This window comes from Poecile atricapillus, chromosome 17 (genome assembly GCF_030490865.1).
Source record: "Poecile atricapillus isolate bPoeAtr1 chromosome 17, bPoeAtr1.hap1, whole genome shotgun sequence".
Lineage (NCBI taxonomy): Eukaryota > Metazoa > Chordata > Aves > Passeriformes > Paridae > Poecile > Poecile atricapillus.
In genome coordinates, this window is record NC_081265.1 from 4,634,896 (window position 1) to 4,766,802 (window position 131,907).

General features: G+C 44.4%; 3 protein-coding genes across 4 annotated transcripts; 2 read left to right on the plus strand and 1 right to left on the minus strand.

The window, feature by feature from the left end:
* Window positions 1-32,131: 32,131 nt before the first annotated feature.
* SMIM36 (small integral membrane protein 36) lies at window positions 32,132-32,416 on the plus strand. The gene has a single exon (XM_058852665.1). The coding sequence runs from the start codon at window positions 32,132-32,134 to the stop codon at window positions 32,414-32,416; it is 285 nt and encodes a 94-aa protein (XP_058708648.1).
* Window positions 32,417-56,267: 23,851 nt separating this feature from the next.
* Window positions 56,268-73,719, plus strand: MMD (monocyte to macrophage differentiation associated). The gene is made up of 7 exons (XM_058852545.1): window positions 56,268-56,433; window positions 62,437-62,518; window positions 68,756-68,916; window positions 69,705-69,779; window positions 70,186-70,287; window positions 70,674-70,743; window positions 71,528-73,719. The coding sequence occupies exons 1-7, from the start codon at window positions 56,405-56,407 to the stop codon at window positions 71,726-71,728; spliced, it is 720 nt and encodes a 239-aa protein (XP_058708528.1). The 5' UTR covers window positions 56,268-56,404; the 3' UTR covers window positions 71,729-73,719.
* An 8,859-nt stretch (window positions 73,720-82,578) lies between these two features.
* Window positions 82,579-119,653, minus strand: HLF (HLF transcription factor, PAR bZIP family member). 2 transcript variants are annotated; one of them, XM_058852420.1, is made up of 5 exons: window positions 119,318-119,653; window positions 117,790-118,125; window positions 89,660-89,880; window positions 86,561-86,783; window positions 82,579-86,466 (listed from the first exon to the last, which is right to left on the minus strand). In XM_058852420.1, exons 1-4 carry the CDS (start codon window positions 119,421-119,423, stop codon window positions 86,568-86,570), a joined length of 879 nt encoding a protein of 292 aa, XP_058708403.1. In that variant the 5' UTR covers window positions 119,424-119,653; the 3' UTR covers window positions 82,579-86,466; window positions 86,561-86,567. The 2 variants fall into 2 exon arrangements, with proteins under 2 accessions (XP_058708403.1, XP_058708402.1); XM_058852419.1 differs by having other exon boundaries at window positions 82,579-86,783.
* Window positions 119,654-131,907: the final 12,254 nt, after the last annotated feature.

Below are 131,907 nucleotides of genomic sequence, written 5' to 3' on the forward strand. Positions count from 1 at the left end.
GACGGGAAGGGTGGAAATCTAGTCCTGGAATTGTACTTGCCAGCTCTTACCATGAATTAATTGCATTTGGCTTGCCCAGCAAGTATTCATTGCATTGAGAAAATACAAACAGAATTTTGCAAGAGTGGACTATCCCAGCTCCAGCTGTGATACTTCCTACCCAGCACTCCAGCAGAAATAAGGGCTTTACCCACTTTTTCTTTCTTTCTTTTTGTTTTTGGAAGCACTACTGATTTTTCACTTGATGCATGCCTGGTGCCACTGTCTCCATCCTTGATTTCTCTCTGTCTGCAGAGTGCCTGATGCTGGCTGGTTAACTCCTTCCCCTCTGATTTCCTGTCAGATCATTAAAAGAAGCGTGGGGCTCTTATGAAAGCCCCTCTCTTGGTGTTATGTGGATCATTAATGTGGCATCTCATACCAAGTGCTGCTGCACTTCTCATATTCACAGCATTGCCTTGAATTCCTGCCCTGCAGAAAGGTCAGCATTTCCCCAGCAAAAGTATCCCCACTGCTTGGCTGGGCAAAGGCTCAAAACCTCCAGGCAGTGTGGAAGCTGCTGCCCAAACCAGCTGCCTGCCCTCCCCAGGGTGGGAAGGGCATCCTGGCTCTTCTGCCCCTTGCAGATGATGACAGCTCAAAGAGGAAAATAAATTATTTCTATCTTGCATCAAAGCTACTGTTCTCGGGTTATGGCTGTGTCTTCTCCCCACTCTACTCTGTAATAAAAGCAGCTTCAGATAGAAAAACTAAAAATTCCACCAAAAAAAAGAAAAAACCAGAGGATTTTCAGAGGGCTTTCCATGCGTGAAAGACGAGGTTCACTTCCTGGTACAATTTAAAAGTTTTATAAAAGACAGTGGGAGACAAAGATAATAAAGCAAAGATTAACGGCCAGGTGCTTGGTGGTTTGCCAGGAGCACACTTGCTATTTCAGAGACACTCTTTATAGACTTTTTCTATTGCATCAGCCTATTGCATATTCATAAACAATCATATGTATTCAGACTTTTCCTAAAAATTAATTTATATGCTCCAAGAACTTCTTAGCATAACTCCTCCTCGGGACTGCCTTTTTAGAGCGTGCACACCTCTTGGCTGTGGTTTTAATCTGTTCTTACTATCACTCCCAGCTTGGGATTTAGTCCATACTTTCTTCAGAGGGTAGGTGCTGATAGTGGGCATATCAGTAGCAGGAGTCCTCATCAAATGTCCATTGGATGTTATCTCAACCAAGGAGGCAGTTTATGAACATATCTGTATCAGCTATTTCACTACTAGCAAAAACTATAGCAAAGCTTAACATCCTTTCAATATTTTGTGAAAAGCCAATATTATAACATACATTTATTGCACATGCTAGAAAAAGGGGAGGGAACTGTTCAGGCTTCAGGCTGGTAGAAATCTTTTGTTTATCAAAAGAATAGGAGAAGCTGTTGCTCCCCTTTGAGAGTCCTCTGTACCTGGGAATTGCTGCAGGCTCAAAGCTTCCCCTGCTCCTGCACTTGCATCACTGGGGATGTAAGTGCATCCAACCCAGCTCACCTGGGGCAGGGCTTTGGTCTCAGCAGCTCCCAGATGGGAGCAGATTTCCTTAGTCCTCCTCATATCTCTGTGGCTTTCAGAAAACTTCACTTGAATGGGCATCTTCTTCCAAGAGCAAGCACTACCTTGCTTGGCCCCTCTTCTTGGAGGAATGGTGTTAAAAATGTACCTTTTCTGTCCAGAAAGATTTTTCCTTCTTCCTCCATCTCCCAGGCTCCCATGTGATGCCCTGAAGGCAGCAGTACATGCTTGGCATGTAGTGCCTGCTCTTCAAATCCTTAATGCACTGGGCAGTCAAATTCCATGGGATGCAGCATTCACTGCTATGGGAGGCAGCTGAGTTTTGCACCTGGAAGATGCTGAAGACAAAAGTCAAACCCAGTAAGGGGAATTGTGCTCCCTGCTGTGCCACCCATATGTGACAAGAGATAATTTCTTGGCAGCACCTGTGTCCCTGGGGATGCCTTCCACAGCTTCCTTGGGACCAAAATGAAAATCCAGGGGTCAAAACCAGACCAGAGGTCAGAGCTGTGTCTGCCTACAGCAAACCTGGGCCATGGGGTCTCCAGGAGCTCAGATTTTCCTGCTGGGCAGACTTCTATACAAAGGGAGTGCCCGTGGCTGTGCTGTGACTCCTGGCCCTGGTAACTGCAGGAAACCTGTGCTGCTGTCACACTTCAGCAAAGTGGCTTTAACCTGGGATCTGAGTGACTTTTGCTGTCTAGACTGGGGAGTAGGTACTGTATATTCTTGTCTCTTGAGGTCTTACAGTCTCCTGGGGCAGGTGTGTCCCCTCTTCATGTCTGTGCTCACATCCAGAGCCTCAAACCTTCTTGCCTGACTCCTCCAGCCCCTCCAGAGTCCAGCCTGCTTCTATATAATAAATAAATCTCTTTTCTTTTGCCTCAAAAGGAAAAGGGGTGAGGGCTTCCTAAACCCAATTGGGCAAATTGTTTATTGTGTGAATTTCAATAAGGGTTTTGAAAAGGAAGTGGTCTGTAAGCCCTGATAAACATTGTGCAGTAGATAGCAGTGGGGAAGGGTTGTGGTTCCATCTGGACGTACACACAGCCCTGGGCCTCTCCTGGCTCTGTGAGAACAATGAATTATATATATCATGTGCTACAGGGCTGGCTCCTGGGCTGCTGACATCAAATCCCACAGCCACTGGTGCCAGTGTTGGGTTCTGGGCTGGCAGGACCCGTGTCTGACCTGGGTACAGCAAGGGTGGCAGTTCTGCTGGCCAGGGGAAACACCCAGTGATGCTGTGGCTGGCTCCCCTCACAGCCACAGCAGACTGGGGGTCTTCACTCACAGCTGAAAAATCCCAAAGACAATTTATTTTATCAGGAACTGTTTACATAATTAGGTGCTTGAAGAGTTCTGTTCAAAATAAAGACGTTATTTCTGATATAAACACGCAGAGCATTAAAACCTCCCACAAAGTAAATTTTTGGCTCTAATAGCTTGAGTTACTGTGTGTTTAGAGTTAACAATCAGTGGAGGCAAGATGGCACAAGTGACGTTTCAGCAGGAAAAGTTCAATATTAAAATTACATATAAACTTTTCAACAAAAGATCGCCCTTTTTTGTCTTGTTAAGAAGGATCGTGGTACTTGGCCTAGTGATTATATTCTAGGACTTGCAGATGTATATTTCAGCAATTGCTTTTCTACCAAAATTATTTGTTTCTCATTAAAATGTAGGTAATCCCTTGCTTTAACTAATATCTTAAAAGGATAAAACAGCAACATTGAAACAAAAAAACAAAACAAAACTGGAGCTGTTGTGTCCAGAGCAGAATCTCATTTGGAAGATATATGAGAACCTCATAGGATGTTGACTTGTATTGGCTCTGAAATCCTTTATGTAATAGTTTCACTCTTGTATTGAAAATTATACATCATCTGTATTCCAGAGTTTTTTTCCAAGTGTTTCTGGGGAGATCCCTGGATATTGGTGAAGCTCTCTTGACAGATGAAGAGAAAATATTTGGTGTGCTAAGATCTTGCTGAGATAGCTTAAACCATGATGTGCCTATTCCTGTTAACCTGTATTAAAGTACTGCCCTTGACCCTGTGCAGCCCCACTAATTCTGCTGAAACAGAATGAGCAGAAATTACTCCTGTGAGTAAAGCTGGAGTTGGGCACAGGAGCTGCTTTTGGAGGAGGCTGAAGGTGTGTCTGATGCAGCTGCAGAGGGTCACAGTGCGGATCACAATGAGCTAATAGGAAGCTCTGTAGTTTCTCTTGGTCCACATGAGAAGTGTTTTTTTAGGAGTGTCCTCTCCAGAGCTGGGGATTTGCAGAGGCAGAAGGTTTAACTTGCATTTTGGAGCTCTCCTGGGGTAGGGGTGGGAGCACTGCCACCAGGCCTCCTGCCCTCAGCATGAGGGGAGAGGCAGAGGGGAAATGATTTATTCCAAGTCACTCCTAGGAGCTCTGCATTTCCACGTGAGAAAGGCAGGCTGGGCAGGTCGTGCTGCCAGAGTGTGGGCTGGAATAAAAACCCCTCCTTAGCCTGTTTTTCAGACAGGAGGGACTGGGTCTGCTTCAGGGTATGGCTTTTTCTGCTGCACAAACCCAGCGTTCTGAGGATGCATTTGTGCATCAGGACGCTGCAGTGGAGCCCCACAAAAGCAGTCCCAGCCCAGAGATGGGGCAGCAAAGGGTGCAGCCACCACAGTGAGCCCTGTTAAATGTGAGTATGAGCATCCTTTGGTTCAAGGAGCTCACAGGAAAGCTGGAAAGGTTGGGGAGGAGATTTTGCTGTCACGAATGTACTCACAAGAAAACAGGACTGAGAGACTGAATGATTTACTAGGGGGCAAAGGGAATTATGGTGAAGTGGTGGTTTCCATATCACCTGAGTGCCAGCCCAGCACCGTGGCCAAGCTCTGCCACCTCCCTTCCGCTCCCTGAGCGCTGCCAGGATCACGTCCCAAACCCCCAGGGGTGGCTGCAAGCCCTGGACAGTGTTTGTTTTGGGGTTGCTACTGGAGTCTGTGGTCTAAGGGAGTTTCTCAGGCATGTTGGTGAGTCATCTGATACAGGAGGAGCCTGAGACAGGAGCTCCATGTTGTCCTCGCCCAGCAGCAGATCCTGGCTGGTGGCAGCTATTTAAATCAGCAGCAGAAGTGTCAGTGTATCTGTGACATTTTTTTCAAGATGGCTGAGGAGACCAGGAGCTGACAAATGATTCTTCCACTTCTCCTGGCTAATTTTGGATTAGCTGCATTTACAAACAGGTGCAGAAACATCCACAGGTCCCAAAATTCCTCAGTGTGTATCTCTGGGGTTTCCAGCACCCAAACCTGTGGAGGGCAGAGGAGTGAGCTCGGGTGTGTTGGTGTCCAGTCTTTGCAGGTGTGTCACAGACCATCATGGGTGGGGTTTTAAATGCCACTTTGGGTGATCTTCAGAAGGAAGCAAAGTGCCTTCTGCCCTTTGATGGTGTGACCTGTGGATTTTGCTCAGTTTTGGCCTGGTGCTTTATGCCAAGGTGCCAGACATAGCCTGGGTTTGACCCAGCAGGGACCTGTGCTGGCCACAGCAGCAGAGCTCCCAGCAGAGCCTGTGGGCACAGAGATGACCCTTGATACAGCCTGTGTCCAGCTGGGGGGAAGCTTGGTGTGTTGAAATGGATTTTACCATGATGAGGCATGTTCAGGAGCAGGAAATCTTCTGGTACAGACTCACAAGAGTGTTTCTCCCCGTTTGCTGCCAGGAGAGAGGAGGCCAGCACCCACTGGGAGGTTGGATGGCCCATCAGATGAGCATTGTGAGGCTTTGCCCAGCATGGAGCAGGAGCAGAGCAGTGCTTAGGGACATCCAGCTGCTCCCCCAGCCCTCTGCCAAGGTGTGTGTGTGTGGAAGATGCCGTATCTGCAGCCCTTTCTGAGAGCCTGTTTATCTCTGAGGCATTTCCAAAGAAAATACTCGATTTCCCCGGCTTTGTGCTGGCACAGCTTCTGTGGAAAGGGAAAATTAAAACCAAAAAGAGCTCCTTTCCAGAGGGCTTGGTGCAGTCCCATGCTGCTCCCATGGCTGTCACTGTGGATGGGGACCAGACAGCATTTACTGAATGGCTGCAATTTAACTTGAGGGTTTTCCACTGCTGACTCTATGCCAGTGCTCTCAGTGCCTACCTGCTCGAGGGAAGAGGGGCTTCTTGGGTATCCCTGAACCTCATTTCAAATCACTGAGAAGAAACATCATTTCCTCAGGGCCTCAGTCTGATAATTTTTCATAGTTTATCATAATTCCCATAGACCTTCTTCTTTTGCTATTTTTTAAGGTTTTAAGTCTCTATAGATCCACATCACCTGCAGCTTCTTCAGGTTTGTGAGCCCTTTCTGAATGGCATCTCCTCTTCAGCATCCTCCCCAGGCCCCTGGTGCTCTCCTGTCCCTCAGGGCATAGCATGAATTCAGTCCCTGAGTGAATGTCACCAATGTAAATTGCAGGGAAAATGTTTGTCAGTGGCGTTTCTGAAGAAATGTAATCAGTGAAATGAGGCACTGTGAGGATGTTAATAGGGGGTTTATGCAGCATGTGGTGCTGAAGAATGGCTGTTAGTCAATCTGACTTCCCGTGGCTTCACCTCAGCTGTGCACACGTGTTCAGTGTAGGGTGAAAAATACAAAATACTTCACAATCATCTAGCCTCAAGATTGAATGTTAAAGGTGAGGATGTCAATAAGAATTCAGAATTTTAGGGAGAATACAAAGCCTTTGACTAGCTTATTTTCCATGCTCCTTTAGTGGGTATTGATTGAAGGAGTCTGAAGGAAAGCAGTGCTGTAAAATCAACATGCTGTCAAGCAGCAACACCACGAGAACAGAGCTCCTCAGAGCTGCTGCAGGCCTGAGCTGCCCTGGGAACTGTGTAAGCCTAAGAAGTCAAAAGTATTGACCTGAATAAGAATGAGACCATTTTTGGCAGCTGAAATTTAATGTGGGGCCTGGATAAAAGACCTTCCAGTTCACTGGGCGTAAATGTGAATAACTTACTGTTTCTTGGCTGAAAGCATGGTGTTAAGAGCAGGCAGCAGCATTACACAGCACACTTTTCAGTGCTGATTTCAATTTTGATACAGTCCCAGTGGGACTATAGAAAACTCTGCCCCATTATGTTCAGAACAATGGGATCACTGCAAAAGAAAGACACCAAGTGCGAACGTGCCAAGCTGATTCCTTTCCAACCTCAGCTCGAGCAAAACATGCAGGAGCAAACATCCACAGATCTGGAGGTGGGCAGAACCAACATTCAGATCTGTGTGGTGTGACTTTTTTTTTTGCCTTTCTTTACATTTGTAACCTAGTTTTTACAAGGATGACACGTCACTTTCTGGGCTTCTGAAATGCCATGACACATCTGCCAGAGCCCTGAGCTGCTGTGTGAGCACCGAGTACCTGCAGCACCCTGGGGAGGTGTTGTGGGCTGGGACACTGATCCATCACGTCCTGTGTCCAGTCATGGTCACTGATGTAAAGGAATAAATTTAACTCTTAAGGATGTTTGGATGAAGATGTGCATTTATACCTCCATGGACTCTTCCTGTGTCAATGTCTCACTGCCATGACTTCCAGCAGCTGAGGTGTCACTAAATGTGATTAAAAGTCAGATTCCTCTTCCTGTATCCATTGCCAGAGAAGTTAGCAGTGAACAAACAGGACACTATAGGAAGATGTTCAATAACTCTTTGTAATCTGTGAGCTGATCCAGTTGTTGCCACTCTGTCACCTTGGGGTGAGCCACCAGGTGCAGTGACCCCTGGACAGGCACTTACAGTCTCTGGCAGCAAGAGAGAAACCAATGGGAAAGATGAAAAAGCTTCCTGAGTACAAGCCATCCTCACTGGATTATATCAGGAAGGTAATAAATGCTTTGGAGGGTGAAGCAGCAGGGAGGAAGAGCTATTTAAACAGGGCAACTTTGGTACAAGAACAAATAAGTGTAGGCTGCCCATAAATGCTCTTGGTGGAGTATTCTTGGAAGAAGGTCTCTCTAGCCATCAGAGAATATTTCTTTCATTCAAGGAGTATGGGAAAGAAACTGTTGGCTGGGTTTTTGCCCCCCTAAGATGAAGTTCACTAGGTGCATATGGACAATTACATGTCTGCAGTGCTGAGATTCTCTTCTGAGCTGTGCTCCTATTTCAAAGGAAAAAGACAGATTTTTGTCAGTTAATTTTTGTAAAGAACCTCTTATGCAGTTCCTTGAAAACCCAAGCGATAGTAATGTCAGCTTTGGACAAAAGTCTTTAGATTTCCAATAACTTTTTGAGTCTATTCAGAAGAACTGAGAGCAGAGGCCAAAGAGTGTTGTACAGCACATCTAGCAGAGCTCACTGGCATCATTCTGCACTTTGTTTTTCCAGGGCTAACACTAGCAAGTCATTGGAAACTGGAATTTGCAAAGCAAACCATGCCAATAGATAATAAACTGTGAGGAGAAGGTAGTAAATCTATCATGTCTCATCTTTATAAACCAAATTATTGACTCCTCATCAGAGGGCAGCATGGGTGGTTATTACTCAGAGCTGGTATGGCTCCTGCTCTTTGGAAATGTGAAATTTCATCCCATGACAGGACACAACTCACAGGTGCATCCATGTGTTCCTGTTGTGCTGGAACAGTTGTCTCTGCTCGCTGTTTTCTCCTCCTCGGTGTTTGCAGAAGCTTCTTCCCTCAGCATCATCCAGGAGCTCCTTTCCTCACAGGAACAGCACCAAATTCAGCAGACACATTTCAGAAGTTCAGGACTCTGTCTCTTGTGCTTCACATCCTCTTGGTTGTCCTCAGGGACACATCCACATCTCCCCATGGACCAGCCACTTTCTCTCCTGGCTCTTTGCAACCCACAATTACCTTCCAGGCTTTTGGCAGAGCAAAAGGGGTCACCCAATATTCCCTCAGTGCCTTGCCCTGTCTGCCCAGATAACAGTCCAAACATGGCTTGCATTGCTTGGTTTTCACTCAAAGAATGATTTTGGGCTTAGGCAAGAACGGGCCAGGGCTTTGACAAAACTAGCCTTTCATGAGGGGAAAAGTTTTCCACTTGCTGGAGCTGAACTTCTGTGCAGGAAAATGCTGTTTCCAACTAAACTTTCACTGTAGCTCTTTGATCCAGAGAGGAATTTCTGGACAAAATTAAAGTTCACGTGAGGCCAGTTCTTTTGTTTTCTTTCCTCAAGATGTTTGGCTCCTTTGAACCCTTTGTTGCATCGTTGAGGCACAACTCTGCCTGGGGGATCTCTCCTTCAATCTGCTCTCAGCTGCTTTTTCCCTTTCTTTGGCAGGCAGTTCTCGTTCCTCTCTTTGGGATGAGCTTCCCTTTGTCTGGAAGTTTCTTCACACTCTAATTCTAATCTCAGCTTTAGGAAGTACCTGCTTTAAGACAGGGTGAACAAGCGGTGTGGAACAGAGGATGTGGAAACTGAAAGGTCTCGAGGTAAAATCATTGATTGCACACTTCCATCACAAATACCTCTCTGTTCAATCCCAAACAACTCAGGTTCAGCAGGTTTTCTTCCTCTTTATCTCAGTAACATATTTGAAATTCCCATTAAAGTTCATAATTTCTCTGAATGTACTCTAGCAGCATAACTGTATCAATGCCACACAACTATATAAACTAATAATATCAGAAGTACACAAAGAATTGTAAACAGGCAGGTTTAAATGAAGCAGTCTCTGCTTCAGAGAACTGAATGTACAAGCCACTGCAAGCTTTTAGGAAGGCAGATACATTGGAAGATGTTTTGATGTGCCTGTACAATCAGATTTCTTCCTGTGATGAAACTGATTTTACTTCAACTCCTGCCTCTTTGTATACTTTCTTGCAATGATAAATGACCCAGCCCTGGAGATGTTTGTAGTTCTCAGTTCACTGAGGGTGGAACAGATGGCAGTGCTCACATCTTCCAGTTGTTCTCAAAATGCTCTTGTTGGCTGTGGGGAAACATTGTCAGGAGGTAATTTGTGCTAATAAATTTTTTTAAGATGGAGATGGATTTTAATGAATTTTTGTAGCCAGGTACTCTCTTCCTCTCTCCTTTTATTTCTTGTTTCTTGGGTTTTTTTTTCCCAAATGTGCTGATAGAATAAACCAAAAAGCACTATATAAGTTATAAGCACATAAGGAAATGAGCCAGAAAGTGATAGGGTGAATCTGAGTTATTAAAATCAGGCCATACCCTGAAGGAGATTACAGCAAGATGAGCCAACATAAATATACACTGTATTTCTGTCATATGTCTTTGTTACCCTGGGTGGCCTGCAGTCAACTAACAGGGCAAGGAGAGAGAAGTAGAATACATGAGTGTTACAGGATCCTAATCCAGCTGGTTGGAATCCAGTTCTTATTAACCAACTAATTTATATTCCTTCTCTGAACCAGAGGTTGATGTTGTTCTGCTGTAAATCTGGAGGAACAACTATAATTCTGTATTTTACTGAATTCTAGTCCCACAGCCATCAGCCCTTTCTCCTCCTCTCTTGTTGAATGTTCCTAATCCCCTAAACAACAAATGAAGGTTTTCAGTGAAACAAGACTGCCTAGTGATAAGAAAAGCCGTGCTAAATTAAATGCAAATCTTGCACAGCCCATGTTTTTAATGGATTTTCAGACCTTGATCCCTGGATAACCCATAAAGGAAGGCTTACAAGGGTTTTGGAGGAAGATGCACAATGCTGGAAGACATTAATATATTGGCCACAAGTACAGAAACTGTTATCTCTTAAGATGTAGAGCCAAATTCTGGTTTTCATTAAACTGGTGAAAATATGGAAAACAAATGCTTGCAGTGCCATCACTCAAGATTTGCTCTTGATGTAAGAAAACAAACTGGTTCCAACATTAAGCCATCAGCTCACACAGAGTTAAGTTCTGTTGTTAGTCTGTGTTAATAAAGGTATAAGCCTGATTTTTTACCTTGGGGCAAAAATAAGGGCTGAACATCATCTCCTCTGTGTCAAAAGCTCCAAACTCGTTGCCCCTATTGTGGCACCTTTCAGCATCTTGTGGGAAGCAGGGCTCCAGCAGGGTTATCCAGCACAGGAGGAAACCAGGGATGCATCATCCTCTGCAAGGCTGTGTTCCAGCAGAGCTCAGGGCCAGGCTCTGTGCAGCAGCATCACTCACCTGGGGATGGCTGCCAGACCTTCTCCAGGAGGAGGATTTGCTTGTTCCAGGGCAGCTCAGATTCAGGAGGGACTTGTCAGTTCAGGGCATTTAGGAGTTCAATGCCTGAGAGCGGCTGAGGTGAGCGTGTCCTGTGTGGGGTTTGGATGCTGACACAAACCAGGGCTAAAAGGGAGCAAAGTCCAGCTTCCCATAGGGGAAAATGCCCTGCAAATGGGGGATATTTTATCTCAGCTTGTAAGTGCTGTGTGGGATGGGGCTGGGAGCTGCAGGGCACCCCTTGAAAGAGCAGGAATTACAGCTGTGATAAGAGGTGAAGGCTTCTTTCACCCTCCACTGCACATGCCAGCATGTTGGCACCACAGTTTCCTGTTTGAACCCTGGCAGGTCTGGGAAAAGCTGTTTTAATGAGCCCAGTGAAGGCACTGGAGGGGTTTGGGGCCACAACATCCTCATGAACAAGGTGCAGCTCTGTTCTCCCAGGGAATTTGCCCTGCTGCTGCCAGCACTGAGGGCTGGCTCTGGATACGAGCAGGACAGTGGGCAAGGGGAGGCTCTGCACTCATCCTGCTCCATTCTGTGGCTTTAAAAATAAACAAACACATGGCTTTGGGGGACAACCCTCCAAAAACATCGCTCCCTTGTTTTGCTTTGCCTATCACAAATCTAAACACAATATTTTCTCATTCTTGGGCCCGTATAACTTTCTGACAGTACAATTGGGGGCCGGAGCACATTGTCTGGAGGAGCTTGCCAAGGAAATCGAGAGTTTGGTCAGCAATTGTAAATATCCTCCCCTAATCGAGTTTGTTTGTTCTGCAGCACACACCAGCAGCCGGCGTCACGGGCTGTGGGACACCCTGGCACCAGGTTACTGGTGGGAAAGATCTGCTGCTCAGATAAGGATGGGAATAAACTCCACCCACAGAAATGCCACAGAAAAATCCCTGATTTATCCATTAATTGCTTTAAGGGGTGGTGAGTGTGAGTACAACAATGGGATATTGACAATAATGTGCCTTGTTGGCAGGAAAAGGGCTTTCCCCTTGCTCTGAGGCTTTAACGTGCTTGTTCTTGGAATTACGAAATGTTTGCAAGTCCTGCACTAGCTCAGGGATGTAGAATGAAAGACAAGTACCCAGCAAATAAAGCAAATGTTGGAATGGGTGTTTCCTTCTTGGAATGAAGCAAAATGCTCTTCTCACCCAGCACCACAGGCTGGGAGTCTGTCATAGAGTTCCAGCAGAGATTATTTAGGGGGTTTTCAGGTTCTTTTTGTGACCTGCTTTTTATTTGTGATACCCTGGGTACTCAACACACGGAAGGAAATTAGTCTGTGGGAGAAAAATCGATTTCAAAACCCAGACATCTAAAAGATTGCACAAAAAGAGTAGAAGAAACTGAGTTTCAGGCAGCAAGGCCTGTGGGTTTGTCTGGTCCCCCTTGAGGTGCCAAGGGAATGGAGGAACAGTTGGGTGCACCTGGGACACAGTGACTGCTGGGGCTCAAACAAGAACAAGTGCTAAAAAAACTGCTTGAGACTCTTTTAAGTCTTCTGAGAAATGTTCCTCAGTCAAAGGGCTTTCACTCCATTCTGTTCTCACACACTGACATGATGCTGTACATGTCTGCTGCAGAGGCTGGGAAATTGAGGCATGGTTCAAGATGACAAAATCCCAAATGGTTAAAATCCTCAGCAATGGCCAGGTCGTGGGATGTAAGTGATGATGGGCCAGTTGGTGCTGCACTGCTGAAATCCAGGCTGAGCTCCCTTGCTGAGCATTCCCACAGCACCTCCTGTTAGTGCTGGCAGTATGGGATTGTTTTGCCTGTGGGAGAGAAGGAGCTTTTTCTGTGCTCTTTGTCTTCAGGTGCTTGCAAAAGATGTGGGTGCTGCAGGGCAGGAAATGCCAGGGGACACTGGCAGCCAGCAAGGACCCACCTGGCCCCAGACATGACCAACCCATGGTAACAAACCTCTTTGTGAAGAGTTTTCTTCCCACAATCCTGTATAAACAGTGTCCACACTGATGAATGCATTAACAAATCAAACCCAGGGCAGTCACTAGGGAGGAACTAGGTGGATGCACCACAAGAAATATCCCTGGAACTCTTGGAGTTAGTGCTGTGCCATCCCTTTAGGCCCATCAGGGTGCTTGTGCTTCCAGGGGCAGGCTCTCAGGGCTTTGCAGTAAGTGTGAAATGGCTTTTAAAGAGACTTTCTCTATTTCAGTGTCAAGCAGAAGATAAACTTTTCAGTGCTACAGAAGTTGCCCTTTGCATGCAGTACAGTCTGCAGTTCAGTGCTAACTCACACTGTTTCCAGGGCAAGAAAAAATTGTGCTCAAGAGATGTTTACCTGTTGGGAGATTAATTTCAGTATATGTTCCTTTGCAAATGAGTCAGAGGTCCAAGTCTGTTCCCTATTATACAGCATGAACCTAGAAAGCACACCAGACACTGCTCCCCATTAAATCAGGTTATGCTGTGAAAGTGAAGCTGTTCCAAATCTGCCAAATTTATATAATTGAGAGCAGAACAGGGCCTGTCAGCTGAGCTGGCAGCACTTGACTCAGTGCATCTTAACCAAGGAGATTGTGAGCAACTGGCTGGGTGTTCTATACCCACTGGAAATGTTCTCCACCTGGGGCACAAGGTGACTGGAAGATGCTTCAGTCCTGGGGCTTCTCCAAAGCCCTCAAGGAGGACTTTGGTATGATGTTATGTACATTGATCCCAAAAGAGGGATGGGAACCTATGGAAGTGGAGCTGCAGAAGGCCCTGTAGCCATGGCCATGGGCAGGACTGGCTGCTGGCTTTGCTGTGCCATTTAGCACTGGGAGCTCAGAGACAGCTGAGCTCTGCAGCATCCAGGGTGGGCAGGGGTGCAGGACAGAGCCTGCTCTGCTCCATGGAGCCCTGGTGGGACTCTCTCACAAACAGGAAAGAGATGCTGATGCAGATCTGGTGCCGTGGTGCTGTGCTGAGAGCAGATAGCTGAGGGCTGGGGGAGAAGAGGCTGGGCATGCTGTGTGTCCACAGCTCCAGAGGCTCTATTGTTCTGGGCTGTTCCCTGGAGGATATCCTGTCTGGACAACCCTGTGCCAGTCTGCTCGGTGGTGGTGTGTTGCCGCTGAAGATGAATAGATCACACGGACACAGGTCGAGGTGTGGTGAAGAGAAGAGAGAGGTTTATTTTTCCCCCCAGGATTTATAGGCTCCTGACCACAGCCAGGGATTGGATGGTCAGGATAACACTTTCTCACAGCACTGGCCATGAGAGATGCCCATCACAAGACGTGTAACAGAAAGAATGTCCACATATCTATGTTTATAGTTACTGTCCTGGGAAAGTCTTTAAAAAACCATGTCAGCAAGCTCAGAAGCTGAGTTTTCAGGGCGACAGTGGTGGAGGGGCTGGATGGTCAGCCTGGAAAGAGTTCAATAATGTCTTGTAAAAGCAGTGATTTATCTGCAGTGGTGAAGTGAGCAAGTCAGAGATTTTTGCCCCTCTTGCTGGGTTTTTATCAAAGTGCTCATTATCCCTCTCCTTGGGACATCCCTACAGGCTGCCAGGCACTCACAAGGCCATGTGTGTGTGTGAGGAAGTTTCAGTGTTCATCCCCACTGTCTCCTGGGGGAAACACAGCCACAGAGGGAAGCACCCAGCAGAGTGAGGAGCCCCAGCCCAGGGTGTCCCTGAGGTCTGGTGCAGTTTGGAAAATGCTCTGGGAAGAGCTGTTTATTCCAATGGAACTGACTTGTGAATACTCTAGCTCTGACTTACCCAGTCTGCCTTGCTGGACATGAAAAAAACCAGAATATTTAATATATCATTTAAGCTAAATAACACACCCAGTTGTTTTGGACATGGAATTCACTGAAAGATGGGATGGTTTTTCCTCCTGCTGGCTGCTTCCAGCAGTGGTTTTAAGGATGTGCTCTGCTGTGAGCCAGTGTGGTCCTCAGAGAGAGCAGCTGGTAGGATGCTGGGCAATTTGAGCTCCTTGCTGATCCTCTAAGTCATCCATTTGACTCTGCTGCTGCCATTTGTACCAGCAGAGCTGTGCATGAGGGGGTCTGGGGGTTCCCAGTTTGGAGGTGATGGTTGGGATGGGATGGAACAGAACAAACCCTTGTGGGGTAGCAGCAACCAGACTCTTCCCATCAGCTCTCTGTAACACAGGCAATAGTTTCTCATGCATCTTTTTCCAGTGAAAAGTACAGATTTGCAGACATCAGGATGTTTTCTGAGCTATGTTGTTTTTTGCTGAAGCTTTTGTTTAGATTTTCAGGTTTTCCTCTAAAAATGACTTTGATGACCTCTTCTAACATTCTCAAAACTAAGGTGGTACCCCATCTTAGAACAGAGGTGGAAATAGTTTCAGCATTTCCTCCAAATGAGAAATAAAATTTTAAAAAAGGAGAAATTGAAACCTCAAAAATGTGGAGAAAAAAAAAGATTGGATTTTTAGGCTATGTTTTCAGTCAATCAAAAATAAAATTTCAATCTTGCCTCCTCTTTTCAACTGGAGGTGCTGAAGCTGCCAGGATGAAGCTGCTGTGGCTGTTGGTCCCAGAGATGCCTCCAGGATGGGGAAGAGAGGGATGAGCCCTTCCATTTGCAGTTTAAGCCTCATTTTGTGAGTCAGGTCACCAGGACAGGGCAGTGTCCATCACTCCATCCCAACTGTCAGCTGTAGAGCTGCAGCCTGCAGAGGTTTAGCTTGGACCTAGGGCAGCAATTTATCTGCCTTTCCACACCTTTGCAAGTCAGTGGTCATTAAACTGGAATGGCCTGAGCCTGCTCTGTGAGCTGGTTCCAGTGCCAGGGCAGTTGGAGAGGATTTATTGTATTTACAGTCATAAATCACAGCCCAGAGCTGAGCTGCCCCACCAGAACTTTCCTTGTGGCTCCTTCCCCCTCCCATCCAAAAAACCAGATGGTCACTGTTCTCCCCTGCACCTGCAGAGCCACACCACAAATTACACCGGGGTGAACAAGTCAGGCTTGTTAGATTCCAGATTTTACAAGAATAATCAAGAATTTAGCTTAGACTTTGCACTGAAGGGGAAAAATCCATTATTTTCTGCAGTTTAGCAAAAGTGAGAGGGGAAGGGGAACACAGGCCAGGGCTGTCATCCCCCTCTGGGGTTGCAGCAACAAGGATGTTGCTCCCACAGAAGTTTTAAAAGAAACTGCTTGTTTCAACACATCATTTAGCTTCAAGTTCCTTTGGAACTGGCTTCTCTGGCTTTTAATGAGCTGAGAAGACTTGAGGTCTTCTGCACCCAATATTCACCAGAAATGCAGCTCTGATTTGTTGTAAGCATCCATGAACAAACTAAAGACTTGAAGAAGGCAAGATTTTGGGAGTTGGGGAGTGCAGAGTGTTTGATGGTGCAGAGCTGCAGGTCCCACAGGGGACAGTGCTGGGGATGGGGCACTGCTGTGGTCTGGGGAGCAAGGGGACACGTGGGGCTCGTCCCCTTCCAGCTGGCATGGGCAGGGTAGCACAGGTCTGAGCACTGGGATGAGGATTCTGCCAGTGCTGACTCATTCAGCAGCTGGACACAGCCCGTGAGTCACCGTGAGTCACATCCGCTGCATCTTGGGGTGCATCACTGCCCGTGGAGCCTTTGATGGGAGCTAGATCTATGATTCCTTGGAAACAGCTTCCCCTAATTAATCAAAGGAAAAGCATTGCTGCACTTCAGAGCCTCAATTAGCAGGAAAAGCAGACTCCGAGCAAAAGAATATCAGCTCGTTTCTGGAGGGGGACTGTGAGCTCTGCTTCATGCTACCAGAAGTTTCCAAATGGCACTGAGTGTGGCAAGTGACAGGAGGAAACTGGTCCCTAAAATTATGTCAGTGTAGCTTAGAGATGACCAGAGAGGAGCATCCAAGCTCAGCTTTTCTCACACAGCAGCTCCTCAGGACAGGGCTGCCACAGAGGTGTGGTCAGGGAGGGTAAACTGGGACCAGTGCTCTGTCCCAGGGGCCATCAAAGGCATTCATCAAAATCCCAGGGCTTCCAATTGGCTTTTGAAGAGATTGCAGATAAGTAAATATGCTAATTCACTAATTCAGCACTTAAGCACATACTTGAAGCTAGACAGCTTTTTAAGTGCCTTTATGAGTGGGAGCCAAGACAACAAGTGAACACAACAGATCAGATCATTCCTCCCTGGCCTAAAATCAAGTGACTTCAGCACGCCCAAGGCAACAGCCATCTTCAAATTCCTGCTCTTTCTTCCCTTTCCATGTCAGCCAGGGCATCAGAGCACCAAGTTCACTGCACTTGTCACTTCCAGGCTGGTGCTGGTGGCATCTTCCCTACTTTCATCCATGCTATTGAATGAATGCATTCATGAGTACAAAAAGGAAGGAGTGGCACATCTCAGTGGGAAGACAAAAAGAAAATTTTCCTTTTGGCTATTTAATTATCAGTTATTAGTTTCGTTGAGAAGAACCTGCACTTCTTCCCTCTCAGGCTCTTGACTGGGTGTTTTTTTGGTTTTGGGGGAAGAAAAGGTGTTTTAAGGGCTTATTTTACTTCTCTCATTATCCTCCTCTAATTTTATTAGGAATAAATGCACTTTGTACCTCCAAGCTGAGTCTTGAAGTGTTTTCCCCTGGTCCTTATCTCAACACATGAAGCCTTCATTAATTTTTTCTCTCCTCTCCCCAGCTGTGGCAGGGGAGGGTGAGTGACTTTCATGGGTGTCAAACCACAACAAATCCACACACAGCAAGCACTGGTGATGCAGCAATCCTTTCACCCTCCCTGAGTGGTGCTGGTGGGAAAATCACATGTAGGAAGGCAGGAGGTGAAAGCCTGGACAGTTCAGGGTCCAGTGTCCTCAGAGCATGGCTGTGACCCTCAGGGGTGTGCTGGAATTTGGGGCTGAAAGTGGGGCTTAAGAAGTGTCTCTAAAGAAGCTGAAGGAGCTGCTTGCCCTCTGTCAGCTTTGGTGTGTGACCCTGAGAGCCCAGACAATCTTTTGCCACTCCTGTTGCAACAAATGAGCAAACAAAAAACCCCACAGCATAAAGTGTTTGGTAAGCAAGAGAAGTGGAACAATTCATTGCCAGTAAGTAAAGGAAAATAAAATCAAATGGGCTTAAGCAGAAAAACAACCCTCCACATGCTTCTTCCAGGGAGACAGACACATTGTAGGACACTGTGGTGTGTGAGTCCTGCCAGAGCTGGTGTGGGTTGTGTGGCTGTCTCCTGGCTGGCTGTAAAAGTCACTTCCAATATGTCTGTCTGTGAGGATGTGTAAATTATGGCAGGGAACACAGCCTGCTCTCATTCTCAGCCCTGATTCAAAAGAAAATGTTATTTCCTACTCTGCTGGAATCCCTCTCGTTGCCACTGGTAAAGTACTCTTAAGTGTTGGTGGTCAGGCTGTATTTTCTGTGTGAATCTGGGAACCCAGTGAAGCCTCTCCACCCACCTTGGGGCTGAGAGGGGCCCTACCTGCTGTTTTTATCAGATTGCAATTACATGAACATCTTGATGGCTGGATTTAGGATTTCCTGCTAATAAAATTGTGGTGATGTTGACAGGTTTGTGATGAGGAGATGGGATCTGATTTATTTCCCACTTCTTTCTGCATCTTCTGGGAACACAACCCCAGGTTGGTGGTGCTGTGGGGCAGTCACTGCTGACGTGGGCAGTGCTGCAGAGACATCATATTTTGTCCTGTGCTCCTTGACAGTGGAGAGGGCTTGTCCTTCATGGGCATCTCTTCACCCTTTGGCTACACCAGGCAGGAGGAGGATTTCCTTTGCAATGAAATGGGCTGAAAATCAGATGTGACTTTCAAGAACATAATCAACACTTTAGACTCAGCCTGCAGGTGGGTATTGTTTGGGTTACAGCGAGGTTGTGCTTGGCTGGATTTTATCCTAGGTTCAGGAGAACCCCAGCCTCACTTTGATTAAATCCACTGAACCTTGTTGCAGGATCAATGTCAAGGTGAAACACAAGCAGGTCTGAGGTTGCCAGGCTAACAGCCACTGTTATCTGCTCAGGGACAAATGTTTGGCCACAGAATACATAGCTTTTGTGGGTGTGCATGGAATTACCAAAAACAAAACCATCCATTTTTCTTTTCTCGACATTTCCAAATGTTTTTGCTGCCTGATTTGCTGCAAAGTGCTGGTGCTGCAAGTTCAGTCTCTCCAGGGTTAAAAGGAATGAGTGCCTTGCACAGGCTTTCATACTCTCCTTCACTCAGTTTGTGGTTGTTGAGTTCAGCATTTTTAGTGTATGTGTTTTACAGAGTGATTCACTCATTTTTGCTCAGGGCAAGCTCAGTTTCAGCCAGGAGCAGGCCACGGAGGATATGGGTTTGGTTTTGCAAAACCTCATCTGTGAATTTCAATTTGGTAATCCAAACCCAGAACTAAAGGGTGGCTGGGCTCCAGTTTGCAATTTATCTAAAATGATTGAAAACCAGAGCTGAGGTTTGGGAACGTGGATCTTCTTTTAACCCCCTCTTGCTCCCTCATTTTATTTTCTCTTTAAAAAAGAATAAACAGGAGGCATTCTAAACGACCATCAAACACCAGAAAACTTTTGATGGCATCTTTTTTGATTACATGCCCTTTTCCTGGTGATTTATTTCCAGCTTGCAGAGCTCAGGGAGGTTTTCCTTCTGAGGGGTCTCAGCCTGGAGCAGATCTGCATCCAGAACAACACGGGGGTGCTGGGTCTGTGGTGCTGGGACTGTTTTTCTTGCCCAAGGAAGAGCCTGGGCTGTCCCAGGGGACAGGAGGGAGCTCTCCTGATCCAAGCCCTGCAGCCTCTCCCCAGCCCAGCCCTGATAAACACAGGATGTAATTGGGCAAGGAACATTGTCCTGTTTAATGCCTGGGAAACGAGGCTGAGAGGCAGGAACAGAGTGCCCAGGGGGACATGGCAGAGCCAAATCCCATCCAGGCTTTCTGGCTCTTTTTTATTTTGGCCTCAGAGCCACAGTTTGGAGGGGCTGGAAGGGAAGAGTGTGATTTCATCCCTGTGCAGTGGCAGGGAAGCAGCACTGTGTGTTTTACCCTCCCACACAGGCAGGCAAAGCACAATATGATCCTTGTGGCTGTGTTCGCCCTCTCTCCTGGGCACACTCCTGCTGAGCAGAGCCCTCCGTGCAGCCCGTCCCCTGGCAGGGAGCAGCTCAAACAAAAGGGTTCGTGTCAGAGGATTTTATTTCAACTTCAGCATTTCAGCTTTCCAAGAGCCTCCCAAACACAGAGCTGCAGTGTCTGCGAGGGAGCAGGAATTGAACATCTGGTAAAGGTTAGGGTCAAACATATAAATGGGGGAAGCACAGCACATTTCATTAAAATACCCAATCTGTGACGTCAATTAAACTGATCAGGCCCTTCTGCCTTGCAGTTAGGGAACCATTAACTTCATCCACTGGAGAGTGTTTATATGGAAAATATGAGGCCAGGAAGTCTCTCCTGATTGTGATATTGAGGCTATCAAAGGAACTCGCTCTCCCTTTTTAATTTTTAATCTCTCCATGTTGCTTTTCCACCCTGTCACAGTCCCAGCAGCCTCTTACCCAGCCCCTGAGGGGTGACACTGACCATCTCCTCACAGCCAAGCTGCTGCTGCTGCCTCCTGAGGAGCTGTGGAGCCAATCTCCATTGTCCCGTCCTGCACGGAGCTTCCTACCACACGTGCACAGCTTGGCCACGCTCCAAAGTACACTTGGAAGTATCCAGATTAGGTTTAGGAGTGTAATAAAAAAATAGCTTTAATGTGAACAAAGTTTCTGTTCTTGCAGTTGTTTAAAATGAAGGATGCTCTGTCTGCATGGGCGTAAAATGTCAGGGATTGATGTATGACACCCCAATGTGCTCACAAGACCCTTCGTTGTGGGGTTTACATGTATAAAATGAAAGAGTTCATGTTTTTCTCCAGTAATTCTGGTTCATTCAAAGCCTGTTCAGTTCCTGCCAGGCAAGTAGGAATCTTGATCTCTGTGCTCCAGGAACAAAAAGAAGCTGCCATGGAGTTACTTGATGGCAGTGTCTGGTTCTTGGAAATCTGACCAGGGGTAAAACTGGTACCATTTGTTCTGTGCCCAGGGAAACCTGTCCCTCTCAGCTCCTCAGTGCTGCCCTGCAGTCCTGCTGTGCTCTGGGCTGGGCTGTCCTGTTACCCTGCAGTCAGGCTGGGATTTCATCCTCACAGGGACTGTGTTCAATCACCCTTCCAGCTCATGGCTGTGCTAGGAACTGGATTCTCTGCATCCCTCCATCTGAGATTTTGATCTTCATCTAGCCATTCCCTTACATCCTCCTTGGTTCTGATGGCTGCCCATCAGGAAAGAGACTTTATCCCTTGTCTTAAATCTGGGTATGTATTTCTGTTGTTGAAGTCTTTTCACAGAATCACAGAATTAACTAGGTTGGAAAAAACCTTTAAGATCATCTAGTTCAACCTATGACCTAAAATATTCACATTTCCTGAAATTCTCTTTCCTTACAGAGATAGTCAAATCTCACCCACCTCACACACCTTGACAATGCTAATCATGGGTCAAGTTAACCTTGGATTTCTTGCAGAAAAGCCCCCAGATCAAACTCTTCCTCATTGGAGAAGGGTTTTTTTCTTCTTCTTTTTAAACTTGAAAGAGCTTTTGTTCAACTTCTGACTGAGCCCTTTGCTTTCTGTGACCTGATCTTAGGCAAACCAGCTGGGAAAACAAAGGAGCTGTAAAAAACTGCAAAACAGCTAAAGTATGGACAAAACCATGAGAAAAAAATGGGTTTCTTGCCTTGCAGCTGGGTGGTCCACATGGAACCTGGGTATTGCACTGAGTCTTGTGGAACTTAACACACCTCTGAGCACAAATATCTTCTCTGCAGTATCAGGCACCTCATTTACCTCCTGTAACACCCCCAGATTTTTCTAAAGCCATGTGGTGCTGCTTTAAAACTCTGTCCTTTGTGAAGCTGAAGGACAAATACTGGAGGATGGATACCAATGTCCACCTGAGCCGTGGGAATTGGTGTTGTCACAGGAAATTTCAGTGTTGGATCTGAAAAACACATTTTTGTGTGAATCCAGCCCAAAAGGATGGCTTTGTCTGGTTAATCCCTGATGGCAGCACCTGTGAATATTGCCATGGAAGACTCAGGGATGTAAAACCCTTTAAATCCTTGCCAGACAAGTCTTTGTGGTCCAGGCCAAGGGGTCAGGACTGGTGTTAGGCCTGGGGTAACACACCTGGGTCACTCTAGACCTCTAGAAACATCTAGAAACGTTGAAACATCATCAAAGGCAGATGGGCAGCTCCTCAATCCTCACTGCAGCTTGAACATCCATTTGACAGGACAAGGTACAAACCTCATTTTCAAAAACAAGTACGTGAAGTTCTTGAGGTCGTGATCCAGGGTGGGTCAGACAATGAGCTGTGTTTAAAAAGAATTATGGTACTCAAAATGAAATAGTTTTTCTCCTTTAAATCATGGCAGTCAACTGAAGTGCTTCCAGACCAGAGCCAACTGTTTGTAATTGGATATTTTATTTGTTTTGTGTAGTTTAGCACTGAGTCTCCATGTTGTCTGAGCAAGAAAAACCAAAATAAATTTTAAAATCTTTCAAAGTCAAAAGGATTTCCCAAGCCTGAGAATATTATTTTGTACTCTAATTAGCTGATTTGTCAGAGTAAGAATGAAAACAACTCTTGGCTGTGCTCAGTTTATTGAGGTGCTGCCCAAACCGATGCCAAAAAGCCCAAAAGTGCTGATGGTGGGGTTCACACTGGTGGCTATGAGGAGGCTCAGCCTTCACTCCCAGCTGCAGCCCTACTGTGAAGTGTGGGCAGTGAAGAGGAGCTCGGCATGGCCCTGTCTCACAAGACACAAAACTTTCTTTTTTGTGCTGCAGCTGCTGGGCTGCAGAAAAATATCATTGACTCACAGCCAGAGATGGCACACTGCTGACAGTCTGACCAGAACTCCTCTGTCCCAGGGGATTAGCAATCATCTGTGACAAGAACTGCTGAATATTAGACAAAAGACAGGTTTGTTATATTAAACTGAAAATAGATGTCCCTGTACAGTGAGGTACTCAGCCCAAGAGCATAAATTGGTTGTGGTATCACCCTCCCTTTTCACAGTAGGTGAAATCTACACAAATGGTAGATTAAAGCTTAAACTTTCAAAATTTCCTCTTTTGCCACTTTTGCTGCATGAAGGTTTCTGAGCAACTTCTAAAAGTGTTGGAACTGTTCTCAGAATATCACGTATTTGTGTCAATTTTGCTTCTGATTTGTCTCCAATGAATGACCCAAGGTACAGTTAAATGCTTACCAGAGAGGTAATTACTTACCTGGAAGCATGAAGTAATTTTATTCCCATGTGCTTTAAGTTGGCCATCAGCTTGAAGATTGGCAAACCATCTCCTCAGCAGTCACATGGGGACAGGAAACTCGTGATTTTCCAGCAAATCATGTAAAACCCCAATCAGTGCCTGCTTTCAGAACAGAGCTGAATTTTGGCAAGAGTTCACACAGGTCTGTAGAGCATCTTAGAGGTTTTGGCCAACTGGGCTCAGCTCAGTTCAGCTTGTGGTTGTGAACATTTTCATGGCCACCTTCACACCACCCTGCCTTCCCCTTCAGCTCAGAGCTTTTTGGATACACTGGACTGAGGCTGAAATACATGGAATGCATTGAGAAAAACAGAGAGAAACCAGAATTTTGAGACAAGCAATAACAAGATGTCCAATGAATGACATCAGAACTTGACTGAAGCTCAGCCTACAGTGATACACAGAGCCAGCAGACAGATGGGAACCACAGAGGAAGCCAAGAGGGGACAGTGAAGAGATGATAAGACAGTGGCCAGGAAGGAACAGTGCAAAAATTATTTGTATTAAGCTTGCAGCAGAAAACCATGTCTGGTGCCAGGAAAGAAACCTGAGGAACATGGCAGGACTGACTGCAGTCTGCTGGTCTGGACAAGAGGGAGAGCCCAAGTGTCAGAAGGACGAGATGAGAGGCCTAAATGTCTCAAGAGCACAGGGACATAGCTCCTTCCTCATCAGAGAGGAAAATGTCCCAGGAAAGCGCCTTGCTGCAGACTGGGGTCCTGCTGCTGCCTGAGGGAACATAAAGTAACCAGAGGGTGTGGAAGAAGCAGAGACAAAACAAACAATCCTGGTGGTAAACAGAGTGGAAGTGGGTGAGGCAGGGAACAGGATTCAGTTTGGAGTGACATCAGTTATTTATGACTGTTTGTATCCCCATATCTTATATCTCAAAAGGAAGGCAGAGGCTTTGTCCTCAGGGCTGGTTATCCACGCCCGAGAGCAGGGACCATGTCCCTGGGATGGAGCTGGAGCCACCATGACCCTGGGCAGGGATGGGGATGGCAGCTGGGGGTGCTGGAATGGGGACAATCTGCTGTCACCAATCATCCAGCCTTTCCCTGGGGGCAAATAAACCAGCTCCCAGAAATGTGTGCTGCTGTGAAGGAGGGGAAACAGAGGTGACAGTGAGGATTAGGTTTGAGCATAGTGGGGATGGAGCATTCAAGGAGTCCATCTCTACTCAACAAAACACCTTGGGATGTGCCCACTTTGGCATCAAACAACTCCTGCTGCCTTGACTGAGCGTTAGGTATAAGCTTTTTCTGTTTTTCTGAATTAAGCCAATGCTGTTAAAACTTTGCAAACTTGAAAACAGGGCCAAAGCCAGTCTTGCTCTATTTTTCATATTTGTTCCCAGAGGCTTGTTGGCAAAACTGTGCTCTGTACTGTTACAAAAGAACTCTGGGACAGAATTATTTGAATAGAGAACTATAAGTGATAAAAATCTGTTTATACCACAACATCTCCAGCCAAATGATTGACGTATACATTTCTGTCCTTCCATTGATGTAACTTTTCAATTTCCTGCTGGTGTCTAAGCTTGATTTATTTTTCCATTTATTTGGGTTTTACAAAGAGCACTAAACAGCTTGGTACTTGGGGCTCCCTTTTTGTTTTTTTTTTCTTTTCAGTTCAACCCTCTTAGTCCTGGATCATTTCATTGTTCCTGCAAACAATGAAAAAGAGAGATGGAAAGAACAGCTGTGAACAGCTGGTTTGCTCACCAGGTGTCTGACTGGTATTCAAGTATCCTCTTTTGAGGGAGGCCTGTGCTCCCTGAAAACAAAACTAAACAACCCCAAAAATTAATTCACAGTTCACTTTATTTTCTGCCTTCACACATGATGTGACACAGATTTGCAGATCTGAAAGAAGCCTGAAAAAAGCAAAACAAACAAGAAAAGCTGCTCCAGGCAACCTCAGGGTTTTTTCTCTCCAGTTGCACCCCAGCTGAATCGAGCAATGAGCTCTGCAGGGCCTCTTTAGGCAGATCCTGCCAAGTTAATTCTAGAGACTCCTTTCTCATCATCTAACTCCCCTCTGCCTCCCTCACCCAACATTTTACCCACAGCAGCATTCAGGAGCCAGGCCTGGAGACCTCTGGTTTTGAGGAAATGACTCCTATGATTTATTCTGCCTGCAAACCTGCTCACTGGGGCAAAGACCTTCTACCCATTCCCAGCTCCCACAAGTCCCCTGGTTCCTAGGAAAGCAGCTACACATTGCCAATCCTCTCAGGGGTGCAGAGTCTTGAATGCAAATCGAGAAAAAGCAGACTGAATTCAGGAGCAAAACTGATTTATTGCCCAGAGATTGGTAACACAATCACAGCAGCATCACCATGCCCAGGAACGGTGATGCACTCCTGCCATCCTGCCCCACACAGGTTTATTCAAGGCAAACACATTTATGTCACCCTGAGGGAGGACACAGAGATTTAGTGGCAAACAGAACCAGGAACTGTTCAGCAGCTCTGTCTGCAATGGCAAAAATTGGTGAGCAGCACTGCCCAAAGCTGGAGCCTTCAGCTCCCCTCTTGCCCCTGGGTACAGCAGCTTCTCCTGGGTGTCTGTAGCCCCTGACTTTTCTGGGAGGGTGCCAGCACCCATTTTCCTCTTCCAGGCTCTGAGGTGGGGAGGTCACCCAGCCCAGGACACCCCCAGATCTGGGCACACCAAGTGACTCTTGCTACCACTCCAGCTGAGCCAGACCTGAAAAATCCCCATTTACTAGGAATGAGGAGAGAAATAGTACAATCTTTAATCTTTGTAAGCAATAAAACAAGAAGCTGTAGCTTTCACTTTGTGATTTCTCAGATGAAGTGCATTGCTACCTGCAATACTAATTTGATTTCTGGCAGTCACAATTAGTTCATAGCCCCCATTCAGCTAAACACACATGGCTGAGCAGAGCCCTGTGTGCACCTAAACCCAGCCCAGCTCAGCAAAGCATGTCAGCAAGGACTTCAGGGCCAGGGAAAGAGGGGAAATGTATCCTAAAAGTTATTTGTGCAGCAGCAAGTCAGAGCAATGGAAAGGATAGGACAGTTTATAGGGAGTAATTTTGAGTTTGATAGAAAACTCAGGTGGGGTAAGCAAAAGGAGTTTCACTGAATTTTGTGCAAGCATGTCTACATCACTAATTTCATATCTGCATCATCTTGATTAGTTCTTGAGTTATGGGACAGAAGGCAAATCAGGTGAGCAGCCCAGCCACAAGAAAATTGAAACCCAGTTTCAGTCAGCTTTACCTATTCCAGGACACCTGCATTCAATATCAACCATTTCATTATTTTTTCCTCCTATTTTCAAGTGATTTCACCGTTAATAATGAGAAGGAATTCACATTTTTATGGACAAGGACAAGCAGACTGACTAAATATCTCAGAGCACATCAAAACAGATTTGCCATAGTTTGGGGTAATTGAGCTTTCATTGGAAAGTTACCTAGAGATGAAAAATAAGGATATTTCCTTCCTCCAGGTATTAATCTTTCATTACTTTTCACCCTACAGAGTAGCACTGACTTAGTGCCCCTATAATCTGTTCATATCAGCACAGTTATGTTGATAAAGTTGTAAGGATTTATCTGACATGAAGAGTCAGATCACTATTCTAAAATCAAGCAATGAATTTTCTCTTTCACATCAAATCTGTCTTTCTGGTTAACAAAAAAGTCAATTAAATGTTAACTATTTTGTATGAACATTCAGCACCATTTCAGTTACATCCTACTGGAGATCATGGAAAGGATTCCTGACTCACACCTTGTGCCCCCACTGGTCTGGGTCAAACCTCTAACTCATCTATCCCTCTGTCATGCAGCATCCTGGACTTGTGCACACCCCCTAAATTAAAATTGATTTTCTTTTTTGTCTGCAAAATCCCTATCCAAAGCAAAAATGTCATGGCACAAAATCAGCTCCTTTAGGTTTTTGGTCCTTGTAGCATCAAATAGAGCCAGTTCTGGTGCCAACAGAGCCTCCAGAAGGAAGCTGGGATAAAAACAAACACCAGCACCCCATTTCTGCTTGAACAACCTCAGCTGGGCAGGGGTTTGAGGGGCACATCTCAAACCTGGAGCCTCAGACCAAGAAAAAGCAATCAGGGAAATATCTGATCAGCATCTGCCACCTCATGGCAACTGCTTTAATTTTCTTGAGGACCAGATCCTCTCTGGCTGAGACTTTGTTACTAGGCTGATTTGCAATAAAGGAAATGAGATATGAGTTAGTATGTTTGCCTGCTGGGTACCAGGGGCTGGAAGTGGGAATTATTTTCATGGATGTGGTAGCAGTGGTATCTGAATTTTTGGGGAGTAGAGATCTGTAGGCAAGGTTTGTGAGCTTAATCTGATAAAACCTTAGTCTTTGCTCTGAGCTTCTTTGATTTTTTATTTAGCATGATTCAGGATATGCTGAACCTCAGGTGCCAGCTGTCTGTCTCACCTCTGCAGGACCCGTCACAGTCCCAGCCAGACTCTTCCCTGACTGAATTGTGTGTGGGGTTGGGGTCACAGGAGGGAAATGAGTACAAATAACTAACCAGACCCATTCTGCATCCTAACAGCTACTTTCTATTTTACCTTTTCATTTTTCTTCTTGAATTTCTATTCCTGTCTCAACACCAGCATTTTCACGGCTGTTTTCTGCTGCTGTAGAGATGAAATACAGAACAAACACACCTGTAAATCGGGAAGGAGCTTAACCACTGTGACCTGGGAGCTCCTGTCCCCCTTCAGGGCTGCCAAAGGGCTGTCACCATTGACCAGGAGAGGTTAAAGAGCAGAGGTCAGGAGAGGTTGAAGAGCAGAGGTCAGGAGAGGTTAAAGAGCAGAGGGCAGGAGAGGTTGAAGAGCAGGGTCAGGAGAGGTTGAAGAGCAGAGGTCGGGAGAGGTTAAAGAGCAGAGGTCAGCAGGTTAAAGAGCAGAGGGCAGGAGAGGTTAAAGAGGAGAGGTCAGCAGAGGTTGAAGAACAGGGTCAGCAGAGGTTAAAGAGGAGAGGTCAGCAGATGTTAAAGAACAGGGTGAGCAGAGGTTGAAGAGCAGGGTCAGGAGAGGTTAAAGAGCAGGGTCAGGAGATGCTAAAGAGCAGGGTCAGGAGAGGTTAAAGAGCAGGGTCAGCAGAGGTTGAAGAGCAGGATCAGGAGAGGTTAAAGAGCAGAGGGCAGGAGAGGTTAAAGAGCAGAGGGCAGGAGAGGTTAAAGAGGAGAGGTCAGGAGAGGTTGAAGAGCAGGATCAGGAGATGTTAAAGAGCAGGGTCAGGAGATGCTAAAGAGCAGGATCAGGAGAGGTTAAAGAGGAGAGGTCAGGAGAGGTTGAAGAGCAGGATCAGGAGATGTTAAAGAGCAGGGTCACGAGAGGTTGAAGAGCAGGGTCAGCAGATGTTAAAGAGCAGGGTCAGCAGATGTTAAAGAGCAGGGGTCTCTTCCGAGAGGCGGTGCTGGAGCTCGCAGAGATCCACCCGCGGTCCCCCGGTGCCACCTGCCGGGCCCGGCTGGCTCCGGGATGCTCCGTAAGGAAAACAACAGCTCCTACGTGTGGCTGGCCAGGGTCAGACCCGGGGAGCTCTGTGACAGCTTCAAAATCCCCAGCTGGAAGAGGCCTGCAGGGAGGAACAGCAAACCCAGACATAAAATCGTGCTGTCACCTTGTACATTTTGGGTTCTGTGAGTTCAGGTGCTGCTGGCTTCTGTCTGTGCCTCACCTCCCGTTATGTTTGGTGGTGCTGGTGAATTCCAGCTCCCTTTCAGCAGGTTCTCAGATCTATGTTCTATGATCTATGATCTATTCAGATCTATGAATTATTCTTGCACTAGGGAAATGCACAGGCAATTCCCTAGAATTCCCTAGAGACCAGGGGAGTAGGGTCTGGTGCTTCAGCTCCCTGGAAGAGTTTGTGCTAAGGGAAGGCATGACCTCAAAAGCCTTGGGCTGTGTACACAATGTACACACTTGTTTGGCCCCTCTCAAACACCCTGCACTGATCAAACAGGCATTTGGGCTCCCCAGAGGGACTCAGCCTCTGCCCTCGGTGGCTGCACATGGCTGTAGCAGATCTGTGTTCCCTGGGTTTGCTCTGGATGCTCAGTTTGGACTGCAGGTACTGATGTGTACCTGGGCCGTGTACTCCTGTGTACTCCTTGGACTCTGGCTCCTGATCACAGCAGGTTTCTCCCTGAGGTCCTGAAATCACTGCAATTTCCCTCCTGAATGATGACTTGTATGAGGGATGGTCAGTGATGGGGCTGAGGTCCCAGGATGGGTAGGAGGGGGCACTCCTGGACACTGATGCTGGGAGCAGGGCCAGCTTGTTGCAGTGAGGCTCCTCTATAAAAAGCTCCAGTGTGTGTGCACATGAGGTTCCTGAGCTGCTGTGGTGCTCCTTCTCCTGCAACTGGGCTACTGGCAGAGGGTATGAGACTCTGGCAGTCCTTGTGCACAGGAATATCAAACAGTGAACATCTATGGTTTGCCCTGGACATGGGCTGGGAGGAGGAAATAAATGGTATTGAAGCCAAATCCCTTCCTAGGCTTCAGTTTTCAGCACAGTGACTTGGACAAAGGCTACTGGGAGCTGCTCAGACTGAAGGACAGGAATCCTGGGAATACAACAAAAGCAAAAATGTGAGATTTTGCTGCAAACCAGGCCCTGGGAGAAAGTGTCTTGAAACTATTATCTACTTTCACCCTTGAGAGAGTGTTTTGAGATGCTGTGGAGATGTAGAAACAAGGAGGCTTTTTTCTCTCCAGGAGACATGGGAGGTGCTGTGGTAATGTAGCACCAGATTGAACATTTTGAAAAGTCCCTCTAAAAGCTGGCATGACGCCTATCTAAACTAAACACTTTATGGCATGTATCTCCCTGCTGCAGTGTTAGACAGTAATCTGAAACAAAGCTATTGATGTTGAGGACCTTGGAGGAGACAATTCAGGTTTGGAAATCCCATAATTTATATTTTTTTTAGCACAGTGCTAAGTTCAGAACCCAGGCTGCCATTTGAGGAACAGTTTAAAAGATTTAATGTAAAATCCCATCTCTGTCTCAAGCATGGAAATGATATAATATTTATTACTCTGGTACTGATCTTTTGTAGCACAAAAATTGATTGAAATTTAAGGCCATGAACCCTATTGCCCTTCAAATGTGCTGGTGCTTGGCAGAATTTTGGAGGGATTTTCAAAAGACTTTCAGATTCCCAGTGAACACAGACACCAAACCCCAGCTCCCATCGCCATTGCTTTGGATGGGAAGTGCATAATTAAGAGCCTGTCTTAAAAAAAAAAATCTCAGCCTCATCAAAACCACATCTGACAGGCAAATGCTGAGCTTCAGCCTCAGCACATGGAGTGTGACAGGCACAGAGGAACAGGGACACACAAATGTGCATCCTGGGTGCCGTGGGGTTCCCTCCTGCTGCCAAATGTGCACACAAATGTGCATCCTGGTGCCACTGGCAGGGCCAGCCTTGGGATTACTCCTGATCCAAACTTCTCCTCAGCTAAAGAGCCGTGAGGGCAGATGGTGGGTGGGGGATGCAGCTGATGTTGACCTTAAAACGAGTGCCATGTGTCGAGGTCGAGGCGGCAGGATGGCCCCATGACATATTTCTTACAGCTTAGACGCGCCGGATCGGATTCCTGCTGACACGTAAAGCCCTTTTCCACAGCTCCAGCAGTGCTAAGAGCTGGGACAGCCTAATCTCTTCCTAAAAGCCTCCTGTGCTGTAACCAAAACCTTGGAGCTTTGCATGGAGAGGTGGGTGATGAAGGGTCTGTGGAGCTCCTTGGCACCATCCCCTGTGCTTTGTGTCGGCCTCCCTGGTGTCCTGGACTGGCCCCCTCAGAATCAGACCTTTTGATATTGTTTTCATAATTTCTAGCCACTTTCCCAGGAAAGTAACCATAAACATAGGTGTTTATACATTCCATTAAAGATTTGCCTTTTGATGGATGTCTCTCATGGCCAGGGTGGTTGGGAAAGTGGTGACCTGACTATCCAGTCCCTGCTCATTGTCAAAAATCTATAAATACTGAAAGGACAGAATAAACACTCTCCTTCTTTGATCACACTTTGAGCTGTGTCTGTGTGAACCATTTTGTGTCACACCTCTGTCTTCAAGCAGCTGGGGTGGTCTCTGTCCAGGCACAGTCTGGGTGACCCATGGCAGCTCTGTGTGTCCCTACTCCCTCATTAGCTTCAGAGACAGAAATCTGGGAGTGCAAAAGGCACTTGAAGGGTTTGTGCTCAGGAGCCTGGCCCTACTGCCAGGCAGGGCACAGCCACTCACAGACTTCACCCTCTTTTCAGCAGAAGGTCCATACAGGAAAATCAGCAATTCCCAGGCTACAGAAATGCTGCAGTGTTGTTGTACCCTGTAATAGGTGGAAGACTCAAATGAGACAGAGCAGCCTGTGGGAAGCAGGGTCCTACAAAGGAATTTGTGCAAGGACTGGCTGGGCAGTGTGTGACACCAGTGTGACCTTGTCATCCTGACAGGGACCTACAATAAACATCTAATTCACTTTAAAACACTTGTGTGGCACTAGCCCAGGGCAGAAAGGTCTTAGTCAAAATCAGGATCAGGCTTGTGAGATTTTGAGAAAAGTTACCTTGAAAATGACTTTCTAATTATTTCTGCATTCATTAACTAATTACACAGCTCGGATTTTTTCAGCCCACAAGTCCAAACCCACCTGAGGAAGGGAGGATCTGCAAAATGCCCTTAGAGAAAACCCAGTTTGGTACCTACCCACCAAGGAAAGAGATGGTCCCTGGGCAAGTGGGATGTTTTCCTGTCAATATAGCAATCAAATTTAGTTTCTGCCGCTGTAGGCAACGTGGCATTAAAAGAAGGAGCTTAAGTTATTAAACTGAGCTGCTTTAATCGTCCGGTTCGGGGAAATCCATTGCTACAGGAGACCTGAGGATTAGTGTATTTTTACCACAAAGCCAATACATCTATTCTGATCAGTTAGCACTTGCTCATTCATGCATATGAAACTTCATTCTCTGGGTTTGCCCTCTCTAGTATGGGACCAAATGGAGTTTTATTTGGAGATTGACCCCGTTACCTTGAATCTCATCATTCTGGTATCTAGCTATGTCATTTTACTTCTGGTTTTCCTGATCTCCTGCGTGCTCTATGACTGCAGAGGGAAGGATCCCAGCAAGGAATATGCTCCTGAGGTCCCTGCAGACACGCAGCCCCCGATCCGGCTGGTGGTGATGCAGCAGGGCTCCCCTGGCACTCGCTGGGCAAAGGGGCTCGTCTCTGCCTACGAGAACCCTGCTGATCTGCCTGGGAAAAGGACTACAGTTGTGTGAGGGAGCCTGTCTGGAGCTCCAGTTCCTGCCTCTCTGCTATGTTTACTCCCCGTGTGCAGAAGGATAACGCGATCCCCAGGTGAGTTTAGATGCCGATTCATTTGATGTGGTGCCGTTGCTCAGGGGATCATTTGATGTTGAGCTGTGCTCTGCATGGGTATGAGCTCGCAGTTCTGCCTGCCCAGCCATAAAGAGACTAATTTCCATTTCTGCTGCTGCCTTGGAGCCCACTGGCAGCCGGCAGCAGTGACGCTGTTATCCTCTCAGGCACTGATGAGGGGCCTTGCTTTAATCTCGAGTTGTGTCCGGTGCAGTTATTTTGGCAGAGACTCGGTGCTGTTCAGAGCATCCTTCCCCCATGGGCTGAGCTGTGCTGCCCCTCAGCCTCAGCACATCTTCCTCAGCTGTGTAAATGACCTTGGGAGGCTGTTCCCTCCTCCCCAGGGAGAACAGAAACATGAAGGATTTTCAAAGGATAGAGATGGTGCCTTTCCTATAGAAGCCAGCTGCTGCTGCCATCAGAATTCAATACTTTCCATGTTGGCTGTGAGCTCTCCTGAGGGCAGTGCCAAGCCTGTCTTGGCACTTATTTTCTGTGGGCAGAACACAAGTTCTGCTCTTATGGGGCAGAGCACCCCTTGCCCTGCACAGAGCTCACCATACAATATGCTTCCTGGAAAAGCTGAGTACAGTGCCTTCTGCACAAGGGGAAGTGGGAACTGAGGTGGATTTACCAGCAATGTGAAATGTGTGTCACCACTGTCCACTGGAACAGGAATTTCTGACCCCGCGTCCTGGATTTCAGTGTCCATCTCCACGTGTCTGACCCTGCCTCTTGCCCTGAGCCTTCCTTCATCTCTATCATGTTCCTGCTGGGCCACATCAAGGCTGTTAGTGTATCTCCAGTAAATCTAATGCTATTTGCACCAGGTCCTGCTATTCCCATAATTTCAGAGCTGAAGCCTTTTTGGTTAACAAGTTTGTTCTGTATCTTGCTGGTTTTCTCCCTCTCAGTGCTCAATGGGATGTTAAACATTTGGTTATTGTGTCCCTTTAAATAGTGTTCAAGTTCCTATATGTGATATTATTTAAGTGGTGAATTTTAGCTGGTTATTAAGGGAAAATTAGCACTGGGCTCAGACTGTTGCAGGTGCCTGTCCCATAGGATATTTACATGTGTTAATGTGAAGTTCCCACAGAGTCCTACAGAAAGCTTTAGTAAACACAGTGATATTTATTACCTATGTCAGGTGTCATGGATGACTCACTGGATGCAGTGGTCCTAATGCCTTCAGGACAGGCATTTTAAATACTTCCAGAAATAAACTGCAGTGAATTTGAACCACAATTGAGCAAAGCTGCTGGCTGGATTGTGTGGTTTGTACTCCAGCTGGGTAGCAACAGTCTGCCTGTGCTACATCCCCAGACATGCTGCTTTCTGAATCAGCTACAGAGCATCCTGGCACTGGCAAAGAAATCTCTAGAGTATTTTTTTATTTAACTGTATTTTAAGAAAAGGATCCAGAATGGATCCTTAGTGGTTTTCTTTTGGTTTCGAAGATTTTGTGGGTGAGCCCAGGTTATGTTTTCGAGCTGTCCTTTGCAGCCTGGGGGTGGTGGATATTCCTGGTTTGGGAAGGAAGCCTGAATTGGAAGGAAGGTTCCTGATGGGTGGAGGAAAACCCTTGATGTGATGAAACTGATAAACCAGAAGCTGGTGCCATGATCCTCTTCCATGTATCATGCTGAAATAACTATGTTGAATGTCTTATTTTGGTTATTTAGCACTGAAGAAGTGCAATTAGTTGTAGCTGCTTTGGAAAAATGTGGCAGTGACTGAACTGCTCGTATGTTATGGCTGCTGTCACCCACACAGGCTGGGTTATCTCTCCTTGGGCTCTCCCATCTGCCTTCCCTTCAGCCTCTAAGCTCTTTAAAGCTTTTTGTGTGTTCATGTATCATTTAACATTCTAGGAGCCTTCTTGGTGATAAGGGATCCCTGGCATTCAAGAACAGAAATAATAACCTTTGTTAATAGGAACTTGTGGGGGGAATAAAAAGAGCTCAGAAATATCACAAAGAGCATGGCACAGCTTGTGTGACACCAAATGCCACAGTGCCAGCAGAGAAGCTGTGGTTCTTTGCTGAAGGTCATGCAAATAATGTAAATGACACCGTCACGTTGCCATATCATTGCCACTGTGTTTGTTTCTGTGGGTAAAACAGACTTGCAAGGCTGTGTTAATAAATACTTTTAGATAGCTGAAATTCTCCAGATATGTAGTTTTGTGTGCATTAACCACAGATCCCTGGATCCCTGAAGTTTGATGGCAAAGCTGCTGACTTTGTCAGGGTAAGTTTTGTGGTTTAAGCTTTGGGAAGCTGTGCCTGGGGAGGCTGCAGGCACAGGAGCAGTTTCCATTGTTCACTCATGAGGAAATTTCTCAGTTGTGATAGCTGGTGGACTCTGCTCCAAAATGTGGAGGTAAAAGCAGTAAATGGTACTTTCCTTCTGATAGCAGGAAGGTAAGCATAGAGTAAATCCCCTTCTGGAAAATGAGAAACTAAAGTGCATCAGGACTCTGTCTTCCCAACAAAAATAAAATGTCTTTCTTAGTTTTGTCTATACTAAACCAATATTGGAGTATTTTGTCATACTAGGCCAATATTGGAATATTGTTTATACTAGACCAGGATTGGGGTATTATTACTGGGAGAGAGCCCTTGAGTATGTACTGAGAATTCCAAGTAATCAAGTCCCTGTGAGTGAAATTACTGCTTTGGGGAGGTCTCTGCTGCCACGCTTTACTTAATGACTGTGTCAAGATTAATGCATGCAAATGGGTTTTTATCAGGCCAAGCTTGCCAGAAATCAGCCTTGAAGCTGTGTTCCTTAGAGTGTTTGCAGTCCTCTGCCACGCCATTTGCATCACTGTGAGAAAACAGGGATGAATACTCCCACAGCAGGGTTGTTGTTTGCATAAGTTGTGTGTAAAATGTGAGTCCCTTGCTGGAATTCACACAGTACAAAACATCCTGAGCCAGGCTTTGCTGCTTTCAGTCACAACTGAGCCATGCAGAGGAGCTCTACAGAGACTGAGCTATCCCTTTGGGACACCTGCAGCATCTTCCAAGCCCTGTCCCAGCTGGGGAAGCACCAGGACATGTCTGTGGGGATCCATGGATTCAGGGAAAGAGCCATTGTGCAGCTCTTTGCACATCCTGTAAATCTGACTCTTCCATCTCTGTTCAGTCCAGGATGGGTTTGTGCCTTCCTTAATCCTGCCTGTGCCTATGAGACATGTGCTTTGCTCAGAGGATTAGGCAGGATTTTAAGGCCAGGATATCCAGCAGAGAAATCCTGTCCTGCAGCAGGTGCCCTTTGCAAATGAGTGAGATGTGGGTAAAATTGTACTAACATTTATTTGTCAGCAATCTGAGTTAGAGAATGTTGGATGAACTGACAAGTATTTAGGGAATAGGCTCTATTCCCTGTTCTGCCCTTGGTTTATGGGGCATCCTTGGGCAGCTCCTGTCCTCTCTGTGCTTTGCTCCATGTGTCTCTGGTTAGTTGTATCTGCTCTTCTGCTCTCTGCACTGAGATTTCTCTCTTCTTAGTTATTTATGCAGCTCATAAAGGGCTTATAATTACAAAACTGGTACACAGGGTCTGCACTTGAATGTCAATCCATGGACTAACTCTGGTAGGATCCAAGAGAACAAAATAAAATATTCACCCACAAACAATTATTGGATCAGATAAGTCAATGAACAAGCCACATGAAATCTGGGTAAACCCTGGCACAGCCTTACAACACCTGCTTTGGGTGAGCTGTGGTCACCCTGGCACTCTGATATCTGTAGCTCTGTGATTTGAAGGGAACTCAGAGGTTCTGGGAGGATTTATTGCTGTTCTGCAGGAAGCAGGAATTCAGTCTGCACTGGCTTGCTTACAGTTGGCTTGGTGTGTTTTTAAAGTCACAAATTACTGCTTCTGTAAAGCCTTTATTAAAGGGTTTTACAGAAACAACAGGAAAAAAGATTTTTAGATTTCTCCAATATTAATTCAAGTCAAACATCTCATTAAATTCACTGAAAATTCATCTTTCATGTGAGGCTGTTCCACTGTAAACATACTGTCTAGGTCTTCAGATTTCTTTTAAAATCCCTAATAAGCCACTACATATGAGCAGAGGATTAGTCCAGACAGACTAACCCATATTTGCCATGGAGAATTCCCTCCCATGCAGTGATTGTTTTGAATTTAAAAAGGGGTTAATCTTGTCTCATTTTTTTTTTATCAGCACAGTGTTTCATCCTCTGATAGTGCTGAGTGTAGAAGCACAGTGACATGTCCAAGTCAAACCCCTTGGCTGCAAGAAAAACTTAAGAATAATTTTTACTGCCTAGAACTGCATCACCTTGTGTCATCAGTCATTCAGCTGGTGTGATGCTGGTGCTTTGGTGGGAATGCCAGGAAGGAAGAATTGGTATTGGGAGTTTAATTGGAAATACTCTTCTTCTGGCCATGAGCCAGTGCTGCTCTGGGGAGCCCTACAGCCCATTTTTCATCTTTCAGAGGGTTTGATCCCAAGTCTCTTGAGCTACCTGTGTACATTTTATACAGCAAAGCACTGACCTGGGTCTCCTGGCCCTGCTCCAGCCCAAATCACTTTGTGATTCTCCCAAGTGCTTGACTCTGTGTGCAGGATCTGCTCTGTCAGGTGGGCTCTGGGGGTTGGAACTGGATCCACGTGTCCTGCTGGGGTCCCTGGGGGCTCCTGGATGGAATGACAGCTGAAGCCTCAGTGAGGATGTGCATGTGAGCAGGATGGGAGGCAAAGAGAGGATGGGAGGCAAAGAAAGGATGGGAGGCATGGCCATAGGTGTCCTGGAGCCTGCTGGTGGCTGCTGCCCCCAAGGAGAGCAGGGGGACTCCTGGGGCAGCTCTCAGGGCTCTGAGGTGAGGGGCTGGCTCTTCACACTAGGTTAGTGGAAAGTTAATTAATTGTTTATAAATAAATTGCTCTGACATCTACAGCAGAAAGCTATCTGACCTAACTAGAGAAAATCATAGCAGAATGATAAAAAAATTGGAAAATCTGAACAGCTGCCTTCTCAAGCTTCTGTTCTGCTCCTGCTTTATTTCCTTACTTCTTCCTCCTCAGGTATGCTGGTTTCCTTGGAGACTCTGCTCCTTGGTTTCCCTGTCTAACACTGACACTCTTTGACATCAACCTTTCAAAGAGGCATCTCCACCCTAATGTGACAATTCAGGGGCAGTTTTTGGAGGCAGATCCTTGTCACGAGGGATGTGATTCCAGAATCTGATGGTTCAGCCCCGGCTGGGGATGGGTCAGTCTCATCCAGATCTGCAGCAGATGCTCTGTGTGGGCAATGAAGCTGTGCCCTAGTTTCTCCATCTGTTAATGTCAGTAATAATTGTTACACAAGCAGGGTGTAGGGTTGATTTAATTAATATTTATGAAGGAACATGAGATCTTTCATGGGTGGTGCTATGGAGAATTTGTTAATTATGAATGATTATATATTTGTGTCTCTTCCTGAATACCTAGAAGTCTTGGACATATTGTTTAAGCACTCTCATTTTGCACCTCTTCAGTATTGAGGCTGATTGGACCTATGGTGTAGCTCTTTATTACTCTAAAAATACACTGAATTTAACTGCTATTGACTTCAGCATGAGCAAGGAATATAGGCTCAGCATCCACCTTTATTTGTAATAATTACATTGCCTTAGTAATCAATATCTTTTTATCACTTCATTACATGATATTTTTTCACATTCTATTTTTATCTCTGCCAATTCTTTAATGTAAAATAAATGTATGAATTCAGGCCAATTCTAGGGCTAGGCCTTTCAAGAAAGGAGGGGAGGCAGGGGTTGGGCGTATCCACCTTTGCCTTCCTCAAATGACAAACTCCCCGAGTTTCTGAGAGATTAATGGGAGTTGTCTTAAGTTTATTGCTGGAAACTGGGCATGTATAAAGGGAATATAATGAGCATAAAAGGTGAATTGAAAAAATCTGTGAGTAGCAGCAGATGATTTAATGTCCTTAGGTCCATCGGGTACAGCCACTGCACCTCATACCCTCCCCAACAAACAAAAAAAGACAATACACAATGGAGGCATATTAACAGTGCTTATTACAGGTGGTTTCTTTCCCATTCTCTATATTTCTCCTCTTTCAGGAGCACATTAAGCACAGATTTGACGTAAGTCACACATTTGTTTCCTCAAAAAGAGGAAACCTACTGTTTTTCCTTCCAAAAGAAGAGCAGGCAGCAGCAGCCTTGTCTTGCTGGAGGACAAACACTCCACCTGTCCTGAGCCTGAAGGACACGGCCCTCAGTGAGACAGAATCTACCCAAATTTCAGCTGTCCCCTGCGGGGAGCAGTGCAGGGCTGTGGTTTGTTCTCTGCAGGGCTCACAGCATCACTTCCTTTAAATCATTTCTCATCAGCCACCAGCAGCTCTGCAATTTCCAGCCCTCCAGGCAAAGCAGGCAGGTCACCAGGGCAGGGGAGGTGTTATGAGCCCAGGGACACTGGAGGGAAAGAAAAGCTTTTTACTGAGATGGGAATGGTATTTTATCACTTTTCAGGGTTTCAGTTGTAGATCAGGTTTACACTGGAAGCAGAGTGGGTTGATAATAGGTGAGTTTTTATTACTAGCAAAAACTCTGATGCTGACACGATTACACCAGCAAAAAGTAATTTGACAATAAGCCTTATTGCTGAAGCAATGTGTACTAACTTGGCAGATAATCTCATTAATTAATTGAAGCTCTATTTACAGTTGATGGAGAGAGACAGCTTGTTAGGGGCACACCACCCAGTCTTTTCTAGTGCAGACAAGGCTCTGTAAAGCTGCATCTTTATTTATATACATATGCTGAATTGAAAATCGGGGCATCTCTTGTAAAGCCAAGTGTTCTATCCCTGGAGAAATGAATAGAAGGCAAATCTTTGGCATCAGGAGGCTCCGTGTTTGTTTTGGGAAGGAGAGCTGGCAGGGATCCCAATGCTAACTCTGAACATCTGAGGAAAACGCTGCTGGAAAGAATTATGTCGTGACGCAGACAGGGGAAAGCCAGGAAATTTGAAGCCAGGACAGAGATTCCTCCCTTAACTCATTCTGGCACGGAAAAAATCATTGTTAAGTATGAACACATCTTTGGGATGTGTATTTACAAGACGTGCTGGTGTTTGAGTTCCCTGGGAGGAGGGAGCTTTTCACCAGTTCTTGGTGGTAGAGATTCAAGAGCTGCTGGGACAGGTGGGAGTGTTAAGCCATGACTGAAGGAGAAGATAGGGCTCATCCCTGTCACATTTATGTGGTTTTTAACTGCCTTGGCAGGGTTATTTGGCCTGGGAGGAGACATGCTGCCCCCCCCATTATTGCCTCTAGAAGGCTGAAGGGACAAAGGACCCTTTTTTTCCCCCTCCAGCCAACTCTGCAGGCCATCAGATCCTGAGGGTTCCCTCCTCTTGTGAATTTGTGCCCTCAGTATTACAAAAGTCCATCTGTTTGTCAGGGTGACAGTTAAACTGCCATTAGGAGGGTAAGATATTATCATGGGCTGGTTTATGGGAAAGTGTTTTGCAGATAGACTCGCTGTTCTTCCCCTTTTACAAACAGAAAATGCTTTGCCTTCTTCAGCTGCTGAAGGTGAATGTGTGCTTTTATTTCATTGTCTATTTGCCCTTCAAGTGCAGTGAAACAGAGGATGCCCTAACTGGGGGTAGAGCTCCCAGGGGAGAAGGCAGGCATGTTTGAGGCAAGAAGGCAAAGAAAGGTCCCACCACCAGCAAGGGAGGTGGATGAATGGTGCTGTTAAAACTTCCCCAAACATGGCCAAAGCCTGACCTGCAGTGCAGAGATTCAAAGCACGGTCATGCTGTAGGGCCACCTTTTCCTGTTTAGTTTAACAGCTGCTAGGGAGGAGATGACCATGCTTTTTCTGTGCCCTCTTTGCTGGGAAGCATTCAGGGTAATCTGGAGTCACAGATGTTACAGAAGCTGGATAATTTCCTTTTTTATTTTTTTATTTTTTGAGCAGAAGAAGTTAAGGCATGCTTATTGGATGAAATGGATGAAGGCAAAAGGCTTAAGCCCAGGCTGTGCTCTCATCACATGAAGGTGAAGCACTTCTCACATAGGAAAATCTTGCCCTTACCTGGGCTGGAGCAGGGCCAGTCTTTTGCTGTGGGTTTTTTCCAGGCAGGTGTGCAGCAGCACTCACCTGCCTGCAATGCACAGGGAGCCCTGGGATCTCCAGGTACTTCCCATCCTGTGCAGATGGCTGGAAGCAGAGGCTGGGTCTCATCAGCTCCGAGGCCAGTTCCCCCAGGATGAGCAGCAGGACCTGGCTGGATGGCAGGAATGTGTGCAGGAATTCCCAGGGATGAGAACAGGAGCAGGTGGGATGTGTGCTAGCAGTGTGTGACAGTGCTGGGAGCATGGACAGCTCCTGCCACTGCTCCTGGGCAGTGCAAAGCTCCAGAGCACCCTCTTGGGTCAGAAGCATTTTGCCATTTGATTGAAGTGCCACCCTGCCAGATTAGCTCTGCTCCTGCAGGGCACCAGCTTTTCTCTCTCAGTAGATAAACCTCTGCTGGCCAGATCACAGTGTCTCAAACTCCCAGCATAACCTGCCAGAGCGCTCAGATCAGCCCAGAGTTCAAAGGGACACTTTGGGCTTAGAGATCCCAGTGAGCCTGATCATGACTTCAGCCTGGGAGATGGGGACAGCAAGTGCCCCAGATGACCAGAGCAGGGCAAGGCTGCAGAGAGATAATTGGGTTTGCAGGTGCAGCCCTGGCTGCTGACACAGTGCAGGCTGCTCCTGCATGTGCTGAAGTCAGAAAATGCTTTAATGTTTGGATTTTAAAAATGGAACCTTCCTAATGCATGACTCCTAATAAAAGATAATATAGAATGCAATAATGTAGCAACTATCGGTTTCTCTGGTTACCAGCCCCATATTAATGTATAATGGATGCACACAGCTTCACGTGCTGAGACCTGTCTGTGTGCACATAAAGGCTGCAGGTGCTCCTATTTTAACCCTGTATTATCTTAAATTCAATACAGAACTCACCCCAGATTAATTCTCATTCTTCACCTCATCTTGGGTCACCCCTTTTCTCCAGAAGCTCAGGACATGGCAGATTATTTGACATTGACATGCAAGTGCTGTCCTAAGCATCAGCTTTCCAAAAAGCACATTCTGGGATATAGCACATGATGCTCATTGGCATCTCCCCACAAACCATTGGTCTTTCCATGGTTTTGGATTTGCAGGGGCCAGATTCTGTTGCTTGGGCGTGGGATGTGAGCCTGGACCAGGCCTGGAGCCCATGTGCTGGGCTCTGTTCTCCCTGTCCCTGCTGCAGGCAGGAGGTTACTCAAGGTAATTTCAACAGGATTTCAGTGGAAATAGCTGGGGGTGACATGAGAGCAACTGCAGCAGGAGAGGGGCCCAAATCTGCATGGGGACAACCACAATTTCTATTTGGCTGTCACACTTGGGAGCCTCTGCCAAGTCACAGTTTGGCTGCTGGATGTGCTGCCCCAGCTTTGTGCTATCCCTCCCTGCTTTCAGATCCACCTTCTCTCTTACTGTTGGTTTTCACTCATTTTGTCACTCTTTGTACAACATGACCACTAATTGGTGCAGCTAATTAACTGTTAAAAGACAGTGTCTTGGTCTTCAGATCCAACCCGTGGTTCTAAGCCAAGGTTTCCTGAGGGACAAAGGTAGCTACAGCTCTGAACACCCTAAATTCATGTCATTAGAGCTACACCTGGGAGATTCAGCTCCTCCCTTTGTTTTCCCTTTGAGGGCCTCAAGCAATGTTTTTTTCTTGGTCAGAAGTCAGGATGCCTTTTAGCAAACAGATGGCATTTTTCAAGTGAAGATGGGACGAATAAAATCAAATATTTGTTTAGATTTTAACAAAACTGATTTGTCTAATCAGACTGTCTTCCTCTGGCATCTATCCATGGAAATACAAACCACAAAGCAGCAAGCAGAAGCTCTGGATTTTACACTGGAGTGCCTCCCTAAGGGACTGTCCTGTTCAGTACAGATTTCACTGGGCTCCCAGGGCTGCAACAGCAAAAAAAACGCTGCTTTGTTTCTTTTGAAGACTTTAGAACATTCTTTGAGTAGCTCTGATTCTTCAGACCTGGTGCTCTGTGGATGTGTCCCCACATCCCCTCCTGTGCAGGGGATGTGTGACACCACTGATCCAGCAGCTCTGCCTGCTCTGTGCCCAGCTGCTGGTAACCAGACCCTTGTTTTTTGTCAGCCCAAGACCCCATTTCAGACAGACCTGTATACAAAGCTATAAATCATCAGGTCTTTTCTTTCACTTCTGCATAATAGCAGTCCTACTTTCCTTTAACAGTGCAGTCGTTTATAATTTGGCGGTGGTTTAATGAAAATCCCGCTGTTCTTCTCCCTGGAATTTGAGAGTCTACATTACAAAGAAGTCCTTCCTTGACCTTTCCCTGTTGGCCACTCCTGGAAATTAAGAGTGTCTTCATTTTAATGAGCTCAGAGGATTGGGGAGTTGCAAGAAAAGAAAAATCAGCTTCAAAAATACCTAACCTCCTCTTGTGAATATGTCAGGGCATGTTTTTAGATGCAGAGCTCTTACCTGATCAGGCTTGTTCTCTCCTCATTCTGTGGCTTCTCCAGCTGAGCTGTTTCTTGGCTCCAGCCTGTGCTTTATGATGCAAGGCCATGTTGACTTTGCATGAGGTTTGTTGCAATGTATAGAGATTTGTAAATCACCCCAGCCTTTTCTCCCCTCTCTGACACTTGTGCAGTCCAGTGCAGCTGGCAAACCAAGGGTGACCTGCCTCTGTGTGTGTGCACATAAATACATATAGGGTTTATGTATTATGTATATAATACATAAGAATATAATGACACAAGATGCAATATAAAAACATCTCTGCAAGGCTTCCAGGAGCTTCCAGCAGCTGTGTTTAACCGTCCTAGAAATGAAGTGGAAAAAAAATGAACTAAATAGAAATGGCTGAGAATGGAATGAGTTGAGGAGATGCTGGGTTTGGGGCTCTCCTCTGCTTGACTCCCTCCCTGTGGGTCCCCTTGTTGGCCATGTGGGTCTGAACTGTGGCCAGTGCAGGTTTGAAATTTGGGTGATGTGGAGACAAAGCCCAGCAGCTGCAGTGCTCTCCCTGGATGGGACAGGACTTTTTCCTCAGAGCCAGAGTGATGCTGCTCTAGGAGTGATGGTTTGGGGCTATGCACCCACCCACAGGCTGCAGGAGTTCGTAAATGAAAATAAAATATTTGTCAGCAGTTGATAAAACTCAGCTGGAGTTTGTTGGTTTTTTTTACCAAAAGGTTTCAAAACCGGCCAGGCATCTTGTTACATTTCAGGGTATTGAAAAATTTCCTTATTTTACCCTTTCTGTTGGATGAGATGATTTCTTCCAGAACCAGGGATCAATCAGATTTCAGTCCCAAGCTCATGGCTATGGAATTGTTCCTCTTTTACCTACTGAGTGCCTGATTAGAAATTCAGTCTGCTTTCACAGCCAAAGGAGAGGGTTGGGTACCTCCCAGGGAAATTCAGCTCTCAGGTGTATTTCCTCTGAGGTGACATTTCATTTGGGTTCAGTGAAAAAAGCACAAGTTTGGTCTCTGCTGTGCATTTTGGGTTTTTGGTCCTGGAGGTGGTGTAAGCACAGTTGTGGAAGATCTGATCTCTGCAGCTCCATGCCTTAGAACAAGTTTGCTGTGTGAAAAATTCGAATTTGTATAGGTTTGAAAGCTGTATAAATAATTGTGGTTTTTTAGTACTATACCAGTGCACTCTTGCATACATATTTATTTAGTAGTAAAACAAAAATCTTGGAAGAGAACTGTGTTTGCAAAGGGCTGTGATGGCAAAGGTTTCCTTCTCATGTCCGTGAGCAGCACATAATGAAAACAAATGTATAATGGAAAATATGCAGGAAAGGTAATTTGTTCTATCAATGTCAAATACCCACACAAACCAGTCTGGCTCAATATTTATATTTGCAGAGTTTATTAGCACAAAATAATAATAATAAAAAAATAACTACAGTGAACATAAAATAAACCAGACTGAAATATGGGAGGAGTGTCACAAAAGCTGTCCCTGCTGCTGCTTCAGTGCATTTATCCAACACTAGTGCTGAGCACTCCCAGACCAGCACTGAACAGCTTGGCTTTGAGGTGAGTCAGGGAGGAAAGGACAGGGATTGATGGTTGAAAATCAGGGTAAAATGTGGAGCAGCCATACGTGAACGTGGACATAAGGATGAATGTGCAAATACAAAACACCCTCAGGCCTTGAATCATGAGAGTCTTGCAGTGATGCTGCCCCAGGCCAGGATTGCTCTGCAGGGAAGGACCTGCCATCAGCCAAGGGCTTCTTTGATTAAGGATGGCTTTTTCCTACACTGGTTTTAACCCACTTTTAATAAAAAAAAGATGAGCTTCACTGCCTCACCTGCAGAAGAGCAGAAGACAGAGCTTGCTCCTTCAATGCTGCCTCAAGTTCCAGTGTAAGGGAAGTGATTGCAATTTCCTTGATCCCATTAAAAAAAATTGCTATAGCTGATGGCTTCTCACTGTGGCCTCTCTAGGGAGCTGGGTGGTAATTTTCCAAGTGGAATGGTTAGTGGATACCAGCTTTGCCACTATAAAATGAGGAAAGCAGCTGTAGTTTTTGCAGTCAGGTGAATACTGAGCCTGAGCACGATCATGCCCAAGTAGGGACTCAGTGCTGTGCTCACCTGGCTGGGGCACAACACAAATTAGACATGCCTCGTCTCCCCAGGGATTTTACAGCTATGGAGCTGAGGCACATTAATTATCCTGCTGTCAAAACAAACCTTTCTCCTGCACTGAGGACAAACCTGCTGCTCAGAGCTGGACTCAGAGCTGGAATAGCAGGGGCTGTGTGAGGTCAGGGTGGAGGTGAGCTGGCACAGCTCCCTGGGCAGGCAGGCAGAGTGGCTGCCCACATTCCCATGGGCTTAGCTCAGGCTGTGGCCCCTGCTAGACAACAGGGGCTGTGGCCCCATTTTGGACAACAAACACTAGCAGCTTCGCCACCTCCTCTGTGTGATTGTTGACAGAAGGATGGGCATTGTCCCATTCCCCTCCAAGCCAGGAACTGTGCAGACATTCCCAGCTGGAGCAGACATAACTTCATGGTGCTGTTCTCCAAGCCTCCACCAGCAAACCCTTGCTGCAGTGGGTAAATTGTGACTGAAGCAGACTCTGAGCTGCCTGGCTTGGGTTTTCACATTTCAGGATAAAAAGCAGGATTTGGGATGCAAAGCTGTGCGACTAATCAGCTGGAATAAAGGTCCAGAGAGCAGCCCTGGCTGCACTGAAGCCACAGCTCCCAGGAGAGGCTGAGGATCTGCCCTCCAAGCCAGTCAGAACAGCTGGGTCATTCCTGCCAAGCTGTGTTCAGTATTGAGGGCAGAACTGCTTTTGGAGGCAGCATCATCCACAGCAAAATTTAATGAACAGCCAATCTTTTTTGGCAGCTTTTATTGCAGGGAGGGCAGAGGGTTCATGTCAACTGGATTTGTGAAAACAGTTGTACAAATATTTGGTCTCTGCTCCTTAGCAGCAAAGGGATGAGTACAAACAACATCCCCATTTAAGGTCCCACTGGCTTGTTACAAAAGACTTGATCCAATTTTGGTTGTGTTGTGGGGCTCCAGCCTGGTCTGCAGGTTGTGTAAGGTATAGCTCCACTCCATAACCTGGAACAGAGGTAAAGTCATGACAGAGCAGTGCTGCAAGGATGGAAATCCTCCTACACAGGGAAGAGCTTTGGCCCGGGATGGAGCTGCAAAAGGGGCACCTTTGGCATCTCCAGTCACTGCTACAATACCATCTGTAGCTCAGGTTATCTCAAGCATCCCTCTGCTCCCTGGGAAGGTGGGATCAAGACACGGTGGTTTGCTCAGTGAGGCATTCCCTCCTGCAGGCACTGCATCAGGTCATTTGTTCTTACCGTAGGGAAAGAAAATTCTAAAGATAAAAAAATCCGCAGCAAAATTTTAGCATGTGGATTCAGTGCCCAGGTTAGATTAGGGCTGCTCTGTAAATGACTAAGGATCAAATCAGATTACCAAAACTTCAGTGTCTCCTCTTCAGACCTCTCCCTTGCAGCTTGAATTAAACCCTGTGCCACCCTATGAAAAATGAAATATTGAATAGCTGCACCCAAAGGGAACATAGTCCATTCACTTGTGTGATTTTTCCCACAGGAAAAAAACTGTTTGATTATGGCATTAAATAGTGTGCAATATTAGACAGAGACAGGCTAAGACAGACTTGACTTGAATTTTGATGCTCCCTAATATTAAGGTCTTTGGTTTTGCAGCTTCAGTACTACTCTTTTATAAGTGGAGAGATTTTGGGCTTAAAAGTGTTAATTTTCAAATCCCCCTCCTCATGCAGTGGAGAACAGGTCTCTGCTGTGACCATAGAAAAACTGTGAGAAAAAGAGCAGTTTGAACAAACTACCTTGGATGATTCCAAAGCCATTTAGCCTTGATTCCCTTTAGTGATCACTGTTATTTGATATTAATATTTTTAAATTGAAGTGCAGGAACATTTCTGGCAGTTGTTTTTGGTAGGTTCCCCATTTATGTCTACTTAACTGGAGGCAGAAAGAGTCAAGCACATATTTAATTATGGAGATGTCTGCATGACAGCATAAAATCTGAAATGAAAAAGAAACACTTTTAATATGGATAAACATCAGACTTAAAAGTCTCAGTCATCTTTAAATAGCAATATAATGATGACTAAAAGCAGCCATAATGTGTAGTGCACTGTGCAGCCTGCAGTTTAACAACCATTTATTTTAACCCTTCATGGTGCAGGAATGCACAGCCCAGTGCTCAGTTTGTGTGGGATTAATGTCACCATCCAAAAGTTGAGCCTCTGCCCCCCAAAATTCCAGAACAAAAGGGAAGAGATTAACTCCTCTAGAGGATGCCCTCTGCTAAAGGGCATCTTTCCTCAAAGGAGGCATTCTCCTTTTTGTCTCTAAAGGCACTAAGGAGCTTTTAAATTGTTAATGCTACTGCAAATGTACCCAGTACAGCTCTACTGCAAAAGTATGGGAATTTGGACTTCCACTGAAAAACTGAAAATGCCTTTATAAATTTCAGATAAAGACTTTTGTCATTTTGACCAAACCTCCAGAGAGGTTTTTCTAGAGCCAGGTTGCTTTGGGGTTGTTTTCTAGAACTTAAGTAAAATGCTATTACAGAACTCCTGCAAAGTTCCAAAGAATTGGAGGCAGTTCAGAAACCACCATTCCTGTTTCTATCAGATGTGAGGCTGTTTGAAATGAGCCTTGGGCAGTTGGTAGGAGCAGGACAGAGCACAGCTGAGGGCAGATGCCACCAAGGTGGTTTGTTTGGGACAAAGCGACCCTGTGCCCTCCCCAGTCTCACACCAGGGCTGTATCTTGCACTGTAATTTATAAAAATGATCCTGCTAAAACCAAACAGAAAGGGGGAGAGTGGTGTGACCTCAGCCAGGAGGAACAGTCTGAGCACAGTGCAGGAATTCCTGGGCTTTGATCTGCTGCCAGCAGCACGGCCCCAGCACTGGGGAAGCTCCTGAGGAAACAGTTTGAAAGCGTGGCCTTCCTCCAAGGCTCTGGCTTCTGTTCCCAAACATGTGGCCTTGCAATTTAGCACCCACAAGCTACAGATAAGAGGTTGTAACACCCAGTGCAGCAGAACAAGGTTAGGCCCTGGGAGCATCCCCGCTCCCTCTGCAGGTAACCAGGAGCAGCTCAGGAATGACAGCCCCAGGGAAAGAACAGTTTCTGGACAGATATGATCTGTGCCCACAAAAAGCTCTATTTCAGCTCTTCATCAGGGGCATTGTCTGTTTATTTCTTGATTTTGTTCAACCAGCCTCTCCTTATAAAAATCACTACTAAGCCTCAAGGCCCAGGAATCTGGAGGGCAGGAATTTGCTGTCTGAGGGATCCTAAAAACAAGTTGAGTGACTCCTGTGCCCCTCTGGATTGTTGTTTACTCAGTCACTTTCCAAATGGCTCATAAAAACTTCTCAACTATTAGGGGTTTCTTCCCCGTTTAGTCCTTCCAACAATTATATGAGGGGTCAGAGTCTCATTTGTGTAAGTCCAACCCCACACTTATATCACAGGAATGCTGTAGACTTTCATCCACCAGAGCAGAAAGAGAACTCAGGTCAAAGTCTGTCTGAAAACCTGCCCCTTTCATCAAAGATAACACAATTTATAACTCTAATTCAAGGACAGACAGAATTAAGTGGACGGTGGATGTAACCTCACAAAGGTTGCCAATAGCAGTAACACTTGTTTTGCAATCACTGTTTGGAGCAGAGTAGACAAATTGCACTGGAATCAAACTTCTCGATGTCTCTGTCTCTTGCAAGTCTTCTGACCTCTCAGCAACTTGGCCTGGCCATCAGCAACTAAAGGATATATCCCAAGAGTTTCCTGCTGTTTAGAAGGGATGTGGTGAAACAGAACTCCCTTTACTCTTTGTAACACCATAAACAAGAAACGGAACATTTGGACTTTTGTCCTTAAATAACAGAAGTTATTTCTGCAGAAACAGTCTCTAAACTTATCAGGGGAATTACAGCTTAAACAATCACTCAGATCTTCTTGTCCCTGTCAGGCACTCTGCTCCCTCTTCTCAAGGCTAACAAGCATTATTCAGACTGGGAGATGTAGTAGGGACAGTCTGATGTTTGTTAGGCTCTATTAAAGAACATGTTCATTTTGCTTCTGAATGATATTTGTAAGCATTTGTGAGCAATAGAGAAAAATGGATTCATATTAAGTCTGTTTACAAAACCTAGAAGACCTGAGACAACGCTATGTGTTGGAGTACAGATGTTTTCTCCCTTTCCAAATATATTTAGGAAACCAAAAATAAATAAAGCTAAGAGGCTGTCAGCTAGCTGGCAGGAAGGGCAGGGTAAGTTCACAGGCCCAGCCAGAGAGGCTGAGCTCCTGTGCAGATGATGCTTCATGACCTGCACAGGGCAGTCAGGCACCTCTTCAGTTTCACTGACTTACACTCACCTTGATCTTTCCTATATTTGTTGTTTTTTTAAACTACTGAGAAAACTGTGTACTATTTTAAACAAAGTGAGAGACTATCCAACCAGAGTAAAATTTCAACCATTTAACAACTGACAAGAAATCAATTTGTTTTCTTTTGCTAAATTTGTTTAAAATCTCTAAGCAGTCCAAATGGGATGTAGGAATCATTTCCTCTCAGATGACAAATGAGAGGCTAAATTCCACCCACTCTGTTCACTTTGGCCTGACCTAGGGCTGATAGGAAACAATGAGCGTCTTTCCGTTAACTTAAATGGATTTTGTGTCAGCCCCATTAAGTAACAGCTTATTTCCCTTCATTGATTGTAATGTCAAAGATGAGGAATTAAGAGTGATTATGGATGGCAGACACATTCGAAGAGCAAAACCCAGTGATGGGGAGAAGAAAGGAGGGGAAAAGATTTTGCATGTCAGTGTTATAAACATCAGTTAAAGATGGTCCACTGTGGACTGGGATTCAAACACAGGACTGCTTTATTTTGGCTTTGCTACAAGGGTGAACATTTTTCATTTACTTCTAAAAAGGGAAGAACTTGGGGATATATTAAAATATTGGGTCCAAAGAGAAATAATTTAGTTCTGCATGGGTAACACAGGCTAAAAAGATCTTCCAAAGCCTCCACTTTTGGGTGCTAAAACATCTGAGAGGGGGTAAAAATGGTCTTTTTTTCCCCAAGGGTGGGGTACAGCTGGGGCTTTTCTTTGCAGGCATCAATAGCGAGACAAGTGGAGGATGGGGTGAGAGACCTCATCTCTTAGGATCTAATGACACTGAGAGGTTATACTGTTATAATACAGGAGAGTAATTCTTTATTCTCTATTGTGGACTTCCTAAAGGCAGGCTACAACATAGATCCTCATGACTCTTATCCCTTTGGTCTAAGAAACTAAACTGTGATTTTTCATGTGTTCTCCAGTCTGAAGATGAAGGCAATGGCAGCTGCTTAGCTCCTGAGTCAGGACAGGTTGTCCTGATTTGGCCTTTCATATAAAATTCTCTTTATGAGTGAATTTTACCTTTAATAACTCCCTCTTTGCCTGTCAGCCAAAATTCCATACTGGTTTCTGCTAGAGGAACTGATAGATGTTCCAAGGGCTATGGGCCACCATATTTTTTATGGTACAATTACTAAAAGCCAAACCCTTCTCATATTTTTTATTTCTAAAAAATCCTTGAAATCTGGCATCTTTATGACTAAAGCTTCCCAAAGGAAGCACTACAGAATAGATATCTGAAAGTAGGATGCTTCTGCATTTTTTGAAGTAAAAGTTCTCTGCAGTCATTAAGAGACTTGATTCATCAGATGACTCAGAATTTGTGCAGCTGGTCCAAGGCCATTTCAGAAACTGAGAAGTGCTGCTTTTCTCTCCTTCTCTAAAGTGATCTTTTCTCAGTTACATGAAGCACCTCCTGCCCTCACATCAGCTTCTTCATTTAAGGAAAAGTTTATATTCAGAACACGCAACAGCAAGGCATTTGATTGAAAATATGAATTAATATATAATTTGACCTTCACTGATTTTCCCAATATGCATTTCAACATCTGTGAAATGTCCTTTTGTTTACTGGAAATGGCAGGACTATTGCAATACACAGGCCAATTCATGAACAAGCTTCATGCTTATTGATTTGAAGTTCCTGAATCAGTTACATTCTCTTTACATTTTGGTTCAGGTTTTTTAAACAATCAGAGCTTATGTTTTTTCTATGATGCATTTAGGTTTTATTTTCATTATAAAATTCCAGTCTCGCGCCAGATTTTAAATGTTAATAATTCAGCCATTGCTTTTGAAGGGGTTTAATGGCTCCATTCACTGATAATTTAAATAGTCAATCTTCAATCATCGCTCTCTTTTGAGAGTTTATTGCTGTGCTATTCCTTTCCCATTAATTGCTGTCATAGGAAAGATTCCTATCAACGGGAAGTACGTGATTTTATTCCCCATGGTAACTGTTTATTATCCTCACAAAATTTTGTGGGTTTGTGGGACGTGAAAAATGCACTTTCCCCAGAAATAGTGACAAAAGAGAAACCTTCAGCAGAATCTGACATTTCATTATCCAGATTAATGTAATCTAAAACAAGGCCCATCCCTCTAAAATCCCTTGCTTGACCTGCAGGAAGTCTTTCTATGATGTGAGCAGCAATGCTGTAATCCCATTTCAGGTTTAGTGCTGGCAGCAAGAGCTGGGACATCAGGTAAATGTTTATGGGTCAATATTTCCTACTGTAAGTGGCTGTCTGTGCCAAGGAGCCAGCCCTTCTTCGATACCTGTGTCACCCTGGAAAAGTTGTCCAGGCCAGAACTAATTCCATTACTGTTTGGAAAGCTATTTATAAGCCTGTCTTCATTGGGATGACCTTATTAATTAGACTGGGGGAAGGCTGAGGGAGAGACGCTCATTTCACAAGACCATTGACATGCATTTCCAGAAGCGATGCTTCTCCTTCACACTATGCTCAAAAAGACTGTCAAATAAAGCAGAAATCTGGGTCAGTTTGCAGCAAGGAAAAAAGAAAAGCTATATCCATGCTGTCTGCAGGACCCAGAGCATAAACTTTTTACAGGGTAGTTCTGCTGCCACATGTCCTTGGACATGCTAACAAAGCCCAAAGCCTGTGTCCTCTAAATCCAAGAAACGGAAAGAGCTTTAGCACCAAAGCTTCTAAATCAAACCTTAATGAAACCCCCACCTTCCTCCATTATCATGCACACCCCTAAAACAGCAAGGCTACAGCCTCATGTTCTGTTTGTTATGAAGTCAAAAGAAGGCAGAGGGGTACTTTTCTCCCCCTTATTCAGCCCAAATGCTTGATTTACTCTCCAGTGTAGACCATGAGTGGAGTTTCACCTGCCAAACCCATTTCCTGTGCCTCACTAAGGCTGCTCTGCTCCCTCCCCACTGCATTTAATCACTGAGCCATGGTGTCCTGCTCTGCTGCCTCTGAAGCCAGCCCATCACTGCTGCCAGCTCCAAAAAGTGAGTAGCTGGGAGCATTAGCAGTGTCTTGTCACTAATACATGAATTTTGGCAACTGAGGAGCCGCTTCTCTGTTATCTGTTTAACAAATCACGGGACTGGTTATTGGGCAGGCTTAGAATAAGAACTCATCTGTGCCAAGTGGCCAAAAGAAACTCAGCTTTTGTGCAGGATGTTTACTTTTAGCAATACAACCTCTTGACAGAATCTCATTCACGGCTGGCATCCCACTGGCAATTACATTTTTCATCTTGGGTGGGGAAAAGGAAGCTTTCAGCAAATCCTGCCTATTCATTTGATGGATTTGTACAACACAGGACGATTTTGCAATGCAAAGAAAACCACAGACCCCAGTTCTGTGTCCCTCTTTGGGACATCCTATACATATATTGATTATATACATATAGGATATTTGTATATCCTATACAGGTATTTGATGTCTCTTTCAGAATTCAGTATGAATTCATTAAACTGTCCTTATGTGACAGTTTAATGCTCATCAATAGTCCAGGAGTACAAACTCCTCCACCTCTAGACAAGCAGACAGTGCTTGTGAAGGGCTGGCAGGAGATTGTACATGGTTAAAATTTGACCTAAAAATAATAAGGGCAAACCACTCAGCTCATGTATGTGTGAGTGTCAAGAATTGGAATTAGTAACAGATTTGCTATGCAAACATCTACGAGGTATCAGACTGGGATTGCCTGGTTCATTTTGGAAACTCATTTTACAAATATCTTATAGAACTAAAGTCTCTTTGTCCCATGAAAAAAAAATTAATAGGTTAAATGTCTTATTAATCAGCCTTTGGCTGTTCATGCTCAGTATGTTGCTTCTTCCAGGCACACTACATAACTGGGCCCCACAGCAGTGATGCACTCAGTGAGAAAAGTTCTTTCACCCTTCTTGTAATTGACTCATTTATTAAAATGCATTTCTGGCTGAGTGCACAATGACATATTTCTAGTCTTAAGAACGTTTTTAATTAAGACTACTTCAGGTATTTGAAGGTTCTGGTTCGTCTTATTTTGTAAATAAGACTAACCAAACGAATAAGGTTTTTGCTTCCTTAATCTTGTATGCTGAATGCCAGTTTTTAGGATTTAGACTTAATGGTTCCTTAGTCCATAATAAGGGGTTTCTTTTATTGAGATTTTTTTAAGGTGCTCTGATTCATTCGATCATCAAAAGCAATTACAGAGATGAGTTCAACAAGAGTCACTGGTACTAAAAATATGTTATTGGTCAGAACTGCTCTAACAATACCTGAGCTGAGTAATTCAGTGCTCTCCTTAATAGACCCAGACTTCCAGTAAAAAATCTCCCAATCTTCCAGTTTAATCACTACTGTCATGATGGTTGGGGTGTTCTTAACCTGGTTCCACTCAGTCAAGCTGCATTATATGAATGTTCTTATTTTCATTCCAAGCAAACAAGTCTGAACAGTGATTTTTATATTTTTTTTTTTACTGTATCTTGAATCTGTATATCTTTGATGCTCCAGCAACAGGAAGTTACACTGGTTTGAGATCTGTGTCCACAGAACAAAGGTGGAAAAACAAGCTTTGAAAATGGTGAGGAGAAAAACTGTGACACATTTCCAAGTCTAGATCAAATGTCCAAGACAGCAGGGAAGGAAATGAAAACGACAGTGCCTTGGGAGAAGGCAGAAGAAACAGTTCCAAGAGGACCAGAGGGAATGAGAGGAGATAGAGACAAGATGCAACACCTCTGTGTGCACCTTTGAAGGTGTCAGTGCACTCTTTTTACAGGAGCCAGCCCAGCTTTTTGCCAGAATCACAAAGCAGCCAGCCTTCCAGTCATGGTGTGCACATGTTCCAGAACATTTCTACAGCCTGAAAGAGCAAACTACTGGGGGAGTTGCAGAGAAATGCAAGGATGGGTGTGTGGCACTGAGCAGGAAGGCAGCTGCACCACCACAATCCCTACATCAATATAAAACCAGGATATTGGGATGCTACTGGCACTTCAGCTGTTGAAATGCAGCTGTGTGAAGGTCTGGGCTCTTCAGCAGCATCCTCAAATTTTGCTCCTTTTGGATTAACAGATAACATAGGCAATATGAAACTTTATTACCAGTGACACTGTTAAACCACATGGCAGATTGTACCAACATATTAACAGTCATATCTCACTAAGATTAATGGGAGTATTTCTCAGGGAACTAGCTTGGCTCTGCATTTCAGGAGTTCTCCTTTCCAGCATCAAGCTCTGCCCTCTTCTTTCAGAATGCTGAGCAGCTGCCTGCACAAGTCTTCTGGCCCAGCCTCACCTATCCCAGCAGCAAGCAAGCCCCTGTGAACAAAATCTGCAATTTGTACTAGAAGAGCTTATTCTGAGCTACAGAAACTGAGGGACAAGACTTGCCACAGCAGTTTACAGAACTGTTACCACCTAACCCTTTGCTCCCTGCTGGCACCAGGGAACAGGTGGCAACTGGGGCTGAGCCATGAACAGTCAGACTGAGCCTGACATGCAGCCAAGCTGTGACGCTCACACATCCCTGTGCTGGAGGTGCTTACCTGGCACAGGTGACACGTTTAGCTTGGGAGATGACTTACAAACCACAGCTCAGCTGCCAACGCATCCTGTCTTAGTCCTACCATGAAAGGTGTTGACACTGCACATGGTTTATTTGTCTAAACCCATGGTTTGCTTTGGTGTGCCTCTACTAATCACTTTTGTTGAGGGCTGGAGCTACTCAAAATCCCACTGTAAACAAGATATTAGATTAGAAAAATAGTGTGAATAGAACTTAATATTCTCCTAATTCATGCCCTGATTTGTACTGTACAAGGCAACATCACATTCACCTTATGGAAATACGCTTTACATGGTCCCTTCACTTAGTGAAATAACCCTTGCTTGGCAAAATTAGGTTTGAGTAGGTAAGATTAGGGCATAGAGACAGGGGAACGCTACCAGCCAGTTTATCACACGCAGTATGGCCACTGTAACCTCGATTTGAGTAAATGATCCCATGGGCAGGATTATGTGACAGCACAGCCACGGCGTTTTGCTGTGCTCTCGTGTGCCACGCCGAGATGGGCCCCACGGACCACGGGTGGGTGAAGTCACCCGGGTCAGTCAGTGCCGAATCCCTCGCACGAAGGCTGCTACAGCCTCTTCCCAGAGCGGGGAGAGGAAGCGAGGAACGGGCTGAGACAATGGCGATTGAACCGCCGTCCCCCCCAGTCCCCGGCACTGCTCCATTTCCCTGCGGGGCTGCGGGAAGAGCTGCAGCCGGGCCCTGGGCAGCGCCAGCCCCGGCACCGCCGCCATCCACTGCTTCCCGGAACCCCGGCCCGGCCGGGCCACCCTCGGGAGCCAGGCCGCGGCTCCCGCTGCCACCCCGGCTCTCCCCCGAGCCCATTCCCCGCTGCCACCCCGGCTCTCCCCCGAGCCCATTCCCCGCTGCCACCCCGGCTCTCCCCCGAGCCCATTCCCCGGTGCCACCCCGGCTCTCCCCCGTTCCCCGGTGCCACCGCGGCTCAGCCGCCCGGCCCCATCCCTCAGCGGCCGATGCCGCGGGCTCCCGCTCCGGCCGGCTCCCCCGGCGCTCGGCAGCGGGGCCGGGCCGCGGTGGGCGGGCCGGGGCGGGGGCTGCGCGGAGCCGGGGCCGGTTAAAGCGGCCGCCGCCCGCCCGGCTCTGCGCTCAGCCCCCCCGGCGCCCGCCGTCCTGCCCGCCGTGCCCGCCCGCTCGCCAATGCGGGCCCGGAGCCCGGCCCGAGCCGCCCCCGGAGCCGCCCGCAGCCCCCCGGCCCGACCCCCCGCCCTGGACCCATGCGGCGGCTCCGGGAGCGGTTCCGGAGGTGAGCTCGCCGCGACCCCCGGCGGGGATGGGATTCCCCGTCCCTACCCGAGCCGCTCCCCGCGGGATGGGACCGCCGGCCGGGGCGGGGGGGGGGTGGGAGAGCCGAGGTTTTCTCGCTGGTAGCGGGCGAGGAGGGCAGCGAGGTGCCGGGGGATGCGAGCGGGGAGGGGTGAGGAGGGTCTTTTGTTGGTGCTTTTGTTCCTCGCCGCCGTTAAATGGGTGAAGGTTCGTGCATCCGGCCGGGTGACAGCCGCGCATCGCGGGGCCCGACCTGTGGCTCCTGGGCCGGGCTGGGTCAGCACCCGCCGGCTCCGTGTGGCCTCGAAGGGCCACGGAGCTCCTTCTGCTGCCTCCGAGGGCGCAGTGACAACCGTGGAATCACTGAGTGCTCTGGGTTGGAAGCGCCTTAAAGCTCATCTCATTCCTCCCCCTGCCGTGGGCCAGCGATACCTTGCGCTAGACCAGGTTGTTCCAAGTCTTGCCCAACCTGGCCTTGGACATTTCCAGGGATGGGACAGCCAAGGCTTCTCTGTGACAGGGCCTCAGCACCCTCACAGGGAAGAATTTCTTCCTGGTATCCAATCTAAATCTATGCTTTTTCAGCTTAAAAATCAGCCCTCATTCAGCTTCAGGTTGCTGCTGATGTTCACAGGGAGGTCGATTGGGTAACTGCAGTGGTGGTTCTTGGATAAACATCTGTGGGCTTTGGTTCTTCATTGCCCAGAGTCCAGATGTTGATGGACAGTGGGACATCTCCTGGGTGAGGCCACCTGAGAGCCTTCCCTGCCCAGGCACCTGCCACAGGGCTGCCCTGCTCTCCTCTCACCAACTTGCTCAAGAAACTGAAACCTGAGTATTAAAAGGAAATAAAACTGAAAGAAGAAAATATGAACGCCGTTGGATGTGGTTTCCGTGCTAGCCCACACCTCGGTGGCTTGGTCTCTTGCCCCTGAGCTCAGATGTGCTGCAGCACCTGGGGTGACTTGTGATTGCTGCCACTTTTTGCTTGAATTGCTGCCTTTCATACTTGCCAGAAGGCTGGGGAGCCTTTGTCAGTGGGATGCACGGACACTTTTTTTCCATGACCCAATGATTGCAGAGTTGTTTGTGGATTCTCAGAGTATTGCAGGTTTCCTTTTATCTTTAGTATCATGCTGTAAGTACATGAACCTTCACACAGCATGTGATTTCACTGATATTTCCAAATAAGGGAATTGCTTCTGCACTGATCTGAATTATTTCTGTGCCTCGGATGCTCGGTGATAGTAAAGATTATGTGAACAGTTACAAACAACAGCTAGATATTGTCAAATCCAGGAAGAAAGGTGCCTAGTGCAGAGGAAGATGTATTTACAAGGAAATACCAGCCAATTTGGTCAAAGCAAGCAAGCTTTTTATAAATCCTTTAGTTTCTCTTCAAAATCTAATCTAAATGGTCATCAGGAAAATCTGTTTTGACCTGCTTGTAATATTTTTTTTTTTTTGTTTTCCTCTTGGAAACAAAGAGCCTAGATAACATCCTAGATTCTGAAGCATATATTTAGATAATGAAGCAATTTTTAACCCCATTTGGTGAATGCTGCTGCCAGTTTTGTGGAGTTACGGCCACCTTGTTGCAGTTTCTCATGTGCTGTTATTTGTGGTTTATTTGGTCTAAATGGCTTCTGTTGCTGGAAAGTACAAAGAGAAAGGCACAAAAAGGGGCAATCTGCTCTTAAGGTGGTCAAAGGACATATGAGGTCTTTTGAGCTGAATAAAGGAAATATACTTCCTGAAAAGACTAAAAAAATCCAGATCTTTGAGGCCATTATCAGTGCTTGCTGTTTTTACTGACATTTTGCTTCATGCTTAGACAGTAATTCATTAAGCAGATGGGAATCATCAGTAAGGCAAGATTTGATTTCCCTTCTGCAGTTTGGGGTCTATGCTTGCTGTGATGCCAGACAAATATCCTACAGATATATTCAAAGGATTTGGGTTCTGTAATTTATTTTTCTCAGCTGGCTTTGCATGCAAAAACAAAGCATTAAGAACCTTCGGATTTTCCTTCTGCTTTGTCTCCCAAATACTATCTTCTCTTAATTCTGGAATCTCTGGGAAACATACAGCATCTGTTCCTTGGAAATGAATAGGAGCTTGAGATTAGGGTCTGTCACAAAGGATGGATCAGTCTGCATGTTTAGTATTTAAAATATTTGAAGTATTTCAAGATCAAAGATCAAGTAGTGTGAAGGGAGGGCTATGAGTGTCTTCCCTCGTTTTAAATTGCTGTATATCTCTCTCAATACCTTTTTTCTGCTTGTATTGGGAATATGTTCATCAAAAGTTGTTTGTTTGCTGTGAAATTCTGAATCTTGGACTTCCTTGGCTTCGAGCAGATCCTGAGCAGTGAGAATTTAAATTGTGGAAAGGAACGCACAGCTCAGTTCAGTGCGAAAGCATTCTGCTCTCCTGGCTGGCTGCAAGCAGTTCTTAGTCTCTTAATTTCAGAAATTTCTTATTCTGGTATTGAAGGCATTAATATTTTATCATAGATATTTTGGATTGTCAGTATCTTAAATGGAGAAGTATTTATGCATCCTTGTGAGATGTGCTGCATATCCTCTGATTAAATGACTCTGGTTTCACCAGATCTTCTATTAAAGAATACATTAGAGATTTTCTAGAGAATCAAAAAGGCTTCAATTAAAGACATTTCCTGTAAACTGTAGTCCAGTTCAGTGTGACTTTATCAGACTGTCCTGCATTTGATAATAACCTTAATGGCTGTGTTATAGAGAGCCTTTGTTTAGGAGTAAACAGCATCTGAATGCTCTTTACTGAGCTTTCACTCTAGAAAGGTGAGATTATAATTCCCAAAATTATCTTTTCTAGAAGAAGCAGACGTGACCTGTAGGTAGGAGAAAGAACAATGTCCCTGTGTTGCAGTGTTCACAAAGAAACAAGAAGCATCCATTGTTGGTGGTGGCATGGGGTTTATTTGCTTATTTATTTATTTATCTTTAAGAAAGAACAGAGCTGTTTTGCCTCTAAAACGTGAATAAGTCTGCAACCTCGTTCTTCTGCCTTTGTGTTGCTATGTCATATATGTCTATAACTGCAGGAGTATATGACTGACTTTACAGTGTGTGTCAAAATAATTCTCCTGGTTTTGATGAGCACATTAGTAATATCACAGAGCAGCTGTTTTCAAAATTAATATCTGTTTCTTAAGACATTCAACCTAAACTGTCAAACTGGAAATGAAACAAACTCCAGAGAAGCACTGGCTGGCATTATTGCCCTTCCAACCATCTCGTTAATGATCCTCCCTCTGAAGTTGTTCCTGATAACGTTTATAAATAGTTAATTATCAAAAGGCAGAGGGTACTAACTGAAACTTTGCTTTACTAAGCCCATTGCCTGTGAGCAGTGACCTGAGCAAATGCTTTCCATCATTTAGCATCAGGCTCTGCAGCCTGTTGAAGGCAATCCCTCTCAGAAGGGACAGGTCCATCAGAAGTTTGGCAGAGTTGGTGTTGGGGCATTGTGAGATGCATTTCTGCAAGGCAGAGGTAAAGCTGAGCACTTCTCCTGCCAAAACACACTGGTGCTGTTGGTGTTATTGGTATAAACACTGAGGTGAAGGGATGGGTGAGGTGTTGCTAATGCTGGGGTTCTGCTGGAGCCCTGCTGCAGAATATTTGCAGCATTCCTGTGCTGCCACAAACAAGAGAGGGAAAAAAAACCCAACTCTTTGTGTAGGTAACAGAACAAGGATAGATTTTTTACTGTCTTTGTGTTCTGTTCTGTGGCTAATAAATGTCTTTAAATTAACGACGGTAAGAGGTCCTAATTTCTAAAGTGTTGGTTCACAGTTCTAAAATCTAACATTACTCCTAGATCCAATGTTACTGCTTTAGAAAGATACAGTGTATTTCCTACTGAGAAAAAGGAAAAAAAATAAAAAAGAGTCTAATGTATGATAATAGAAGATCCCAGGAGGTATCAATTATTTGTAGATTTTTATATGATAATAGTATCTTATATATGAATTTGGACCAACAGGAATTATAAACCTTCTACAGAGTATAAGTTTACTCCTTTTGGTTCTTCAGGTTTGAGTTAGTTTGACTTTTTTTGTTTTTTACTTCTTGTGAGACTTCCAAGGTGCCACCACAGAGAAATGTAATAATATTTTAGATGTGATAAGTGGAAAGTTTCCCATGACTTTGAATTTATGGAGTTGGACAAGGGCAGTCCAAGCCTAGCCACTCGCTGAGCCAACAGATGCTTTTATTTTTAAATGTTTTCCTAACTTGGAAGCAGAACTGAGCAAACTGAATGTTCCATCTTTAGAGAATGCAGAGATGGTGTTCAGCAGCTGTTGAAGACATACAAGCACTGGGAAAAAAGTAATTTTCCAATATTCTGTGAGCCTTTGTGATGACAGTGTCATTGTCTTCTTGGAGAGGAGAGCAAGGTGCCATTTGTCACTGACAAAAGAATTGCAGTTTTTAACCTTATATTAACTCCTGCAGGGTTATTAATTTGCTAACAACCATTTATATTCTGTGTCTGTGAATTAAATCCACATTTTCCTTAGCCTTTGTATTAGTAGCAATGAAACTGTTTCTTGAAATTGCCGCTGTTTTGGGGGGGGATCATGACACTGTGTTATTTTCCCCATGCTGGTATATTTTCATGAATCAGTTTAGAAAGAAATTGTTTACAAGTCAATAAATCAGTCAAGAAAACCAAGTGAAATATCTCAGAAATCTGGAACTTCTTATGCCAACTCTAAGATTTGGGCTGGACTTTTTTAGTTGTTTGTTTGTTTTTCCCTGGTTTGAGACCAGCCAATACTTTATAGATATCATAAAAATAGGACTCATTTTGATTTAAACCAGGGAGGACATGGGGAAGGAGCAAAGTTTGTCTAACAAGCTTTTTGTATAAATCTAGGTAACAAAAGTTGCTCTCTGCTCTGAGCATACAGATGTGTTCTGTATATATTGTGACACTTCCTGGCTTCTTGGATACCTGATGAATTGTCAGTGCATAGTTATAAAATAGCCTGGAGTAAAGTGGAGTTACTGGTGGAAGATAATCACTTCTGCAGGACAGTCAGTGCTGGGATAACAGACAGAGCTGGAGAAGTTCACAACTTTCATTTGACTGTTGCATATATGTGTGGTGTCTTTTACAGGTGTTCCTACACAGATTTAAATTGTTCAAACAGAAACAGCTCAAGTGTTTGGGGTTTTTAATACACTCAAATGAAACGTTTGCATTGGCAAGATCTTCCAAAACTTTCTCAGGTTTCATCATATTCTGTTCAGCTTGCACAGACTGCATTTGATGTGATTGTTTGTTTGTTAGAATGTTTGAAATTTCTTAGAGAAAAAGGGGGAATGTCAATGGCAAACCTCTTGAAATGTTTATTCTTTGGAATTGACCATTAGAGTCTCCTTTCATCATCCCTGTGTACGGAATGTTTGGATCTTGGTTACAGAAATGAAATTGGGACAAATGAGCCACTTCATGCTCCAAACACAAATATTGCTTACTACAGAGTCAAAAAGTAAGTGTTCAAGTGTTCCAAACTGGAATATTGCTGCAGTTTCAAGAGCTTCTTAAAAAAAGAGTAACCCCTGACAGCTGTGATGAACTCCATATTTCAAGAATCATTTGAGTTCTTGCTTTGTAATTTAAATAGGAAATAATTCATTTTTCATCTGACCAAACTGTCAGAAAAGAGGGAGTCTGACTGCTCTGTGTGAGCTCTTGATTAAAGATACCCATCCCTTTCACCAGGCAGACACAGGAATTTATTTAACATGTGCATCTGGTAAGAGACTTTACTTGGGAGAACTTGCAATTTAAATTACAGTTCCTTTGAACACGTCTGTACTTAGAATTCTTAACACTACTGGGTTGGAAGTATTCCTTTATTTCCTTCATGATACTCAAAGAGATGCTTTAGTAACTTTCCTAAAAGTACTTCTTAATTATTCAACAGGTTCATGAACCACCCAGCTCCAGCCAACAGCCGCTACAAGCCCACATGCTATGAACATGCTGCTAACTGTTACACACATGCAGTAAGTACAGCTCTGGCTTCTTTTCCTATTTTTTTTTTTTTTTAACCAGATGTTTCAATAAATTTTTGTGGGTTTGGACTCCTAAATGCTTACCTCTGCCTCACTGTGTTCATATCTCCAGCCTCTCTCTGTTTTTGTGCATGTAAGCGTTCACTGTAACAGAATATTGGATGTTTGGTAACGTTCTGAATCTCCAGGAGCTCCAGATTTCCTTTTCACCAATGTTGCAGGTCTTTAACTTGATAATTTCCCTCTGTTGGAGTCAAAGGATGCCTGTAGTAAAGGGGGTATAGGCCACTACAAGTTAACCTGCAAGGTGGATTTCTCAGGTCTGTGCTGACATAATGTTGTGCAAATTGTAAACTGAACATATAAGAAAGATTTATCCATGTGAGAAATGCGAAGGCTTCATCAGACTGAGCTACAATAGCTGGAATATTTACATTCTGGTACCTACTGATTCTTCTATTCTATCCTCTTCTAAGAAATCTGCTATTTTGCAGGAGGCCCCAATAATGCTGACAGCCCTGCTGAAATTTCAAGTATTTCCTTATTTTCATAATGTAAGGACTTCCTGTAGATTTGAATATAGGGTGTTCACATAAAGAATAACAAAAGCAGTCCTCTTTGATTTTTTTTTTTTTTTTGTTAGTAATTAGGAAGTTTAATTTGCTGTCTGGAACTTTGAAAAGGACTTAAAAATGTGTTTGTTTGCTTTTTAAGATAGCATTTGCCCTTTTATGAAAGCAGCTTGTGCGTCTCCTCAATCCCTCAACTCCAAACATCTGAAGTATGTTTAACTTTGTCCTCAGTCCCTTATCTCCAGTGTGTCTGAGTGAGCTGCAGATATGAAAGCTCAGAGCAGTGCCCAAGACTCTTCAGTTCTAGAAGGAGCTCTGTTTTTAAGGATCCCTTGTGTGTATTTCATAAATAACCAACATACAGCTCCATGGTGCTGGTAAAAACAGAATCACCTTGGTTTTGCATATAGACATAAAGCTGACTGAAGCTTCTGTGTTCTTAAGCCAGGGATCTCATGTACAGCATTATGTAAATATATGCTTATTTGCCTAAGGAATGAAGCAACATTCTGTTAGTTAGCACAAATATGTAGTTTATCTCATAATCCTTGTGCAAATCTTGTTTGCTCTGGCCAAAAAGTTAGATTTCAAAATATCTGGGTGATATTGCTGTGCTCCTTAGCAATTTCAGCTTTCACCTAGTTGAAAAACAGGCATGTTTTACTCGTGACTGTTAGCAGGAGCTGACACTCAAGGTGGATCAGTGTTTTTTGGTAGGCTGCAGTTTGTGGTGGAGCTGTCTAACTACTTTCTGAGCAGTCAAACTACCTGCTAAAACCTATGATGAACTGTTAAAATAAATATGCAATGACTTTTGATCAATATTGAAAGTCTTGAAATGGGAGTCTAAGCTAGGAAAGAACAGAAAAGGCTGGGGGGGATGTTTTAATCTCCTTTGTGTTGCAGACTTATTAAACATTAGATGGTGAAATAGCTGAGTGTTTGCTGCTAGATTACAGTGTGAGTTTTCAATTAGGCATTGATGATCCCACAAAACAGAATTCAGCAATGGTTCTCCAGTATATTTTTATTACAAACTTTTATTCACAATTCAGGAAGCAGTCAACTTCTACTTTGAGTGTGGCTGTACTTCTCAGTAGGTATCTCATCTGGTTTTGGACTTAAAAATACACAGGGATCAGTTTATGGCAGCTGCTTAATAGAACAAGCAACAAAAAAATAAGGATAAAGGAGGGTATAGAATCCCAGGCACAACTTTTTGGTACAATACTTAAGAGGTAGCTTTGTGTGGCATAGTAAGGTATCTTCAAATTTCTTACTTCTTAGGCTGTTTTAAATGCCTTGCTTTGTTTTTTTTTTTGGTTTTCTTTAGCTTTAGATGAAGTATTGACTTGCCTTCAGCCACTGGGAGACGGGAATAGCAGCAAAGTAGTTGAAACAGACAGAAAAAACTTTGGTATCTTCAGAGGCAGGAAACAGTGCAAGAGGAAAGCAGAGGTTGTGAGAATTGGGGGGGGAGAGATGGCTCTTTCACCATGAAGCTTTCTGTTGTATGTAAGGTTTATCAGACAAAAGGTAGACTCTGTTGTGTTAAAACCTCTGAATTTAGACATGGCTTGCATTATACTGCTTTAAATGTTTCTTCCAACTGCCTTAAAGGGAGTAACTATCCTTAAAATTAATGATAGTCTGTATTCCAGGTTGGGTTAGTGAAGTGCATGGAAAAACAGAAGTAGTATAAATATTTAGAAAATGAGACTTGGAGCATTTAGGAGGCCATTTGAGCACGGAAGAAGGGGTCATCAAAATTTCAGAAGGGCTCTTCTGATGAAAATGTCTCCATTCCCACTGACTGGTTTAAGGAATTTCTCTGTTCTCTGTGTGTTGCACAGCCCAAGTTCCTTGTGGGTCTCCCACTCCATGTTACTGTCTCCTAGAATGAGGGGAAAATGGTAAAGTTGGGAGGGATGGTAGCAGGAGTGCACTCCTGGAGCAGGCAGCTGGAGATGGGCACAGCCCTTCATGCTTCCCTCCAAGTGTCACGTTTTTTTTTGGGGTGGGGCTGGCAGCTTTATTGCTCTTTCTGTTGCATTCCTGTCCAAAAAGGAGATGTGTGGACCATCTTTGTGCCCTCAGGGTTTCCCTCCCAGTAAGAGGCTGGTGAGATTGCAGCAGTGCTCTGCTACAGTGGCATCAAAGGGCATTGTTGCTGCCTGCATGATGCACAAGGAGAATAACTTCATTTTCCAGGAATGTTGTATACAAAAGCAAAACTTCCAACAGGTTTTTAAAGCTCTTCATGGCAGAGATTGTCTGGAGAAATACAGAAAGAATACAGGTAAATTACTGACCAGTAGAGCAATGTCCTAAGCAGCCCCAGACAGGTGGAAGATATTGGATATTTTGCTGTAAGTTGATAACCAGAGAGTGTAACTTTCCTGAAGTGACCCTGATCAGGTTCACAGCTTATTTATTGTGTCAGCCTCTCTCTTAAGCCTTTTGTTCATTGTGACAGCCGAGTTTGTGGTAGCTGGTTTCCCAAAATACACCACACAGGTTATGCTGAAATCTGTTCTGAAAGATTACCACCTGTAGATGTAAATAAACATATTTTAATCCTTTATTTTCCTCCTTACTGCAAAGAGCTTTTAACTTCATTCTCTCATTTTGTTCTGGCATTTCTCTAGAAAGCTTAGGAAACTGTTGCCTTCTTTCTTTTTTCTGATCTCCCTTCCAGGTCCACTTCTGATGCAGCCAGGATTAATCAAGGTGCTAAAATTAGTAAATTTGCACATCACAGTTCTGGGTTTGCTCACAGTACATTCAGTTACTGGGTTTGATGATATTCACTTGGAAGACTTGCACTCCATGATGAAATAAGCAAAGATTTTGTGACTTGTAGCTGGAGTTTTTTTTCAAGGAATATTGGCAACTAAGAAATGCTTTGTCATGCTGTAAAATGACACAGCACAATCCCACTCATTCTGTTAGTTCTGATTCTCTGACTGCTCTTTTGGTAAATTCCCCACCATTTAAAGGACTGATTAATGCCTTTTCCATTCTGAAAACTGGAGATTAAAATGCAAGTCTCGTGCAAGTGATTTTTTTCAAATGAACATGGGAAAATCTGCCTTTTATATGAACTTTCATAAAAAAGTTTTGTATTTTGTAAGATGGATAAAGCTCATTTTACCATATGTTACCTGTTATGGCATTGCCATCTAAAGAACTTTCATCCAGTTGGCTGAAACAGCAGGATATAATTTCTGGATTTTGTATTTAATCTAGCTATTTTTGGCCAAAAAAAAAAAGAGTAATAAAACATCTCTTGTTTCATATGACTGTTCCCATGGTGCCTATCAGGCACAGAGAGGAAAATGGTTCCAAAAAGAACACTTAGAAAAAACAATCAATCCTTTTCATGGAATACAGTGCTGTTCCCTGTGAGAGGTAAAATTGTTCTTTAAAGCAGGACAAGGCAAAAAAAGGGATTAAGGTTTTCATTTGTGTGCTGTACTCTGGATTCTGAAGGTGCAAAGAAAGAGGTGATAGAAGAATTGTTTTTGTTTTAACCATATCACTTTATACACAATAATTACTGGGAAAAGTGACTGATGCTGAACGTTATTTTGGCCCATTTGGGCATCCAATGCCACACCATAGCTAGTAAAATATTTATTTGAGGAAATTAGTAAAAAGATGGGGTCTCAGTGTAAGAAAGGCAGGTTATTCTGTGTAATATCTAAATCTAAAGCCCAAAGAGGGCTCTTTTCCTGTGAAGTGGTCTCTGTCAGAGTCCCTGAGCAGCTCATGCCTAGGCTGTTACAGGGAATTAGTAGGAATTTGCTATTTTACCTGGTATTTATGGGTACTTAATCTCTCTGAAACAGTTCTCTGTCAAGTTTAGTCAAAACTGAAATTTGCACCAGAAATTGGGAAGGAAAGTGAGAAATGTGGATACAGTGGGACTGTAGAGCTTACATGGCTGCATCACCATTTCTGGGGCTGAGTGTCCTCCTGTCCCCTGCAAAACCAAAATGAAGCAGCTGTCACATCTCATCAGCTCCTGGCTGTCCCAGGGGCTTCAGCCTCACTTCATTCACACTGTCCTGTGGAAAACAGGAGTGACTGATCTCCTGAGGAGTGACATATTTCAACCTTCCCTGAACTTGAGGGCAATCCAGGATGTGTGCATGGAAACTTCGGGTTGGTGATAAATGAGAAGCCAGGCTGGCAGACAATTTGTGGCCTTAAAGTGCACCAAGTCAACTTCCACAGTTTTATTACAAAGCTCAGGAAGTGTTTCCACCTCTAGTCCCAATGCTGTGAATATATTAATGCCATACTTTTCATTTCCCTGGCTCTACGGCTTTTGGCACAAATATACTAAATTTTGCAGAACATAAGGGAATTTAATAATAATGAAGTAATCGTGTAGTACATCAGTAAGAGCTGATGTGTTTCAAAGACAGAAGGAAAAGCCACTTGTTTTATGCTGTCATTCTCTGGCTCAACCAGCTGCTTCTCAGATCCATTCAGTTTGCTCTGCATCCTCTGTACTTTAGCAGAACCTCCATTTCCTCTGCTCTGTAATTAGATAAAGGACAGACAGTTCAGGCTAGACTAGAACTTTGCAGTCTGAGCTATCAAACCTGTAATGCAAAGTGCCCAGATTTGTTTAAACATTGCTTGTTCCTGGCTTTATTGTTCAACATATGAGTCTTGGGTTAAATTACCAAGAGTTTAACCATAGAAGCTTATTTGCAATTCAGGGGAACAAATTAGCATCTTAGACACCCGTTGTAGGGCCTGGGAGGGAATTTGTGCAGTTTGCAACTCTAGATGGCTGGCTTGATAGTGAAAGGAGATGGGTAGAAATGTCTGAGTCAGTGAGATCTCTTCTTTAAATACTTATATAGGGTGTTTTAAAAGTTCTTTGGGGTTATTTTCTCCTTCCCCCCCTTTTTCATTTTGCCTTTTCCTGAAGGAGATACAGGTACATCATGTATTTTATTCTGGAAAGGAGTGTAGTTTTAAATGTATGTGAAGCCTGCAGCCACTTCTTGGATGCTTCATGCAAGTGTGGTAATTTTATCCTGATGCTTGAACAGGGCCTGTTTTGGAAGAAGTCAATTAAAGATGCTTGAGAGGGAGGTGGGAAGGAAGAGTTTGATGTGCTGCATTAGAAGAACATCTTTGTGCATTAAAAATCTATTCATGAGAAAAGTTTGCAGCTAATTTATTTATGATAGCTTAAGCCCAAGTTCTGCAAAACAATTGCTTAATTCCTGCAACTGCACTTTGCTAAATAGTTTGTTTTTTCATTTGGGATTCAAGTGTGTTTTGGTCTGTCTTGTGTTCTGTGTCTGTGCACAAGAGGTGGCTTAAATTCAAGCCTAGAGTAAGATGAACATGGTTTTAAAACATGAGGCAGAATGTGAAAATAAAACCATTGCAAATTCTTACAAAATTAGACAGAAGAATTTGCTGTCATGGCTGGAGGAGTCAGTAACTTTCCCTGGAACCATGGAGGGAAACGTTTAGCAAAACCAGACCTAACCTATGCCTGAGACATTGCCGAATTTCTGGTGCCGATGTGTCAAATTAAAACTAAATGACAGAACTGTCTCAGGCTGGGGCTGCTCCGTGGGTGGCACCGAGGCAGGGACCTGACAATGGACTTTTGTTTTGCCAGTTCCTCATTGTTCCTGCCATCGTGGGCAGTGCCCTCCTGCACCGGCTCTCGGATGACCGCTGGGAGAAGATCACAGCGTGGATGTACGGGGTGGGGCTCTGCGCCCTCTTCATTGTCTCCACCGTGTTCCACATCGTTTCCTGGAAAAAGAGTCACTTAAGGTAGCAGGAGAAAATGTTTCACTTTCTCATCATGTTTCCCCGTTTTGTTTCTCTGTCTGATTTTACAGGAGGTTGGAGTGGTATTTTCTGTTCAATCATGATAAAAACACCCTTGATTTTTTTTGGAGGAAATAGTGAGCCAAGCTCATGTACCAATGAACTTGAATGTCTTCTGCCTTGTCACAAAGAAAATGTGTTTTTGTAGGCCCTAGTGGCTCTTAATCCAGAAGCAGGATGGGAAAAACATCATGAGTGGTTGATGGATAATGTCCCATTGCAGATATGAAGACACAGTCTGGGACTGTGGCATGAGCATTTGAGGATATGGATATGGATTGGATATGATTTGAGGGACACAGCTTTTGCCAATGCCCAGCTAACAAATAGGAAACCTTGGGAGCAAGGCAGCAATAGCAAAAATGACATGTGATTTTTTAATTATTATTACTTTGGGGTTTTTTAAATTAATTTAATTTAATTGTATTGATCCCTTTTAAGACCCCTAAATTATTCTGGGCCATAAATTGGATTTATCCAGTAGTCACTCCATAGTACCAGTGTCTGGATTAGGCAGAACTGATGTGACAGGGATACAAGGTGGGGTGCAGAAGGGGAGAGGACTGGAGAAGTGCTGATCTCTTATGTCTCAGTTGCTCCACATGGTTTTAAGAGGGATGGATGTGATGGTATTTCCCCCAGGTAATTCCAAAGCATGTCAGGAAAATGAGATGATGCAAAAATCTTTCCAAAACGTGTCACAGTGACCTGTTCTGTGTCTCTCTCCCTAGGACAATGGAGCATTGCTTTCACATGTGTGACAGAATGATGATCTATGTCTTCATTGCAGCATCCTATGCACCATGGTAAGAAATGGGGACCAGAGCTGCAGAATCAAAGCTTTTCCAAAATAAACAGTTTGTCATTGCAGCTTTCCAAAATCTATAGATGTCTTCTTAGGTGCAATTAACCACATTCTGTGTTGTGACAGACATTGTAATGTCATCTCCTGGGCCTTGCTGAACAGAAAGTGATGCTAGAAAACATCAGAAAGTAGTTTATTTATATTCCACATACCTCAGTTCATGCTTTCCACCCATCAATGCAAACACCTTCAGCCTTTCTGTGGATGGAATGTCCCAGTGTTTGTTCCCCTATAATTCTGTAGTTAAAGCTCTGAGTATTTATTTGTTTTTATTAATCCCTTGTGCTCTTGAGTCAGTGTGGTCTGTTCACTCATCACTTTTGTCTCGGAATCTTTGTTACCTCCAGGTTAAATCTCCGTGAGCTGGGACCTCTGGCATCTCACATGCGATGGTTTATCTGGCTGATGGCTGCTGGAGGAACCCTTTATGTATTTCTCTACCATGAAAAGTAAGAATTATTCTTTGCATTGAACTTTAAACTGAAAATTACCCTCAGAGAACAAGACCAAACTTTTTTTGTTTTGTTTTGGAGATGAGCTACCAAGGTTCTTATAAGAAAGTCTAGGTGGTCCCAGTGTTTTATTGTCACTGATAAATACTGCAGGTGAAGGCACCTAGGCAGTATTTACAGAAGGTATTGCCTGCAACTCTACAATGCAGAGATAAACATTAGTTTTAATTTTGTCATAAAACACTGGTTATCTATCTGCATGAAAAGCTTTTTGAATAATGACCCCATACCAACACATAATTTAAAATATTCTTTTTTGCTATTGAAGGAAATGTTCATTCGTTTGTACACCTCCTTAAATGACTCAAATCGTTCCCTTTTAGGTATAAGATCGTTGAACTCTTTTTCTATTTAGCGATGGGATTTTCTCCTGCTCTGGTAGTGACATCCATGGTAAGGAATGTGATTATTAACAGTGCAAACAAACAAAACTTACTTTTTATAACCAGCTTAAATTCCAGTGCAGCTCTTTCCTCTGCAGAGATGTTCATTGTAGTACACTGTACTTGTAAATGTTCTCTGAAGAGCAACCAAATACAACCAGTTATAGTTTGGATTTATAGTTCACATTTCAGTGAAATGAACAAAAAATGTTTGTTTTGTTCAGTCTGGGCTGTATTGTGTAGATAAAGAGAGCCTGGGTTTTTGGTGCATCTGAAAAAATCCTACTCAAAACTTTTTTATAGTTATATATAATATATACGTAGTTACATAACATTCTAAATAATGTTGGTTAACCCTCTCTGCTGCTAATATAAACCTGACACATTTTCAAGCTGATGCCTTAACTGGCTGTATCAAAGTCTTGCTGGGAGGAGCTGCATTAAACTCACACTTCCACAAAGTATTGTGGGTTTTTTTTTTTCAACAAACACAGAGATGTTTGTCTGCTCTGCTGATGAAGCAAACCTTCAGTTTTGTTTTAGTTCTTGAGTTGTCCCTGTATAACTTCTCTAGTGCTATGGGGACATTGTATAAAAACACATTATTGTGCATTTTACAAAGTGTAATATAAATACACTGCATTTCTCACTTGTCCATCTGTCCCACCCAGCATTTTCTGAGCTGTCACAGCCAGCTCCCTTTTCTTGGGGGAGAAAAGCATTTTGTATTTTATCCATAAATACACTTTGCCCCCTTTACACCCCGCCCCTGACCTGTCCTTGTTCTCCGGCAGAGCAACACCGAGGGACTGCAGGAGGTGGCCTGGGGAGGTTTGATCTATTGCCTGGGTGTGGTGTTTTTCAAGAGTGATGGGGTGATCCCCTTTGCCCACGCCATCTGGCACATCTTTGTGGCCACAGCAGCTGCTGTCCATTACTACGCCATCTGGAAGTACCTGTACAGAAGTCCTGCAGACGTCATTCGTCACTTATGAGATTATGGATTTCTCTATATCTAATCTATAGATATATACAAAAAAAAATATAATCTGCACTTGGCCTCTGTAACAGTATTATTTGACTTAAAGAATTTGGGGGAATTGGAAAAAATTGCACAGCAAAACTGCACTGACTTTGGTAGTTCTGTGAAAACAATTACTGTGAACAGATGTTTGTGTCCTGCCATTGCCCATCACATGGCAAGTGCTGTAAATAACCAAGATACTGTACTGCAGTAGCCAAGAGTCCATTCCACATTAGCAGAACTGGCTACCTGATGTTTACAAACAAATTTTGTATGCTAGTTTAATTTTACAATTTTTAACTACGTGAATTTTTCTAAATGAGTGATTCAAATAGTGAAGTCAGTGCAATAGTGAAAACGTAATGCTCTTGACCTGAAAGTGGTTTCTATCACCTTTCCACGAGTCATTTCTTAAACATGAATCAGAGACAGCTAATCTACTTTTACCACCCATTACCGTGGTATAATGTGACTTTTATAGAAACTTTTTTGTGTTTTTTGTAAACTTTAAAAGAACATTTATTGAACTGAAGACACACAACTGTCATCTATGCAGTTACTCATGTTGCAAACTCTTGCAAGAAATGGTTACATTCCACACCCTGTCCTGAGGAGTGAACATTGTACCTCTTCCAAAGGTTGTGTTGCAGCTGCAATTGTAATAACCACTTTTGCAAACTAAAACCTAAATGTGATTCTGCTGAGTTCTAACATGGCAGCATTCTGCTTATTTACCACTGAACCAGCCCTTAAGTTGGCTTTTTTTCCATGATGAAGAGCTGTGAAAGGAATAGCTGAGGTGATTTTCTCCTCCAGGTTCCCAGCTGTACCTGTGCTGCCCAGGGTGGGGAATATCCCTGTCCCAAGCAGGGTCCCTCGTTTCCCCAGCCCACCTACACACACATGGCATGGAGGCTCAGATTTCCAGGGGGACTTGAACTGACTGCTCCCACCAGCTTTTGGTGGGGTGTTTCTGCTGGGAAATCCAGGTGGGAGCAGCAGCAGAGCATTGCTGAGCACCTGGAGCTCAGAGTTCTTCACAAGCACAGCCTGGCAGGGAGCAGGGCTTGGAGAACTTGATGGAGTGTCACTTGTCATCCTGGGACTTGGCACAGAGTCCAACTGGTCTTTGTTACTGTACAGGAAATCCAGCTGTGGTAGCAAGTCATGATTGTAGAACACGTGCTCTATGACCAGTGTAGAAGAGTCACTGTAATTCTGTTTATCCCATAATTGTATCCTGTCCCACTATGTAATGAATGTCTTATATTAAGATTGACTTTATCCTTTTTCTAATTTACTCAGTTTTTCATGTCAGTATTTAAAAACAAAACCAAAATGTGTTGCCTTTTTCAGATTTTGTTCTGGATATTGCCTGTCTGCAAACAATAAATAGCAAGACAGGGATGTTTTAAAGGTCCCGTTTCACTCAGTTTTGCCAGAGGGTCGCAAGTTTTAGAATATTTGCATTTGTTTAGGGAATTTACCAGAGGGACAAACTTTAAATTCAAGGCATGGAAGAATTGCTGTGTGGTGGGAGTAGGTGATCAGAGAAGTGGCAGCACCACAGCAAACTCATGAACTGCCCTAAAAGAGAGCAAAGGGAACAGCTGGGCAGGTGATTCTGCTACAAGTCTTGCACATCTGGATGCCTCAGTTTTTTAACATTGTGTCTATTTTAATATTTTCCAATTTTTGTGAGTCCATATATTTTGTTGAAATGCAATACTGCTAAAACCACTAAAATACATGTAAGGGTTTTCTGTAGTCAAAAGTTAAACTATTGCTTGAATACGTTTGTTCTAATTTTAAGTTAATTTTTCATGGCATTTGCTTTTTGGAGTGTTTGAAATGGTTTTTAAAAAGTTTCAATTCGCCAAAAATATTTTGCATTTCTGTATTCTAGTCAATATGATATTGAATGTACTAGACTAACAATAAACATTTGGTGCAATTTGGAAACTCTTGTATTCTTGGTGGTTGTTTTTTTTCCCTCTCCATCACTTGGGCAAGGCAGGCAGGGACTGACACTGTGACCACTCCTGACAAAAGGGATCCTGAGTTGAAGCTTAGGATCCTCATGCCTGCTCAGCCAATGCTTTAAAAACACTAGGAAATACTGCAATCCAAATTATTCAGTTTTTAGCATGGAAAAAAATGTATTTGTCTAAATTTTGGTCAATATTTTAGAACTGCCTTTCTCCTTTTGCTGTTCTGGGTCAATTTTCTTATACCATTATATATTGGGATTCTTTTTTTCAGCTTGAGATACATAATTTTGCTCCTATCCCTGGAGGAGTATCATTGCATAAAATATAGACAAGCTGAACTAAAAATGTGTTTCTGTCTGAAAAGCAAGCATATCAATTAGTCTTTTCTTTTTTTTCTCCTCCATCTAATTGCAGCTCTCGAGGCTGATTCCTCTCAGGAGTAGGGATAGTGCTTTTTCCACTAATGCTTGCTGCAGTACAGGGACAGGATTTCTGTGTGTTCCTGAGGCAAATGTTTTTAAAAGCACTTGCTTCTGTATTTTCTATGCCTCTAGGTTTTAGAAGTGCAACAAGTAGGCTGAATCTAAATGAAGCAGTGATAGCAAACATTTCAGATGGACCTTTCCAGAAGATGTCTGGGATGCAACAGGTACTCTGAATACTGGGTATGTTCTTAGGTCATGTTTTAATAACACAATATCCTGTGCATCAAAATTCTATTAAATGAAGGGCCTCATTTAGGAATTTATCTGAGAGTGCTTGTTTGAATTGTGTTGGTTTAAATTAAACAGTGAGGACTGCACAAGGACAATATTCATTTTTCTTCCTGTTAGGGTCTAAAAGCAGGCTCCTGTTCCAATCCTGTCTGCTCCACATTTCTCTCCATTACTTGTGGTTATGGTAAGAAATTGTGTTGCTGTCTCCCAGTTCTAGGTAAGTGAGGAAGTCCTTTCCATTGAGGCTTGAGTGGCTCTGTGGGTCCCTTCCAACTCAGGATATTTTATAAAATGCACATTGTTGGGGATGGAATGATCAAGTTAAAGAGAAGATACTAAAACTTTTTTGTTTTTCGGTTTTTTTTTTCTTGTTTAAATGTCCCTCCTGCTCAGAACCTCTACACAATGCTTTACTTGGGTCTGGTGTGTTCAGCCACGAGATGTCCCTGAAGGCCAAGGCTGTCATGGTCACATCATGTGCTTGATTAAATCTTTCCTCCATGCTTTGCTATTTTTAAAGAGTGCAGGATGTTGGGCTCTGCTGCTGATTGCTCTCAACCATCAATAGGTGCCATAAGGTTAAAGCTAAAAATAGTTGACAAAAGAGTGATCAGGATGGCACAGCAAAGCTGGCTCCAGGGTGTGGGGGCTTTCTGCCTTCCCTTTCTCAGCCTGTGCCATGGACCACTGCTCCAAGAGCCAGAGGCTGCTCCTCCATCCTGCTGCTTGGGAGGCTTTCAGTCATCATTCATCTGAATAAATTCACCAACCACCGCCAGAGGGAAGGGAATGGACATAAGACACCTGAAACATTCTCTAGTGCCCGTTGGAAGTGCTGGGATGCCTTTAACTCAGCATTCCCAGCGCTGCCCAAGTGGCACAAGCAGCAGTGCTGTGGTAACACTGTCCCTGGGGCTAAACACCCCCAGGGCTGCTCAGCCTTGGGGCTGGTGTAAGCTTTGCAGCCTGCCTGGAGAGTTCAGCAGAGAGCACCTGTCCCAGGTGCCAGCTGAACACACAGAAAAGTTCCTCTCACAGGTCCAATGTGGAATGCAGGGCTCTCTTGATAAGAGTTTTCAGGTTTGTATTTGGGTAGTGTTTGGTGGATGGTGTTTTGGTACTGAGCTGGGTGTGTGTCATTGGGTTATTTCCACCCCAGGCATCTTCCTCCTGTCTGTGGTGAGCAGTAAGGCTGTCAGTGCTCGTTCCCTTTGCAGAATCAGCTTGCTTGTTCCAAGGATAAGCTGGGGAACCAAAATCCTGTTGCAAAAGGCTGGCAGAGAGGCCAGTTTTATAACGTGTTACATCACTGGCTAATGAAGCTCGTGTGCTCTCAGAGGGGTCTTGTTCTGATGTCTTTGTTGCTCATCAGCCCCAGCCCTGCTGGCACGGATTTGAGTGCCCAAATCCTTTGGGTGCCTTTGCAAATATCCCTAAAACTTTCAGAGGTGGAAAGCTGTTGGTAAGAGGCTGACTGAAGGGGTGGCTTTAGCTCCTGCAGTGTCTGGTGGGTGGTGGTGGCTTCCAGGAGGGGCCCAGAGGTGTGACCAGATGTGGCATGTGGCTCCTGTGACTCAGGCAGCCAGCAGCTGAGCCATTCTCCAACAGGACATTCAGAGCAGCCCAGGGGATGTTTGGATGTTTGGATAGATGATATCCTGGATGTTGAAACACTGAAACCCAACCCACAACACCTACTGAACGTGGGGAACCTGTGGCACTTTTGGCTTTAACCAGCAAGGATTTAATAGCATCTTAAATGCTGGAGGATTGAACATGGCTGCTGTGGGAATTCAGCTGTCTTTGATCCAAACCCATGAACATGGGAAGCTCAGGATTGCTCCAGGAGGGGAATATGGATCTGATTTTTTTTTTTAAAATGTGTCTTAGTGTATGAATATGTTTGCCTGAAAGTGGCTTTTGTCTTGAAGCTGATGGTGGTGCTGAGCAGCTTAATCAGCCTTCTGCCAAAACACTGAAAATAAGATTGAAGAGACTGTGAGATATTTTTAGCCCCTCCTCTGCCTGCAGGCAGGATGGACTCTGCCTGTCAGTCCTGACAGGCTTGTTCTAAAAAGCCTCTAATAATGGGGATTTCACAATCCTCCCAGGCAGTTTATTTCAATGTTTCACCTGCTGCATTCAATTTTTGTTTTTTTTTTCCAGCTGCCTAAGCACTGTTTTCTTTGCTGTATTTTAGGCCTGTAACTCCTTGTCCTGTCTGCAGCAGCTCAGAGAAGAGCCCTTCCAGGCAGGTTTTCTGTAGCTGGAGACTCACTTCTTCCCTTGCTTTGTTCTCCCCTGCATTTAAACAAGCTCAGTACCTTCAATCTTGCTTCCCTGCCACCTTGTTTGTCAGAGCCAGCAGGGTGTTCCAGGCTCCACTTTTTCCAGCTGATGTTGTGACACAGGGACATGAGGAATTTGTGACAGTGCAGAAGGAGGGAGAGGTGGAAGCAGGAGCTGCAATCCAATGTTTCAGGAGAGGGGCATCAAGGCAGAAAATTAACTCTACCCCAAATCCAGCACACAGAGCATCCCAGGAGGGGAGCTTTTCCTTCTTTGAAGCAATGAGGAACAAAGACACACGGACCTGCTTCTTGCTTGCTCTGAGGGAAACCCTTTATTGCAAAAAACCCAAGCCTTTTTATGCTCTGAACTCAAGCAAAACAAGCACACCTTGGCTGCCTACCTCTGCAGTGTTTCTGTTCATCCTTTCACCCTTTCTGATCACACAGTGTCCGTGCATCTCCCCAGCCAAGCTCTGCCCCATGCACGAGGTAGCCACACACTGGCCATCCAATCTGTTCTCTGCTTCCACAGCTGAACCTTTCCCAGAGTGCTTTCTGGTGAGCAAGAGTGAACAGAAGTGAACAGGATTTCTTATCTCCCCCATCTCCCCCTTTGTTTAATCCATGAAATCACACCAAAGACAATTATGCCATACACTACTAAATGTTTAAACCATGCCCTGAAGCAGAGGGTGTCTACAAGATCAGAAAAACCTGAGCAGATCCTGAAACATTTTCAGATGTCATACGACTGAGCAAGGAAGAGGGGGAGTAACCCAGCAATAACCCTTCAAAAACACCAACACGTGCCTGTGGCATGAGCAATGTGCACGTGGCATCAGTTTGGGTAACATCATCCATCTGCTCCTTCCATCCTTGGGGGTAAGACACTCACAGTGCCTTCACCACTCAGGATGGTGCAACAAATGGTGCCACACAGCAAGGAGGAGCTCATTTCACGTGGTGACCTGTGGAGGAATAACCCCAATGTCAGTAGATCTCAGGGTCCTTTCCACTGCCCTGTTAACAGGCCCTTTACCACCACTGGATACTGGGATGAGCCTTTGTATCAAAAGAACACTGTCTTTCACATTCTGTTTGGCCAACCTCATTTAATTTAGAAAACTGAGAGCATACAAGGCTTTTGCTGACCTGTCATGTGGGTACCCTGTTTTAATGGTGCCAGGAAGGCCTAAAGTGACAGGTGAGCAAGTTCCAGGTGACATTGTGGGACTTCTCTCTGGTGTGGGCAGTTGCCTTCAAGAAACAAGACTAAGTGTTAACAGATCTCAAACATATCTCAAACGAGCAAATTCTGGAATATGAGTGACATCAGTTTGCCAAATAGAGTTTGGAACAGCTGGTCAGTGGTCTCTGTGGAACAGATCCTTTAGTGAAGCCGAATCTTATCAGCACAGTAGTTCCAAACATGTCCTAAAACATCCCTTCCCCATAATGTACATGGGATGTCAGCAATAAATGGTGCAATCCAGGCACTTTGCCTATCAGAGCCAAAAACAAGCTGGAGGTGAGAGCTCTGTCTAGGGCACTGTGCTCCTCCCACCCCAGTTAGGGTCGAGGTGGGGTTAATCGTGGGCCAAAAAAGCCATTCACACCTTTTGATGATGGAGACATCAGCTCTGGTATTGACAAGCCCTTTACATTTTCTGCCATCCATGCTGCATACCAGGATTGGCTGAGCTGTTGTGATAGAACTTACCCAAATAATTTGTGGCTGACCATTGCTGACAAAGCCACCTATGCCACGTTTACCCTTACCACCAAATGGAAAATGGAGCAAGTTGTGCTAAACTCTGACCTGCAGGTATAAAGCAAGGTGGCACAGGGATCTATGCTGTCATAGTTTGTATTTCACCCTCATGATCCGAGTCAAGAGCACCAGGTAACACAAAAAGCCCCAGTTTAGTGGTGGAAAACATCCAATTAACAAGCCATGTTTCCTCCAGGGCTACTGGGACCTCAGAATAGGGCAACCAGTTCACCTGCAAGGTGGGCCAGGGCTGGTACCCAGCTGAGCAGGGGGCTGTGTCCTTTCCCAGGGGTGATGTTTCTGTCCCGAGGCTGCAGAGGTGGAGAGGGAAAACAGGGAATGAATACAGGTTAGAGGAATTAGTTTGCTAATCAGCCAAAGTGCTGATTTACAATAAATGACCTCTGACTGGTTTCATCCACCCCAGGTGAAACCTGGCTGTTGGGTGCTGTCTGCAGGCTGGGCTAATTATCACATTTCAATTAAAATTTGGTCCAGGAATGTGCAAAATGATTGAGCATCATCCTCTTAAACCTGAGTGTGTTTGACACTTGCAGGCAGCACCTGGGGCACCCTGGTACTGTCACCCCCCATGTCTCAGGGCTGGGACAGTGGCACTGCTGAGGTGACACTGTGATTGTCCCCTGACCACCAGTGATTCAGATCTTTTCAGGGTCTCCTGCAGCTGCACCGAGGGAGGATAAAGGGGATATTGAAGAGGAAAAGCTGGTGGTGTTCTGGATCAGAGCCCAGCACTCGGGAGCTGCTCACAGCTCTTGCATGACCTCTTGTGTCGGCTCGGAAGGGCTCTCAGCATTCCCACCATGGATCTCTTCCACTTCCCCACCCACACCTGCATTTAGGGAATGATTACATGTTAAAAAACCGCAATACAGTGTGGAAATGCACCGGACACAGTCACAGTAACAAATCCTATTTATTCCTCTTAAATGCAATATCAAGGATTCCTTCGCCATCCACACAGTGGGTACAGCTGTGTCTTTATTTATCTCCAGAATAATAATTTTAAGCTGCTGGGGAAGGGTGATAGAGGATTTAAAACATCTCAAAGATCCTTAAATTTTCACAGGTTTCATGAAAACTGGGACTTGGGTAAAAGAAGTTAAAAAGAAAGAGCAAACCCAGCCCTAAGGCAGCATCGGATGCTCCAGAGCTGCCGGACCAGACTTTTCCAGTCCTTTTGTTATTTTTAAATCATGGATTTTCTGGGATTGTTTCATCCATGAATCACCCCAAAAATGTTAAATCCACCAAATTTATCCTAAAGTCAAAGCAGGTGGGTTAAAAGTGCTAGGACCCCAAAGTGGCAAAAGCTCTGGCAAACTACTGCAAAATATGCTGGTAAAGATGAGTTCAGGGTGTGTCTCCTGGACTTGGGGTGGAAACAGTTTATTTTAAATACTTCCATATTAAAATATATTTATGTTACTATGTTGTATTAATAATACTTTTTACATTTTCTCTGGGTATGTAAATGTGTGCTAATAAATACCTCATCATATGTGAAAATCCTGTCAAATAAATAAAGAATAAAACATCTCTAAAAGCATTTTTTATGTATTATCTGTTCTATACTTTATATAAAAATATTATAATAAAATGTGACTAAAAGCACACACAGGCAGTCAAGGAGGTCTTGTGTGTTTCTGCGTTATAACAAATATATTTTGTACATAATAAATAATATATATAGCAAATATAATCTTTGTAGCAATAAAATGTGGACACAAAAGCTCTAAATCCATAGTAATGAAGACAATGCTGATGAGCTGGCAGTGTGAAATATAATTATTAAATGTCTCTATTTTTGGGCATGTAAAGATAAATGTGCACAAACACCTAGACAGGGTGAATGTGTATATTAGAAGCAGCACATGTTGTGTCCCACATAACATCTATTAATCTTCATAATAATAAAATCTACCCCATATATTTTGGAAAAAAATTAAAAAATATAAATCTAGCCTTTAAAAAAAAAAAAAGAAAATAGAAATTTTTAAACTTTAAACCACATTGTTTTATCCATGTATCTCTGAGTAAAAATATTTCCCTTTTTTTTTAAACCTGAAAACCTCTGTGATAGAGACGTTTGTGTGTGTAGAGGGGCTGAGCACAAGAACAGGGAATGGTTCTGAGTTATTAAAACACATTTTTGGTGCACGATATATATTATATACTCAGATCTTTACCTGTCAGTGATGACAATTTTTAGATTAATCTTCATATAAAAATATTAGAAACCTAATTAATTCTGTTCCATATGCTATATGGAAATAATATTATTACATTTCTGTCTGACTAGACAGCGAGAGGAAGGGTAGTGCACATGTGTGTGTGCACATATATGTGTCTGTGCATAATACAGAAAGTGTAGTAAAAACAGACCTTTACAGCAATAAAATACATAATTGAAATATAAAAACTATTAACCTAGATTATTAAAATCTGCTAAGTATGCTGTATGAAAATATAACTTAATTTATATCAGTGTATACAACGGTAAATGGACACACTACACATATATATACACACACATATATATGTATAGGGTATGTATACATATATATATGTGTATATATATATATATACACAGAATTTATAGCCAAACAGAGCTATATGGGCACATGTATGGCCACCCAAACTGGCTGAGTGTGGAAATGTACACATATTATGACAACTCCTGTGCATAATTCAGAGCAAGTATCATAAAGGCACCTTTCTAACGATAAAACATTTTTCACGTGTATTAAAAAAGACTTATTCAAGTAGCAAATTCTGGTAGCCTAAATGAAATACAGTTATTAAACTTGTAAATATGTAAAACATAGAGAGAGCTAAAAGGATGTGTGTGCTCACACTGTACTGTAGCAATTGTAGCTTGTGCATAACAAATATTGCAAAACCAGACTTTCATAGCAATAAAATAAATATGTATTTTTAAAACGAGTTATAAAGGTTTATCAATAAAATAAATGCTGTTAAATATTCTCCATGAAGGTATAATTAGCCAATGTATAGCTCTGTGGATGCACAGCAATTTGTGCTTCTGCAGACACGTGTGTTTGTGGTTATTAGACCGAATGCACTGTCTCATTAAAAACCTTTGTATTAATAAAGCTATTGATGCATTTATAAAGGTGTATAAAAACAATTATTGTATACAAAAATACAATTTTAATTTATATATTTATAAATTTATATACACACATATCTTTAATGTGTATTAAAATATATGGATTTAATATATGAATTTATATTATAGCTATATATTTAAAACTAATGAAAGCATGCACACCCGCAGAGGGGAGATTTGAGTCAGTGTGTTATTAAAACATACATTTTGTGCATAATAGGTACTATGTATATTAAAATGCAGAGTTTTATAGGTATGTGTGCCTATACATCATGCTCTGTACCCAGCTACAAATATATAGATACATATGTACACATATTTAATAACTTGTGTACAAGTAAGGGTTAGTCCTGAGTTACAGTTTTTCTCTCCTATTTATATCAACTAGATACCTAAAAACTGCAGATGTATTATCTGTCATGTGGGCCATATAAAATATTAGCTATAATGGAGAGTAGAATTAATGAGTTATACAACAATAAAAAGTGCTCCTTGATAAGCAGCAATTTATGAATTTACTGTATGAATTTATAGTGAATTAACACATGATAAGATCTCATGATGTATGAAGTGTGTAATGTATGTATGGAAATAGTGCTTCCACTGTGCCACTTTAGTGCTTACATATATATATATATATATATATATATATATAATATTTTGTTAAAATTGTAAATAGCACTAATTATAGTATAATTTGAATTATTTCATCTCATGTAAATACACATTTGCTGTGGTTATACCCAACCCTGGTGGCAGCTGGGAAGGTTGGGGGATTTTTGTCCCCCACCCCCAAATGAGCTGGGATCCATCCCCTGGTGGGACAGACCAGAGGATGGAGGAGAAAAATTCCCTCCCAAAAGCCCCATGCCCTGATACACCAAAACAAGCACACAGCTGAGAGAAGAAAAATTTAAAAGTTTATTAAACATTAAGAATAACAGACAAAAAAAAAATATTTGGGCTGAACAGCATACAGGATGCAAACCATTTCTTGTCATACAGATAATTTGATCTATTTGTTAAACTTGTATTTAATTCTGTCTTTTGGTGTTGCCAGAAATACAATGGTTGATCACATGTAAGTTTTAATATAATTTTTTTTTCTTCACATAAAAGTCATCAAAATAAAAATATACTGCACATCTCTATTGTAAAATTACATGCAAAAATAATTTTAAAGTGATAACTGGGGGGATTACAAACCCACAGAGGCAAGACATTCAAATAAGGGGGGTCTGAACCAATCCCATCCCTGGTACTCGCTCTGGCTCCTCCCCTGCATTCTGAATTTCTTGCTTTTGTGGATTCAAGTCAGAACTTATTTCCACGGTGCTTGGTTTAGTGATTTCAGCACCACTCAAAACAGAAAAAGAAATACCCCACCCCCCTCCTCCTCTGCCTTTCCCATGGAGAGCCCCAAGGTGCTCAGATGCACAAATCCATCTCCAGCCCCACTCATTTCTAGGGCATTCTTTTGTAAAAAGAAAAAAATCCACTTCTAAGTTTCAGGAAAAAACGAAAGAGAAGACAAGCATTTCACCAATGCTTATAGTGTAAGAGAGGTCAGTGAATTATTTAGACAAGCTATTAATTATTCTGCAAATATATATATTTATATTTTTATAAAATTACAATTTCTTATACCTAAAAGCTCCTTCATGAGCAACAAAGCCATCAGAGGTGTGATGAGCCCAGCTGAGCTGTCTTTGGGAACTGAAAATGAGCTGAACTTCCATTTATTTATTTTCATTGTTATTTCAGGGAGACAACCGGGACAGTGAGCCTGGAGATTTTCCAAATTTGAAGCCCACATATTTTGCTTTTTTTAGTTGTTGTTTGTTTGTTTGTTTGTTTGTTTTTCCCAGGTGAGCTTTTCAGAGCAGCCAGAGCAGCTCAGTCCCACGGGAGGTGGGAAGTGCCAAAGTGCCCCAGGCTCCTCAGAAAGTGCCACCCTAAAAGAGAAGCTGCAGCCTGTGACATTGCCAGTGCTGGGATGGGACAAGGAGGCACTGAAGCAGCTCTGGGACTGCTGGGCAAGGTAGAGCCAGGACCCTCTGTGCTTCTCTGTGGCCAAGCCTCAATAAACCTGTGATACCCAGTCTTCAACCACTTCCCCACCCCTTCCCTAGCCAAAGAAACAAAAGAATTATTATTATTTTTTTTATTTTCTGAGCTGCCTTTTGCACGTTACACAAAGTCCTGTGGTCACAGCCCACCCTTGCTGTGGCACCACTGAGCTCACCCTGCTCTTGGGTCACCCCCAAAGTCCCCTTTGTGGGGGGATTAGAGACTGCTGCAGGTTCCTGAGCTGCTTCAAGGGGTGTCCCAGCACCTCTGAGCCCTGCCAGGGCTTCTCCCAGAGGGAAAACCAGGGCTGTTCCCAGGTGGCTGCAGCAGAGACTGTGCCAGAGCCTCTGTCCCCTGCAGTGCCTTCTGCTGACCTTTGGGGAACAGCTCACTGCACTCCAAACCTTGCTGCAGCACATGGAAACTCAATCTGCTGAAGAAATGGTCCACAGGCAAGCACTGCACGGTACAGAACACCGACAAGCCAGGTATGTCTGTGGAAAAATACTGGAGAAATGCCATCCATGCAAGGGTGTTTTTAATGCTGACCAAAATGCTGAGCTCTTTGCAGCCATCTCCTGAAGCATGAATAATGATTTAATGGAATGAACAACACTTTTATTTGAAAATAATGTCAGAACACTTAGAAAACTGTGAGCAAGACCTGTAGCACCGTATTTTCCTCACGTTACTAACTGTATGCACTACACACAGCTGTGTACAAGATCTGAGCTGTTCATAACAAAAAAAAGAAATTCAGCTGGAAACAGATTATAGCAGCAGCAGCAGATTGGAAATGACTATGAGTGGTTTTGTGTTATATATTATTTTTCTGCCATTACAGAATGTTGTAATGTCCAATCAATAGTTGACTAAAATCCATGTTGTTCTTTGCCCCGTTAAACAGTTTCTTTATGTGTTTCTAATGAAAAGTTAAAAAGTCTCTCTTTTTCAGTAATATGGAACATCCTGGAAAGTCATATTACTTCCATAAAAATTTAATTTAAAGCACAGAACATGCCAGTGTGCCAGCCTTAAATTATTATGGATTTAAAAAAAGAAGAAGAAAACAACAACCAACAAACCCCTAAGCATTTCCTTTCTATACAATAATGGAGAATATATATCTTTGCTATATATTTTAAACATGGAATAGCTTTTTCTTTTTGCTATATATATGTCTTTCAAAATACATTGTCAGTATTTGTACTTGAAAAATACTGTACAAAACAAACATACTATAATTATTCTGTATAAACTTTATACATTTTATAATATCTATCCTTTTGGTCTAGAGTAAACAGATTGATTGGATTAACCACAGTATATGACAACACCATCCCCCTCTGAAATACACCAGTGTCTCTTACATTCATTTTTCAGAAGTCCACTTTATATTAGAACATACATCTTCAAAAGCAGAGTTTAAAACAATAAAGTTCAGAACCATCAGTTCATGTCACACTCAAAACAACAATCACTAGGAAAAAATGGGCTTTGCAAACCAGTGACTTCTTCTAACTGAATAAAAGTGATTTTTTTAAAACAGCAAGATATAATCCACAGAAAATATATTACAAAACATGGGAAAAAAACAACTGAATTTAGGTATTTATTCAACTTTTAATCACAAAATGGAGTAACTAACTGAAAACAGAAAAGCCCCTCTGATTTCAACATCAGATCTGATTTGACGCTATTTAATTTTGTTCTCGCTTTCAACTAATGATCCTGCTCCTTACACATGCGCTCCCCCACGGCAGGGACACAGCCAGCATGCTCATGGGAACGTGCCTGGGACTTTTTGGAACTCCTTGTTAAAGACATTGAGACTCCTGTTGGGTGGGGAACCATCCCATGTCCACGGGGAACACGGGGGCAGCATGCACGCAGGATTATTGCTTCAGGTACAGGCAGTGCAAGGTACACACTCTGTGCTCTACCAACAACTCCTACCTACCTACCTGGGGTCCGTGGAGAGAAAAGGAACCTTAGTAGCTACAGAGAAGCCATTATGGGATCTATCATGAGTATAGCTAAACTCAGTCTAACAGCACTTTTAAATCTGAAGACAATTATCACCAAAACTTAAAAATACAACGAAAGCGATCTATAAATTAATAGTTCTGCAGTGTAGTACTAAATTATTATTTGTGCACTTCATTAGCATGTTAACTTTTCTGATTAGACAGACTGAAAACGATAGCTTGTTACTCTCGAAAAAAAAACTGAGATCTACTTTTTTTTTCTTTTTTCTTTTTTTCCTTTTTTTTTTTGTAATTTATGCTGGGATCTTTCCAAGTAAATCAGGAGGATGGAACTGATTACGAGAACGTAAAACCCCTACTCTGAAGCAGCACTGAAGAGAAAAAAACAAAAAAAAAAAAAGGTAATAAAAAGCTTACTATGGAGGTTCTCAACAGTCCAGGTAAAAATGTGGCACCCTTTGAAGAGGGCTGATAAAAATGGGAAGTGCTGAGATGCACACACACATCGACACCCACGCACATGCACACCCACAGACACACACACACACACACAGGGACACGTACACGCAAACAAAAAGAAAAAAAAAAAAAGAAAAAAAAAACCAAAAAAACCCCAATGTTAAGTCAGTTTTGTTTCTGCTTCTGGTAAAGTGCTGAAGACAGAAAGGTTGGTTTGGGTGTGGTGCTATCAAACAGGAAACACATTGTCCATCTAGTCAAATGCCAACCTGCGACAAAGAAAAAAAAAAAAAAAAGAAAAAAAGAAAAGAAAAAAGAAAAAAAAAAAAACCAAAACCAATCAAAACACCCCCTTTCCCCCACCTCGGATTTACAGGGGGCCGTGCCGAGCTTCGTACTTGGCCAGGACGTTCTTGCACTTGCCCAGCTCTTTCCGCAGGTCGGCCACCTCCTGGCGCAGGGCCGAGTTCTCCTTCTCCAGGAAGGAGGCGCGGATGGCGATCTGGTTCTCCTTCAGCCGCCGCGCATCCCTCGAGCGCTTCGCTGCCATGTTGTTCTTTCTGCGCCTGGCCCAGTATTTGTCGTCCTGCTCGTGAGACACACACACACACACACACACAGAGGCAGGGAGAGGTGTTAGATTTTGGGAAAAGCAGAGCTGCCCACCGGGAGCCGCTCCCAGCAGCCGCGGTGGCTCCAGGGTCACGCCGTGGAGCCGCGGCTTTGCACGGCACAATCCGCCCTGGCAGCGCAGATGCTGTCACATGTTTCTGTCAAAATGTTTACGCTAACCCCTCATCCTCCTGACAGGGAATTCCTCCAAGGAAAAGTGAAGCAATGTTCCGGAGGTACAATCCATCTCCCCTGTAGGCTGACCTAGTTAGCGCATCCACCTTACCCAAGCGCCGTGATTCACCCTGCACAGCAGCAATAATCACCCCTGGCCCTGCTCAGCGCTGCCAGCCAACACCTGCTTCACTCTCTGTGCTGCTATCACCCGTTTCATCTTCTGCTCCGCTCTTTTTCAATGTTCAAAGCACTCTGCAGAGCCCCAAAATGTTCCTGTCTGCACCACTAAGTCACTGCAAGAGGATTCCTTGGGACGGCGATGATGGCTGGGATCAACCACAGAGATTTGTGCAATATGCTTTGACTGTGGGAGAAAAAAGCATTGGACAGAAATAGGTCCACGACCCCCTGAGGTTTCATAAGCTAACATATTCCCAAAGTGTTATCCCTGAACACTTGGTTCTAGATCACCTTACTGCCTTGGTGTATCAAAGACTCAAAGTAACTACTGAATTTCACCTGATTTCCAGTCTTCCAATGAAGTGGTCTTCAGCAAAATGGTAGTTTTGATGTGGCTTCATAAATGAATTAAGTTCTATAACTTTGGAACAACTCAGGAAATACAAAGCAGGCAGAATCTCTCAGGAAAAGTGAAATTCAGCCCCCTGAGGAGTACAAGTTATGCAGCCACTCAACCCTCAAACTGCTGGGAAAAGTCACAGAGCTCAAACTCCCTCTTTCTTCATTTTAACACGCTTCCATTTCCCTGTGCAGCTCGCAAGGACCAGCACAGGGCAGCAGAGACAGCTGCTCCTATGCTGCACTGAGCACACACCCACCACTCCTGGCTCCTTCAGCCCAGCCTAATCCTGCTGCTCTGCACCTTCTGCTGCTGCACAAGGCAAAGCAGGAGCAAAACAACTGCTGGCAGGAGGCCTCCTGAACTGCTTTCTATCAGTTTGGCTCAACAAAGTGTGCAGGAATGCTGATCTGGAGCCAGCATTATCTCTAAATGGCTCTTCACCTGTACGTGGATGAGGCCCCGCAAAATCCTCCAAAAAAACAAGCATGCAGCAAAAAGCTATGACCCAAATCTTGTTTATAATTTCCCATCTCAATTCACTCCATAAAAATCAGCTTTAAGCAATTTATTAGTGTGCCACCTAGGCTTCATCCCTCTTTATTTTAACAAATTGCTACGGCAAATCCCTTAATCCAGGCCTGAAAGAGGTAGGGCTGGCATTTCCAAATCACATGCAGCCCAGAGACGATTGACTGGTCTAATCTGCTTACCCTCCCCCAGAACCCAGAGGCTGCTCCACATGCCAGGGCAGAAGCAGCACTTGGGTCAAGTGCTCTGAAACGAGTCAAGGGCAAGCGATAGGATGATCCCAAGGGAATGAGACCCTGAGCTCCTGCTCCACTCCTGTGCTGCACTGCTGGCTTCCACCTCTGGCCAACAGGACCTTTGCCAAAAGCTTGCTTTGATGAATGGGGGTACCTGGGAGACGTGACAAGGGAGAAACTCCAGCCATTCCTGCAGCAAACACCTCTCCCTTGGCCACTGCAACCCAACAGGGCATGGCCAGGTAAGGGACAAGTAAGGTCAGGTGCAGGCAAAACTTTGCAAAGGAAAGCTGAGTGACAGCAACCTGAACACTGCTGCAATTGTGATTTCTGTGCTTTTAACTCGCACCGCAGCATGCTCAGGGATAAAAATAGCTTCTTTCCCTAATGCTATCAATCTGCTGCAAACACATGGCATCCCAGGCTCCCTGCACATGCAGCCAGGGATTCCCACTGACTCCAACAGGCTCTCAGGCTGTGTCTCTTGGGGGCAGTAGCAACAGCAGAATGAAATTCTGCCCTGACTGCCTCTGATAAAAGAGATCCTCTTGGAAACCACATACCAGGAAAACAACTTTGCAAATAATATTCAGAGTGTTTGATAACCTGCATCAGTTGATCAATTTTCCTTCTATCTTCATGCACTTTGCTGTTCACATCTCAGAAGCAGTGAGTGGCACAGACTCTTTCTTCTAAAATACTGATGTAGTATTGTATTTTACATATTGTATTAAAACACACCTCTCAGCAGAAAAAAATCCGTTTTCTTCTGTTTTCCTACCACTTGTCTAGATTCTTTCACCTGGATTAGTGAATATATATTAGTGAAATAGTTTTTACTATAGTGTTCTCATTCATTATTAAACACAGAACTACAGCAACTTCCAAATAAGACACAATATACTTCAGTTTGTCATCAGGGTCCTCCATTCTCCTTGGATTTACAGTCTGTGCTGAATAGACAGAGGATGAAGAAAAAGGAAACATGAATAGAAAGGGGATGAAGAAAAAGGAAACATGATCAGGCTGTTTCATAAGTGGGAAATATGGGACAAAGCAAGCTTGTCCAAGGTCAAGCAGGAAGTTTCTGGCATACAAAGGAAATGAATATTGAGCTCATGAATTTCAACTGTTGCATAACTAATACGGGACATCCTCCCTTCAGTGCCATCCAGAACCCTGAACAGTTTTATTCTACAGCAAAGTCAGATTTAGATTGAAAGATTTACCTTACATGACAGAACAGATTCATGCTCCAAACCTCTACCTCAGTGAGCAACTGTCAGAGACCCTGTAGGAATGACCTTGTCACCAGCTCCAAATTACCTTCAGGTCATCTGGGATAAAGACTTTGCGAGCTTTCTTAATCATGGGCTGTGGTTTCAGCTCTTCTTCGGAGAACTTGCGCTTGCGAGGATCAAACATCTCCTGGCCAGGAATGCTGGACAGAGCAAGATCTGCAGGGTCAGGCTCGTAGCCAACAGGAACTTGGATAGTCTCAGGATCAATGGGGCTCGGTGTGTTCCGGTTTGCTGGCAAGATCTGACCTGGAGAAATACAGGATAAATACAGCTATGTTAAAAAAAATATATGTTAATTGTATCAAAGGATTTTACAAGCAATAATTCTTTTAGTTTTCCCTTCAGATTTGGTGTCTTTGCTTGCTAAATATTAGATTGTCCATTCTGCAAGGTGCTGATCCAGACATGCTCATGGCCTTTATATTCAGAATCTGTTCCTAACTCTGATTGCTAATCTTGGATTCCCACACAACATCACTGAAGCCAACACTGAGCTGCACTGGACTGCAGGCAGAAGATAAATTGTTCCAACCTGTGCCCCTTCATTAGCATCCCATCCTCAGGGACAGATCAAAAGTTCTGTCATTTAGTTCAGATCTATCAGCACACTGTAACCCCTCACAGTTAAACCTCTGAACATACGTTTATTTTACAATCAATGTACAGTATTTGCCATGAATAGCATCTCATGAAAGTGCACTTTCAGCTGTGCTGAAGCACTCCAAGGAGACTGCTATTTATTCTTGATGAAATCCTACCAGGGATATTCTAAAACACAGTGAAGGAAACCAGCAGCATGAAAGGCTACAACGATTCCTTAAAGATGCTCTGCAGAAATGAAGAAGACACTTATTGATGCTGCATTTCTCTTTTATAGTATATAAAATCTAATAAAAAGGAGCATATCCCCAGAAAATGAGTGATATACCTCCCATTTTTATCTTTTTTATTTTAGATAAAGCCTTCAAGATCCTACAGCATCAATTTGGGCACCATTCCCACTAAAAATCCAATTTAAAATCTCAAGCAAAGGTTCCAAAAATAGGATCCTGAAGTCAGCTGCCTAAGCACGGACTATCCCTGGGGGCAGAATTTTCAGAAGTTTTCACATGCCTCAGAAGTAGAAGCCTCACAGACTTCAGAGGGAAGACTTCTGATTGAAGCAGATATTCTTTTATAATATTGCCTATTTGCTAATTCACTTTGACTTTAGCGAGATGACGGCTTTCATGATAACTACAAAAACATCCTGTGGCTGTGTAATATTTCCTTACTTGTGCCCACATTTGCAATATTTAGGGTGTAAAACAGTAAACATTACATGCCATTTCTAATTCCAAGGCCAGCATTAACAATGTAGTTTTTATTTTAATAATATGGGAACTGCACGGAAAACGCACCGGGGGAATTGCACTTGCTAAGGGAGGATTTTGTAACTCCTGTTTTAGAGCTGATAAAATCAGCTTCCAGGAAAGGCTGGTGAGGGCCAGGGAGAGGAGAAAAGGAGGATCAAAGTTATCAAATTATAGATGTGGCTGCAGGAGAGGGAGGGATGGTGCTGCCCGCATTGTGCTGCTGCGGAGTGCTGCCACTCCTGGCTCGGGACGCGCTGCCTGCTGTCCCTCGTTAATCCAGCAGGAACTGGCGGTGCCACCGGCTTCTCCCCGCTCTCAGGGCAAGGATGTGGCATTTCCAGCTGTCCCCTGGTCATACAGCCAGGAACTGATGGCAGCACAGACATTTCTCCTTCTGCCACCGGAGACTGGCCTCATCCCTCCTGGAGACGGCGGTGGGCGGGCTTGAGTCACCTCCCTGCCCTGGTGTCACCTCCCAACAAGGGATGGCAGCCATGGGGGCATCATCATGGATGGATGATGGATGATGGATGATGGATGATGGATGGATGATGGATGGATGATGGATGGATGGATGGATGGATGATGGATGGATGATGGATGGAGGGATGGATGGATGGATGATGGATGGATGGATGATGGATGATGGATGGATGATGGATGGATGGATGGATGATGGATGGATGATGGATGATGGATGGATGGATGGATGGATGATGGATGATGGATGGATGGATGATGGATGGATGGATGATGGATGGATGGATGATGGATGGATGATGGATGGATGATGGATGGATGGATGATGGATGGATGGATGATGGATGGATGGATGATGGATGGATGATGGATGGATGGATGATGGATGGATGGATGATGGATGGATGATGGATGGATGATGGATGATGGATGGATGATGGATGGATGGATGATGGATGGATGATGGATGGATGATGGATGGATGGATGATGGATGGATGGATGATGGATGGATGATGGATGGATGATGGATGGATGGATGATGGATGGATGGATGATGGATGGATGATGGATGGATGATGGATGGATGGATGGATGGATGGATGATGGATGGATGATGGATGGATGGATGATGGATGGATGGATGGATGGATGGATGGATGATGGATGGATGGATGGATGGATGGATGGATGATGGATGGATGGATGGATGGATGATGGATGGATGGATGGATGGATGGATGGATGGATGGATGATGGATGATGGATGGATGATGGATGGATGGATGATGGATGGATGATGGATGGATGGATGGATGGATGATGGATGGATGGATGATGGATGGATGGATGATGGATGGATGGATGGATGGATGGATGATGGATGGATGGATGGATGGATGGATGGATGATGGATGGATGGATGATGGATGGATGGATGATGGATGGATGGATGGATGGATGATGGATGGATGATGGATGGATGATGGATGGATGGATGGATGATGGATGGATGGATGGATGGATGGATGATGGATGGATGGATGATGGATGGATGGATGGATGGATGGATGGATGATGGATGGATGGATGGATGGATGGATGGATGATGGATGGATGGATGGATGGATGATGGATGGATGATGGATGATGGATGGATGATGGATGGATGATGGATGGATGGATGGATGATGGATGATGGATGGATGGATGATGGATGGATGATGGATGGATGGATGGATGATGGATGATGGATGATGGATGGATGGATGGATGGATGGATGGATGGATGGATGGATGGATGGATGATGGATGGATGATGGATGGATGGATGGATGGATGATGGATGGATGGATGGATGGATGATGGATGGATGGATGGATGGATGGATGATGGATGGATGATGGATGATGGATGATGGATGGATGGATGGATGGATGGATGGATGGATGGATGATGGATGGATGATGGATGGATGGATGGATGGATGATGGATGGATGGATGATGGATGGATGGATGATGGATGATGGATGATGGATGATGGATGGATGGATGATGGATGGATGGATGGATGGATGGATGGATGATGGATGGATGATGGATGGATGATGGATGGATGGATGATGGATGATGGATGATGGATGGATGGATGGATGGATGATGGATGGATGGATGGATGGATGGATGGATGGATGGATGATGGATGGATGGGTCTCAGGACCATGCCATGGCCTCGATGAAAGGACAAGCAGGAAAAGCTCCTGGGGTGAGTTCCCGCTCCAGAGCAGCCAGTCATTCCTTACTGCAGACAAATACACAAATGTACGCACCTATAAACCATGCACGTGCTGTAATACAGATAAAAATGAAGCAAGACACAAACTCTGAGTACTTTTATAATATTTCTGGTGAGCCTGCAGGGTGTTTCTAAAAGTCAAGTGGATTGTGAAATCTGGCCCAGCCTTCTAATTGTCCTATGTGAGTGAGCTTGTATTTAAATATTGCTGAAGTTCTTGATATACAGGATCAGTTTGCATATTATCATTTATCTATAATGTGCCATATTACACAACTACATCAGCTCTGTAGTGTAGAAATTCTACACTATCACCCTGAAAAAAGAAGGGCAAAAATGCTTCGTGACTACAGAGCTGGCCCTTCAGCAAACACAAGATGTTCCAGTGCCAGTGAGAGGCTTGTTCTAGGGGAATGCTGTTCACTAAAGCCTGAACAAACCATGTGTCTAAACACCATCACTAGGAATCCCAAGAGTGCTGCCCTGTGAGTTATCCTACACCCACATGGCACACTCACCTCTGGCCAGTCTCTGTTCTGTCATACTCCTGCAAATGATCAGCATCTCCGTCAAGAACAACAGAGTTAACAACAGCATCTCAAGCCCCAGGCAGAAAAACCAGAAATGCTTTGTCCAGCATTTTTCATTGGGCAACTCCTGGCATCCAGGATTTTTTATTTATCCTATCAAGTTTTGCCAATAGTGCAAGCCAGGAACCCGTCTTCGTTAGTTTGCTGGCCAGTGGCCATGACATCTCCGTGGTGCTGGAACTTGTAATCCAAGATGACAGCGTGGGCTGTGCTGGCCTTGGCACTGCTGTCACTGGGGGAGTGCAGAGCGTGGCCTCGCGTTACATCGCTCCCCGGGCTCCTCTCCCTGGGTGTGCACGGCACTTTCGCTCTGCATCCTCCTGCCAAATTTGTAAGGGGTGTTATTTTTATGCACTAAATTCCTCGCAATCAGAGGTAGGTCAAATAAGCACAGCAATCTGAATGTCATGTGCCCAGCAGCCGACTTACCCTCGCATCAGCAAGCTTCCCAGCTGTCACAACAGCCACAGAAAGGGCTGCTTAGAGCTCAGATGCACACGGAATCGCAAGGAGGAAACCCACTCTGCAAGGTAAAGCCCCTCAGTGCCCAGCTTTGGGAGCCAGATGCCTTTGTTGGGCTCTGCATTATTTAAATACCCTGTGCTCACAGCAGCGGCCAAATTTTCACAACAGTGAAGTGGCTGGACTGTTTAATGTGCTTCAGCTTTGTTCTCAATGGGGGCTGATGACTGCCAAGTGTTTTGGAAAGAACTTAGCCCCTCTGTTTAAGTTGCTGAAATGGGAACTCTTGAGCATTAAGCTCTTTTAGAAATCCAGCTGCAGAGCTCCATGGTGGTGGTGGTGGTGGAAGCAAGCTGGGAACAATTGTTAATGGAAACTTCCCCTCATACCACCCTAGTGATGTGTCTCAACCATGGCCTGGAGAGACCACAGCTATGTCAACACTCGCCTTTTGTCTGGAGCCTTTCCCACTTGTAGAGCTCCACTCAGGCAAGAAGGAGTATGCCAGGACAGACAGAGCTCCAGGTGTCTCCTGCCAAAGGGACCAGCAGGTTTTGACAACCCCAGCAATTCTGCTGCCCTAACATCTTGCCTTTGCCAGTGCTTATGGTGTTGTTCTGGCAGATAATAGCATAGTGGAAAATTTTCCAGGAAAATGGACTTGGAAGTTTGCTGTTCTAATCCTTTCAGTTGTCCTCCTCCTCCTCCCAGCAGAGATTGCCAGTGAGAAGCCCAATGTAATGGCAGTATTTTCAGTGTGGCTCCTTTATGAGAGAGAAGTGGACTGAGGCCATTCACTTGTGTCATCTAGGTTACCAAACTGTGGTAAAAAAAAAATAGCAGCTTTAAATTGCTTGCAATAATTAAAATTCACCATTCTTAAGTATAGCAGCATTTTTGTATACCTACAAAACCCCAAATGCTGATCTGGTATCATGGGGAGTTCAATCACCATATCCTGACTCTTAATTTCCCCTTTTTGAAACATCCCACCTACCAGCTGTGCCCAGGAGAGTGAAGACAGAAATAACCTCTTCAGCTGCACTACTGCTTGGCAGACTTCTTATCTGTATTGCCAGAGATCCCTGGTAAATTATGTGGAACACAATTCTGAATCACTCAACTCCCATAGAAATGTGTCTGATTTTCAGAAAATCTCCCTTCTCACAGCCCTTCTACACTCCTCATCAGCTCAACAGCTGGCTGGAGAACAGCACCAGAGAGGAAGAAAAGGGAATGAAAATGTTCTAATCAAAATATTTTTCCCAATTTTTTACACACATTGGAGGGAAATAAAAGAGGAGTTTCCTACTCAATTTATTAGCAGCCCAGAGATAAAACATGTGTTTGGTAATAATTTTTCTTTATATAAATGGAAGGCACTTTGCGTGTGTCAGTCAGGCTCTGCAGCACAGTGGTTAAACTGACAGATAATCCTCACCCAGAGCTGCTCCACAGCTCTCCCTGTATATTTTCCAAAGCCATCTATCCCCTTGGCAGCTGAGCAGCTATTTGGGATAGTTCCCTTACTCCAAATCACAGCCTGTCCTGGACTAATCTGTCATCCAGCTCTGGATTAACTCCTTCAGCCTCCAGGAAAAGTTCTCTCACTGCAGAGCACACAGCAAGAGTGCAGGGATTGAGACAGGCAAAAATCCCCACGGGAAGAAAAGTAAAAGGGGTATTCTGGAGGTCAAGATTTATCCAAGGACAGCATCTTGTCAGGTTATCATTCCTCATCTACAATATCATAAACAACCTTTTATCTATCTTTACTCTATGTAATTTCCCTGCCATTTGGATTGTAGCTGCTTTCCAGAAACCATTTAGGTGGAAAGGACTAAAGCCACACACTGGAATCCTCCTGCCCTCAACAAAGGACAAACCCAACCACTCTCTGCCTTGGGGTGAAGAAGACACTTCACCTCTGGGTGTGTTTATGCAAGCAGTTATTAGAGGAGCTTTATTTCCTTCCCAAGCAACAGGAGATCAGTGTATTTTGACCAGGGCTCCAAGCTGGCACGAGCATTCCTCTATTCCTTATCTCACACAAACTCGTTCTGCTGAACATGGGGTGACTGCAAACACTTCCTGCGGAAAGAAGGATCTCAACCCACTGCAACCACGACATAATTCACTGCTTTTAACACACACTATAGGAGGACTGGCACACTAAGAAGTGTTTTTAAAATGTGTACTTTTTTAAGATATCAGCATTGTTTACAAACCTTGTGCATTTAATTATGAAAGAATTGTCATTTCCCCTCTCAGCATTGTGTGCCTCCTGCTCTGGGCCTCTACAGTATTATTCCAGGCAGGACTGGTAGCCTTATTAAGATTGTCTGACACTTCCCATTAGAGGATGCTGTCTTCAGTTCCTTCAGCCTTTGCCAGATTTCAACCATTCTGTTTGGATTTCTTGTGCGCCAACTGTTGTTTCTGCCAAAATGGTTCTACAGTTTCCCGAAAAGGGTTCCACAAAAAATACTTTGTTTTGAACCTGTTAAAAATTTCTGGCAGACTTTTCACTGCAGTGTGCTAGTAGCCTGTGCACTGGAAGAGAGGGCAGCTCCTGGGTCAGTGTTACTTCAGAGAACCACAGAACAGTTTAGATTGGAAAAGCCCTCCAAGATCATCAAGTCCAAGCATTAACTCAGCACTGCCAACTCCACCACAAAACCATGTCTTCAGTGCCACATCTACATGCTTTTTAAAAACCTCCAGAGCTGTGATGCTTCCCCAGGCAGCATGATCCAGCTGTGGGCATGCTGAGGCAGGAGGAGAAGGGCACGATTTCATTAAGTGATCAGGACTCAAAGCTGAGAAGGTTGTAAGGAGGTGAGGAAGGTGAGGATGACAGAGACTGGCAGCCAAAGATGAGAGGGAGAGAGCCTGGAAGGGGAAGGCTGTTCCAGCAAAGGCTGTGATGAATTCATTCAGTAGAAGAGCACTGTTGAAGGGAACAGGGCAGGATCAGCCTGTGCTGATGGTACAAACACAGCTCCACATTCCCAGGTGCCACAGATTTTCTGCAACAAACAAAACCCTGGCAAAGCTCCCTGTTGTCCTTCAGCTCCTTACAGCAGGGGTCAGTTGCCATCCTCTACTCAGTCCCACCAGCAGGACACTGTGGGGGGCTGTCACATCCATTTCTACTCATTTCCAGTGTGCCTGTTTGTAAGAGTGGGACATGAGAAAGTCTAGGTTGTCTTTTCAGATTGTTTTTAAAATTAAGTGCAAGAGCTGTGTAAGAAGTACAGTCATGGTTGCAACAATCTTCAAAGTTTCAATCACATCCTATCTTACCTGGATTCTTTCCTCCTTAAGGAGACACTCGTTTCACCCATTTTGATTTATCCAGATAAATCCATATTATATTTGCCATAAAATTATTCCAACCTCCTGTAGAGAAATTATTTCAGGAGTTCCCTCCAGCACTGACAACTACTGTGTCTGTGTGCTTCAGAAACAGCTTCTTCCCCACAAGACTCCCATCAAAGAAGGGGCAAGACTTCTCTTTGCAGATGAAGAAGTACAGACATTTTAAATCAAATCATCATTCTCTCAGGTTAGCAAATGTTGCAGTCATTGGCTACATTTCATGTGCTTCTGCACCTGTGGGACACAGGTGAGAGCCACCCAAGGTGTCACACTGGGCTCCTCACAGAAAGGGAAGCAAACACACAGTATGACACGTTCACAAAATCAAATTAACTCTTCATAATTCTGCTAAAACTTTAAGCAAAGTCCAGTCTCCCCAGACAAGATCCTTCAGTCCTTCCTGTCAGATTTTCCCTTCTCCTCCTGCTGTTCCCTGCATCCTCTCACATCTGCAGTAAATGAGGTCAAGATCCTACAGACAACCACTTCCTTCCTGAAACAGCCCAGATTCAGCCCAGAGCTGGTCTGAGCTCCACAGGCAAAATGGGAAAAGGGAAAGAGAAGGATATAATGGAATTAAAGCCTGCATTTCCAAGGGACAGGGTTTGCTATCTGAGGCTGCACACGTGGCCTTCAGTTGTGTGTTTGCAGATCTTTGAGAGACTCACTTGCCAGTCCTGCCTGTGGTTACCATGGAACACCCTTTGCCTGCTGGCCCAGCAACGTTCTGCCCTTCAAAACAATGAACAAACAAATAAGAGGCACCAGCAGGTAAAATCTTCCACTGCATCTCCCAGACTTCAGACTCATCTCTTCTGTAAGATCCATACTCTGAAAGCCCTTCCTGGAATTTAGCCTGTGTGAAGGCAGTGCTTATGAGCTCAACAAGACCTCATCTCTGAAAACAACCAGGAAATCCAATTTTTGAATAAATTTTTTCCTTCCAAACTACCCCTGCAAGCTGCCTGACAGTAGCTGCTCCTGCTCTGAACAATTCCCTTGCAGAATGGCTACACGGAGGAACAGAGGGTTTGATTCTGCTCCCATGACACTGAACAGGGATTTTAATATTCTTGAAAAGCATAAAATCCACAGCATTCCTAAATGCCTGATTTTTCTGTAGGATGCTGCTTTCCTAACAAAGATCAGCCAAGATGGAATTCAGTGGGGAGAGGGCCTGAAGAAGAGTTGCAGGGAAGAATGCTCACACCAGTATTTAATTTTAATTTATACTTGTCTTAGAAGTATGTCTCAGTTCAAGATGCTTATGTTCTCTGGTACACTGGAGCTTCTTGACATTCTTTGACATATTTTTATTGCCTGGAAGTTCACATAGCAAGATTCCTCAAAAAGTACAGTCATTCTTTTCTTAAAGGGAAGATTCCAGAGAAGCATCAGAATTGTCAACCTGCTCTGAAGGAGAAAAAACCATCCATTTCCCTTTCCTTGGACAATTATGTACCCAGCTTTAATAAACCAGATTTTAGAGAGAGCCCTGGTTTAGGTAACAGCCTCATATACCACAGAGTCACAGAATCACTGAGTTTGGAAAAGGTCTCCAAGATCACTGAGTCCAATCCCCACCTTGTCACCAGTGCAGAACACTGAGTGCCACAGCCAGGCCTCCCCTGGACACCTCCAGAACTGGGACTCTAAACCTCCATAGGCAGCCCCTTGCAATGCTAAACCACCCTTTCAGTGAAGAAATAATTCCGGCATGCAGCAAGAACCTCCCCTGGTGCAGCTTGAGGCTGTTTCCTCTTGCCTTGTCCCTTGTTCCCTGGGAGACCCTCACCTTGCCACAACCTCACCATCCATAAATGCACCCTCATGAGGAATTCTGCTCAAAACAAAGACAACACTTGTCCTCAAGATGTGTCTGTGCCACTGCCAATGTGCTTTTCAACGCTCCAAGTCAGCCCCTTTCCCATTGTTCTGTTTATTTGTCTATCTAGGACAGCAGGCTCTCAGTAAACAGGTCTTTCAAAGAGCCCTCCTGTCATTCTGACAGCATATGCCACCCATGGCTCGTGGATCTATTACCCAGTTCTGGTACCCAAGCCCTGCTTGCCTGGGTGTGTTATCAAAACACAGCCAAGGGAGATTTCAACTGGCATGGAAAAGCCACGTGAAACAGGTCCATTTCCTCTGCCTTCCCATCAGCAGCTAATGGGGAGCCGAGAGACAGACAGCAGATGCTATCAGCAGCACTGGAATACATCCCTGAAGGAAAAGAGGTCACTGGGCAGAGTTACAGAACTTGAAAATCTCCTCTTCTCTTTTGATCTGTTCTGTGCACGCAGTTTAAATCTGAACTATCTGTTGCAGTCACTTTCTACTTGTTTCCATTTTACATTTCACTAAAACAAAGCACACTTTTTTATTTATTGAGGATGATTTGCATAACATATTTTTAATAAAAAAATTATAAAATGTATAATTTCTATAAAATAAAATAATATACAATAAATATGTATAAAATAAAATAATGAGCTGTCAGAATGGGATCTAAGTAAGGCTGAGTACATTTTATTTTCTCCCTGCCTTAGATTAGGATCCTCTAATATGTTTTGGGGAAAAAAAAAGAAAACCCAAACAAACAGCAAATCCCAGAAAATTATACTTGGGTGGTTGTTACAGCCCAATAACTGCAGAGGTCGAAGTTGCTTTTATTTATTAGCTTTATTCCCAAGAAGCACACATAAAGTGTGTGTGGTTGTAGCTTTTTCTCTACTGATGCATTTATCTCCGTTTATAAACCATACAGATGCATCAGGCCTGGGTAGCCTGAAAAAGGGGGCCAGAGGAAGGAAGGGAACACATCACCACTTCGGGAAAACTCCAGGAGAACAGGCTGTTGAATATGGATATATTATATCCTGTGCCTGTCACTACTCCATACAGCTGCTGCATAAAACAGGTTTTGGTGGCATGCCAGCCACAGGCAAAATCAGGTAACTTCAAAAAGCAAACCTAATTAAAAGATATTACAGCGCTGAACACTGGGCACTGAAAAATTCACTTCTAAATGTGGAGGAGTCACTGAGCACCAGAAAATGGCAAGAAACTGCTTTGCTGAGGAGCCCTCCAAACCCAAACTAATGCCTGCAGAGAGTTCTGTGCCTCACAAAGGCACTCACATGGACCAAAACCAGAACAACGAGTACCAAAACCTTCGGGTTTTGCTCTTGTCATCACACACATCATGGCTCTCCACTGCCAATTAATGACAAAAATAATGAATATGTCAATATGAAAATATCTAAATATTTTTAAAATATCAATATATTAAAAATAAATACATTTTCATGTAACCTTGAGGCCAATGTGCACTGGCAAATCATTGATCAATTCTCTGAATGTGGGAGCTTTTAAACATGGGAGTTGGCATTTTATAAATGCAGATGTATGGAGCACCACTATTTTGGGTTTATTTGGGATGGAGGAAAGTGCACTTATCCCTGAGACCTACTGTGTCTAAAACACTTAACAATTCATATTAAAACTACCAGTGCTTTACAAGCTGAGTCCCACTCAGGAAGCAAACTGACTTCTTGGCTTCCACTGGTGGTCATTGCATTATTTGTAGAGACAGCACAGGCCTTACAGTGTTCTGTTGTCTGGGGCTTTTGGGGGATGACAGGACAGGATAAAATCCTTCATGTTCTTTCCCTCCTATTTCCAGGTCACCTGCAGAATTCCCACTGTGTGCCCCTGTTCAAAGCAGGATGGGGTCTGCAGGAGTTGGCCATGTGGAAAAAGGTGATTATTCTGTGCCCACATGGAAGGAGAAGCACTGGAGAGCTGGAAAGCACTGCAGGCTGAGGGCAGCAGCAATTCATAGGCTTGGAAAATTATGTGGGCTTTACCTTTTACACTCCTGTTAACTCTGATTTTCATGAAGTAGGTGGTGTTGCTACAGCAACTGTCGTATCACATCATTTCTGCTGTCTCTGTCACAGGGATCATCTTATTTTATCTTAAATTCAGATATGCAGCTTTTCTTCATCTATTCTAAAGCCCTCTGTATTTTGGATATGAAAAAATTATACAAAATAGAGCTGTGTCATATAAATGGTATTTTTTTTAAATGTAGCAAAGCTTACAGAACATTTTATTTGTTCTTCTTTTACAAATGCAGAAGGAATAAAGAAAATGGCACTGGCAGATTTATGGTGCTCCAGATTTTCAGAAATAAATTAAGAGCTGGTCTCACGATGAAGTTGTTTCATGCCACCTTTAATGTGTTCTCTTTACAGAAGCTAACCCTGTGTCCCTGTGCACCTCAGCAGAAGTAACTCCTCTATTCACAGGTAAAAACATTTTGCTTCCTCATGCCCAGGCTATTTATGCACCTGCATTCCACACAACTCACACCCAGCTCAGATGCTGCTGCCCACGCACAGCACCAACCCCAGCCCTCACCTGCTTTACCTGCAGCCCAGAATCACCTACTGAAGCACAACCCACCCTTACCTGGTTCAGAGGCTTTGTCCAAGCTGCCAGGGATGAGGTGGTCATCCAGCTTTGCAGCTGCCTTGCTCAGTAACCCCAAAATTTGCCTCTACCTCTTTGGCTTCCATTTTTCTACCTGGAAAAGGTCTTTGAGGGTTCAATGCACAAGCAAAACTCAATAAAATCCTGATGGTGGAAAGGGTCTCTTCAATTTTTGTTATTCACATGCATTCCAACGTGTATAGTCACAGATCTTCCTTTTAAAAATATAAAAAGCAATGTGAAACAGCAGTAAATATTCAGCTACACCCTTGGGCTACTCAGGAAATGAAAGAAAAGCCCTACCTATAGTCAAAGGTTACTTCACAGACTATTCAGGCAGCACAGCTCAGACATCCAGATCAAGCTCTGCCACAGACTAAGATGATGAGTATTTTGATCTGCTTCTTCCTGAGCATTTCCAGCCACTTTGAAAACAATCAGTGCAGTCACCAAATTACACTTCAGTGCTCCAGAAAGGTCCTAGGCAGATAGAAATCTGCCAGTGTGGATCCATCCTGTGGGCAAGGACTGCATCTAGTGCACCAGGTTAATGGCCATGTACAGAATTAAGATATCAAATGGCCCTTCAGCTCCTTCAGTTGTTTTGCAAACTTCATTTCAGTCCCCCCAGTACCTGACAGTTATTCTTTAGCTGATTTTCCAGAGAAATGAGTTTTGTGCAGTCCTTCTGTGCAGCCCCCTCCCAAAAGTTTGGGAAATTGTTGGCCAATTTCCAACAAATTTGGCAGCAATGCATCCAAACATGCTACCATCAAGCTTTGTGAAAACAGTGTAAATGAAAGAAGGTCTTCCCTCCCTGGCTGCAGGAGCCTCACTGCACATCAGAGAGCCCATGGAGGTTGTGCTGCTCCTGGAGCTAATTCCTTGGGCAGAAGGTAGGAAGGAGAAAAAAAAAAGAAAAATATTCACCAAGTCACTGTTAATGGCAGTCAGGAAACCCATTTTATCCTCTTGTTCTCTCCTGGAATTGAGAATATCTCTTCACTTTATCCTACCCACTCATTTACTATTTTCAGTAACCATGAGAAAAATGATTTGTTTCACAACTGCACTGTCACTTGACAATCCCTCTGAATTCCAAGCAGACACATCTGGTATTGATAGCCAGCAAGCAGCCATGCACATGGTCTGTCTTAAAAATCAATGCAGAAGACAGCTAGATGTGAACAACCCAGCTGTCTGCTATCATCTGAGCATTTATTTATTCTTATAATATGTAGTGAAAACCAGAACTCTACTAGAAAGAGATTTTTTTGTATTATTCCCAGCATTTATTATGCAAGCAATTTAAGCCTTCCAACCAAGACGCAGTAGGAGTGTTTGGGAATCAACAAATTTGCTCTGGCAGTGATGAAACATTCATTATTGGCTTTGAAGTAAGGAGGAGTCTGGTTGGAGGGGTGAATTTGTTTTATTTTCCTAAGATTTTGTTAAAATGTAGACAAAAAGCTGTTTGAAATACGCTGGGTAGGACTCAGCTAATAATCAGAATGGTGTAGATTTATGCTGGAAGCTGCCTGTCCCACCTGAGGGATGCAATCCTGGTGTGTTTTTAGTGTGTAAGGTCAGAGATCCCCTCTGCCCCTCTCCCCCCAGACTCTCCCTGCTGCTATTGCCACATTACACACCCACAACTACTCAGGCGTGGGGAAGAACAGGTTAAACTTAGTGAAGGAAAAAACACAAGCATGAGAAACACCTTTCCTCTTTCTGCTTAACTGGATAATTGGTGAGCAAAAACCTGCTTGATGAGTTTCAGCAGCTCCTCGAGAACAGCCAGGGCTGTTTCTGAGAGTGCCTTGAGCTGCCAACTGGATAAACACCAACAGGGCACCCCTTGCTAAGGCTTCTGATAAATAAAAATTTCCAGAAGGCAATGAAGCAGTTTGTATTCCAAAGATCCATCCAAGCCCAGTAAGAGCAGGGAGCTGAAAAGGCAGAGTATTTTATAGATGTTATATACATAAAGCTGTCTTACAGTCAGAATAAATAGATGAGTTAAAAAAAAAAAGACTAAATAATTTTTACTGCAGTGGAGAGAGTGCAACAGTAAAATTCAAATGAATAAATGAACATGTTCTGTTATAAGAATTTAAGGGACCAAGAAAATTCTAGTCCTACTCTGTACAATCCTCTGGGCTTATTACTTGATACCATTTATCTATAATGCAAAGATTTTATTCAAGTACTTAGTGATTTTGAGTCCAGCTGGCTGAAATAAAAGCACACAAGGATTGGTTTTCACATAAGGATTATCTTGTCTTACCTGTATCCGAAGTGTGTGCAAGCACGTGAGTTAAAACAACCGAAAACAAACAGAACCAAACCCTGGTAAAATCTTGCTGTAATTTCAAACCAGTCCCAGCTGTACAATCACCAAAGCAGCCCCCACGGCAATCACTGTCCATCTTCATTTCTATTTATTCACATCAGGGTTTCAATTAACTCAACACTACAACTGGCAAATAGGCATTTAGACATGCTGGGTTTTAAGATCAAGACCCAAAGCTCTCCCTTGCTGAAGCTCTGCCAATTGACTACAGATGAGAGCCTCACCACTGGGCTTTCTCCCAGGTTCCCTCCTCTCTCAGGATGCAGGAAAGACTAAGAAGAAGCAAAAATATATTTATATTCTAAACAACAACATACACATTTGGGGAAAAGTATTTCAGCTTTGCCAGTGTTGATCTGTTCAGACACAGCTCAAAGGTTTTGAGGAGGTCACCAAAACCCCACAATTCACGGCTCAGTCCCATCCATCTAAACCAAACCAAGCAAACCCCTCCACACACACTGGAAGAGCGATGTCCCTTTGGAAAACAACAGGAACTGCCCCTCAAACACTGCCCCTTGCCCTCATGTTTTGTATCCCTTCCCCAAGCATCTCTTTTGTACTGCTTTTTCATACAAGGGTGCCCTTGGAGATGTTGGGGTTTCAATCCCAGAGCCAACTTTCCAAAACACGCTGCATTTTGAAAAGCCTATTTTTATTTCACAGAAAAATAAAGGAGTTCACATATTAAAGTCTTTATCCCCCCCAAACTCAAAGCCTCCCATACAGTTAAAAATCAAATCCAGCTTTATTTTCCTGCATGAGTCAGGCTGCATGCAAACAACTTCTGAGGAAGGTAGCTTGGGGGGGAAAATAGAACTGAAGGAAGAAATCCAGAGAAAAATTCTTCTAACAGCACACTCCTATTTTCCCAAGACATTTGCGAATATTTTCATTTTAAAGCTAAAGGAAAGCCACCCCCTTCCATCCCAAAAGAAGTTTTAAATATTATAAAGACACACAAGGACACACTTTATTATTTTAACAATTACTGCTATTTTCAGGGCTCCAGCACAGTTACTTCCTTCCATAATTGGACTTCAATCAAACCCTACTGAAGCTTTTGATCTTGGAAAGAGTAACAACACAGTTCTGTTATCAGCACAGAGGGGGAAAAGAGTAGGACATCCAGCATTTTTCAATAAAAGAAAGTTAATTGCTTTGACTTATATTTATCAAAGGTCACAGCTACAAGTTTTGAGTGCACACACATAACGGTGCACACTGAGAAATCTCATACAGACTGGACAGAGTGTTGGGATTATACTATCTGTGTGCATTAAAAAAATAAATAAATAAATAAAAGAAGAAAAAAGCAGCAAAACAATGCTAGATTACTATCCAAATATACCCCAGTGGATGTCCTGCCAAAGAGCAAATATGTGGCTTTAAGCTCCAAACTGAAATAAAAGCTTGGCTAGCAGCCCAGAGCTTCACTGTATTTTGCTCAGCCAGCCATAATCTGGCAGAACAGAGTGAACACATTTGCAGCCACGTGATAGAGAAGCCCGTCGGGCCAAGCTGATTTCCTTGTGTTGGTTAAATGTGATCTTCAGACTGTACACACCAGCAGCTTGGGAAAACGTGAGAGTGGGAAACGACCAGCCACGGGCTGGAAATCTGAAGGGTGGCAGAAAAAAAAATTACTTGAGGAGTTTGGGCTGCCAGTGGTGGGTTTAAATGAGGTGTTAACTGAGCACCTGATATTCAGCTGGATCTCCACTGGAGTTACACACCACCAGCTCCTGATGCACATCCTGAGACAGCCCGGTGAGGAAAAGACACTGGAAATTCACTGCTGGATAGGATTGAGAGCTACCCATCAGTGCTCCAAAACCACAAAATGCTGAGTGATTTTGAAGTCCACATTGAGGATACTCGGAGGTGCTCAGGCCTGCCAGGATGTGGCCCTGGATGGGTGGTGCACCAGGGCTCAGACTCTGCAGACACCCCTTGAACAGCCACTGCTGAACACTCATGGAGTGAGACAGAGCCTAGCCAAAGGACTCAACCTGAAAAACATGTGGGATAACAGCTGCCCCCATGATCAGGTATTATATTTTGATAGCAGTGATAATGATGTTTTTAAATAAATGACTTAAGAGACAAACAGCATCCCTGGCCAGCGTCAGAGCTGCACGTGATCCCTGAGAGCAGATTACATGTGGATGCAGAAAGAAAAGCCCCCAAACACAAGACCTCAGAAGTACATCCCTGCAGCAGATAAGAGCAACTTGGCTGAAGCAGTCACCAGAGTATGTAGGAAAAGTGAGATTTGTTTATTTTCTAACAGAAATAAATTGATAAACCAGACACGTGCAGCACCTGGTGAAATCGGAGACGCACACGAGTTGACAATTACACCTCCAGCTCTTTCCTTCTCCTTGGCTAATGACTCCTTTTCACGTGTTCACAACAGCTTCCAGACAGAGACTACCATCATCTTCAACAATGACATCAACCATGTCGCACTGAGAAAATTGAGCAGATAAGAGACCCTGGAAAAGTGCTGCTTAAAGCTGGTGATAAGCGTGGTCCAACTGAAAGATCAGCCTTTCTGAGGGCAGCAACGTGATTCTGTGTTGATGTGATGCATCAACATCAGGCCTTGGAGCCTGGACAATCCATGCCCTGATTTTTTAAGTGCCAAGGCACCCACGGGCAAGGTGTCTCAAGCAGACACTCAAAGCACAGCTGTCCAACATGTGTTACTGAAGGCTTGTGGTTTAACCTCCTCAGAAGGCAGACATGCAGGTTAACTTTAAATATGCTGCACTCTTCCCCAGTCCTCTCATAGAGTTGAGTGATGCACGTGTTCACAAGGTCAGCTTCCTGCTCCGTTCTACTCAATTGGTGTTGCTCTTTAAAAATGCTCTATCACTCCAGAAACAAAAAAATGTTCTACCACTCCAGAAACACCTTCACCTGGTGAGCAAGCCCTGTGGCTTTTTGCCTTTGTGAGTTAATAGAGTAACACACATTAACAACACATGGCTGAGGAGCATGACACAATCTAGATATGTGATTTATTAACCTGATCTGTTATTTACGCTCTTTTCTTCCAAGAGAATCAATCTTCACTACAGAGAGACAACTCCTCAGTTTTCAGGGTACAGCTCTTGACACAGAAGGCAGGCCCTTAGCTGGTGACAAAGGCCATGCTAAGATCAGTCCCTCATGACTGATCTGCTTGGGTCCCCGGAAAAACCAGAGTAGGAATTAAACAACAATACCCCAAGGTATGTGCAGTTTCACTTCCCAAAGTCTTCACACTCTTTAATAATCAGAGCAGTGATCACTCAGCTGGACAGGGTTGTGATTCTGTCCACCTTTCTTTAGTACTCCACCCTCTGCCAGCAATAAGCAGAGAGAATTGGGCTGTTTCACAGGACAAGCCCAAGGTATAGAAAGGATACACCAAATCAAATTATCTCGGGATGAATGCAGCACCAAAACCAAAAAATCAAAACCATTGAGCAAACATACACTACTGTGAAAATCTGACTTTGACATTGATATGCTGCTGTGGTATACTTCAAACAACAGTGAGCTCAGCACTTGCAGTTATTTCAGATCTGTATCTGCTTTTTCACTCTTCAAAAAAAAAAAAAATAGGCAGACAAAAAAAAATTACAGCATTTCCCAATAAGCTTTCTCCAATTTAATCCTGAGGAAGCAGGAAGAAATTCTTAAGTGCCTTTTCAAACATTTTTTTTTTTCTTTTTTAGAGACATTTGATATTGCATATGCCACAGCCAAACCAAACAGGTTCTTAGACCTCAGGTAAGTGTCACCTTATCAGAAACTGTACTAAAACGTCTTCATTCTGTGCTGGAAACAGAATGTAGGGATCCAGAGAGGTTCTCTCAGGTTTGCAAATGCCCTGCCAAGGATGTGTTGGGGGAGGGAGAGCAGGGGAGTCCACTCAGCAGTGCTGCATTACACCGAGAGCGGGTTGTGTCACTACAGCTCCATACTGACACACCCATATTTTACAGCACACAATGTACTGTACCATTCACAACGCCAAGAAACTCAACATATCTAATCTGGCAGAAAAACAAAGTCATATCAGGTTAATCCAATTCTTAAATTGCACAACTTTGAAAAGCCAATAGCAAAACAAATCTTCTCCCTCACTTGTGCTCCCCAAGCCCTCCTCCCAGCGCACATACCCTGCCATGACCTACTTTTCCTCTTTGATCCCTCAACATTTTTAGCCCACTCTCACTCTCCCCTGTTCCTCCCTGACTCCTGACCTCGCTGCAGCCCAGACCCTGGTGGCAGGGTGAAAAATTTCCCAGATTAGAGCCAGGCAGCTCCATGTGCAGTGCGGGATGAGCGGAGGGATGCACACACAAGGTCACTTGGATGCCTGCCTGCATGTGACACTGCAATAATTATGATAAGAGCTATCAAATCTGAAGTTAGATCACTGCAAGGTAGTTTCAAATGAGGTAGCAGAGCTGGGGTGCTGCACAAGAGGAAAAGGATACAGCCAGGATGCATAAAGTTGAAATTTTTTTCAGTAAAATAAACATGCTTGGCTTTGGAGAGGATCAACACCGTTCCACTGCATGGGATCAGAACTTTCAAAGACCTTGCTTACAAATCTTACAGCTCATTTTCTAAATTCTCTTTTTAAATAAAACCTCAGTCTCATCTAATCACATAACCCGAGAAGTTCCAAGGAAGAAAAAGAATGGTGGAAAAAGTTTGCAACTTCCCTCCCTCCGACACACACTAAGCCAATTAAATTTGGTTTCTTGCAGATTCTTTTCTCAAAGTAAATTGGCATCTCATAGTGTCTAAAAGGTTGTCAGCTTTTCTAGAAGCATTTCACACAGATTGGGCATTTTAAAGGTCTTACGTACCTTTTCTGATGTAGAAAAAGCACATTTGCATTACTCTTCCTGCTCACAATACATTCCCATCCTATATCCACTCACACTTCCACTCATTTATTTTAATGAAATTTTAGGACTGCAATCAATTCTTCAAAATCACAACTTTCTTGCTACATTTGGTTAAAATCTACCGATACAATCAAAAACCAGCAAGCAAGCAGGACAAAGCAAGAGGCCGTACACCCCTAGCATGGTCAGTTTTGGTTTGTTTTCACAGAAAAATGGTAACAAAAGAATCCCCCAACGCTCATGTCTCCCAGCAAGCAAATGCTGCAGGAGTTCCGTGCCCAAAGGGGCAGAGCCCCACGGAAGGGCTGCAGCTGCAGGGACTGCAGACATCACCAACATCCACATTTCCACTCTGCAGCACAAGAGAGGCAGCAGTTGAGGGCTGATGGCTGCAGGGCCCTTCAGATTCAGTTTAACCCTCTCTGCTGTCATGAGGAAATTTGGGGTTGAGTGCTTAGCTCATACTTTCTAAGCATTACTAAGGCAAGAACAGGGTTGTTTGTTCTAAGCAGACTTCTTGGTGGAATTAGACTCCCTCCCAAATGTTGCAATGGTGAGTTGGTAAAAATGAATTGTTTTAAGTCATCTCTGCTTCAGCACAAGCCTTGAGCCTGTGCTTTATGTTCTGCAGCCTTGTCCAATGTGCTCTTTTACAAGAAGGTTTAACGATGTTATTTCAATAAGCTTGGTGTCCTAAAAATATTGATTGCTCCATTAAATGCATTTCTGCAATATTTTGTCCTTTGAAGTTTCACGTTATTGTTCCTTCATTTTTTCCAAATGCAATTTACAGTTTCCTTCCTCTCCACATTTAATTTCTGTTGGAGTGCCCTCACCTGTGCCATGAGTGCTGAGTGACCAGGTCACCTCAAAGACACCAATGACCACATAAAGTAAACAGGAAGCCATTGCAAGTGTTTTATTTAAGACTTAAGGTCCAATCACTGCCACATAAATTAATTGATCTTGCTGTGGACAGAGAACCCTGTCCATTCATTTGTTTATTATATTCAGGAGGACCAACCAGTTCTGTAATGAATTACTTCATCTTTGACCTATTGTCCATAGCCATGTTCCAGAACAAAGAATTTACAGCAAGCTGAGCTCCCTAAGGCTAATTGGAAAAGAATGCCTTTTTTTTTAAAAAACCATTCTCCATCTTCAACAAATCTTTGCCAAACTCTGTGTTTTTGCCTCTCTTGCTTTACAGTTTCATATTTAAGTATGACATTTGGTTTCAGGTGAGTTATTACTCCAAGTTACTGCATCTTCTGCTTGGAGGAAACACATACTAATGCACCCATTTGGGTTTCCACCCAAAACAGGTTCCTGTTTTGAGTAGTAATTTACAGTTGTGTTCCAGTTAATAAGGAGCTGAGTTTTCTAGAACCCTAATGCAATTTGGATTTTTTTATTTCCTCGTACAACAGCCATACACCAAAACAAAGAGCTCCAAGATGCTCAGTGCCTGTTTTCATTAAATTGCAAGTAATATGAACAAGAGAATAATGCCAGTGGGATGAACAGCTAGAGCTGTTTCTCTCAAAGTTGAGCAGAGAACCCTGAAGCAAGAGCTTGCCACATCAGAGGAGCTAAGTAATGGTGTTGGAGGGTGCACAACAAAAATCTGGCCCAAATTTAGCCCTGGCAAAACTTGGTTGAGAGAATGGGACAGGGGAAGCAGAACTGTAGCACAGCTTCAAGCATGTCAGAAATGTGAGAGGCTGAACAATATTTTGCATTTGTTTAAAACTTGATGGATAACACCTCAGTCATGCAAAGCTGAAGTGCTGTGAAGATCACCAGAATAAAAGGAAAAAAAAAAAGAAATGTCGTGACACATGCTGCCTTACCCACCTGTGTTAGCTCTCAAGCTCTCAGAACTAAAGTCAGCTTTGTGATAAACAGAGAGCTGCTTTATCACCATTTGTTAATTAAAGAAAAAAAAATAAAAATTCCACAAGTTACAAAAAAACCTGTTTGTCATACATTCCTTTTGACACAGTTGTATATTTTAGACTTTTTTTATACCAAGTGATTATGTATAACTTAGTCCATTAAGTGGAATAGATTTGAGGTTTAAGTAAATGGGTTTTTTTTCAGAGCTTTCATTATCTACTTAAGGATCAACCCACAGTTTTTCTTGAAAATAACTTAGTTGAAATATTTTTTTCTGACCCCCAGTCTTCTGTGAAATTCAGACAAAATATTGAAAGAATATTTTATTTGTTATGAAAGGAAGACCTAACAAAAGAAAAAAAAAAGAAACGTATACTCATGTTTTGTGCGATACAAATACTAAACAGCTCCATAGTGTACTTCCAGGCAACCAAACTTGATTTCATAACGTACTAAAGTCCTTTTTACTGATGGTGACGAAGTCCTTTTATCCTGTAAAAACTCCACTGTCCACTGAGAGCTGTTACCCCCCGTAAAAAATAAAAATAAATCCAGAAAGATGAATGACAAGAGAGTGAATGGTGACATTTTGCTGCTCCACCTGGGAGGTGACGGAGAGCAGTCAACAAGCTGCCTACCTGCTGAGCAATACAGAAATCAGGGAGACCACATGAGGAGCAAAGTACTTATTGCTGAGATTAATTGGCAGAATCTGGCCACTGCAGCTACCACAATTGCCAATTTGCTGTCACAAAAATATGTAGAGATTGAACAATTTAATGTGTTTCCTAGTAGCTTCATATAATCAGATAATAGCGGCGTCTTTGTATACAGCTCCTGATGAGGTCTTCTCTCTTCACTATAATATATTGTTTTATGAAACACTTCAGGGTATACTCGCTCCTTAAAAAGAATCAAATCACTGCTCTGAGAACCATTCACTCAGTCTGCAAGGCACTTTGAGATGGGAAGCAAAGCTCTGAAAAATACATTGTACTTTTCTAAGTAATTGTAACAAGCTTGACACTCAAGACATCCTTGAAATATCTTTCAGAGGACAAAACCCCAAATCCGAGGTCTTCCCTGTGTTCTCTCACTAAGTCTGGATAGCTCTTCCTGGCACAAGGAGCTCTCCCCGTACAGCCTAACACCTGAGATCATTTCATGCTGTTTACTACCTGAACTCCAAACCAACCTCAAGCTCTTTCACACAGCCAAGCAATTATTTCACCAATAATCAACACTTAACCGTGAATATTAAAATCAGCTCTCTTGAAGGAGACACAGTGTTCTTGCTTCCAGCATTAGCAAGCCTGTGCATTCAGCACTTTTTCTCCCCACCCCGTTACCATGTGACAGGCTATTTTTAATATTTTTCTGAATATATATCGCATGGTGCTTTGATGCGGGGCGCAGTTTGGCGAGGCTGGTGCAGTTTAGTGAGGCTGGTGCAGTTTAGGGAGGCTGGTGCAGTTGAGCGAGGCTGGTGCAGTTTAGGGAGGCTGGTGCAGTTTAGTGAGGCTGGTGCAGTTTAGGGAGGCTGGTGCAGTTTAGGGAGGCTGGTGCAGTTGAGCGAGGCTGGTGCAGTTTAGTGAGGCTGGTGCAGTTTAGGGAGGCTGGTGCAGTTGAGCGAGGCTGGTGCAGTTTAGGGAGGCTGGTGCAGTTGAGCGAGGCTGGTGCAGTTTAGGGAGGCTGGTGCAGTTTAGGGAGGCTGGTGCAGTTTAGGGAGGCTGGTGCAGTTTAGGGAGGCTGGTGCAGTTTAGGGAGGCTGGTGCAGTTTAGGGAGGCTGGTGCAGTTTAGGGAGGCTGGTGCAGTTTAGGGAGGCTGGTGCAGTTTAGGGAGGCTGGTGCAGTTGAGCGCGGCTCCGGGAGGCTCCGCGGGTGCGGGCGCGGGGCGGGCTGCGCTGGCGGCGGCAGGAGCGGCAGAGCCGGGCCGCACAGGGCAGAGCCGGGCCGCACAGGGCACAGCCGGGCCGCACAGGGCAGAGCCGGGCCGTACAGGGCACAGCCGGGCCGTACAGGGCACAGCCGGGCCGTACAGGGCACAGCCGGGCCGCACAGGGCAGCCACACGTGCCCGGAGCACATGGTCCTGCAGGCACCCGCCGCCTCACGTGAGGCTCAATGTGAAGAACAGACCCTGCTGCCGGCCCGGCAGCGCTGGAGCTGCTCCTTCCCATCCTCACGTGGGAGGCCAAAGGTCGGGAAATTCCTGCGGAGAAGCTCTGGGAGAGAAGGGGTTCCTGCAACGCGCAGGGACGGCTCGTAAACAATGATTAAAGCTTAGGAGAGGATTCCACGCACAGGCTGGCAAGCCGGGAATGCTGCCCTTGGCTCTGCCAAGCTGTGCTGGAGGAGGAGGAGGAGGAGGAGGAGGTCACATTAAGAAATGCAGGGGAAGGAAGGCTGCAATACAGGGAGTGCTGCACACACACCCTTTGGGGGCTGCCCTCACCCCGGGATGAGCTCCATGGAGCAAGAACGAGCCTCTCCCAGCTGGCTGCTGTGCCTGGCACAAACACGGGCTCCAAAAACCACTGAAACCCACCCAGTGCCGCCTGCTGTCACTCACTGCAGCTCAGGGCCCGCGCAAGAAGCCAGAGGTAATGGATACTGCACTCCAGACGGAATATCTGCACTGATCAAATAAACCACAGCATTTCATAACAATCTTTGGGGGCTGGGATGGCATTAATGTGCCTCAAATTTTACTTTTTTGAAGTGAAGACTTGCAAATATTGCATACAGGTATATTTCTGCAGTGGGTAACAAAACGTGTTTTCCATTTTTTCTTTCCTTAAATAATCTTTGGCAAGTAGTCTAAGGCACCCAGCCATGCAGGCAACACAGACAGAAAACCATCATCAGAGAACATAAAGAAGGAGAGAGCTCTCTCAGAGACCCCAAAAGCTCTGTCCTCCTTTGGAGCAAGGCAGAAACAACACCTGCTTATCATTGTGCCAGCAGCATCCCTGTGACACAGCCTCATATCCAAGGCTTTGGTGACAAACAGAAAATTCAGATCTAAACCACAAAATCTCAAAAACCTTCTAGTTAGGATTCTCTGCCAGATCTAGCTGATGCTTCCCTAATTCACACCTTTCAAACCATTTACAGCACCTGCCCCAACCACCTCCATCAGGGCTACAAGGGGAAAAGAGCCAGGTAAAACGCAACAACTAACTAGTTACCTGCAAAATATACACCCTCCCTTCACATACAAACAGCTAAAAATTACTCCAAATTTCCTTAAGGACTCTGCATTTAAACGGAGATTTATGTTCCACAAAAAGACTACATGAGGTGTGCAACAGATGAAGAACCACAAAAGTGTGTTTACAGTAATGGGTTACTTTAAAAGCTTCATAAAAATCTGAAAACCTTTTTGTGAGGAGACCACAGAATTCAACCAACCTACCATCATCCAGTACCAAGACAAAATAGAAGTTTAAAAGCATCTGCACATGACAGTGAATGTTGGTCTGCAATGCTAAAAATCAAAGTATTATTTTTTATTAACAAAATTAGCACTGTGAAAGATAAATACATGGTTTCACTCTCACAAGTTGTTACCCTGTGTCCCTCGTCAAAACAAAGCCAGAAATTTCTGTAACTATAATCCCTGAGCAGAAATGTATGGGATGTAGGTGTTTGCTTTGTTCTTTGCAGATGATAAACTGGTGAACCTAAACATCTTTCCATTGACCAGACAATCTCTGCTGGAAATACAGAATTAAGTTACATTCATACAAATCCTTTTTGTTGCCACTACATTTTTTTAGCAAGAAGGAAAGAAAATCAGTGAGGATTTCAGTAATGTCACGTCCATAGTCAGGGTCAGCACAGCTTGGCTGAACCTGATGACACTGAGGGAATGCCAGTGCAGATCTCCTGATCACAAAACACGTTTGGGCAACACCACTCACTCCTACAGACGAATGAAGCTTGTGCTAGAACACATGCACAAAATTAAATCTCCTCATGCTGCTCTCCCATGGACCATCCCCAGTCTGGGAGCATCCCTGAGTGACAGAGTCACAGCCGGGGCTCCATGTGCAGGGGGAATGTCCCCCAGCCCTGGCAGGGCACAGACAGGGTCCCTGGTGCCAAACCCACACAGACATTTAATCAGGGACAGGAGCAGCACAGCACAGGACCCTTCCTCAGCCTCACACGCTCAAACACGCTCCCATTGCGAAGCAAAATTCAGAAAGTACACCAGTGAAATATTTTTAGAATTACTATCACCTGAAACATTCACTTTTCTTCAAAGTTGTAAGCTCACATGTAATCTGTATTGAAATTGTCTACTTCCTACTACTTGTTCTTTGCTTCATTATGGTAACACAAATCACAAGACTATGCATACTGGAATTATAGCTCACACCAACTAAAAATCTTTATGTGACAAAAAAAAAATCTAGTTTAAATGTCTTAAGATACATTAACATTACAATGATGTTAACATTTACCTCCCTATTTCAAAGCAGCACATTTGCCTTGGCCCTTAAATAACTCTTAAATGCTCATTTTTACTTTTACTAATTTTTTTTTTAAAATATATGCTGTTATATTCTCAAACTTGTCCAAATGCCAAAGTGTGAGATGGTCTTCTCTTAAGCACTGATTGTCAAAGGAAGATTTTCACATGACAGCACGTACAAATTTCAACAACCTAGTGATAAACCAGACTAGATTAAGTCACACTTTCTATCTGTAATGGGGGACAAGAAAATATTATTTAAGAAGTGAAATGAGCTCCCTTTAAAAAAAAAAAAATAAAAAAAATCTGTTCTTGTTAAGGAAGATGGTTCTGGGGAAAATACCTGCAAATGTAGATGTTTTATCTGACCCCAAGAGACATAACATCCTTTACAACAGTAAAAAAGTGCACAGGGAGGTAAGTTTGTAACCCTGAGCTGCAAAGGGCTCAGGAAAAACTGAAAAAAATCAATGAGTTGAAAAGTCACACAGATAGCTGATTACAAATAAATTCTGACAGGTGATCATTAAAAGCCTGGCTCACTACCAGGCTCCTCTGAAAAAAAAAAAAAGAGAATGAGGACAGATTATCTTCTTTTAATTTTGTGTGTGCACAAGTGACAGAAAATGGTGTAGCACATATGCACTATTTTTAAAGCTGGTTCAGAAAAAGGAACGGGTTTCATGTTCTGTTCTTGCCTACTCCAAATATATTTTAACTTTGGACACACTTGTAAGTTATTAGTTAACCATGAAAAGCCTTGAAACTGAAACACAAAGCAAAGTCAAATTCACACAAAGTAAAAGTAAGTAAATGAAATCCATGACTAAACACACACTTCTGATGGGGGGCCAAGGAGTCTGTTGAAAGGTTTAGGGAGCTTTGGGGGATATTTTATTTCTTTTTAACAAGACAGGAACATTGCAGGCTTGTAAGACATTTCTATTTCATCCTGCTCCACAACTTTTGCCTCTCTGTTTATTTATTTTGCCTCCATATCAGATGATTCTGACAATGACTTTGCACGCTGAGCATGGCAAACGATCAAGCAGAAGGGAGAGGAGTGGTTTCCTGCTGCCAAGAGCACACTTTGCTCTAGCACACCTCGTGTGAGCAGAACAGCACAATAAGTAAGTCACTCTCTGTATTTTTTATTTTTTAAGGAAAAAGGCAAAGTTCCATGTTTCCCAAACTTCAACGTTGACACTCTTCCACTGCCCATGATCTCAGCCATGCTAGTGTCAAGCCAGAGCAGTTACTCTGGATTCAGACTGCTGTCTCTAAAGGGATGATCTCAAGTGCTAATAAAATAATAAAAGACATCCACTGACATCAGATGGGCTGGAATTGTGCATTACAACCAGGCCTTGGACTCAACGGTGTTTTCTTAAGCTTAAGGTGAACTACAGATGCAAGTTATGAACTCAGGTCAGAGTTACACTCAGTTTATGCCAATTTAAGCAAGATTATAATGTTGTTCCAAAACTCAGTTCCTGTGGCAAATTTTACTTTGCACAGTAGAGTAAGATTATGGCCAAAATTTCAAGTAAGAAGCATTAACCTTTAACTCCAGAATAACTGCCCACTCCTGTGTTCTCACATCAAATATTGGCTGAAGGAATATTCTCTTTCACAGTCATTTTCCCTGCTCTTTTAACATTGTGGCATTTATGCCATTCTGTCTGTGGTCTTTTTACTTGGTAACAGCTAAGATAGCCAAATTTCCTTGGAATTCCCAGAGCTTTCCTTTGGCAATTTGAACAAAAATCCTGGCGGAGCAGCTTAGCGATAACTGGAGCTATTGTTTTGGTTTGCTGGAGTGTGAGTGACAGGAATCCTCTGAGCTCTAAGCTGCCTGTCAGCTGCACAGGGAGAAGCAGTGATTTACAGTGGGGAGGAGGGGTTCATGCCAAATTCCACAGGGAAGTTCTAAGGGCTGATTTACCTGGTCTGACCGGGTTCTGCATGCAATTCTGCGACACCATGCCTGGATGGACTGAAGTAGAAGCCCTGCTGCTGAGGTCCATGACAGAAGGTGATGCTGAGGTAGCTTGCTGGAGACCTGACTGGTGTGGGCTAGGCTCGTGCTGGTTTGGGCTGGGTGGAATGCCATTTTCTGAGAGGAATTCTTCCAGGTCCATGTATTCCAACTGGAAAGTGTCTCCATCATATGGCAGTGTCTTGTCCCATAATGTTGGACCCAAGAAAGCTGACTGAGGGACTGTGGTACCGGTGCTGTCATCGTCTAACTTCTTCTCTTTGTCTTTTTCTTTACCAAATGCTTAAACAAAAACACATAATAAATATGTAAGAACTCAGTAAATTTCCATTATCATTACTATTTCCATCATTTCTGCTGTACTCGGGTGTAAGAAAGGAATTCCCTTCAAAAAAAACAACTCCTTTGACTTGGAAGAGAATTGAGGGATCATGTCACAGAGTGCCTCTGTGGGAACCAACTACATTTTTGAGATTGTGCTTTGCTTTTAGTTAACAATTCCACTCCATGCGTAGGTTTGAATGTCAGCATCAAAAAGTACTTAACAAACTTATAAGTGAACATTTAAGTATGTCAGTAAACTGGAAGCTATTGATATATTCTATTGAAAAGGAAGCCTTAGCCTAAAATCTCTGGGATCCTGTCATTCTTCTAAACTAAGGTCCCAATCTTGTTAGTCCTTGCACAAGCAAAGTAGTCCTCAAATTCTGCACTTCTAAATGTTACTAACATACAGTGGCAAAGGCTGAGAGAACACGGTTTTGATGTGCACAAGAGACAACAAAATATTCAAAGGTAGAAGCAAAAAAAAGAAGTTAAACTGAGGCTTCCTCATTTCTACAGCCCCCAGCGATTTCAGTGCACATTTTATAAGGGAAACGCCTGATTCCTCTGCAAGATCTGCAAGAATCTGAACTCATAAAGCTTCCTGTCAGCTACCAAGCCTTCGCAGCATTTTATTTTTAACCTCATACAACAGCCCCGGTGAAATCCTGCGAGTTGCTTGGCAGTGGAACTCGGAAAGACGAGACAGGAACTGCAAGACCTTCCCTCGGTTTCTGCTTTTCGTGCGCGCTCGATCCGTTCGCCATACACGGTGCGGGTATTCCCGAGCTGCCTCCGCTTCCCGGGGAAGCAGCAACTTTCTCCCGTTGAACCGGGGGACGCGGGGCCGGGAACGGTTCGCTATTTTGCCGGCTCCCTTTACCCGAGGCACCGAGCGCCCTTGGCGTCCATCCCCCGGGAGCGGCAATGGGAGCACGGAACGCGTCCCGTTAGGTCGGGCCGGGGCGGCCGCCGCTCCCGCAGAGCGCCCCGATCGAGGCGTCCCGGGGCCATCGCCGGGGGAGCATCCGGGGCGGGGGGAACGGAGGGAAGGGAAAAAGGGAAAAAGGGAAAAAGGGAAAGCCGTGCCGCGGAGCACGAGTGACGGCAGGACAGGGGCGCGCTGCCAGAGGTCCCGGGGAAGCCTCACCGTCTTCGTGAGCGAGCGGCAGCTTGAGCGGGTTTTCCAGCAGGGACTTCAGCACGCCGTAGGTGGGCGGCAGGAACGGGGGGTTCAGCGGGAGTGGCCGCGACATGGTCGGTGGGAGCTGCCCGCGGCGGCGGAGAGGGGGCCCGAGGGGGCAGCTGCGCGGCGAGCGGTTCCTTCCCCCTTGCTGTGGCCGCTGTCGCGGCGCGGGTGAGCCGGGCGCGGGGCCGGGCCGGGCGCTGGGGCCGCGGGACAGGGCGCGGACCGGGCGCGGGTCAGGCCCCTCCGCCGCGCAGCTGCTCCGCCGCCGCCGCCGCCGCTCCCGCCGCCCGCTCTGCGCCGCTCTGCGCCCGCCCGCCCCGCGCCCACGTGCAGCCGCCGCCGCCGCTGACGTCACGCCCGATAACGGCCCCGCCATTGGCGCGCCGGCCACGCCCCTCCCCGGTACCGGCCCCGCCCCCCCGTGCGCCCCGCCCCGGCACGCGCGCGGCCGGTACCGAGCGGGGAGAGCCCCGGGACAGCCGCCCCAAACCCCCCCGCGGGGCCGCAGCGCCTCCCCGGTAACGGGGAGGAATGTGTTAATGAGATGTTAATGAGCCTGAACGTTTGACCCCGCTCGGGGCATCCGAGAGTGGCGGCTCCCCCGGGGCAGCGGGACCCGGCACTGCCGCCGTGTGAGAGAGAAGTCCGGGCTGCGGGGCACGGCGGGCCGGGGGTCCCACCCGGATCTAAGGGAACCGGCCGTCGGGTCTGCGAGCGTTTCCCACGGAGCTCCCCCTGCCTCTGTGCCGGGTGTCACCCCGGGATGACAGCGCTGTCACCTGCACAAGCAGGGCTCTCGCCATCTCACAGAACCCTTCACCCAGCCCTGCCCAAGCAGGGTCACCCGGAGCAGGTGGCACAGGAACGTGTCCAGCTGGGTTTGGAATGTCTCCAGAGAGGGAAACTCCACAGCATCCCTGTTCCAGGGCTCCGCCACCCTCCATGGAAAGTATTTCCTCACGTTGAGGTGGAAGTTTTTGTGGTTTGGTTTATGGCCATTTTTCGTCATCCTGTCACTGGGCACTACCAAAAAGAGTCTGGACGCATCCTCCTGGCATCCGCCTTGGAGATATTTACATGCATTGTTGAGATCCCCTCTCAGTCTTCTCCAGACCAAACATGCCCAGCTCCTTTCAGACACTCCTTCTAAGAGATGCTCCAGACCTCAAATCATCTTTGTGGCCTCTGCTGGACCTTCTCCAGCAGCTCCTTGTCTCTCTTGTCCTGAGCAGCCCAGGATGGGACACAGCACTCCGTATGTGCCTCATCAGGGTCAAGCAGAGGGAGGGGGCACGCTCTTCCCACTGCACCCCAGGACCCCCCTGCCCTCCTGGCCCCCAGGGCACACTGCCAGCTTACAGTCATCCACTAAGACCCCCCAGCCCTGTTTTCACTTGAATAGGACTTTCCTCCCCACTCACCATTATCCTCATTCAAGCACGGTTGACTTTCCATCTGCTCTGGCCTTCAGCCCATGCAGGCTCTGCTGGAACTTCATCCTGGAGTAACTTCACCCTTCAGGTGCCTGTGGGCATCTGTATCTCCCTTCTTCTCATTTGGGTTTTCTTTTGGATTGCATTTTGCAAAGTTTTACCATCTGTGTTTATTTGTGACTCTTTCTTCAAAAGTCAGCTTTTAATCATCAACAAATATAAATAATCATAAGTATTCACTAGAAGCAAATAAAGATAAGTTATGTGCATAAACTGCCCAATATTTAGAAATAAAAGCTGTTGGAGGAACAGTTATGTTCTCTTCTTTTGTATCTACTCTATCTATCACATGTGTGACCATGAACAGGACTCAGGAATGACGAGCTGTGTCTGGAAAGGGTTAGGCTGGGAAAAGTTCTTCCCCCAGAGGGTAGTGGGACACTGAACATGATCCCCAGGGAATGGGCACAGCCCTGAGGCTGCCAGAGATCCAGGAGTGTTTGGACAATGCTCTCAGGCACAGAGTAGGATTCTTGGGGTATCTGTGCAGAGCCAGAGGGTGGACTCAATGATCCTTGTCAGTTCCTTCCAGCTCAGGATATTATATAATTCAATGATCTATTATTAGGTGCACTGACCAGTGTGTGGTTAAATGATCTGCCTAAAACAAGCAACTGATGAAAGTCCAAAGTACATTCAAATCAATAAAACTGCACTGGCACAACCAAAAACATGAAGACTGGGGATTGTGACCACCAGGCCCTGCAGAACCAGAGACAAGTGACAGGAACAGACTCAGGGCATGGCTGAGCAAGGCTTGGGAGAACCTTGGGATGCCACATGGTTCCCAGCTGGAGCACAGGTGTGATAGCAGCAGCACAAGAGTTTTTCAAGTGTCACCTAAGCAAGGGAAAAAAACCCATGGATTATTAAATGACTGTACACATACCAATGTTGCCTCAGACCGCCAAATTGATGGTTAGTGGAAACCTTTAATTACAGAGGTACAGATGAGTGACACAAAGGTTAGGGTGATTGCCAATCCATATGCAGATGTGGTACAGAATGTTTCTTCTATGTTGCCTAAAGAAAAATAGATACATTTAGAAGATATGATAAGCAGCAAAGAAGAGCAAGTAGAACAGAAGATGTAAAAGTAATGGGGATACTGGGAAACACCAGTAACAAGATTAGTTTAGGGTAGAACTTCAACTTGAGGACAACTACTTGTGTTTTTATGATTATTGACCCAACTCAGCAGAAAGAAACAGCATTTTCAACACCACAGAAGGACAGGAAACCTGCACTGCTTCACTGCTTGACACTGAATGGGGTAAATTATGGGTAGATCAGTGCAAGTGTGGAACTAGAGGAAGCCTCTCCGAGCACTGTGTGTAGTTACAGACCCTGCATTTCCAACACACAGGAGCTGGGAATTTCCTGGATGAGAAAGCCAAAATAACTCTTCCTAATTTAAAGACCAGCCAGCAAAGCTTGGGAGAGTACCTGAGCATGGTGCTGGAGCTGTTATTTTCGGTCTCACACAACAGGAACAGTAATTTAACACCAGCTATGCTACACAGTCAGGTTTTATCCCAAATACCTTAAATTTCAGGCTGTCAAGACAGCATGTTGTTGTCTGTACAACAAATTACTGATTTTCACTTGCTACTTTTTTCCAAAGGTGGCTCCCAATTCCTTCGTGCTGTTTTGACCACTGGCTGACCCCACAAGGTAAAGGTTTTACTCCAGGTAAAGCCAAGACGAAACAGAGCTAATGATACACTACCTGGATTTCTCCATTTTCCAATTGCAATACAATTTTTGTGTTCTTAGCCTAGCATTCACCCATAAAATGTTTATTTTATGGCTTATGAAGGACTATGCAGCTGCTTAGTTTTCGTATTGAAAATATCTCGATGGGTGCCTTATTTGAAAAAAAAAATCTTAACCCATGTTTATATTTCTGCTCATGGTTGTTTCCATCTCTGGGATCAGTTATATGGCCTAAATATCCAATTATTTTCAAACCAAGTACCCCGTGGTTAATGTTCCATTAAGATTTTATTTTTTTTTAGAGTGATTATTATCTTTAGCAAAGACAATCTGCAAGGCCATTTTAAAGTCGAAAAATCTTCGTACTTTTCAGGGGTCCTTCTACCAAGGTGCACTAAGGACATGATGATCACCACCCCGGACCATCCCACCTGGGGTCCTCGAGCACCCACGGCCACCGACGGCCACCGGGGGTCGGGGGATGCTCAGCCGGAGCCCCAAGGGCAGGGGCCGGTTTAGGACCGCAGCGGATCCCGAGCACCGCGGGGCGGCCACCAGGGGGGACCGGGCACCCCGACACCTGAAGAGCGCTGGCCCCGGTGCCGGAGGCTCGGCGGGGAAGGCACCGCTGGCTCCGTGAGGGGAGGACACGCAGAGGGTCAGCGACAACGACGAGGCCGCGACCCGCTCCCCTCACGGCGCCCCCGCGGCGGGGGGCAGCGCGCGCGGGGCCGTCACGTGAGCGCGCGCGCGCGCGGGCCCTGACCTACTTTGGGCCAATGGCGGGGCCGGCGGGCGGGAGCGCGCACAGCCCCCTCAGCGCCTCCCCCGCTCCGCCCCCGCCGCGGAAAAACCGGGGCGTCCCTGCGGGGAAAACGGTGTCCCTGTGGGAAAAGGGCGCGTCCTGGTGCCAGGGGTCCTGCCGAGGGATGGGGATCCGGCCGGGGAGGGATTGTCCGGGGTGTGCAGCCGGAGGAAGGGGGTGTCCAGGCTGGGAGGATTGCCCTCCCGTGGGCTGTTGTCCTGCCGTGGGATGTGTTCCTGCTGCCGAGGCGAGCGGCAGCTTCAGAAGCGATCCCATTATCGCCCCCCGTGTCCCCCCATTGTCCGGCCCCGGGGCACCGTGCGGGACGTGCCCTCGCTGGGGCAGGAGCTGCCCCGGCCCTCGGGAGCCGCGCACGGAGCGCTGAGGGTCAGAGCTGGCCCGGGTCGTGTCCTCCCGCTTGGTGCACAGCGGGCACCGCGTCTGGGTCACCCTCGGCCTGCGCTCCGTCCTGCCCTTAGCGCTGAATCTGTTCGTGCCCCTTTGCTGAAAACTCAACAACCTCCCCCTGCCCCTCTCCGTCCCGCTCCGAGTTATTCTGAGCGCGCTTTACAAAAGAGGGACTGCAGGTTTTGGGTTAAAATCTCCAGCACGCTTCATGAGATGCATTTTCCCCACTGTTTTGCAGCAATTCCCGTTCTCCTACACATTGCCTTGGCATAACCTGTAATGCAAATTGGGAGCTCTGTTCTGAAATACCTCCTGGAAACATGACTGCAGGGTGTTTTCCTCATACAGAAAGCTGGAGTGAACGTGGTTTTTTTAGGGATCAAGCTGACCAGTATGTTCCAAGGAACCTACGTGTATTTTCTCCATAAACATGAATAAAAGTGGAGCAGGAACATGATGCCATAATCATGGCTCAGCAGAAATATAGTTACTGATAGAAAGACACCCACTCCTGTGCTGGGAGACAGGTATTGTACTGGCTTGTGATCTAGAACTCTGTGTATATTTAAATATCGAGTGGTCTGAAGAATTCAGGCTTTTCTCTTTCTGTCTCAGGGTTAAATGGGAGCCAGTTCTGTATGTGCAGCGTGAGAGAGCTCTCAAACCTGGGCAAAGCTTCTAGTCAGATACTGTATGGTCACAGCTGAACGGCTACTGTCACTTCATTCCTCTGTTAAATATGTTCTGTCTAGAGAAAAGAGTTGCAAAAGTAGGCAGGCAGAGAACAAGCTGCAAGATGAAGAGGATAAATAATGCAGAACAAGTGTTCGGGTCAAGGCACAGGACAGACTGAAAAAGCAAATGGTTTACAGTACCTTAAACACCCACTAGTTTATCCACTGAGTGGATCTCCCTTTCAGACCAGTGGATCTCAGCCCTCTGGGAGCCAAAACAGTGGATGAAAGGATTGAGTGAGATGCACAAAAAACAAACAAACCCTCAACCAACCAAACCAAACCAAAACCCCCAAAAAACAAAGAACAAACAAACAAACAAACAAAAAACCACGAAAAAGCCAACAAAAAACCAAAAACAAAACCCACCCCAAAACCCCCAGAAAACTAGACAGGAGAGAATTGGAAGAGGCTCACGATCCAGCCTTTGTTTTAGTTCTGATTTGTCCCAAAGCAGTGCAAGTTCCCAGGCTGGCCTCGCAGGGCAGTGCATTTCCAGCTATGTGACGCAGAGCGCGGAGGGCCATGAAAAGCCACATGAGAACTCTCACAAACCCACACCCAACTGAGCTGGAAAGCAGCAGCTTTTGAAGAGAAGGTCGAGAGACACCAAGGAGCAATGCTTGCCCCTCACCTCCCTCCTCTCCACAGAGGTTCTGGCCAGAGCCTTCACTCGGCTTTCCAAGTGAAAGCCGCTACCCACAGCACTGAATTACTGCAAAATGGATGTTTATTGTCCCCATGGGGTGCAGCTGAGCAAGCTGCTGGGACTCCTCACAAAACAAAAAATGCCTGTTGAATGAACCATGAGCTGCCCCCGCCTTTTTTTTTTTTCATTATTTTTTATATATATATTTTTTTTAAGTTTAATTGAATGTGGGAGAGACAGGTTTGGAACTGTTTTTGAGTGATGGCAGAGGAACTTTTCTTAAGTAATCTGGGGTGGTTCCAAAAGGCATTCCAGTTCTCAGAAAGATAGGTATTACTAGTCATTGCTTATATGCTGTGAGTTGAAAGATTAATAATTTTCTCTGCCAAAGTTTACAGGCAGCCTTTACCATGACAGGGTAGATCAAATACATGTTCTTGCCTGGGCAGCTGACCTGGTTTGAACTCAGTAAGTGTGGCTCTCAGTGATGACTACAGCTTTGGAACAAATACTCTGCTCTGCTTTTTAAAGCAGCCTTCCCCCTGTAAAGCATTAACCAGACTCTCAAGGCCATTCCAGGCACCTCATGCCTTTGGTGTCTTGACGAATTATTTAGACCCAGTAGGTGTAAGCAGCCAGATGACAGAACTGGATTGAGACAAGGGAGTAGCTGGCCCCTTTTGCAGTCAGACCTTCCCCTGAATAAGGACAACTCCCAGCTGGTGCCAATGGGAAAAACAACTTGATCATTCCGCTTATTCCTCTGCACTCCATTCCTCTTCCTTTTTCACTCTTGGCTTGCGTGCTGCAGAAAGATAGTTTAGAAATAGCTGTTCTTACATGCTCAGGCTGTTTGATTTTGGAATTTGGCATTGGTTTTATTGGAGACAGAAGAGCACCCACGAGCACAGAATAAAACAGCCCATCCCCAGGCAGAGCTACAGCAGAAGGGAGGAGTGAAAGGTGCAGGAGCTGAGCATCATCCCCTCCTTTAATCAGAGTTTCTATTGAAGTCAATGACCCAGATTTCTCTGACTTCAAATGGCTGCTTTCAGAGAGCTTGCCGGAGGCACAGTGCTGGGGAAGGCCAGGCAGAATTTCGCCTGAAAAATTCCACATGCATAGGCTTATCAGGTCGGGATCTGTACAGCTTGATACTGCAAACCCCTGCTCTCCAACTAGCTTTCTCAAAGTCACTGAAGTGATTTCTGCCCTGGGCTTCAGGCTTGCTAGGCTGCCCAAAGCTTGGGATTTCTTTCTGTGATTAGTTCTGTGATATCCACCTTGCTCCCTCTCAAAAAACCAAAATGCAGAAAGCACAGACCAGTTCTTAATCATATGAGTTTCAATTATTAAGAACCCAGAAATGTGAGAAACCTTTCTTATCTTTGGCAGGAAAGCCTGACCTTCTGAGGAAGACTGGGAAAATTCCTGCAGACAAAAATTACTTCTAAATGTAAGGGCATTACAGTCATGCTATGTCTTCTTATGAAAGAATTATTGTAACAGCAGCAAGTAGTGCAGAAAAGCACATTATTGACTGTATGCAGTTTGTCCTGCAGGTTTAGATTCATTAAATCTTGTTGATGAGACTGGGGGTTTTCTTTTCCCTCTCTTTTTAATGCACTCCCCATTTCAGTTCTACGCAGATTCTTGACACTGCTGCCAGCCCACAGTGCCCTTCCTGGGTACCCCAGATACTCCCAGCCAGGGCATTCTGCTAAATCACCACCTCTCTTTTGGCCCATTTTATTCTGCTTAAATCTCTCATCAGGAATTTCAGCTGGTAACTAGTTGCCATATCTTATCAGAATATGTTAAATACAAGCTACCAGGCTTCCCAGGTTTTTGGAAACCTACTTATGCAAATATCAATGCAACACAGAGACTGATCACTGTCTTATGAGGCAAATGCACCCCGGATTCTGTGTGTGTTTATCTCCCTACTTTATTTGATACAGTAAGTCTGATTAGACCTCTAAAGATTACAGTTTAAAAGGGCTTGGAAAAATAGAATATTAGTAAGTTGGAACTTCTTTAAAATGTATATCACAACCCAGAATCAGCTTTACAGATAGAGAGCATCCCAAAGCTGGATTTCAGTGGCATGGCTGGGTGTTTATTAGAAGGAAAAGGTGGTACTTTCCCATAATCATATGTTGGCTTTGTCTTACCAGTGTCCAGGGTGATGCAGGACAGAGCAGCTGCACACTGGGGACTGTCCTGTGAGGGACAGGGACAGATCAGAGCCCTCCTGCCTCTCCTCTGCTGGTGTCAGCAGCTCTGCAGAGTTCTGGTGGCTCCTCTGCAAGCCCAGACTCATTGCTTATGTCTCCTGCGAGGACAGATGTGCACAGGAACAATGTACACTCAGAGAGACACCTCGTGTTTGCCATTTCAAGCAGTGCTCAGCTTTGTAAAGTTTTTCTGCATTAAAGTGAAATGTTGAAGTTAATTGAGATGAATACAATGATAGTTGGCAGCTGTATCATAACAACCCCTCAACATACACAGGCACAAGGAGCAGAGCAGCCCTGCTGTTGTTTGTTGCTTTATTTTGCCTTTGACTTTTTTTTATTCCATGATTTCTTTTAAAGTTATCTGCTCTGATCTACAGCAATGTGGGTGCCTGACTGTATTTGGACTAAAGATATTCTTGTCTGTATGTTTTCCTGGTCAGGCATTTAGACTACAAGCTGTATGGAAATCATCAGGCAGAAAGTTATGCAGAAAACATCAGACAGAACTGTTTTTATATTAAACCAGCTTTGTAATATTTTTATTCCCATTAATTTTTAAAACCTTTAAAAAAAACCTTATTTAATTGGCTTGCAGAGTAAGTTGATTTTAAAGGCTTACAACTGGCATTTTCATAACAAGTTTCTTAGGTTTGGGGTTTTTTTGGTTGGTTGGTTGTTTTTTTTAACTGCCAAAGGGCACAAACATATAATTTTCTATAGCCAACTGACAGCATCCATGCAGGGAAATAAAGATGTGCTCCTCCTGTATTTTCCCTTAAATGACTTTGACCTGGAGAATACATTATGTTGATTAGCATGAAAAAGAAGGCTGTGATCTTATTTTACTGTTTGTTATAGTGGCTTCAAACTTATCAAAGAAAGAAATAGAAGCTTTTTAGATGGCTGCTTGCCAAAAGCACTAATCAGAATTTTAATGAGATTTTTTGAGGCCTAAATTAGGTCTAATTAACAATATATAAAGCTAATGTATAACGTGATAGAAGGATGTAGCCTACTGCATATAGAATGTGTTCTGATCTCTTTACAAACAGAAATGTTGAACAAAATGAGCACTTTTATGCAGGTTTACATATCTGTAGCTCCCTGGTATTTCTACTGTTATGCCTTATTAACAAATTGCCTTTGGAAAATGTGGCCCTCAACTTCCAAACAACTTTGGCATCCCTGAGGGGAATAGTGCAGGTTCTCATGGCTGAACCCCCTGTGTGCTTTCCACTGACTGACACAGACTCCTGGGTCCTGCAGTTCTCCCTTTTTTGCATCTTCCTGTCTCCCTGTGCCCCACGTGTTCCCGTGTTTGTGGAAGAGAACTGGCCTGGGACTCCCATTTCCCAATCACCACTAAAGGCAGATTTATATTTAATCCACACACACAGTTTTTCTCCAAGCATTTAAGACAGAAAATGATTAACAACTCCAAAATGTCATCCTCAAAGCATGGCCTTCTTTCTGCCCCCAAAGGGTATTTTGTGCAAGGAGGGATGAACCAAAAGGATTTTTCTCTATACAGGAGTTTGCAGTTATTTATGGTACCACAAATTTGGTTCTCTCTTTGTCTGACTTAGCTGTTACATATAAACAATTAAAAAAAAATACAACAACTTGAATCCCAGTTGCTTATATGAAGCTTAATGCAATTAAACACCTAAGGGTATGGAATTGCTGCTTCTGCCTAAGTAAATATTTTTATTCACATTCTCAAACCATTAACTGGGAACCCTTTTGCAAAGCCTCTTTCCAAATTTCATGTTTAGTAAACAAATCTCATTTCTTTATGCCAGATAAATCAATACCTCTTCTAATTCATTTAGCTCATGAAAGATGACCAGCAGCAGTTACAATGGGGGCAAAGAGCCCACTGAAACAGGCTGAAACAGAATGAATATAAACCCCAAGATAAACTCTGCCCCTCTCACAAACTCAGGCTCATCAATTCTGTGCTCTTGGGCTGAAGTGTTCAGAACACTTGAGTGGGACTTTAAGAGCTGCTCCAGAACAGGTTTATCTGCAAAGCTGTAAACAGAGCTTACACTAATTATTAGAATCTGTAGTTAATAAGGCAGTCTGTCAACTGACCATAAATGTTGAACCAACATCAGACACACTCCAAGGAAGCTTAAATAGCCATTTCAGATGTGTATTTCTTGAAGTGTTTAAATAAATATATTCACATCAAGTTTAAGGAAAGAGCCAAACCACAGGGCAGAGGGAGCCAGAATCATTTTGCATCTGTTACAACACTCAGAATAATGTTTGGGTTGATTTATAGGGGAAATATTTGTTTTTGAGCTGGAATTTTGGTAACTCAGAACAGATGTTCACAGTGTTGAAATACTGTCTGCCCATGCAGCTCTGTTAAATCAAGTGCTGTTACACATTTAAACTAATCTAGGAAAAAAATTAATATACTGTGAAATTGCTAATCTTACAACAGGTACATACTAATGGGGATTCCAATTTGATTATCTTTCCATTTTATCGGAATCTCAAGCCATACAATAACACCTGCAAAAAATTACAAGAGCAGTGAGATTTCATCTGGTTTGTGACCCTGAATGGAGAGGAAGTGCTTGTCTATCACTATTTTTTTCAAAGTGTTGAACCAAATCAGCTTTCTGACTTTTTCCCCACCTTCGCCAAGCCAGGGGATGTTTAAACAATGCGGAGAGAAGAAGGTTGTAATGAGAGTTATTTGTGCCTCCTAAAAATCATTAAAAATTCGGTATAATATTTTTTAAAAGTCTCATTTCTATCTCTTAAAGACCTCTGACTGCAGAGCAGCCGTGAGTGCAGCTCTTTCCCCACTGATTCACTCACATCCATCACTGAGCTGGAGGAGTAGAGGGAGAGCGTCTCCACCCTCATCCTCTTGGCCAGGAGCAGAGTGCTCTGAAAGCCACAGGCTTTGCATTCGCCCCAGGGGTACTGAACTCCCCAGCTCCGAAGCAAATGGCACTTCTCTCACTTTGGAGAGGCTGCCTTTTTGCCTTTTTGCCTTTTTGCCTTTCTGCCTTTTTGCCTTTTTGCCTTTTTGCCTTTTTGCCTTTTTTTTCCGAGGCAGGCAAGCTGCAGTCTCCTCTCCAAGCGCAGACATCCCAAACTATTTGCTGATGTGAATTCCAGGCTGCCAGCAGAGCTTTGCCTGATGTCTTTACGAGGGCTGCGATTCCTTCTAGGAACTTTCAGATATTCTACTGCCACGTTCTTCCTTCCCAGGAGAGATCCAGGTGAGGTGCTGTGCAGCTGTTTAATGGCTATCCCATTTGCAGCCACCTCTTCCTCCTGTGCCATCACTCTGTTCTTAGTGACGGACTGCCCTGCCCCTGCCAGGGGATTGTTCCTGAGTGAAGCAAACATTTTGAATTACTGTAAGTTAAGCTCTTGCTGTTGTACCCAGCCATGTTCCCTCCCTGCTTTGGTGCCCTCGTGGCACGACCCCTTCCTCAGCCCGGGATGTGCTGCCATGTCCCTGCTGGGACAAGAGGAGGCAGAGCAGGGGGACTGTGGCTCCACACCCGTATCTCATCCTGAGGGATGCACTGGGAACGCCGGGAGAAGTTGAGTCTCAAGCTTGTTATGCAAACGCAGTACAGTTACAGATTTTACTCGAGTGTGCTCCTTGCAGGCGAGTTTGTATTTATAGTGGAGCCATGAGTCACCTCCTCAGCTACCATGGATACAGAGTCCCATCCGCTGGCTCCATTCAGCACGATCAGCCCCTCACAATACTCTGCATTTGTGCTTGTACAACTCGGGGATTGTTTTTCTCCTTAGGGAACTCCTTCCTCTGTCCTGGAGCCATCGGGCAGGGCAGTGCCTCCATGGCCAAGAAGCTTCCACGCAACAGAAACAAAACGTCAGCTGCTACAGACTTTTAGACAAGATTTTTGGAACATTTCTCTGATGCTTTGCTCAGACATCCAGCACCAGTGTTTTATCTTGGTCATTATCTGACTTGTCAGCTATTCTGTTGTGTAAATTCTTTCCTGGAAAACCTCTCCTTTCTGCAAGAAGCTCATATTGTCTTATTATTTTTATTTTCTTGAGCAGGAGATAAAAAAGTTTGAACCCCTATTTTTTTTTCAAAAAAACCCTGCTTTTGAAAAACAAAAATTTCTTATAATTCATACATTTACTCTTCATCTGAACCCTTCACTTGCTGAGACAGTTCAGGGCAGACTGGTACAGAAGCACCAGGCTGGTGACCTCAGCTCTCCAGCCCCTGGCACCACTTGCTGCATGATCTTGGACAAATCACTGAGTTTTCATCAGTGTTGTCTCTCTTTGTCCCTGTTTCCTGTAGGATCAGGTAGGGGGATCTTAAGAAGGTAACAGCTGTATGCCAGGTGAGTATTTGCCAGAGTTAACTGTGTGATTTCTTAGATATGTAACGTAATAAGGTCTGACACTGACCGGTTGCAAACCTCTTGTACACAGCAGCCAGGTACTTGTTTGAGTAAGAAGTCTTACAGCAGTACATGAGAT

Coding starts and splice junctions, on each gene's coding strand:
- SMIM36 (XM_058852665.1), top strand. CDS start 32,132: ATGGAGTTTTATTTGGAGATTGACCCCGTTACCTTGAATCTCATCATT.
- MMD (XM_058852545.1), top strand. CDS start 56,405: ATGCGGCGGCTCCGGGAGCGGTTCCGGAG. Junction 62,519..68,755: donor CTAACTGTTACACACATGCA/GTAAGTACAGCT, acceptor TTGTTTTGCCAG/TTCCTCATTGTTCCTGCCAT. Junction 70,744..71,527: donor CTCTGGTAGTGACATCCATG/GTAAGGAATGTG, acceptor GTTCTCCGGCAG/AGCAACACCGAGGGACTGCA.
- HLF (XM_058852420.1), bottom strand. CDS start 119,423: ATGTCGCGGCCACTCCCGCTGAACCCCCCGTTCCTGCCGCCCACCTAC. Junction 118,126..119,317: donor GCCGCTCGCTCACGAAGACG/GTGAGGCTTCCC, acceptor TTTTTGTTTAAG/CATTTGGTAAAGAAAAAGAC. Junction 86,784..89,659: donor TTATCCCAGATGACCTGAAG/GTAATTTGGAGC, acceptor TCTCACGAGCAG/GACGACAAATACTGGGCCAG.